Source organism: Mustela nivalis, assembly GCF_964662115.1.
Source record: "Mustela nivalis genome assembly, chromosome: 15".
NCBI classification, from domain to species: domain Eukaryota; kingdom Metazoa; phylum Chordata; class Mammalia; order Carnivora; family Mustelidae; genus Mustela; species Mustela nivalis.
In genome coordinates, this window is record NC_139034.1 from 74,038,994 (window position 1) to 74,183,172 (window position 144,179).

General features: G+C 41.3%; 2 protein-coding genes and 1 long non-coding RNA gene across 7 annotated transcripts; 2 read left to right on the forward strand and 1 right to left on the reverse strand.

Moving 5' to 3' along the window:
- The first annotated feature begins 39,008 nt into the window (after positions 1–39,008).
- On the forward strand, positions 39,009–43,444 carry LOC309848833. The gene is made up of 2 exons (XR_014303323.1): positions 39,009–39,467; positions 42,973–43,444. It is a non-coding gene; the product is annotated as an uncharacterized lncRNA (long non-coding RNA).
- A 5,887-nt stretch (positions 43,445–49,331) lies between these two features.
- Positions 49,332–66,290, reverse strand: TGDS (TDP-glucose 4,6-dehydratase). 4 transcript variants are annotated; one of them, XM_082701499.1, is made up of 13 exons: positions 66,060–66,251; positions 64,814–64,920; positions 63,753–63,819; positions 62,682–62,750; positions 61,441–61,531; positions 58,870–59,012; positions 57,616–57,714; positions 56,692–56,751; positions 55,431–55,474; positions 54,636–54,801; positions 52,732–52,790; positions 51,982–52,079; positions 49,332–50,800 (listed from the first exon to the last, which is right to left on the reverse strand). In XM_082701499.1, the coding sequence occupies exons 2-13, from the start codon at positions 64,819–64,821 to the stop codon at positions 50,730–50,732; spliced, it is 975 nt and encodes a 324-aa protein (XP_082557625.1). In that variant the 5' UTR covers positions 64,822–64,920; positions 66,060–66,251; the 3' UTR covers positions 49,332–50,729. The 4 variants fall into 4 exon arrangements, with proteins under 4 accessions (XP_082557625.1, XP_082557627.1, XP_082557626.1 ...); XM_082701501.1 differs by lacking the exon at positions 64,814–64,920 and adding an exon at positions 65,536–65,854 and having other exon boundaries at positions 66,060–66,245; XM_082701500.1 differs by lacking the exon at positions 64,814–64,920 and adding an exon at positions 65,536–65,659 and having other exon boundaries at positions 66,060–66,232.
- A 1,922-nt stretch (positions 66,291–68,212) lies between these two features.
- On the forward strand, positions 68,213–100,335 carry GPR180 (G protein-coupled receptor 180). 2 transcript variants are annotated; one of them, XM_082700681.1, is made up of 9 exons: positions 68,213–68,524; positions 71,390–71,548; positions 79,429–79,629; positions 87,018–87,198; positions 87,340–87,389; positions 90,240–90,397; positions 93,395–93,586; positions 95,604–95,681; positions 96,851–100,335. In XM_082700681.1, exons 1-9 carry the CDS (start codon positions 68,380–68,382, stop codon positions 97,007–97,009), a joined length of 1,323 nt encoding a protein of 440 aa, XP_082556807.1. In that variant the 5' UTR covers positions 68,213–68,379; the 3' UTR covers positions 97,010–100,335. The 2 variants fall into 2 exon arrangements, with proteins under 2 accessions (XP_082556807.1, XP_082556808.1); XM_082700682.1 differs by lacking the exons at positions 87,018–87,198; positions 87,340–87,389 and having other exon boundaries at positions 68,228–68,524.
- Positions 100,336–144,179: the final 43,844 nt, after the last annotated feature.

The following is a 144,179-nucleotide window of genomic DNA, read 5'->3' on the forward strand; positions in this document are numbered from 1 at the left end:
CTCTGGCCCGTCCCTCTGGCGTTCCAGAATCGCACCCTTTCCATCATAGCTGCTGTACCCCCTACACTCTAGCCCAAATGCAGTTCCCTTTCACCTGCTAAATATTATTTCACTGTAAAAAAAAATCATTTAAATCAGCAAGGAGAGCAAAAACTTAATAATATTATCCATCTCTCAAAGATAACTCTCTTAACAATGGGTGACACTCCTTCCAGATTTTTCTACCACTGCCAACCTCACACGAGTCATTTTTTAGTTTCTTTCTTTCTGCATGCTTGTTCCAAAAAGGTTTTCAAGCAGTTTGGGCACCTTCTTCTTCCTGAGCCTCTGTTTTTTTTTTTTTTTTTTTAACCATTTATAAAATGAAGATGGTACACATAAGAGCTATGTGATCAGGTGAAAGGGAAAATTAAACAAGTTAGCACACACCCAGTGTGCTAACTTGTACTTGTACTTGACCTTCCTACCCTTCCACTTGCTCTTCCTTCCTTCTTCCCTTCCTCCCTTCCTTATGGATCCGTTCCTTGAAAATATGTTTACTGAGCACCTACTGTACGCCGGGCACAGCGCTAAGGTACCAGGCTGACAATAATGAAGAAGAGCCATGATCTCTGCCTCCATGACACATGGACACACTGAAGTCGAGAAAATGACGGGGCTGTGGAACACAGACAAGGACATCAGAACTCGGGGATGAGGAGGAAGCTGGTGTCGCAAGCATGAGGAACAGTATTACAAAGTCACTGGAATGGGGCTGGGAGAGGAAACAGTTTGTGAAGGACCAGGCTGGAGCCAGCAGAAGCTGGAAGAGATGAGGAAGGCCTCTCCCCTAGAGCCTCCAGAGAGAGAGCAGACTGCCGCCATCTTGATCTCAGATTCCTGGCCCCCACAGCTGGGAGAGACTAAGTTCCTGTTGTTGTAAACCACCCAGTTCGTGGTCATTTGTTATGGCAGCCTTAGCAAACTAATACATACTCATTATTCTCCTTTTTTAAAATTGCTCATATAATTATCAAACTGAGGGCCCAGCTTCCCTAAAGACTAGAATCATTCACGAGTTATATGTTTGGTTTTTACCTGTAAAATAAGTGATGTTGATTGTGCAGAAGCGAGGCAAACATTTTCTTTCTCTGTTGTTTGTTTATATTTTTGCTTAGGGAACTCATTTATCAAAGCCAAAGCAAAAATAAACGTGAGCCTGTCCTAATCCAAAGCCAAGTTTTCGAGATGTGGAATTAATAAGATGCAACTATAGAACGGTGAGATCTTTGCTCTTTTTATAGAATGCAGTGCTTGTGTTTGCATTGGGCTAATGTAATTAATCATGAGCCAAAATCATCTGCTCCAAATTTACAGTCCTATTTTTAGGGCTTCAAACCATTTGGAAAGCACCATTCTGCTTGTTTGTTTCTGAGAGTGAGCTCAGTGGCTTTACTGCAGGTAGATGCTTGTTGTCTGTTAGCTTGGGCAAAGGTTCTCAACCAACGCATCCCACACCCTTGGCAGTCCTGGTGCATTTGTTTTTGATCCAAGGGGTACTTGTTACTGGAATTCAGTGGACAGGAGCCAAGGCTGTCCCACTCAAAATGTCCATAACCCCCACTGACCTAGATTCCCAGTGCAACATTTGTGCCATGCCAGAGAGAGGCCATTTGTCTTAACACGTGTGAAAAATACTAAAAAGTAACTTCTATTGGCTTCCTCTCTTTGTATTCAAGATACCTTATTCATAACTCCCTTGGACCTTTTTCCCATCAGATGGTGTGTTCACATGTCCCTCTTCCCCTAGTCTCTGTGTCACATCAGAATTGAGACACACTTCCTTCAACTTGATATCCCCAAAACACGTCAAGAAGAGAATGAATGCCCTGTTCGCTTTGATAAGTGAAGGAATGAAACCTTGGTAAACCAAAAAGTTCAGGAAAATGTTTCTAAGAACAAAGCACCCACTCTGTTACTGAAGTACTCTCTGTGATAGAACACAGGATTTGTCATCCTGGCCTAGAGTTCTACCATTATCTTACCAAGTCTTGGTTTCTTCAGCTGGAGAATAAGGGGAGCTAGAGTTTGGTCTGCATTACTCTAAGGCCTTTTTCAGCTTCAACTATTCTGCTTCTTTGTTAAATAAAGATAAAACACATCAAGACAAGACACTATAGCCTTATTGTCAGATGCAAATAATTTAAAAATCCTGACTAATCTTCCAACAGCAGCCATTATCATATTCAGTGTCAGAGTCTGGATTTGGCCAAACATCCACTGTAGAAGCTACCTTTAAAAAAAAAACTTGTAAGTAGCTCTAGAATGTAATCTATGTGGTCTTGTGTCACCTTGGTTTCCATGGCAGAATTTTCTTGCCAGCCCTGGGGTAAGAAAGGCAGAATATCAAGAGATGTTTTAAGTAGTCACAGATGAAAGAGAAATACTATGGCACAAAAGAAAAGGGAAGAGAATATGGCCAAAATATTAGGCCTTTTGTGATTCAGTTGTAAAGACAGACTTCCATCTTGCTAGCAAACCCTCTACTACCTTCTCAGCCTCAACCATTTTCGGAAGCAAGCTGCCTTGGTCACGAGGCCCATGTGACAAAAAGTTGAGGGCAGTCTCCAGCCAATAACCAGCAATGAACCAAGGCCCTCAGGCCAACAACTCACAAAGAAGCAGATCTTGCTAACAAAAACATGAGCTTGGAAGTCAATTCTTTTCCAGTTGAACCTTAAGATGACAATAGGCCAGTCTACACCTTGATGACATCCTGTTAGAAACCCTGAAACAGAGGACCCATACCTACATCCTCTGACCCACAGAAACTGCCAGGTAGGTAATAAATGTGTGTTGTTTTAAGCTGCTATATTTGGGGTTGTTTTGTTACACAACAATAGATGACTAATAGCCCAGGTATCACATGTACTCTGTGACCTGGCACTAAATGCCAGTGATTGTTTTGTTCTTCCCTCTGGTGCTTCCATTATTTTTGACTAAAACTCTGTTTGTTCACCTACCATCCAGATCTTGCTTTTTCCATTGAAATGAAGTAGACTCTTAAGAAATAGTTGACTCCTGCATTGGGACAGAAAAAGCAAACCCAGAGCCTGAAACATTTTGTGGTGCCAGGGAGTAAGGATGTGCTAAAAAATAATGGACACCTGGGTGGTTCAGTGGGTTAAGCCTCTGCCTTCAGCTCAGATCATGATCTCAGGGTCCTGGGATCAAGTCCAGTATCGGGCTCTCTGCTCAGCAGGGAGCCTACTTCCCTCTCTCTCTCTGCCTACTTATGATCTCTCTCTCTGTCAAATAAATAAATAAAATCTTTAAAAAAGAGAGAGAGAAGAACCAACTCGAAAGAGACCTCAGTGTTCAACCTAGAACAAGGTGAGCAAGAAAACAAAAGATAATAATGTCTTATAACACACTGAGTAAAATAAATATTCATGACTCTGCACAACATAAATAAGCATGGAAAAGGGGACAGTACACTTTAATTGATAAACATGGAAAAAATGAGACAAATAGAAAATAACCAAAGACAAATTTAATAGTAGTTGTTGTATGATGAGAGATGGTAAGTTGACGTAGTCTAAAAATAAAATATTTATTAGTTACAAAGTTGGAGGGAAGACTGGAAAAACCTTGAATGCCACCTTAACCAAATGATCAAATTTAACATCACCAACAGGAAGACATTATATATAAACATCATGTAGCTCCTCCTGATATCTATCATGCAGTAAAGAACTTCAATATCACTTTGGTGGTATACTTGCCAAAATTCCCCAAATTCAATTTACTGTGAAAAAAAAAATAAGATGCACATTGAGAGTTTTACTGTTATCTGACTGTATGGCGCTCTCTGGGTCTTAATTTCTTTTTCTGGAAAATAAGGGGTTTGGACTGGTCAGTATTCTTCTAAAATGTCAAAGCCATGAAAGACAAGAATGGTAAGATTTTCAAAGAAGAGAGAAACTAGAGACATGACAACGAAATGCCATGTGGGATCAGAAAAGGGACATCAGGGAACACTGGTAAAATTCAAATAAGATCTCTAGATTAGCTAACATCATTGTGTCAATAGTATATTTGTATCAATTAATTGTTAAATATTAAATATTAAGTTGTTAAATATTAAAATGATTATTAAGTATATATCAGTATTTCCTTGTTTGCAGGATGGTAACATATGCAGGATGGTAACATAAGGGTAAGCTAGGATGAAGGGTATCAGGGAAGTCTCCCTAGTCTTGCAACCTTTCTGTAGACCTAGAGTTATTCCAAAGTACAGGGTTTAAAAATAAAAAATTCCACCTGCTAACCCAAGACTGGGATTCTTATGGTCTTTGGCCTCAGAGCACAACCTAATAGGTACAAGATCTTTGTTCTAAGCTGCAAAGGAGCTTCTCCTTAGTTGATTTCTATCAACCCATACCAAAGGACACCCTGCTCTTAAATAGGGTTTGGAGTTTGCTCTTCTGCTATATTGATTATTTTAATTTAAACCCCTGTAAGACATGAGTCCAGTTTTAACTAATCTCTTCTAACTTTATAGAGTCAAGAATCTACAGGTTTTCATCTCTGTCTTTCAAATCATTAAATAGAAGTGTTCATACAAATCATTCACAAAAGAAAAATGTGCATGTCAAGGTCCTTGTATACTGTTCTTCAGTCCTTTTTTTACATGTTTTTTCACATGACTTACTTAGTCAAACCTCAGTTATTTATAAATGTGTTCAGAACATACACAGCATGCCACATGTCATCATGATCTGAGGAAAAAGTGATCTACCAATCATTATTTGTGTTATGTTGGCGGTAGAAGCTGTCTGACATCACCTTAATTATTTCTCGTAATAACTCACATTTTACTCTTCCTGCATATTGGACACGGAGATGATCACTTTATGGGTTATTTCCTTTCCTCCTTCGATAGCCCTGAGGTAGGCACAGATGAGACAGCCAACATACATTTGCTAGTAATGTCTGGTTTCAGAGAAAGAGCAGGGTGGGTGTGCACCGGGCCCTGTGGGAATTCTGTTCTGAAGAAATGACTGAGTTGGCACAGGCAGAATCCATTACTTGATCAATCCGCTTCTATTTATGTCTCTCTCTTTTTTTTTAAGGGGTGCGGGGGTAAGGGGAGAGGGGCAGAGGGTGGGGAAGAGAAAAAATCCTAAGCAGGCTCCACACCCAGCACAGAGCCCAACATGGGGCTTGATCTCATGACCCTGAGATCACAACCTGAGCCAAAATCAAATCAAATGATTAACTCACTGAGCCACCCAGACACCCCTTTTACCCCTTTTAAATCAGATTACTCTATTAGCATTAGGGCTATTGGGGGAGGAAGAAGGAGTTGACGGAAGGAGGTATGAAAGGAAGGAAGAAAGGAAGGAAAGTAGTAAAGAAACATCTGAAATTGTATGAAGAATCTCAGTGTTGTCACAAAAAGGGGAACATTCCGTTTCATGTGCTTTAAATTCGAGAAGTTTCCAAGTGGAAGAGAAGGACCTGAGGGGAATAGGAAACTATCTTTAAAAAATGTAAAGGGCTGTTTTGGGAAAGTGGGATTCAATTGCTGTGCATGGTCTGAGAAGGACGTTTAGAGAGACAGATTTCAGCTTATTATCAAAAGTTCTTTCCAGCTTCGAAGTCCAATTACGGGTGAGGCTGCTTGAGGACTTGGCAAGCTCCTGGCCCCGGGGGGTGCTCCACAGGACGCTGGATGTCCAGCCCTCAAAGACGAAGTATAAAAACAAGGATTGGTGCTTCAGTTAGATGACCTTGAAAGTCTCTTCTAGCCAAGAAGCTCCAAAAGGAATTCTAAGCGTCCTCTTGGCTACTGGATCAGATCCTTCTGTGAGATGGCAACTTCCACTCCTTGCTCTTGGTGTCACGAATCTAGTCTGCTTGTACATTGATTGTGGAGAAGAAACGGAATAGTATTCAGGGATAATAGGCCAACTTAGACAACCAGTGGACATATGTCAGAGTCTTTCAGAGCCAAGAGAGATCTGTGTAGGTTCTAAAATTTGGAAGACTCGCTTTTGTGAACATCTGTCCCTCGTGGTCCTGGTCAGCCCTTACCTGTAAGTAGAAGGCTGTGCAGTATGGTGAATAAGAGATCATCCCTGGGGTCGCCTGGGTGGATCAGTCAGTTGAGTGTCTGACTCTTGATTTCAGCTCAGGTCATGATTTCAGGATCATGAGATCGAGCCCTGCCTTGGGCTCCCGACTAGCAGGGAGTTTGCTTGAGGTTCTCTCTCTCCCTCTTCCTCTGCCCCTCCCCCTATCAAATAAATAAATAGATCTTAAAAGAGAGAGAGAGAGAGAGAGATCATCTCTGGAGCTATCCTGCCTGGGTATAAATCCCGGTTCCCATCTCCTGACTGTGGTGGTGCGAAGATGGTGGTACCCTTTGCCCCACTATTTCCAGATGTGGTAGAGATGTGGTACTCTTTGCCCCAGTATCTCCAGATCTTTTCTTCTGTGTGGTGGGATTAGACATCCCCCACCTCACCACGTGACTCACTCTAGCCAGTGACCCAAAAGCTATAAAGTCAGTCTGTGATTTGCAGCCTGATCTCAAAATGAGGACAGTGTAGACCAGAACTTCCAGCCTCTCCTGATGGTCATGCAATGTGAGTGAGAAAAAACCCACTTAGATTTGGGGGTGTGACCTTAGCATCACCTAGCCTTCCCCGAGTGATACACAGGCTCTGTCTCTTACTTAACATTCATCAGCCTCAGGCTTCCCATCCAGAAAATGGAAGAAGAGCAGCACCATCTCCTAGGAGTGCTATGGGCACCAAGGGAGAGAGTTAATGCTTACAAAGTGCTTCACCCAGCGTCTGGCTTGGGTAGTTGCTCAGAAATGTCCTCTCCTGTTACCGCTACACCATAAGCTCCATCAGATCAAGAGCCATTTGGCCTGGCACATTGTAGGCACTCAATGAAAATTTGTTGTAAATGTAAATTAAGTTGTTCTTGACCAGGAGATTAATGATGCCTCCCCAGCCAGTGTTAGCCCACGAACAATACTCAGTTGTAACCTCTCTAGTGTCAGCTTCCTCCTCGAAACTCTCCCTTTGCCTCCTAAGGTACCTCTCTTGACTGGTTTCCTCCTCCTTCTCTGACCCCTCTGCAATCCCTTTTCCAGATCTTCTTTCCATCCCTTACTATCAGTACTGTTCTGCAGACTTAGCGCTTTGGTTCTCTTCAGTCTGGAGCCACTGGGTAGATCCTGATAAGATCCTAAGATCTGATAAGATACTAAGGCTTGGGTTCCACCCCCAGTGTTCTGATGTAACCGGACTCCGTGCACCTGGGAGCATATTTAAAAGCTCATCAAGCCAAAATAAAGAACCAGGGCTCAACACCTGCCCTATCTAACACGGAAGCATCTGCCACATATGTCCCTTATGCATAGCACTCTGATGAGTCCAAGTACGATGTGCTGTAGGTATAAAACGCAGAGCGGATTTCAAAGACTAGAATGAAGAAAAGCACAGGAAGCAACTTGTTAATAATTTTTCTACTGAGTACCTGTTGGAATTATGAGAGTTTGGATAATTGAGTTAAATAAAATATGTTATTAAAACTAATTTTACCTGTTTCTTTTTACTTTTTAATGCGGCTGTTAGAACATTTTAAATCATACTCATGGCTATGGTCTATTCCAACAAGGAAGAGCTGCCTCGCACACAGACGAAGGACTCCAACTCTTCTCACGGCTCTATTGCCGGTGCCAAGGTCACTCTCCTCCCTGGTTCTCCAGCACCTGTTTCTTCTCTGAACTTCAGAGTTGCGCTTCCAACCCAAACTCAACATCTTCTTCACAGAATCTGTTCTTGCTCCTCCTGCTGCAGCCACATCTACCCCACGGGCAGACCAGAAGCCCTTAAGGCCTCCCTGGCTCCTTCTCTCCTCACATCTTCCTGAGACCCTGAGCTCCAACTCCAGACTCTCCTATTTCTTCACTTTCTCTCAGAATTCCCACTGCGCTGCATGTCCACTATGGCTGCCTTCCCTGCCGGTAGGAGCTGGCTCTCCAAGTCCCTTACCTCCCTCTAAGCTGTGGTAGACACCCAACAATAGACCTATGTTTCAGAATTCAGATCTCCCCTGCTCAAACATCCCTTCATGCCTCCAGGGACCTTGAGGATTCTCTCGGGCCTTCAGATAGGACACCGTCCTCACCTGCCTCTTCCCAATTCCCACCTGGCACTGCCCCTTCAGCTCTATTGAACCATGGATAGGGCCCATGCACCCCACTCTCCCAGGACTCTGGATCTTTATCCAAACTGTGCTCTCTGCCTGGAATGATCTTCAGGTTCCCCTGAGATGGATAGCTCTCATCCTTCAGAACTCCCAAGCTCCTCCCCACAAAGCCTTCTCCAACCAACCCAACCCTTCGATGGGCTTTCGCAGCCACCTGTGTCTCCTTCCACCATATGCCCCAGTGGGCACCGTGCTGTCTTCTTACCTTGTTTACTTCTCTTATCAGATGATGAGCACCTTAAAAGCAATAGCCATTCCTGATACATCTTTGTATCTCCAGTGTCTCACTCGGTGCCCAGTGCATAATAATATCATCACCAACATGAACATCATCACAACAATAATAATAATAGCAATGGGGACTGAGCAATTGTTGCATATCAGAAACTATGCTCTCTGTTCCACACGTATTGTCACTTTTAGTAAGAAATTTGTCAAGTTGGGGGCACCTGGGTGGCTCAGCTGGTTGAGCATCCAACTCTTGGTCTCGGCTCAGGTCATGATCTCATGGGTCATGGGATCGATCCCCACATGGGCTCCCCGCTCAGCAGGGAGTCTGCTTGAGACTCTGTCTCTGCCCCTCCCTCCACTCCCATGCACATACACTCTCTCTCTCAAATAAATAAACAGATCTTAAAACAAAAAACTTTCTCACGTTTATTAAAACCATAAAATTAAGCATGTGCCCAGGACTCTGAAACACTAAAAAAGCCATAAAGGAGCATATTCTGTAAAGGAACTGAAAAAACAATTGGGTAACAATTGCATGATCCTTCCAGACAAAACCACCACCCAAAGAAAGACATCATTCAAATAATTTGTAGTTTATTAAAGGAAGAGCTGTTCTTGGCATCTAAAGATGAAAATATATCAGTATATATTCTAATGGTTATGAACATTTGAGAAATCAGAAATAAGAAAAGGATGTAAAATATTTAGTGAAATCGACCTTACCGAGTATATAGTTTGGCTCACCAACATTTTCTAAGCACGGGATGCTTCTGATCAGTCTTAAATAATTCCTATTAGTTTTCCCATTCAACAATCTATGTGATATGTATGGAACGGTGTGGTGGTGAATTTCTCTAAACATGTACCTGTATGTCTGTATGTCTATGTATATACATATGAAAATAATGAGAAAAAAAGAAACACAGGAATCATGTAAGGCCACGAAGGCCAAAAAAGTCTCTGAACCCTTAGAACTTCAGAATAGAGAGAGATAACGGTGGGCTCCTGTAACCAGGGACTCTTCCTGTGGTGGTAAGATCGGAAGAGGAAATTGAAGCAGATTGAATGCACAGAAAGGAAGAACAGGAGCTTTCCAAGGTGGAGGCAACCGTATGAGCAAAAGCTTGGAAGTGGCCATGAGCATGTTCTGGGAATGCTGGTTTGACTCCTCCATGAGATTAAATCTTACCTGTGTCTTTAAAAACTACAAAAGACCATTGTCCTCGTTTCCTTGGACTCCTGTCTGGACTCTGATGTCAACCCGTGGTGCAGGGTGAAGGGCTGTGCCTTTCTGATGAGTTCCAAGCCTTCCCAAGGACATAGCACAGTCAGAGAATGAAGGCAATGCTGTCTTACTTCTTAAGAGCAGGGAGAGGAGAACAGGGGACCCCACAGTCCACAAATTGTTCTGCTGGCTGGTGGGCTTGCCCACTAGTTCCACCCAGGCTTGTAAATTCCAGTCTCCACTCAAAATGTCTCACAGACTGCTGAAAGAGCAGGCAACAACGGTCTGGTACTGTCTTACTGACATCTATGGAACAATCCTGAGGTTAGAGTAAATTCAGCACACTGAGTAATTTGTATAACCTCGGACCATCTATTTCTCAGGAAGAACATGTGAAACTGTGGGTAGAACATGTTCTGCCTGAGACTGTTGGGGTGTGCTGCATTCTAGGGGATCAAACCAGCAGGGGCAGCCAAAGCCTGACCCTAAACCCACCAGCTGGGCCTAGGCTGGAGGATAAAGCAGGATGGCCTTGGTGATCCCTCTTCTTGATCCAGATTAAGAGGTCGAAGATAGATAAAATCCCCCGGGACACACCCCCAGCTGCCCACTGTGCCACACATTTGCTTCCTCCATGTCCCTCCTGATGACATAAAGGGGGAGAGTAGATAACGACACCACAGCAAGCTCCCAGGCTGCCTGAGGAAGTGGAGGGAGTAAAATAGGAATTTCATGACAAATTTCTGGTGCTCAGAATAGACGATGAAAATAGGAGGGGTAGGTAGGACTCAACATATAGCTACTCAAGCTGATTTTCTGAACCTCACCCTCTTGTTTCTGTAGATGCTTCCTGCCTGTAGAGGCTGGGCTGACCACGCAGAATCTAAGATAAGCAAAGTCAACAGCTAGCTCCCAGGAGGGAACCCCTTAGTTGGGTGAGGGAGTTGCTGGAAGGTTCTGTGCATTCCCAGGACTACCAACGTAGGAGGGGGTGTGTGAACCAGACTCCAGGGCAGTGTCAGGAAAGACTGTGCCTACCGGCAATAAATAGGAGTTAACTCAGCAAATCAGGGAGTGAAAAGGCAAAGGGAAGATCACAGAGAAGGAGTAAGAAGTAAGGCCGGTGCTCTCAAGGCCTTCAATGTGGTTGCAAGCAGAGTGTGGTTGGTAGACTGAAGGCAGCAAGGAGCTTGACAGACGGAGGCAACACAATCAGATCTGTATTTTAGAAAGATTAATCAGGCAACAGTGTGTGGGGGGGGGACAGAATTGGACTGGGTTCAAAGGGATACAATACAGAAGGTAGTAAAATTAGTTAGGAGCCTGTTACAATAATCCAAGCACTAAGTAAATCAGCTTCTAAACCAGGCTGGGACGGATTCACATTGTATTAAGGAGGCACAAAAAAATAAACAGAATGTGGAAATCAGCTGGATGTGGGAAGTGAGGGGTGGGGAGGTGAGGACCACCCCCAAGCTTCAGCCTGAGCTAACGGAGAGGGTGGGAGGCCACTAACAATTAGTGACTCGGACAGCACTGGTCAGGAACGGCCCGATGTATTCCAAGCACGGAGGGTTTTCATACAAGGAATAGGGGGCTTACAAAATCTCCAGAAGGGCGAGCAGCGGTCCTCAGAAGTTCAGTGTTTGCTGTCCAGAGGAGAAACTATTTCAAATCTCAAGAATTTCTAGAAAGCCTGGTCCTCAGGATGAAGCACCAAGGCAGGCATTCGCCAGGAAGAAACCAACATCTGTGTAGACCTCCACGGTCAGGTCTCCTCTGGGAGTTCAGCCGGAGAACGGAAAGTTGAGATGGGGAACGCTGTGTGACCCTCCACACCCCCACCAACCAAGGGGGATGTTCGATATCTCTCTCCAGACAGCATGAACGAGGTCATGGCTGGGAAGACAGATTTGAAAGTTGTAGGGCTCGAAAATGAGGTTCCCCCAGAGAGACCAGAGAGAGAAAAGTGAGAAATAAAGACAGTCTCCACCACTGGCCTAGATATAAGGCCCAAGAGCGAGCGTCTCGATGTGGGCCACCCACTGTCGAACATCAGGAATCCCTCCATCCTACAGAGCAGACTCAGCCCCAGATCCAGGTCTGGTTCCTGCAAGTCCCACGTCTCCCATTATCTAGTGCTCTACTGCCCACGCCTGATCATGGAATCGGACCTGCTGATTCAGTGTGCTGGCGAGTATTTTGAGCCCCAGTTAGCTTGAAGTAGAGTGAAATGATGGTCACGTGCTAGTGGGTGGGTGAGGAGGAAAAGGGGCAGAATTAGGGCTTGAGGTACCAGCTGGGTAAGACATTTTCTACATTAAATTTAAACCCTTCTATACCTGCAGCCCAGAAGGGAAATGCGTCCAATGAAAACCACATGATTCAAAGCAAATGAATGAAGCAATGCCTCTTTGTGCTAAAGATTTCATGGTCTGTCTCATTCGTCATGGGAGAAAAAACCTTTTTGAAAGAATACATGTTTAAAAGCAATCCATGTTTACCAACCGAGTAATGCATATAAGATCGCTCAAGGAAAGGCAAAATAAATCCATATCAAAAGTGTGTTCTAAAAAACAAAATTTGTACAAAGATTCACCATTGCAAATAAGATATCTCAAAGCACACCAAATATGTGATTTCTTCAATTTCTAATCATTTGCTAAATCACAAGAGAGCAAGTGGTAAAGTAGGGGACCAAGGAGAATAACATGGGTTGGAAGTATCTTCCAGATGATTTCTCTTCCATTCTTTGAGTTTTATTCCATGGGCTACCAACATCTCTCCGTTTCCTGTCTTTTTCCAACTTCCAATCACTTTTGTTCATTTTCTGAAGACTCCGACAATTGACCATGACCACTTCTGCCTTTGTCCAGTTCAAGGTCCGTGTGAACATCCATCCAGTATCTGGGCTTTCATCTCCAATAAATTCCTCCTTTCCTCCTAAAGGAAAAAAAGAATGTTCATGGCCAATCCATCACCAAATACTGATTTTATTCCTGAAATTTTGTTAGAACTGTTCACTTGTCTCTACCTTTCACCAATGCCATGTTCTACTCAACGTTGTCTATTGCCTGAGTAGAGGCTGTAACCTCTGTACAGACCCCCCACATTTATTCTCATTCCCCTCTAGGGTTTTATTATTTAAACTACTGGTATGATCATCTTATGCCTGTTGCTTAAAACTGAATATCTGAATACATTCCGGCTCCTCATAGGGGAAGGTCCCAAATCCTTAACATGGACTCAAGACCCCGCAAGACTTGGCCTCTTCCCTTCCCTGCAGTTTCATCTTGCCCTCTGCCTCTCCTTAATCCCCAAGCTTCAATCTCTCTGTCTTATTTCAATTCTCAGAACATACCAGATTCTTCCCAGGTCCAGAGTCTCTGTCCACACTCTTCTATTCGGATAGAATAGCTTTTCCCCATTGCTTGCCGTCACTCCCTCCACCAGCTGGTTCTTTCTTAGCCCTAGTTACTGCTTATTTAATTTAGATTGAAGGAAAAAATTAGGAGGCTGGGGACAGAGAGGATAATGGTAGCCTGGTTTTGAACGTAACGAGTTTGCATTGGACACTTGCTCAATCTCATCCAACTTAACCCCATCTCAGAAAGAAGAAATTTTTCTACAACCAGAAGTAAATTGAGACACACGGATAAGAAATTTAAGACGGAAAGAGTTGTTGGAATCATGGCCACTGTGATCCATTGTGTGGGTTCTGCCCTGCTCAAGGGAACAGTCAGGAGGTGGATAGCAGCTAAAACGCACCTTGACTTTCCAAGCAACACCTTGACTTTCCAGCAACAGTTGGACTGCCCCAGCTGAAGATGTGCTTTTTTTCCCCCTCATTTGCATAAAGTAGGGTTGGGACTAATGGTTTTCTGATTCACATCCTAAAGATGTGAGCCCTTTGGTGATTTCAGTAGTGTCCAAAGAAATGGAGTAACTTGAAGGTCAACCAGATAAGAAAGGAGGCGAGACAAAGCGCAGGGCTGGTGCCGCTCCATTAATCTACCATGAGGCAACTCCACCAGTTCAGTGTGAGGGAGAACAGAAGAGAAGATCCAACTCCATACTGAGCTCTGACACGGCAATTAAGGACATCTAACAGAATCTGAATGTGGTTCCTCTCTGACTTTAAGACGTCTCTTAGAAGTCAAGAAGGGTCGAATGGGGCCCCCAAACACAGATCTCGCTATTTAACATTCCCCATAATCTTCATGTTAACCCCTCAGTTGCTTTCAGATCCCGCTCCACTTGCTTCAAAATGAAAATTAGAATCGATACAATGAATCCTCAGTCTGTAAAAACAATCCAAGGCTCTATTTCAGCATGAAACTTCATTTAAACTGTGGGAATAAAAAGAAAAGACAGCCCTTTGTTCTCCTCATTTCACAAGCCTGCAAATGGCCTCTTAGCCAAAATAGCTCCTCTAATCTTTAAGTTTTAATTAGCTGCCCACAATTCATAAAATATCAGGAATTAAAATGCTGATACCTCATTCTCCTGAGAAATGGCACACAATTAACCTCTTTTTTCTGGTTAAAGACAGAAATGGAGAAAGGGTAATGACAAAATTAATCTATTCTGGTGGCAAGGGCTTCCACGGTGCCCGAGAGCAGCCTCCGACCCCCCAACAAAGGGAACGCAGTTGGAGCGCAGAGAAACCGCGGATTCGCGGCAGTAGCCTTGTGCCTTCGTGACAAGTTCGAGCACAATGCCATACCGAGCAACCTAAATCTTACAAAAACGCGAAATGATTCCCCAGTTAACCGACCTGACCCACCTTCCTTTTTCCTCTGAAAATGGGTACATGCATCGGCGCAAAATAATGTCTGAAGCTCCAGCTTTTTCTAGAGGTAGGAGAAAAAGCAAAGAAACTCCCACCTTTCTGGAATGATATCGAAATTGAAATTTACACCTGGCAGTAAAGTCAGATGGAGTTGCTGGTACTGAGTTTGTGGCTTTCTGGAATAATTATTCCCCCCCAAAATTAAATTTTGCTTTTTTTTTTTCTGATCATAAATATTTTAAAAAGATTAGCCATATCCATTTAAATTTAGCAGAAAGCTCACAGAGACAGAATAGAGTCCAAAACAGTTTAACATATGCTCTCAATGAACACATGAGGACACACGGGGAAAATGGAGGCTGTGGAGTCCATCCGCTTGCTTGCTTTCACACCCACTTTCAAAACTCGCTGGCTGTGTGATCTACGGTAAGCTGCTTAACCTCTCTGAGCTCTTGTTATGTATCTGTAAAAGGAGGACAAAAACCTGCGCTGTGAGCATGAAACAGAGAAAGCTTACAACACAGAACCTGACCCTTCACTAGTGTTCATTAAGATTAGCTACGATTATTGTCAGTAAAGGATCCCGAATATCTATTATGAGTACCAAGAAAGATAATGTTTCACATTAAGAACTCGCTGCTAATTCCAATCACTGTTTGTTTATTAGGTAACAGCTTTACTGAGTTATAATTCATATGCGGCATAATTAACCTGTTTAAAGTGCTCACTTCAATGGTTTTTAGTAGATTCTCAGAGCTGTGCAGCCCTCACCACAATCAAATTTTAGAACATTTCAATGCTGCAAAGAGAAACTCCATTCTCATGAGTTATCACCCCCCACAACCTTGTCCCAGCCCTAAGCAGCCACGAATCCTCTTTCTGTCTCTACAGATTTGCCCTTTTCGGATATTTCACAGAAATTGAATCATGAGATATGTATGTAGTCTTTCTGTGAATGATTTCTTTCATTCAGCCTTATGTTTTCAAGGTTCACCCATGCTATGGCATAATCAGGACTTTGTTCCTTTTTATGGTTGAGCAGTGTTTTATTATATGAATATACTAATGTTTTCCTTATCCATTGCTATTTTTCCTTGATAGAGTAATTGTAAATTCAGTGGTAAATAATAAAATCATAATAATGTATAATATCAACCTTCATCCATACGGAGCTGCTTTCTAGCCCACAGAGTGCGTTGACGTATATGATTTCATTTGAACCTGAATTTCATTTGCAGCTCAAAACAATCCCAATGGCAGATGTCGTGTATTTCATAGATGAGCTCAAAGAAGTTAGAGGTCGTAGCAAAGATCATATGGCCACACGGTAATGGGCAGAGCTGGGACGCCAACTCAGACCTTCTAAGTAGAGGCCACACTTCTGCTGATACAGCTGAGCCATGGTGGGCACCAGCCAGTCAAACAACCTGGGTAAGTGAAGACCCACAGCTTTGAGTACACTTTTCGGGTCTTCGAAGGAGAGACGATAATAAATGAAAGCTCTTCACCGTGACCTCTACTTACACACGGAATGGAGTCACCAGCAAGGGGTAGAGGATCTTGGCTCTGCAACTTCACAGTGAATTTATCATTTATCATATCGTGGCTTCTGCTGGAGCTGACCCATTCGTTGAGAAGCAAAACAACAGGCCCCTTGTTAAGCATTCTGTCTTCCCATTCCCCCTGGCTAAGTGCCTAGTTGAGGTTCAAGGACCATGCCATTTCTCAGCAGTACCGCTGTGATCAGAGACACACTCGGCCTGGTCTGAGGGGAAAAGGGGAATTTCCTTCTGTATTTAAACCCCCAGGTGGACTCCTATGCTTTGCTGCAAACGGGTACAATCACCTGCTCCCTCCTATTGTTCAAACTGTCCAGCTCCTTTGGCTGGGGAGAAATGACCCCATATTATTCTACTTTTCAAAAGACATTCTGAGAACTTTTAAAAAAAAAGATTTCATTTATTTGAGAGAGAAAGTGAGTGAGAGAAAGAAAGAACACAAGCTGGGGGGAGAGGCAGAGGAAAAGGGAGAAGCAGACTCTCGGCTGAGCAGGGAGCCTGACATGGGGCTCGACCCCAGGACCCTGAGAAGATGACTTGAGCCAAAGGCGGAAGCTTAACCAACTGAACCACCCAGGTGCCCTGCGAACTTTCTTCTTTAATTGTCTTTTATTTTCCCCAAGCCTAAATCAAAGCGATTTGTTAACAATAATAATTCAGGTACACAACTCTAGCGTGCTTGGGTATGTATACAAAATCTGGAAATCACCTTGGGAGAGGGGAGAGACTGAAAGAAAATAGGGTTTGGAATCCATCTGGGGATTTAAATTCAGTAAAATGAGCTTATGACTGCGCCCCTTCCCCCACTTGATACCAGCACAAGGTGAGCTCCTTCCAGGCTGTGGGACCCAGGAAAGACTCTGTGGGGGGGGGGGGGTGTCACCCTGTCCACGGTGACTCTGGCCTTGGATGAAAAGAGACTTGGTTCCATTTAAGCACCTGTTGTTCAGTTGTCTTCCTCCTCTCAAGAAACAATGGAATCTTCCCTTGGTTCGCCCTCAGCGGTTGTTTCTGGAGATCCCCAGCAGAGTTTCATTACGGGCTGATGTGTGTCCACCCCCTAAATTCAGATTCTGAAGTCCTAACCTCCGGTATCTCAGAATGTCACTGAGATAATAACCCAATACAACTGGCGTCCTCAGAGAAGGGAGAAATTTGGACAGAGATACACAGAGAAGGAGAACACCACGTATAGAAGAAGGCCGAGAGCAGGGCACTATTTCTGTACACCAAGGGATTGCCAGCAAACCACCGGGGAGCCTGGTGAGAGGCATGGAATATTCTCTCTCTGAGCCTCAGGAGGAGCCAACCCTGCCAGCACCTCGACCTTGGAATTCTTAGCTACCACAGCTGTGAGATGATAGCCCCCAAGTCTGTGGTACACTGTCATGGCGGCCTCCGCAAATGAATACAGGGCCCTTTCCGTGGTTTTTGGCATTACTTCCCACCTCATCTTATCTTTTTCCCTCACTTCACAGGGAAACCTGTCTCTTTCATTCCAGTCTCCTGTGTGTATGCGTGTGAGTGTGCATGTGCGTGTGTGTGTGTGTGTGTATTGGGGATGGGGGGGAGCTGTTTCTGCTTTGGCAGGACTCTTTGAGAAGATGGAGTGTGTTATGTTAAGCCCAACTCTAGAGGCCTCTGCACAGCCGAGGACACTAAAACAATGTTTCCTTTTAATAAATTCATTCCATTTATCTCTTTGTACTAAATTTTCCAAGAGACGAGATCCTTTCACGTGACCAATAATTGGCATAGTAATATATATAACAAATACCTTTTTAGAGCTTAGTATGTGCTCGCCTCTGTTTTGGTTCCATATATTAGCAATTTAAGGGTTTCCAGTTCTCCTGTGAGGGGGATACCATCATCATCATCATCATCATCATCATCATCCCTACTTAGCAGGCAAAGGAACTAAGGCAAGGGCAAACTGAAGGACATCCTCTATAAGGTCAGGGGCCAAGCCAGGAGTCAAAGCCTGGCTGCAGTCTGGCACCAGAATCCAGGTTCTGAACCACCATGCACCTTGCAAGCAGAATTAATGGCATGAATGTGGGGTTCCGAAGGCAGCCCCTCCTTCCAGGTGTCAGTGATCTCCGCCCAGCCTCATGTCCTGAGTACTGGATGATCACACACTCCCAGCCCACTGCTGGTGGGTTGTCTTATACGTAAGACTGGAAGATCTGGAAGCCACCAGCCGCTCTCCTGTGCAGAGCACAGCAACAGGCCGCACCCTGAGGGCACGCATGTACCCATGTCTGTGTCCAGCAGAACCTCGGGAGGGGCCACGTGGCCAAGCAGGAAATGAGAGAAGCCTGATGGACTGAGTTCCAACGGGTGTGCCCAGCAAACAGAATTTTTGTGAAAGTCCATCAAACAACCCCAGGCAGGTAAGCAAGATTCTCTCCGATGGCTGAGGTCTTCAATAAATAGTTGGGGCAAATGCCAGAAAATTCCAAGTTCTTACCACTCTAGTGACCCCATCTCCACAGCATCATCGCAAAGAAGAGCTAATAGTATATCAGTACTTCGAAATGGCAGAGACGAGCCTCAGTTGCCTTTCTTTTTTCTTTCTTTTTTTTTTAAGATTTATTTATCTCTGACAGAGATATTTATTTATTTATTTATATGACAGAGAGAGAGAATGAGTTCACGAGCAGGAGGAGAGGCAAAGGAAGAGGAAGAGGGAGAATTTCAAACAGACTCCCCGCTGAGCACAGCGCCCGATGTCGGAGCTTGATCCCATGACCTGAACTGAACAAGAGTTCGACATTTGGGCAAATGAGCCACCCCGACAACCCAGGTTCTCTCTTCCAGGGAAGATACCCGCCTGTACCCAGCGGACACTCTATGAAGTCCATTCAGCACCACAGCAGGTATCCCAAAGAGGTGTTCTCTGGAAAGGGCATGGCCCTCAATGTCAGGGAAAAGCTGGGCTGTGCCCCCAGCTCAGAAGCTGGCAGGCACACAAAATCCTTCTATGTAGAAAATAAGCCCTTTATCGAAAAGCCCCAGTGTACCAAAGGAACTGCGTGGAAATGTAGCAGCTCCTCCAAGGTCCAGTGGTAGACACGGTCCAGGATCCAGAATCCTCAAGAATCTTTTCATCAGAAGGCCTGGACCTGATGATGTGACATTGACAGTGGACAGAGTAATGTCTGGGAGCTGCCAGGGCCCGTGATGTCCAGCAGCTGCTTTTCAAAGGGGACCTCCCAAGCTCACCTTCTGACGACCAACACCTGCGCCGACTCGTAACCCCACACGAATGAGCGAAGTCATAATTGGTGAATTAAGGAAGCTGTTTCCAGGATCAAGACACATTTCTATTTGTGTTGGACTGTTTATACTGTCTTTCTAGCTCCCGGAGCACAAAACCTTTATTTAGCTCTTAATCTCTCAGCTACACCTGGGAGGTTTTCTAACACGTGTTTATCTAGAAAGTTATTTGAATCTTACTTTTAAAAATAGCAGTCAGAACATCTTGAGTTGAAAGATGGAGAGAATGTTACTGTTGTTGTTAAGATATTTGTTAATGTCATTACATGGAAAAACACCAGGAAATGTGTGACGGTGATCCTGGCTCCTGGCTCCTGGTGACCTGAATTAACCTGGGTTAGCGTTCGGGCAGATCCTGGTCTCCAAAATGCCTCAACTTGTCTCTGCTATGCCAAGGCCAAGCACGCTCATTACGGAGCCCTAACGAAGAGGCCCCACCCCCCACTCTTCTGTTCTGCTATGTTGAAAGTTGAGAGCATTTTTGCACCCTATTTCTTAAGTTATGCAAGCGAGAAATTTTATAAAAGGCGGATGAACAAAAAACTGAAAATCATCCATAATCTTGGATTAGCCACACCACCTTTTCAGTCTCTCTGAAAAAGCTGCTTTTTGTCAAATCAATAGATGTCAAGAGACATTCCTTGAGAATCTGTAATGTTTCTGGTATGGGGCTAGATGACATAAAGGCACAGAAAAGGAACAGAAACCTCAGTCTGGACCCTCAGAAGGGTTCATTCTCTTGGTAGGAAACATAAAAACACATACACCCAGGGCTGAGACACGGTGGTCAGCCACCTTTGGTGGGGGGAGGGGAGGACATGCGAGAGGAGGACATGTGTGATTTGTTGAATAATCAGGCATTGAGTACCTGCTGTGTGTTCTCGCTGGGAACATGGATGGAGGTCTTCAAGAAAGAGCAGGAACCGGTAAGGAACAAAGACCCATGAGATTCAACAAAATGTTACCTAGACGGTTACACGGACAAGATGATGCGATGGAACACTTAAGCCTCTCTGGGGAGCCGGGAGGAGAGGACGCGGGCATCTCATCCCCGGGCGAGGGGTGGGGCTTACCGAGCTCGCCACGTGCCTGGCGCTCAGCGCTTGTCTTACGGGCTGAGGTTACTTCTCACCATAGGGCTAGAAAATAAGTCATTTTAAAAAATTTTTAAAAAGAAAAGTTATTTACTTTTTTCTCCATTTTGCAGCCGGAAAGACTGAAACTGAGCAGGATTGTAGACTTAGAGATGGCCAACGGGTGGAGTCGGAGCTGCAGCTCCCGCACTGGCCTCCAGGGGGCCGGGCCCCGGGCTACCCCTCACCCCTTCTTCTCCCCTTACCCCCCACCCCTACCATTCCCACCACTCCCCACCTCTGCCCTGCAGGTACACAGCCAAAGCAGGGGGAACTTGGTGGCCTTCTCCTCTCTTTCTCCTGCTGGGATGCATTTCGTCTGCATCGGGGCAGTCAGAAGACTCTCGGCGTTGGTGTCCCTTCGGCCTGTTTTCACAGCGTGAGAGTTTAAGGCTCTGAGCCACGCACTGCTGGAATGAGCCACGGCTCAGATCCCACGGCCAAGCTGGCTGGCGGGAACAGGCCGTCCAACGCCCACCATGCATGCAGCTGAGAACCCAGATTTAAAAGAAATAAAACTGGGGCCCCTGGGTGGCTCAGTCAGTTAAGCGACTGCGTTTGGCCCAGATCATGATCCTGGACCCCCCTGGGGCTCCCTGCTCGGAGGGGGGTCTGCTTTTCCTCTCCCTCTGCTGCTCCCCCTGCTTGTTCTCTCTCTCAAATGAATGCATAAAATCTTTGAACAAAAGGAATAAAGTTACATTCAAGCTGTCTTGAAGTTTTTCTCTGTACCCGAGATCAAAGCTTCTCTCCCGAGGATTCCGGGCTATTCCCTGCCAAATCAATTGTCAGGCTGCCCTTCTGCTTCCCACCCTGACCCTCCCCACCGCAGGAGGGAGGATTTGATTGCGCTGCTCCCGCCTGCCTGGTCCCTTCTTTCTGTTGCTTTTGCCCTCTTCCTCTCATTCTGTGAGCCCAGCCCCCCTCCACCATCCTCGAGGGTGACCAGCGCCTGCCCTTCCAGCTGTTCAAGGTCACGTGCCCTCTCCCAGCCCCCACTACTACTCAATAATACTAGCATTTTTCTGGCCAGAATATAGAAACTCAGAGGTATCTCTTCCTGAAGTCAAAGCCACTGTTTGGAGCAGGGGGCACGTTGCCATAAGGAAATGAGCTCACGTTCAAAACAGAAAGTGAAAGCTGGACTGGAGTCACACCCCCCATGCCCCCACTCCCCCCCACCCCCCATTCCCCCACCCCACCCCTCACCTCCATCCCTCCCCCCCCCACCCCCCACCCCCCCCCCCCCCGTGAGTGGCCAATAGTGAGCTCTCTGGGAGGTGGGAATGGGAGAGATCCAGATCTGCTTCCACTGTGGGAAAGGTCTCATACAGAAGCAAAACCTGAGAGACGGTTTGAAAGATGGCCGTGAGTTTGAAAAGACGCTAGAGGAACAAGATGTACAATAAACAAACATCCGATTACATTTTTTTCTGAATAATTGACCAGTTTGACCTAAGAAAATGCTTAAAAGCATTTCCATGTTTCCAAGCATTTCCAAGTTTCCATGCTGCTGTATACCTACCTGTATTTCATTCCTGCCTGATCAATATAGCTTAACCTGCTCAACATATCAGGGCTTCATTCTGTAAAAAGCATAAAACCAATTTTTTCTATTAATTATCTTTTCTTTGCTAACCCTTTCCTTTTAAACCGAGTTAATCAAAACTGAACAAAATGCTCCAACATGAATCGCACTAACGCACTGTATAAAAGAATTACTCCTTTATTTTTATGGCTCATATTTCATTTTGATACATCTCAGAATTATGTTGGCTTTTCACAATGACACACCTATGTAGCTTTTTTTTTAAAATTTGAATTCAACTTTGTCTCCTACCTGATAGAGTTATTGACAAGTTTAGTAGGATTATGCATGAAACACGCTCATCAGAATTCCCCCGCACATAGAGAGCACTCAAGTAATGCTAACTCTGGATATTCTGGATAAAGAGTCAATGAGTATGTAGAAAGAGGAGTTGCTCAAAATGCACCGCAGAATTTATTTCAGCAATGAGTAGTCAAATATTCGTGCACTCTGCTGTAAGACAACTCATATACGGAAATTGGAATTTATGGAAGTAATAAGTGACTTGGGTGTCTGTTATGAATAAGACCATTGCCTTTGCTCAAATTGTCCTACTTCATTTCCTGTACCCACACCTAAGCCTGCAAATAATACTCCACGATTTCAGTTAGATCAGTGAGCTACACTTACACAAGGTAATCCATTCTGACACCACATATTAAGGACTATCGTGTAGGAACCCTATGTTCCTAGAATCTGAGGCAAATGCAAACAGGAGTTGTATTTCTGACCAAGGCTCAACCTATAAATCTCAGATAGGACAACAAATACAACAGAAGACTAAACAGCTCTAAGCCACTATACAGTTAAAAGAGTAGACCCATAACCCAACTAATAAAATGAGTATTAATATATGTACATATTGATTACTCAGAAGGACCTCAATGAATTATTAAATGCCCATCTAGTTTTATTGCATATAAAACAAGTATATCAGCTTCACTCTCTTAATTATGCCCTAAAGTGAATATTGTATCCAGGATAATTAGGGAATAAATAGTCATTGAGCAATGTGCTTGTGGCTCCCTTAGAAATTTGTCACATGAACCAGATGTCCCAGGTTTCTTTCCAAAACCTTTTCAAGGAAATGTGGAAAGATGCCTTTCCCTTCCCACACTGGACAAATGGTCTGAAGCAAGAGTGGACTTTCAAAACGTGTTTGTTGCCCGTAGAGAACTGGGGCTGAACATTAACTGACAAATGTGTGACATGATCACATTTCTTCCATTGAAAGCATTTCTTTTCTAAAGTAAGGGCTGACTCTGTACCTTCAGCCCTCACCCTTCACCCCCTCCTCGGTCCCAAAGAGCTATCCCAGTGCAGGTGTCAGGGGCTCCCTAGGCGACAAATGATGTTCGGTCCTGCTCAGATGTCACTCTGGGAAGTAAGAGTGCTTGAAATCCACCAGAGCACTTCATGCATCAATGAAAAGCAATTAAAGTGATCAGATTACATCTTTAGACTTTACTTCTTAAGGTTAAATATATAAATATATATATATATATATTATATAATTATTTTTAAAAACATACACACATAAAATATTTTAAGTGCTCTCTATCTTCTTTGTGTTCATCCTTTGCTCCCACAAGGCCAACAAAACCCTTTCGGACCACTCACCAGCGGGGGTCTGCCCAAATGGTTCCCCCTTTTACCTTCCCCGCTTTGGACTTCTGACCTGATACTTGTCTCTGGCCTCCCCCAATACCAAATGTCCACTAGCAAATACCTGATCTTATTGTCTGCCCTGCAAGGTAGCCAATCCTCAGGTTGTCCGAAATGAACAACCCCTCTCATTTCAGTGTGCACATCGTGCCCCTTGCATTTAAACCTGCAGAGAGCGGGTTGCGCCCCAGTTTGGTCTTCCCCTCGTCCAAGAAATCTTCCTCTGAGGGCCCAGCCAAGACCTACTTCTCCATAATGCCTTTTTGGATTAACCAGGGAAGGCTTTTAGTTTCTTCCTATAGCTCCCCTCATTTTTATGCACACATCTTAACCAAACATCACAACAGCGCGTCAGGTGCAGTAACCTTTAAGAGGTAGCAGATGTTAGATGCCTGAGGTACATTAGGTTTGATCTTTGCAATCCTACAAGGACGATTATATGTAAAATAAGGATAATGATGCATACCTTATTAGGGAATTATGAAGATCTAATACTTTCTGGCACATAGTGGGAGGTCAATAAAGAATGCTCAATTAATGAATGAATTAATAACCTGAGAGCACACGGTACTTCAGCAACCCGAAGTACCTTTCCAAAACAATAGAGCTAGATGTGCAAGACCTACCCCCTAAATCCCAAGAGGGATTGTCTTCCATGTGCGGACCAGCAATGCACTACCACATACTCCTTTTCTAGTAGCCTAACAGGTCGAAATTTCCTCCTCGCTTAAGTCAAATCTACAACCTTGCAACTGCTCGCCCTGGGTCCCGGCTCAGCTCCCAGGATCCCACCCAAAACAGGAGGGTTTAGGATCAGCTACGAGAGCTGATCTCACCCCCAAGACGCACACACTCACTATGAAAGCCCAAAGGCTCCGAAAAAGATGTATGTTGAGCACGTGTCGGAGTTTTATTTCAGACTTGCAGGCTAAAAGACAGGAAAAGGAAAAAGCGTGTTCACAGAAACAGACTAGGAAAGGGCTCTCTTAGAAATACAAAGGAACGTCTAGAATGAGGAGATCCTCAAACTTCAGCGGCTTCTGAATCTCACTCGCAGGGCTTGTTACAACACCTAACGCTGGAAACCAGTTTCTGAGACAGTAAACCAGAGGTGGGGCCCAGAAGAGGCTGCTGGTCCGGGGACCGCACTTGGAGAACCCCAATAATGTAGTTTAGGTGCAAGGCACTAATTTAACAGAGCTGTGAGGCCGCCGCGGCTTTACCGCTTTGGTAAGTGACCCTGATGATGGCCCCCGGAGCGGCCCAGCGGGCGCCTCTCTCTGAAAACGCGGAGCCGCCACGTTCCCTTAGGGGCCGCTCGATTCAACAGAGGGTCTTGCTTTTCAAGCCGGGCTGCTCCCGGGGTGAAATTTGCGCGGAAATTGTGTTTTTCGCTCCGCGAGACACTAGGAGCGCTTCCTCACACCAGCCCCTGCGCGCATCACCCCGCCGTCGCCGCAGGCGCGTGGGGGACCCAGAGCCGAGGGGCTCCGCCGGGAGCTGCCGGACCCCCCGCCGAGCGAGTCTCCCCGCCCCGCCCCCCGGCTCCGTAACGCGCATGCGCAGCAGCGCCTCCGACGCCCGCCAGGACGGCGCCCCGGAAGTGGGAGTGCGGGGCGGCCGCTGTCCCGGGGGCGCCGAGAGTGGTCGCTTCCAGTCCTCGCTCGCCTCTCCTTCACGTCCTTGGTTTCAAGTGAGCCCTGCGACCGGAGATGAGGGACTCCCTCGAAATTGGGACTCCATGCGGACTAAAAAGGAGAGCTGCCGAAACCCGGGATCGAACCAGGGACCTTTAGATCTTCAGTCTAACGCTCTCCCAACTGAGCTATTTCGGCGCCTTTTCGACTGTCTTTAGACTAGACTATTACTGAACCACGCGCGTCCGCCCCTTCCGTCTCTCCTCGGCCGCCGCTCGGAGCGCTCCTTCCTGGTCCTGTGGAACGGTCACCTCAGAGCTCCGCCTTGCTCTTCACCAGACGCGATTAGACGCGACCTGCGCGTTCCTTAACTTTCTTCAACGTCGTCCGAGTGTCTGACTTAATTACCAACAGGGATCCCGGGCGCGCCCGGGCGCCCGCTGCCGGGCTCCTCTGCGCCCCCGCGGGCGAGCGAGTCTCCCCAGGCTCCTGCCCGCCCCGCCGTCCTCCCGCGGCGTGGTGCCCCGGGCCGGTCCTCTGCCCCCGGGGGGCAGGTCCTTCCCGCCGACCCGCGCCGGGCTGTGGGCGTGCACCTGGGTCATCACCGGCAGGAAGGAGCGCGCAAGGGCATGGAGGCAGGACCGTCGCCGCCCCGGGATGCTGGGTCCTCGGGATGCCCCTTGAACCTGCAACCACTTTACACGCAGTCGGCCTGGCACTCCGCGGGCGCCCCGTGTGGTGCTGGGCGCGCTCGTTAGGGACGATTCCCCAGCGCCAGAGCTGCTTCCTACACCGGTAGACGAGATGCGTCCGAAGCATCCGCTACGTGCCAGGCACAGACGTTCTGCAAAGCGCAAACATCCTATTGTTTTATAGGGTTTGTTTTTTCTCTCTCTCTCTCTCTCTCTCTCTAATTAATTTGTGATTTCTCTAAAAGCCGCAGCGATGACCGTAACGCCCTTTTAGGGCTTCGCGTTTAAGTGGAACCTTCGCAGGCAATTTGGAGAGATGCATGGATGAGTGCCTTCGAATGTGAAAGATTGAATATTGGAAGCGTTTGCAATCGCTAAGGTGTAGAATCGCTTTCTGAGTTCCTTTTTTGTGTCAAATCCAGATAAGAGCTTACGATTGGAAAGAAGTCATGGCTAAGGAGGGGAAGGAGACCCCCCCTCAAAAAAAACAAAAACAAAAACAGAACTTGAGGACGACATTGATCTGTGAAGGCTTTGTGGGGATTAATGTGAAAGAAGGGGCAATTTGGAGCAGAGATCCTACAGAAAGAGACAAGAAGAGAGGACTTGAGCGTCATAAAGGCAGCTACCTTTCACATTGTCCTCAAAACTTCCCCATCTGGGGAAGTGGCTGGTAACTTTTGATGGGATTTGAGGTGGTAGTCTGGGAGAAGAAAAGGCCCGGCATCTGAGGGGAGATGGAGGAAGAAGGATAGGACAGAGAAAAGAAGGAAGAGCACCACCAATCAACGTTACATGTTCACAACCTGATGTGGTCAGGTCCTTTGGCAAATTACAAGATCAGAGCAACTACATTGCAGGAGTGATCATTCCTTGAGTAAAGGTGGATTTCACGATGTAGGTTTTATGATATATGTCGCGATGAATGGGGCGGCCATGTAGCTCTGTGTGCCCAGGATACTCTCAGAACCCTGTCCCAGAAATACCTCCTTCACTCCTACAAGTCTCCTGTGACCAGAGAAATGAACAATGGCATCATCCAATTTATAAGCAGCGAAAAGACCCCACAGCTTGACGCTGTGTTAGGAACTCTACCAGTTTCACCATTCGTGAAAAGATTTTTAACATCAGCTCCGTATTTGTTGTTGCTCTTTTACAAAGGAGATTGAAGGTTTCCAGGTTTTAGGGTCATTGTTCCCTATGGTGATAACTGGCCACCTGTGCGACCCTGCTCGAGTAGGGTCATAGTTTCGGCAATAGATTGGTCTACGCTGTTTTCAGTGATGTCATCACTCTGCAAAGCTAGCTTTTTAGCAGTTCTGATAAAAAGTAATTGCTCACAGGGGCATCTGGGTGGCTCAGTGGGTTAAGTCTTTGCCTTTGGCTCAGGTCATGATCTCAGGATCCTGGGATCGAGCCCCACATTGGGCTCTCTGCTCAGCAGGGAGCCTGCTTCCTCCTCTCTCTCTGCCTGCCTCTACCTACTTGTGATCTCTATGTGTCAAATAAATAAATAAAATCTTTTTTTAAAAAAAAGGTAATTGCTCACGAAAATAAATGTGTACTAGGAAATAGACATGGTGATTTCCCATCTGCTTCAAGGCATGAGAAATTGGGCACTACTGATTGTTGTTTCAAACACACCATTGTTAAGTAATGATGGTTCTTTAAGGATGAAATAAAAATGTAACTTTCTTTCAATTTATGTATAGAATTCTGCCAAACAATTACAAAGCTTTTGGTCATAAATATTTAATAAGTTATTTGGGCCTGAATATTTAATAAAAGGAACTGTTCAGGATTTCTTTTGGTCTGGGAGCATCGGAAAAAATTACGGAGACTCTAAGAGTATCATGAAAGCTTGAAGACCTCTTGCGTAGTGCCTTAATGTTGATAGCAGAAACGAAATTATTACTGAATTTGGGAGAAAACGTGACTTTGTTCAGTAAGATTGCAGAGGCAGGGAGAAACATCAGAAATCCCACAGAGACCAAGTGCCAAGGGCTAAAGAAAAGTGAAAATCTGTGCACATACATCACAATAAGGGACAGATGATAAAGACATTGGCACTCAAATGAAGATAAAACGTTGAAGACACCATGTTGAAAAGAAGTTTTGCGTAGGCTGCAGTCCTATCTTCCAAATTAGCCCTAGGATTTTGGCAGTCCAATCTAATTACCTATGATAACTATGAAAACTAATTACAACAACTAACTGGAAGACCTAAGAATAATACAACTAAAGAAAATATGTTGTATATAGTTATAGTACCTAATAAGTTTTTGAGCTGCTGTCAATTGATAATTTGTCCTTAGTTGTGCGCACGCACACACACACAGAGCACTTACTTTAAGTTGCCTCTGATTTTATGTCTTTATTTTTTTAATTTAATTTTATTTTTTCAGTGTACAAAGATTCATTGTTTATGCACCACACCCAGTGCTCCATACAATGCATGCCCTCTTAATACCCACCACCAGGCTCACCCATCCCCGTACCCCCTTGCCTCCAAAATCCTCAGTTTGTTTCTCTGAGTCCACAGTCTCTCAGGCTTTGTCTGCTCCTCCGATTTCCCCCAACTTACTTTTCCTTTCCTTCTCCTAATGTCCTCTGTGTTATTCCTTATGCTCCACAAGTAAGTGAAACCATATAATAATTGACTTCCTCTGCTTGACTTATTTCACTCAACATAATCTCCTCTAGTCCCATCCATGTTGATACAAAAGTTGAGTATCCATCCTTTCTGATGGACTGAGATTTTAATCAACACTTCTCAAAAGCGTTAAAAAGCTGGGAATGTATCAAAAGGACGTAAGTGCTAGTTTGAAGGGGCTCCCGCTGACCCTATTTGGGCTAATCAGAGAATCAAAATGAATAAGGAACTTAATAGATTATGTACACTTTGGATAAATAAAGATCCACGGGGACAATAATAGAGGGGCGAGGACTACAGGTTCTGGCTTACAGTGAATGACTTGCACGGACTGATAGATGTGGAGAAAGTGGTAGCAGTGGACATCTCCATGGTCCAAGCATCATTGTAAAGACCAGTTCAGCCAAGAATCATCAATGGATGCTAAGTCTGGGGGGATGTCATATGATGAGCAGGACTGCATGGTGTCAAAATTATCTCTCCATAATAATTGCAAGGGGAAAAATAGAAACTGTACATACCGTGGAGAAACTAGACAATGTCTTGATCTAGTCATCAAGATTAACATCACCCGTGAAGGACATTCAGATATCATGTGCCTCCTAATGTGATTCTCTGGAAAGGATACAATGTCACTTACATGGTGGTCCAGCCAAGAATGTACATCCTGACTTTAATCATGAGGCAATATTAAATAAATCCAAAGTAAAGGTCATTCTAGTAAATGACTGGCCTGCATTCTTCAAAACCCACACTCAGGAAAAGGAAGACAAGCCAAGGAACAGTTCCAGATGGAGAAGGGAGAAGGAGACATGACCACAGCATGATAAAGGGCAGTATGTGATCCTAGACTGATTGCCATCTGGGAGGGGGAAAATGCTTTAAAGGATATTAATGGAAAAATTGGAGAAATTGGAACATGGGCTGTGGATTATATAGAAGTGTTATATCGATGTGAAATTTCCTCGACTTGACAACTACGGTTAAGTAAGAAAATACCCATGGTTTTCAGGAACCATACTGAACAATTAAGGAATAAAGAGACATCATATCTGCAGTCTCAAGTGGGCCCTCAAGTGGGCCCACAAAATCAAATAATATGTTTACAAATATAGAGAGAATATAAAAAAGCACACAGAGAAAAATATTGAAAGTTGGTGAATCTAGGTAAAAGATACACGGGGCTTCTCTGCATCATTCTGTAACTGTTCTGAACGTTGGAAACTAAGAATTAAAAAAATAAAATAAAAATAAAAGTGTGGTGCTTTTATGGAGCCAGACAATTTCAGTTAGAATCACAGATTAGAATACTAGAAATGGAAGAGAATTTTGGGTTGAGTCAGCCTGATCCACACATTTATCAGAACACTGAGGCCCAGAGGCATTATAAATAATGGTTACCTTAAGATACCTTAAGGTTACCTTCAGAGAGGGCTACTGCAAGAAAGTACCATCAGTGGGGTACAGGAAGTTATTCTCTAACAGTTTGGAGGCTGCAAAGTCCAAGATCAAGGTGTCAGCTGATTAGGGGCCTGGTGAGAGCTCTTTCTTGCTTGCAGAAGGCAACTTTCCCTCTCTGCATGCTCTCATGGCCTTTCTTTGCTGCCTGTGCAGAGAGAAACCTCTCTCTTCCCCTTCTTAGAAAGCTACCAATCCTATTGGACTAGGCCCCTACCCTATGAGTTCTTTTACGTTAATTACCTCCTAAAAGCTCTATTTCTTTTTTTGTTGTTGTTTTTAAACTGTTTTTTTTTTTAATTTTTTCCCCTTCACCGTAGAAGATACCCTCCCCAGTGTCCATCACCCAGCCCTTTCTCTAAATACAGTCACAATGGGGAAAACGTATTCAACATATGCATTGGGACTGAAGAGACTCTATTCAGCCCAGACACAATTAATTAGGGGCAGCACTGACTGCTGACCTATAGAGCATAGTCTTCAGCTCACTCCAAATGCTTGTAATATTTTTTTTTTTTTTGAAGAAAGTTCCTATTTCAATTAAAGATTGTTATGAGACAGGGGTGTCTGGGTGGCTCAGTGGGTTAAGCCTCTGCCTTTGGCTCAGATCATGATCTCAGGGTCCTGGGATCGAGCCCCACATTGGGCTCCCTGCTGAGCAGGGAGCCTGTTTCATCCTCTCTCTCTCTCTGCCTACTTGTGATCTCTCTCTGTCAAATAAATAAAATCTTTAAAAAAATTGTTATGAGACAAACCATGGAAAGAGCTCAGATGTCCATCGAGTGATGAACAGATATAAAGAAGATGTGATATGTATATATACATATCACATCTTCTTTATATATATATACATATATATATATACACACACACACAGGAATATTATTCAGTCGTTAAGAATAAAATCTTGTCATTTTCAGCAACAATGTGGATGGAGCTAGAGGTTATTATGCTAAGTGAAATAAGGAAATCAGAGAAAGGCAATTATTATATTATCTCATATGTGCAATTTAAGAAACAAAATGGATGAACATAGGGGAACATAGGTGAGGTTAAAATAAAATAAGATGAAAATAATCAGAGGCAAATCATAAGAGATTCTTAATTACTGGAAACAAATGAGCATTGCTGGAGGGGATTGGGGAGAAATCGGGTAAGTGGGTGATAACTGGGTGTTATACAAGACTGGTGATTCACTGAACTCTAATAATATACCATATGTTCATTAACAGAATTTAAATTTTAAATACTTATTAAATTAAAAAAAATTTTAAAGAAAAAAAATAAAATTTATGTTAAAAAAAAATGGCATGAGCATCCACATCTGAAACAGGAATCTGGTGTTAGGGCTCAGCTTTTCCTGGTAGATGGTTTTTTATGGGCATGTCTCTGTATTTTGAAGTTCCCTGTGTGTAGAAAATAATACATTTGCTTGAGGGATATAAAGCAGTTTCTCCAAAGTTATATATTAAAGTGGTAACTTAGGGGAAAAGTATAAAATAGTTAATAGATTGTAAATATCATCAGTGCATTGAATTGATCCAAAAGAAGTTAATTTATTTAAAGCTATTAAACCACAAGTCTATAAAGACCTTATTGTTTTTTGTTTTTGTTGAATCACATACATCAGTATAAAGCCTCTGGGCGTACTTACCAGGCCAAAAACAATCAAGTAAATTATACTCAAGAACAACCTACCGAGCTTTTTGTACATTCTAATCCAATCCTCCCACAACCATCAGACAAATGCCTAACTAACCATGTGGATTTTGCACAATGCCTACAGGCCAGAAAACTTGGATTCCAGAGCTTGAGTTTCAGAGGCTTGGGTGCTTTTTAAATACTGTCAGCTTAATTGCCTGCCTCCTTTTTGATGAAATGGGCCAGCCTCCCAACTGTATCTCTGTCCCATCTCCCCACTCCACCCCGGCAACTAAGGGATAAAGCCTGATTATTTACCCAAAGAAGTAAGAGGAAATGAACTTAGCACAGGGGTTTTCTAACTCCCTGATGATGATGGATGATGGTGATGATGATGATGATGATAGTGATAATAATAATAATAATAATAACAAAACAGACACAAGAAATAAATCAGTGTGTTCCTTTGTGCTCCATGAGCATGGACAAGTGGTGGCGTACGATGACCAGAGACTCAGGAAGGGAGGCCAGGACACAGATGCCCCTGTGCTCTTTGGTCCCGATGTGCCTCCAACTTTCCCAGCAGCTCTGCTTCTTGACTCTGTACTGCTTTCACCCACTTCTCTAGTCCTGCTGTTTTGTACCCTTAAACCCCAACTCCATGTCCCATGATTGGCCAATCCCTGACCCACCGGCTCTTACTCAGGAGCCTTGGCGACAGGTCAGGGGAAGTCTCTACCCTTCCTCCCTGTCGTCCTGGCACACCCAAGCCAGAGATTTTTCTAGAGTGTGTTTGTGGGTAGCTGGGATGGGCTGAGAGCGAGGGACTGTGGGCTGGCTGCGGTCCGGACTTGCGCAGGACTGCCCCGGGTGAGGCAGGACACTCAGGGAATTTGCTCTCCTCCATCTTAAAACTGGGCACATTTCCAGGGATCGCCTCAATTCGAGGGCAGAAAGCAGGTTCCTGACACCAGATTTACCTCTCAGGTATCCAGCCCTTTCCCATCACTGACAACTGGAAACGCTGACCACACCGGGCCTTTGCCAACACATAAGGCTGCCTGTGATTGAGAAGCTGCAGCTCCCGTACACCGTCATTTGTGGTTCTCCCACAGTACAGATCCTCCTGGATGGGCAGGCTGGAACCAACCCCACCAGACAGAAGTACCTCTCCAGACGGCACATACTGCCTCTGAGCAATGATTGTCTCAACGACTGGATAAGAGGGTGTGACTGACACTTCTCTTCTTGTCCCCTGCGGAATGCAAGAAATAAAATCAAAGTGTTGTTACTTGTCTCCACAAGAAGGAACCCCTGACATTCAATCACATTGGTGCCTACATCATATTTACAAAGTGACCTCAAATCAGCTGGGACAGTGGCATCTCCCTCATGTGAGTCGATGAAAGTAGTTAACGATACCCAGGATCACACAGCTATTTGGTGACTGACATGGGACAGCCCAGCCTCAACTCCCAGGCCAGAGCTGCCACCTGGCATCATGCTTGTCCCATCTTAGACCAGCTTTCGCAAAATACGGCGGTTCCTTTCAATCTACGATCCACATGCACTTTGGGGACATTAAGGTTTTGAGGCAAATGGTCTTCTTGACCTTACTCGGCACTGAATTTTGCCACTTACACTAACCTGGCTCATTCCCCCAGCCCATGAAGAAGCCTTATTCCAATGTTGCTCTGAGGACCTGCTAGAAACTGTTTATATCTTACTCTAAGTAGAAATCCCTCTCCCCATTTTTATGGGCCTCCTGTTGTACTATAATGTAATAGGCATAGCATCACCTATGAAGTCTCCTTGCCAAAAAAAATGTCTAATCTGAAACGGCTCAAGCCTTGAAGCAGAACTAACTTCCAGTGTATATGAAATTCAGAGAGAGCAGAAAGAAGTTAAATGACACCATCAAGAAATAACCAGATGGGGGCGCCTGAGTGGCTCAGTGGGTTAAGCCGCTGCCTTCAGCTCAGGTCATGATCTCAGGGTCCTGGGATTGAGTCCCGCATCGGGCTCTCTGCTCAGCAAGGAGCCTGCTTCCCTCTCTCTCTCTCTGCCTGCCTATCTGCCTACTTGTGATCTCTCTCTGTCAAATAAATTTTAAAAATCTAAAAAAAAAAAATAACCAGATGAATCCAGAGTATGAGATACTCTCTAAGATATCTGGCCTGCCGTCTTCAGAACGTCACCATCATGAAAACAAATAAAAACATCTCTCTATTTAAGAGGGTAAGATAATGTAACCAAAAGTAATGTGTGGACATTTATTGGATCTTGTCATAGGGGGGAAAAAAAAAACAAGCTCTAAATAAAAGACTTGGGAGGATGTGGGGGAGGGGAAAAAATTCTGAAACCCTCCTAGCTTCTCAGTAGAAGCCCTAGAAATTAGACTACCAACGACAGATTAAGGAAAGAAATGCAAACAGGAATTTACTAACCTGGGATGTGCACACACAGGTGGGAGGGCCCAGTGATGAGTAATTCAAGCATCTTAACAAAAGAATGATAAATCTGTAAAGAAGTGACAAGACCAAGGGAGAAGACCAAGTTTCTAGGGCAGCAAATTGTGGGAAGATAAATGTATGGAAAACCAATGGCAGAAAAGGTTTGTTAGTGAAGTTGGCTACACAGATTCCTCTGGTGCCCTTTGTGAGCTGATTAGGGTGTCCTGTTGTCACTGGTGATTAATTTGTGTCCTTCCTGGTAAGAAGGGAAGGGGCATCTTCACAAATTTATGTCTGGCTTTTAAGCAAATAATGGGAAGGCAGAGAGCTTCTTGTCTATGCTTCTTCTCAATACCCTTCAGCTCCAAATAATCTTTATTTATGCCAAAGTGGCTTGTTTTGGGGGGCATATTCTACCAATTCTCAGGAAAATATGGAGAAATGTAAATATGTGTATTAGGAAATAACTATTAGTTTTCTTAAGGATGAAATGGTATATTGCCATTATTTTGGAAAATGCTTTGGGTTTTTTGGAGATTTATACTGAAGTATTTTGGGTAAAATGTCATAAAGTCTCATCCTTATTTTCAAATGTGTCAAACAGACACATACAAATCAAATCAATATAGCAAAATGAAGCCAGGTGGAGAAAATATTTCTTTCACTTCTGCATGTTTTAAATTTTTCATAAATAAACATTTGAAAAGGTAAATATTAGTCTAATCTCACAGATCCTAGAAATTTCTGAATATCACGCTACTTTTCACAAAAGATCAAAGAACTTTGTTCCTTAATAATGGGGATTTCGGTATGAGAACGTGACTTAGGGATACATTTTATGAAACAAGAGAAGCCCTTCCTAAAACCCATAATCAATCTAAGCAGTCTTTTTGTCCATCTATTGCTAAGATTTGTACTATACACACAAGAACCACATTTTTGGAATCACCAAATCAGGAAATGTGGTCTAACAAAGGATGTCTCCCTCTTACTTCTGCTTTTACTCTCATGAAAGCTTTACAAAGCAAAGAACCAAAACATATATAGATGTTATTTTTTTATTTAATATATAATGATATTTAATATATAATAATATTTAATATATAATGCCTTTCTCAGAGGAAAAATAACACAATTAAATAAAATTATACTGTTTCAAGAAGATTCGGAATGCAGTTTCCATATCTTACAGTTAACTCCAGTGTGATTTACAGCAAAATCTCTCTTTTGCTTTACAAGGTCAACTTAATAATCTATCATGACATATGTTGGGAATAAAAATGTCTTCCTTGTCTTTTATTCTTAACTTTTAATTTCCTTTTTGAATCAGGCTTTCAGTTTTGACCTTCACAATTACTAAGGAAAATCAGATTATAGTAATTAGAATGTTGCAGAAACATCATCTAAAACTATGGTTTGATTAATCCATTAACTTAAGCAACCGTAATTTCAACTCCTGAGAATTTTAAACTGATTTAATTTTAGCTATGTGATTCACTCATTTTTTTTATGATTACTGAAATAGTTGAGTAAGTCAGAGGTAGCACACTTATTTAGAATGTTACCAAGGCAAAAGGAAAACCTGCAGAGTAGCAGATTAATATAAGGGAAATGTGTATTTTCTAAACGTTAACACATGGAATTTTCACTTGATATGTAACATCCAAAGAGATGAAATGAACATTCTACTTTGGAGGCTTTTTTCTGGGCAAAGAAAATTGCTTTATATTTTCACCTAAGTTTATTCTTTTAAAAAAGGTGGTGGGTGGGGGGGAGAAGGTCCGAACTTCAGAGCCATAAATCAAAGTTTTAAAATTTGTTGGAAATAGAAAGACATTTCTCAAGGGCTTATTTGTCCTCTTTTATTTACTATTTCTCAACTTTGTAAATTTTCTTCAGCATTTTACCTAAAAATGGGCTTTCCTCTTCTCCTATCCCTATAGTTAATCCTCACAGCTGTCTTCATTAAGTGAGCAAAATTTTCACTCCAGGTCCATAGATGGGGGACTAGGCAAAGTGTAGAACTATTTTTAGACATTCAATTCAAGGGTTTTCCTCCAGTTTGGCACCCAGGGAGGAAGTCCACAAGTTAGAATTACTTTTACTCCTCAACATTGACCTAATTAAGTCAGAATGATGAAAAGGGGGCTTCCCACGTTATACATTTACGATGGAAAGATTAGACTGATAAAGCAGAAGGTTTTCCATCACTGGGTAAAGCTCATCTTTTTGAGTGTGTCCTTTGGAACATAATGAGTTTAGCTATAAACATGAGAGTATTAGAAATACCATTAAAGCCAAGAAAAGATCAAAGAGCCATTTTTCAACGTGTTAACCTTAAACATAGAACTGCCAGTTATTTTACCAGCAAATGTGGGCTCATTGGGAATAAGAGGGAATGGTCCTCCTGGACACACAGCCTAAGCCAAACCGTAGGCAACTCTGAAGAACAAAAGAGAGGACAGCTCTTTTATAGAGGAAAACAGGGGGTGGGGGAGGGGGAGGGCTCTTATAAACTAAAAGTCCATTGGGGTAAACTGGGAGTTTGAAGTATAGTCGCTTCTCGTTGTCTGAACAGTGACTGTCCCTCATGGGCTGAGCTGCTGGGAGGTGGGGGATGAGAGGGTAGAGAAAACTTCCTCCTTCCTCCTGCTGGGATAGGAAAGTAGAATGGATTAGAAAAGACCCCCTCTTCTTCTTGGGTCTGCTATTGAAAACTAGTGCTGGCATGAGAGGCCCCCTGCCGCTACATCTCCCCCCAGTTCCAACCTAAATGAGGTTTCCTTTTATTAATTTTCACAGAAGATATGTTTCTCCAAGTAAGAACCAAAGTGGGAATTAATGATCTGTCCCTCTAAACAACAACAGAACGTACGTGAAATCTGTGGCAAGCATGAGACTTGTAAAACAGGTTGGTCTCTTGACTCGTGCAGTTCAAGGAAAAGGGGAGTTTCGAGTGGTCCATGGAGTACGAAAAGAACAAGGGGCTCTGCCTGGAGTGAGGATGGGGAGACGATGAAGGAGGTTGGCTGGATGGAAAGAGAGGCAGAGAGAAACCGAGAGAGACAAAGAGACATGACAGACCCTGCTCCTTTATAACCCCACAGATGGATAGAGATGCTGTATCTCTATCCCTGTGGGATGCAGGGATGATCACACTGCTGGGCGCATCAAGCCTGGTAGAACACACATACCCATAAATTCATGACCATTTGAGTAAAGAGCGATGGTAAAATACAGGACAGGACCTCAGCATCTGCAGGCAGATGGAACTTGGGGGAATAGATGACATTTCCGTGGCCACATGTGATGGTGGCTCGGATGGAGCTGCCAGGAAGGCGGGAGAGCCTGTGTGTCCAGCACCCTTTGGAGTCTGAAGCACTGAGCATCGAGGACCCAGAGTATATTTTCTATACCAGGAAGTGGTTTGATTTCTAAAAATCCAAGTCCAGGAAAGTGTGAAGGAAAGGTCTGAGTGGATAGGGTCTGGAGGGGAAACCAGCGGGGAAGGAATAGCAGTAAGTGTAAGGCGGTGGTGGGGGAGCTTTAGAAGAGACGCCAATTTTCAGAGATGGTCAAGGAGGAATCAGCAGGATTTAGTAACTACAGACATGGACAGTGAGACAAAGTCAATGATGGCATCGGAGTTAGTGGCTTTGAATAGGGTGAATGGGGACAATATTTTTTCAAGACCACGAACACAAGAGGCCAACTACTCTGGGACTGTGGAGGAGGGGGGTTCTCCAGTATTTCTGTGAGAGTTGAGAAGTTGATTCCATCTTCTGGAATCCAGATGGGGGGACCAGAATGCCATAGACACTCTGAGCCTAGAACCCAGGAAAAAAGGTAAGTGCTGGGAGAATGAAATGTGGGTATCATAATCACCATGAAGATGGGAGTTGAGGCAACAGAAATGAATGAGACCCCACCAGGGGAGCATGTGAGTGAGGGGCCCAAGGAAGGAATTCTGGGAACATCATCACTTGGGGCAGTGGTTCTCAACTAGAGATGATTTTGCTCACTAGGGGACAGTTGAAAACACCTGAAGGCATTTTCAGTTGTCACAACTTCGGGAGGAACAGAGGCCAGGGATGTTATTAAACCTACAAAGCACATGACAGCCCCTCACAACCAAGACTGATCCAGCCCAAAATGTCAATTTAGGGAATGGGAAGAAGAAGAAGGAGAAGAAGATGCCAGCAAGGAGGAGAGAGTGGAGAAATGGGGAGTGAGATGGGAGAGGGTTGTCTCCAAAGATCAAGGAAGAACAAGTTTTAACAAATGGGGCATAAGGAGGGCTACATGCTGTGGGGGAAAGAGGAAGAAGATTGGCCTTTGGCTTCCCGTTTAGGAGGTTGACTAAAGATGGTGAAAACAGACTCAGAAAGCAATGGGGCAAAAGTCAGGGGATCGCGAGGTGAACACATGGGGGGTGGGGAGGACACTCTCGAGTCTGTTGGTGAATAGAGGAGGGAGACCAAGACAGGAGGCAAGACAGGAAGCAAAGAAGCAGAGATTCCTGTTTTCTCTATTTTTTTTTCCTGTGAAGTAAAAGTAAATACATTTTATTTATGTTCTGGGCACTGTCCTGATGTTTTACATGCATTACCTCCATTTAAAATTCACAGTAAAAGGGGGATATTGAGCCCCAGCTGAAGAAATGTGCAGAAGATCACAGAAGCAGGAAGTGGTGAACTGAACTTTGAACTTGGAAGTGCTGGGGGCTTTCCTGAGCTTGGTGGTGTTTCAGGGTTGCAGCTACTGACTTTCAGCTGCCTGTTTGGACGGCTCAAAGGCAGTGTTCAAATTCAAGAAACAGGTCAGGACAGCCTTACAAACAATGCTGGTGCTCACTTTGTTCACGCCCAGCAGGAGGCCAACAAAATGATCCCAGGACACTGAAGTTCTCCATCCCAGGTTTGGACAGTTGGGTGTAGGCTTCCTCAAGACCTCGCCAGCTGTACAATGCTGTGTGACTGATCCCTTGCTCGGTCCTTCCAAGCAGGTGACAACCCAGAAGGAAGTCTGTCTGGGCATGGTTGTCCTCGCACTCACCCTGGCTGACCCTCTTCCAAAATCTCCTGAATCATGGACTGGTGGAAGAAAATTCGTAGCGCCAATGGATCTGGGTGGCTAGGATTCTGTGAGCTTGAACACAGCTGCTTCAGGGTTACTCAAGAATGTTCAAAGGTGAGCACCAGTTTTCACATTTGCTTTGGTCTAGGAGACACAACTCCAGCACTCGTGACCGTTATATCATTTTGCTTTTTTCTACCATAGTAACCAAAGAATGGACTGAGAATGAGGGAGATCCCAACTGGGTCAGGAATGCAACATTGGGTAAAAATCAAGAGCTCCTTCCCTGGGGCGTATAGAAGGGAAGTAAGCAGGAACAGATGAAAGCATTGCTTACGGTTTTGAGGACCTGCTTATTTAGTTTGGGTACCCCCCAACCTTTGGGGGTTGAGTACCCCTATACCTAAAACTTAGACATTTTCTTTAGCAATATCCTCTAGTATAGGCGTAGAATTAGGCAAGGAGAAAAGTGAGGTTCATTCAACGTTGGGCTAAGGAAAGATACTTGAAACACAGTAGGCATTCAATAGTAGGGACTGAAAGAATGAATAAATAAATGAATGGACAGATGAATGAATAAATGAATGGACAGATGAATGAATGAATGAATGGACAGATGAATGAATGAATGAATGGACAGATGAATGAATGAAGAGAGCTGGAAATGTGTTTACACCACTGGAGACAACGGGGGTCCAGACTGACTAGGAAGAGCTGTGAAGCCACGTGGAACATGAAGAGACAGACCGCTGAGGCTGATGTGACTGGGGTCTGAGGTGGGAACAGGATTGGATGGTCCCCGAAACTCATGTCCCGGGAGATGCTCTCCAAGGAGATGCTCCGATTAATGTTTATCATCATGTCACTAAAAACGATCTGCTTCCAACTCACCAGCTAGAAAACCAACAACAACATAAACAGGCAGTTCAGAGAAAAAGGAATGTAAGTGGCCCATAAACAGACACAGAGGACTTGAACTAGCTAAAGGTTACAGAAGGGCAATGAGACAACAGAATGTGTCTTCCAAATTGGCACAGATTAAAGGGTTTGTTAACATCTACGACAGGCGGTTTCAGCTGTGCCTTTCCACGCCTCTAGACCCCAAACAGCAATTCTCAGCATCCGTCCTTCTGAAATGCGGGTCCCTGTGTGGGAAGGCGTGTACAGGGGTGTTCAGCGCAGCCCTGTTTTCTGTAGCTATAACAGGTGTCACTCTAGACTCATGACCTTGACTTGGCTGTATTTTCCCGTTGGCAGTGGCAGAGTTTCTGCATCTCAGGTGCCCCTGAGCCTTTTCAAAACTCCCACTTCTCTCCTCAGTTCTTCCCCCATTACTCTCAAGAAGATACTGAGGCCTTGGTGACGCCCCTCATGCTCCCTCCCCAACGTCTCTGTATCCAGACTCTTCTCCACTCCTGCCTTCGCTGGTCCAGGAGGTTGAGATGGACACCACCGAACCCATTTCCCCGCTCAAAGCTAATCCTTCCTCGCGGTACCCATTGACCCCACTAATTACCTGCACCCCCAAGTCATCTTTCTCTCCTCCTCTGCTGCCCAGCCTACAGTTTAGAGTAGTACAGAAGTCCCTTTGGTCCTAAAACCAAAATGGAGCAGCTTCTGAAAACCCTTCTGGAAGAAAAACTAGATTCCCTCCTCTATTCTATTATTATGACACTCACGCCTCCGGTCCCGACCTGAGTGGGTTTTCCCCTCACCAAGCTGTTCTTCAGGTCTCTGTGGATACCCACTGGGCGCCCAACAATGCAGCTCCATTGACGCTATCCAACTGGTGTTACCATCAGATCCCACAGAATTCACTCCCGACTAGGGGTCGGGCTCACCAGACTGCCCGACTTCAGACACCCCTGGCAAGTCCCTCTGCTTCTGACCAGTTGACTCAAAATTGCACATTCCCACGACACCTTGGTGGGGCTTGATAATTTGCTGGCATAGCTCACACAACTCAGGGCAACCCATGACTGACATAGACCAGTTTATCGTGAATCGTACAACTCAGCAACTGCCGGATGGAAGAGAGATGGACAGGGCAAGATGTGGGATAACAGGTGCAGAGCACCCCCAGTCCCCCGGTGCCTCCATGTGCTCGCCAGCCTGGAAGCTCAGCAAATCTCCCGTTTCAAGAGTTTTCTATAGAGCTTCATCTCCAGGCCCTTGGCCGCTTGCCTGGGTTGGTGCGCAGGGCTGAAGGATCCCATTCCCTAATTACTAGATTTTTCTGGTGACCAGCCCGCCCTGAGGCTATCTTGGGGTCCCAACCCTAAGTCACTTCAATTAGTATGAACTCCCTTGTGATCTGAGCTGCTCATCATGAATAACAAAGACACTCCTATCACTCAGGAAATTCCTAGGGGTTTATGAGCTGGGCCAAGAGCCTGGGACAAAGACCAAACATATTTTTAAAGCGCACCTTCCATGACCCCTGCGTTGTCCGCAAGGCTGGCCATTTCTTGACTTTTCTCAATTCCTTGAAAAACTGGTTGAAATGTCGTGTCTTCAATCTTTGATCCCTAATCACTACTCTATTTTTATTATCCAAATACTCTCCTTCCCCCCAGAACCCCATAAAATGACTAGAAAATTTGCCAGCACACGTTGCCAAAACAGACACTGTTAAAAGTCTTTGCTTTACTGAACTTCAGCCGGCCTGCTGCTTGTCCTTGAATGACCTTTTTAAAAATTCATTCCTTCCAAATATTCTCCTTGGTTCCTCTGCCTACACCTTACACCTTGGTGTTTCTCCCCTTGTTCTGTGAATCAGCGTTGCTTACCTGGCCGTTCTGTGCACCCTCCTTGGCAAGATTTCATCCACTCTCAGGGTTTTAAGAGACATTTAACTCCTTAATATGTATCTGTAGATCTTGAACCCTGCCCACTAGCTTGAGCTCTAGATTCATAGTTGGACAGTTAGGTATCTCTGCTTGGGCGTCCTGATGAAGTTTTAGCTTATATATAAGTGAGGTTTGGTGGGGGTGAGGTCTGGAGCCAACGACCAAGAAAGAATTCTTGAGATATCTTTGGTGCAGAATGGTGGTTTATTAAAGCACAGGGACAGGACCCATGGACAGAAAGAGCTGCTGCCCCAGGGTTGTGAGGGGCGGCTGATCATATACTCTGGGGTTGGGGGGGTAAAGAAAAGGGAGGGTTTGAAAGAACTTACATGTATTGAAGAAGACATGGTGGATACTGGAGGCTTTGCTATTCCTCTAGTTAAGGTTGTTTTTCCTTTTTTGTTTGTGTTTTTTTGTTTGTTTGTTTGGTTGGTTTTTGTTTTTCCTTTTAATAAGGCGTTAACAGTAAGCTAGTTGGGAGCTTCCTGGAGGACTGTCACATTCCTGCCATCACACGTTCCTGTCGATGAGCTTTAGATTTAGAAGAAATTTAACTTTATTTACATTTCCCTGTGCCTCAGCCTCCCTCAATTTTACGGAGGGGAAGATGATGTGAGGGCTTCAGAGACTGATTTATGGGTCTTTGGAAGTTAGGCTATTGATAAGAAAGCCTCTTCCTTATAAATCACTAGGACGTTTGTAAATGGAGGCAGACTCAGGTCTTGTGGGATTGTGGTCTCTATAAGTTAACTCTTTGTTTTTTCCTTTAGGGCAGCCAGGAATGCCTGAGGAATGTCACACATGTCACAAGGGGTGTAGTGCGCAGGGGGCCAGCTTCTGCTTTGTCCTCAGCTAGCTACTGTTTCCCTAATCAAGCCCGTGGATCTCTACAGCTCAACATCTCCCCCAAACGTGACTTACCGTTTTCTTAACAATTCAACATCCAAAACCTTCAAATACCACCCAAGTCAAGAAAGTGCCTCTCCTTTACATAATCAATCACATTTTTTTGATCTAAAGAGTTCTCCCGTCTGTCCCGATGCCACCTGTTCCCGGCGCTGTGCTTTCGGTCTTATCATCACCAGCCTGATTGATTGCAACAGCTTCATAACTCAGATCCCTGCAGGAGCTCAATCTTGCCAGATTCTCAAATTCATCTTCCAGACTGTTGCCAGAATGAGCTATCAAAAACGTAATTCCACAGTCAATAAAAATGGCAAAAGATCTCATAACATGTAAAAACATTCATGATATATTGCTTAGTGGGGAAAAAAAAAAGCAGACTCCAACAAAACAGTATTATGATCCCATGTTGGTTTTGGTTTTTTGTCTTTCCAAATGTATATATACGCTCCAAGAAACGAAGAATATACACCAAAATGTTACTAGGGGTTATCTTCCGGTGGTAGATCAAGGGTAATTTTCTTTTTTTTATTGATTTAGCTTTCTAAGCTTTCTGCAATGAGCATGGATGATTTTTGAAATTGGGAAAAAGTTTAGTCCCACATATATAACAATGTCAATTTCTACCCAAAAATCTCGAGTCATCCCTCTGTCAGCAGGATGAGGTCCAAGCACTGTTTCAGGACACACAAGGGTTTCGAGGACCTGCCCCTTCCTTCCTCTCTGGCTTCACTTCCCCTCTCACATTGGAGAGCAGCGGGGCTCAGACATGGGGGGCGCCCAGCCAGAGTTTCAGATTCTGTACGTCTGAGGTGGGGTCCAGGAGCTGGCATTTTAAACAAATGATAGAGATATTGTTGTTCTGGGGAACACATTAAAAAATTATAACTGTGGCAAAATAGACGCAACATAAAATTTACCATCATAACTACTTTCAAGTATACAATTCAATGGCATGGGGTGCATTCACAATGTTGGGTAGCCATGACTATTGGGCATTTTCAGAACATTTTCATCTTCCCAACAGAAACTTGGAGGCATTAAACAATTTTACCCCCATCTCTTCTTCCCCTCCCTCCTTGTAAACTCTATTTTACTCTCTGTGTCTATGAATTTGTCTATTTGTAGGTACTTTGTATAAGTGGAATTCTACCACATCATCATTTGTGAATACCTCGACTTACTTATCCACTCATCTAGAGACATACATTTCAGTTTCCACCTTCCGGCTCCTGTGAATAACCCTGTGAATGTTGGTGTGCAAGGACATGTTTGAGCCCCTACTTCCCACTCTATCAGGCACATACCTAGAAGCAGAATTGCTGGGTCACATGATAATTCCATGTCTGACTTTTGGAGGACTTGCCGTCCTATTTTCCACAGCGGCTGACCCATTTTACATTCCTGCCGGCAAGGATTCTCCACATCCTTGCCAACATTTATTTATTTATTTATTTATCATTTTACTATTTTCTTATTATTTTCTGCTTTTTTCAAATACCATCCCAAAATGTATTCAGTGGTATCGCATCACAGTTTTGATGTTCCTGCTGGACTAGCGACACGTTGTGAGGATGTCCATGCTGGAGGACAATGGAGGATCTCTGTTCCAGGAACACATAGTATTGTTCGTAGCTTGATGTTTTCACAGGGACAGCCCTTCTGCCTGGGATCCTCCCCAGTTTCCTCTACAGATTGTGGTTCATCCTCTAAAACACAGCACAACTCAAATGTCTTCTGCCGAAGGTTTTCTCAGAACCTCTAGGTTGGCATGGCAGACCTCACAAAAGGCTCCCAGAGCACGGGAGCCATGGAAGGTGAGCACAGGGGAGGGGGCGGTGGGTAAAGCACTGGCTTAAAAGCAAGTGGTTTGGTTGAAAGTCTGCAGGGAGCTGATAAGACCCAAGACCCCTTCCCCACGGCAAAGAGCCCAACAGCGGCTATGGAGGCCTCACCACTTGGATTTCCCTTCAAGATGGAACTCGCCACTCAGCGGCCAAGAGAGCAGTTAGCAGACATCCTCTGTCTGCAGAGTCATCAGGATCCACCTCTGTTCTTTCAGAGCAGCCACAAGCCCGTGACTGAGCACAATGGGGCATGTGGCATTTCTGCCCAGTTGGAGACTTCTTTGCCAAACTGTCTTTGCTCTGGAGCTCCCCAGTTGGCGGCCATTTGTTTGGGCAGATCTGCATCATGGGCTGAGGCTCTCCCTGCCCACCCTTCCCCTCCCCTTCCTTTTCGCAGCTGTCTGACCTGCACTGCAGCCTGGGGATCCCTCCTGTCCAGATAAGATCCTCCCTTGCACATCGTTCACAAGAATTTCCCTTCCTCCCTATAAACTGCACCCCTACCTCTGTCTCAGTCACCAGTCCCCAGAGGATCCAACGGACACAGATGGTCCCAAGAGTTGGTGCCACAAAGGAAGTGGTAAGTAAGGTTTGGGAACAGATCACTGTCTGCCGGACTGGTCATGAGAATCCCATCCTGAGTGGGGCATGAGGCACAAATCATCCCTCACGCAAGGTGGCGACCCAAGTGCCAAAATTTGCAATAATTCATTCAGACATTGAAATGTTCAGGGAGCATGTCTTAGGAGGACAATGGAATTTGCTGCTTGTTATGGAGTCACTTGGCTGCCCCACGGTGGGTGAAGAAAAGCTGAGGGCAGTTAACGATTACATGACATTTGAGGGTGGGGGCCCTATTTCTTAAAATAGGAGAACAGAAAAAAACCCAAGACCAAACTTAGAATGTAATAGTTAAAAACCTTCAAAAAGAGTCAAAAATCTTTATGGATATCCACCCAGATATTCCTATCCCAAGTGTCAGGGGCCCAGGTTTTCCCAAACATCCTGAACCCCTCCTCTGGTGGAGATAGTACATCAAAAACAAAATCGCAGGGCACCTGGATGGCTCAGGTGGTTGAGCGTCCAACTCTTGATTTTGGCTCAGGGTCATGGGACAGAGCCCCACATCAGGCTCTGCGTTCAGTTTGGAATCTGTTTGTCCCTCTCCCTCCACCCACTTGCACTCTCTCTGTCTCTCTCTCTCAATAAACAAACAGACAAACAGGGACACCTGGGTGGCTCAGTTGGTTAAACAAACAGACAAATAAATACAATCTTTTTTTTAAAAAAAATCACAACTTGGATCGGCCCAGGAAGATGAGTAGCACCCTGAAAGGGTGGCAAGGACACAGGGCGGGTCCCCTCAAGTCTCCATTTATTTCACCAGCATGGCTGGATTCTGGAGAAAGGCCATAGACAGCTGCTCCCTCAATCAAGTAGTGGCTCCCATGGCAGTGGCCATGCCCCTGGGGCATCTCTTTTGCTAGAGCAGATTACAAGGTCCCTGGGACATGGTATCCAGCCATGGATCTGGTGAATGTGTTCTGAACTCGATCAAAAACAAACATCAGAAACCAGGCGCCTTTATGGTTTCGCCCCAGGGCTACGTTTCTGGTTCTGCTCTCTGAAGAGACTCAGGTCTTCCGACCCTCCCGCAGAATGTCACATTGATCTATTAAACTGATGGTCTCATGCCAGTCAGGCAGAATTAGCAGAAGGGGTTGCACACAGTTGGCTTTGGTAATTCACATGTAGCCTAGAAGATGGAAGACATACCCCATGAAGATCCAGGACTTGCCATTTCAGTAAGTTCTTGGGAGTCCAGTGGTGAAAATCAAATTGCCACATGTTGCATCCCCTTCCACAAAGAAGGAAGCACCATGGCTGGCAGGCCTCTATGGATGCTGGAGGCAATGCATTCCACACTTAGGGATAAGGCTCCAGCCCATAAACTGGGTGACACAGAGTCTGTGTGGGGCAGGGAAAGGACCCTGAGGCAGGGCCAAGCTGGGGGGAAAGTTTCCCTGCCACTCAGGTCATATTCTCTGGTGGGGGCCCTATGGTAGTGGAGATGTCAGTCATAGACAGAGATGCAGCATAGATTTTATGGTGAACCCCAGTGGGAGAATCACAATGCATGCACTTAGGGTTCGGGGGGGAAAAATTTCCAATGACAGTGGAGAACTTTATGATTTTAGAAAACAGCTCCTGGCAGGTTACTGGGCCCTGGTAGAAACAAAATACTTGACTAGAGGACTTCAAGTGACCATGTCTCCAGAAATGTCCATCACATGCTGAGTTCTTTTGGACTCACTGTTATGGACTAACTTGAGTCCCCACCCCGCCTCTTCAAATTCATGTGTTGGAATCTTAAGCTCTAATACTTCAGAATGTGACTGCATTTGGAAATAAGGTTTTTAAAGAGAAAATTAAATTAAAATGAGGTCAAGGGGAGGTTGGGACTAATCCAATTCAGTCCTAAACACACTGGGGTGAGCAGTGTCCTCACAAGAATGAATTTAGACAGAGACATCAGCATGCATAGAGAGAAGACTGCATGAAGACAGGGAGAAGGCAGCTTTCCATAAGCCAAACAGAGAGGCTCCAGAAGAAACTGACCCTGCCAACGACTTGATCACAGACATCCAGCCTCCAAAAGTACAAGAAAATAAATTTCTGTTGTTTAAGCTACCTGGTCTGTGGTATTTTGTTACAGCAGCTCTGAGAAACTCATGCACCCAACTCGTCATTAAGTCAGGTGGGCCCAGTAGCAGTGCCTGGTGAGACAAAAATGGTCCATTGGGATTGAGCCTGGGTAGAATCAGAGGGCACCAGGAAGCTGCAGGAGTACGTAGGCTAGACTCACATGACACCAGCTTGGTCCTACCTCTCTCAGCTTCTACCTGTGGCCATGGAGGGCCTGTACAACCTCCTGAAAGGAGAGGAAAAAACCCAATGTTATAGACCAGTTGGCTTGTAATGTGTGTACAAGCGACAAACAGATGGTGGCTGCATTAAAGCCACATAAGGCTGGCTTTAAAAAATGTGCAAAGGAGCAATCTGTCAAAGGGCAGAGCTTTCAGCAGTGTCCCTGTTCCTGTGCTTTATACGGAGGTGACTGGAAGTGAGAAATACATGAATGCAGGGGCAGTGGTGAATGGCCTGGTTAGCCTGTCTGGTGACTTGGATGGAAAAGACTAGAGGCAGAGATAAGGCAGGCTTGGAGGCATGTGAATGGCCACATGGGGGTGGCTGGGGAGTGTGAAGATCCATGTGTCATGTATTAATACCCCCTAGAAAGCAAACACGGTGGAAGGGGCACTTAACAATCAGGTAGAGAAAATGAGTAGGTTCCTTAACTGTGGCTAGACTTCACCATCAACTACCCCAGAACGGCCGCAATGGGCACCTGAAAGGACTCACCATAGATGTGGAGATGGAACCTGCCCTTGGGCCTCCCGGCATGGACTCTCACTTACCAAGGCCAGTATAGCTGTAGCCGCTGCTACACACCCAACCCGCTGGCAGCAGATAAAGGCTGTGTCCCTAGTAGGACACCATTCCTTGAAGAACCAACCAGTTCCTTGGTGGCAAGTTAACTTCATTGAGTCCTTTCCAGCCTGAAAGGGACAGTGGTCTATTCTCATGATCCTTTTTCCATATGGATTTGCCCTTTCTGCCTGCAGAGCCTTAGCCAGCACCATCACCCTACCCAATCTTGTTCCTTCTTTTATCGTTACAGGTGTTAACTTTGACCGTCTGTTTCTGCATATTCCCTTCAGATTGGCTTCTTTCACTTAGTAATAGGCAGATTGGGTCCTTTTGTGGCTTGACAGTTCATACCGTTTGGATACACCAGTTTATTTATCCATTCACCTGCTGAAGGACATCTTGGTGGCTCCCCAGTTTGGACAAGGACGAATAAAGTGAATAGAAACATCTGCAGGTTTTTGTGTGGACGTAAGTTTCAAGTCCTTTGTGTAAATGCCAAGGGGTGTGATTGCTGGATCACACCCTAAGGGTGTTTAGTTTTATCTTCCAAAGTGGTTGTGCCGTTTTGCATTCCCACCAGCAATGTATGAGAGTTCCTGTGGCTCCATATCCTCACCAGCATTTAGTGTTGTCAGTGTTCTAGATTTTAGCCATTCTGATAGGTATCTAATTTTTGTTTTAATCTGTACTTCTCTGATGATATATGATGTAGAACATTCATTTTTTACACTTTTTACATAAAGTCTTATTAACTGGTTTATTATCATGTGTTCCTAATGTTTGTCAAGGTCATCTCCTGAGACTAGATAAATGATAAAAGTGAAGCTATACTGAGTATATTGAAGTTGGAAATAAAAGTGTATACAAAAATATGTGCAAAAACAAACGACACAGAAAAAACGTATTTTATTTTGTCATCTATCTCAATGATCAAAGTTCACCAAAGACCATTTGCTTTCAGCGGGTCCCATTTTCGGCCTATAACTTCCTTGTCTCTCCACGCTCTCACCTCCACACCCTTGTGCCCGTTCCCCTGCTCCATTTCCTCTAGCTCCTGGCCACCCCCAAGAGGCACATTCTTTCCTACACAACTAGGAGCAGTGGGCATCACTTTGGTCACTCTCTCAGGCCTCTGCTCCGTCTGCCCCTCCTGACTCCCAACTCTGCCCACCTCTGGATCAATCTATTTTGACACTTCTTGGAATTCTGGAATTACAATGTTCAATTCAGTTTGTGCTTCATTCTTGTTTGGCAAATCCTCTTACTAACTTTAGATTTGCTTGTTCTTTTCTCAATCTCTACCTCCTCAAGGCCCTTCTCCAGTCTTATCCCCCTCCTTTAGCCACCTCCAAGTTAATGACCTTGTTACCCACTCCACAGAGGAAACAAGCCATCACCCATGCATGGAAGCCAGAAAGCTGGGCACAATCTTGGACTCCTTTCCCTTTCTCAGTGTAATATCCAGTCAATTGCTTTTTCAAGTTGTCTTAAAGTCTTTAGGAGACAGAGGAATTAAAAATATTTAATCAAGTAATATAAAATTTTTTCTACAGCAAAATAAAAACATACCTTACTAAAAATAAAGCCACATTCTACACTGAATACATTAAAATATTGATATTTTATAAATAAAATCATTTTAAATGGTAAATACATGATAACATTACTCTCATATGCAATTACTTATATATAGTATAACAACTGACTTTGAAAATATAAAAACTACATCCTTCTTTTAAAAAACATTTAACTTAATTTTACAAAATTACTAAAAGATAAAAAGTGCTAAATATGCTTCCATTGTTCCCATTTTAAAACAATTATAGCACATGAGATATTTAAAAAAAGATGAATGAGGGCATATGCCCCATCCTATATTGCCTAAGAATGAAAACTTGAGACTTTCTGGGCAGTGGGAAAGGCTGGGAAGCTGAGTTCAGTCCAGCCAAGGCTGTCACCCGCACAGAGCTGTTCCCCATCCTGGTTCTCAGAACCGTGAGATCCCTCCTTCCTGGCCTCCCTTCTATAGAGAAGCCTTGCTAGGCCTCCTGGTTCCAAACTTTCAGGAGAAAAGGTTTCTGAAAGAACCTTGATACTTAAATCCTATGGCAATACTAAAACTATCCTGAAGATTGAGGCATTTTGCATTTGAATTTTATACAAACAGTCACGAATCAATTCCATATGAAGAAGACACTTCATCAGTCACTTGATTTCATATCATTTGTCGAGGTAGAATAATTTTCTTCTTTCTCTGAAAACTGTCCTTTCTATACAAATGGTGTTTATACTGGAAAGGGTTCTAATGCCTTTTCTGCATTCTTCCAGTTGTGAAAATTCTCTCTGTACCAGTCGACTGATAGGAAAAACCAAAAGACAAAAATAAAATTAAAACATCGAACACCAGTTAGCCAACATTTACTGGGCTTCTGCTAAGGAAGAAAAATCCTGCCCCACAGCTACGCAGCTCATTTTACCTAGATTTTTAATTTAAGTAACAATCAGTCTTGCCAAAGGGGTGCCTCATGAAGAAAACAATTTGATTCTGAACTAATCAATGTCATTAATCACGAGATGTCTCAATACCTGAAAACTTAGATTTAAAAATCAGTTGTTTTCTTTTTAACTTCAAAAGTCCTTCAATACTGCATCTGCTAGTGTTAAGTATTTAAGACATTCTGATTTTAAGAAACAGGGAGCGAGATTAAGTTATTTGCCTTGGTTTTAAAGTTACGGAAAGAAATGTACAGTTTGTTCATGTAAATGCAGCAATACTGCATTACAGGTATGAGGAGATGTTGTGGTCTTCCTTCTGGTAATATGTAAAATTAGTTTATGTGGCTATACTATCGGTAGTTCTTTTGGGTTAAAAAATGATCAATTATCTCTGAATTAGCTTTTAAAAATTCAACACAAGTACTCTGTGTCAAGTTCTAAACGAAGACTTCTCTTCTACATGTGAGTTTATCTTTTCTCATGAATACATTTTTAAACCAAACTTTAACATATATATACAGATTTTATATACACTCATCTTAATGGCTATTTCTGCACATACTAAATTTTGTTGGTTTCAACATAAAAAGACTTAAGACACTCAAAGACTGCAACTTGATCGCTCCTCAAATAGAAGATGCCACAGACCTTAAAATGGACTGTTCTTTTACATATTGCCAAGAAAGAAAGGAAAGTGCAGTAAGAAGAAAACACGGGCAACATTAAAATTCACACCTTTAAAGAATATGGAAAAGTGAGAAGTCTGCACCTGCGAACCAATGAACTAGGTATCTGACAAATGCTGAGAAGACACAGGAAGCCTGAGTAGAAGTCAGTATGTGAAATACAACATACTGGAGTATGTTGTAGGAGATATGTTATTGTTGCTGCTGGAAATACATGAAATGTAACAGTTTGAAAAGTGAAAATGATTCATCACTATAGTCTACTGAATTTATAGTGTTCTAAAAGTAAATTACATTTCCTTTAAATTTTTCTGAATCTCACCCCCTCCCCTGAAAGTATCAATGCATAACATACTTGTTTTCTTTATTCCTTCTTTCCAAGGCACTTTGGGTCTCCATCCTAAGCCATGTATTTTTTCTGACTTCATTGGATATCTCATGTCGTTGGTAGGTCTCAAAAAAGAAAAAAGAAAAAAAAAAAGATTTAAAATGACATTGTGGATACATATTTACAAATTTAAATACTAAGAGAGCTAATGTGTGTCTATGAATCTTTGCCATAATTCAAACTTTTTCTTCAAAAATTCTCCCTGATGACACACTTAGAGAAAATTTGCAAAATAAAGTACACGTTGAAAAAAAATCATCTGGAATCCCAGATGCCTAATCCTCTCTATGGCTCATTCTTTTCTGCTTTCAGCCACAATCTAGGTATGAACACAATGCCTCATACCTAAATGTTTGATGAATGAATAAGTAAGTCCACATAAATATATTAGGGCTCTTATGTCCCATACCCTAAGTCAGGTACTTTATATACGTTATAATAAACCTTCAAATACTTCTATTAACAAGACATCATTATCCATATCTCACACTCTAGAAGACCTCAGACTTGGAAAAGGTCAGTAACTTTCTTTAAGTCACACAACTAGTAAGCAATAATGTTACCTTTATTCTTTTGATACACAATTAGGAAAAAAATATTTTAGTGGAAAAATCAAGAGCAATAATACTAGTTTCTGGTTAAGTCCATATATTTTAGAATTGTGTAAGTATCTAAGATTTCACAACCCTTCCCCCAAGGCTTTAACTTGTTACTCACCTATCATTCACATAATCCACCCAGCTTTCCATTTCGGACTCTGAACTGGTCTCTTTGATCTGTCAAAATGGAGAAGGCTTTTGAGTCAAAATTATAAAGTGAGATCAGAGAATAACAAAGTATTCAATAGCTGATTAAAGAGACCAGAAAAACACCCCCTTCGGAGTGCCTCAGTGATGCACTGGGTTAAGCGTCTAACTCCTGCTTCGGCTCAGGTCATGATCTCAGGGTCATGAGACTGAGCCCCACGGAGTTTGCGTGAAGATTCTCTCTTCCTTTCCTTTTACCCCTTCCCCCATCTCTAGCTCTCTAAAATAAATAAATAAATAAATAAATAAATAAATAAATAAAAAATAAATAATAAATAACAAAAAATAAAATAAATAATAAATAATAATAAGACTTTAAATAAAGATTTATTTATTTATTTAAAAGATTTTATTTATTTCTTTGACAGAAATCACAAGGAGGCAGAGAGGCAGGCAGAGAGAGAGGAAGGGAAGCAGGCTCCCCAGTAAGCAGGGAGCCCGATGCGGTGCTCGATCCCAGGACCCTGGGATCAGGACCTGAGCTGAAGGCAGAGGCTTAACCCACTGAACCACCCGGGCGTCCCAATAAATACATCTTTAAAAAAGAAAAAGAACCCCTTCAAAGTGGGGGAGACAGCTAAAATGAAGAACATTTTAGGAACACTTTCCATGCTTGATAACCCATATTCCATTTGAAGCTCACAAAGATTACACATTGCATAAACTAGGGGAGAATATTAATTTTTTTGGCTCTTGGTTATTATTCAGTGGGATACTGTAATTTATATTAAGTATATATTTGGTCTTTATCCAAGTTCCTAAAACCCTTGGCATTTCCTAAGTGACGTGAGATAAAAGTGTCTTCTGCTGTTCACAACAAGCTCCTTTCAAGCACACCAAGTTTATGTTAATGAGTGAATTTTGGAAAGCCCCTACAGGATGGGGGCTGGTGGCCAAGGGAACCAAGCCTGTGCTTAGAGGGCTGGAGCCTGAATTAATAGCCAGTGGTCAATGATTTAACCAGTCATGCCTACTTAAGTTAGTCTCCATGAAAAACCAAAACGATGGGGTTTGGAGAACTTCTGAGCTGCAGAAAACATGGAGGTGCTGGGTCAGTGGTGGCCCGGGACAGTGCGTGGTCAGTCCATGCTCCAGCATCTCCTCCGTCTAGCTGTTCCTGAGTTCTGTCCTTTGCAATGAGCCAATAATCTAGAAAATAAACTGTTTTACTGACTTCTGTGAGTCACTCCAGCTAAGCACCTCTGCTACTCGTCAGTCCGTGGTCAGAAGCCCAGGTGACAACCAGGTTTTGTGGTTGGCCCGTGAAGCAGGGGAGAGCCCTGGAGGTCTGAGCCTTTAGTCTATGGGATCTGGAGCCATCTCCAGGCAGATAATGTCAGAATTGAGTTAAATAATAGGCCACCCAGCTTGTCTCTGAAATTTCTTGGTGTGGAAAACCCACATGTTTGGAGTACAGAGTATTCAGAGAGCCAAGCAAAGGAAAGTTTTTCCACACACACACTACTGAATCCTGAGACTGAGAACTGATGTTCACTAATACATACATACACTCCTAACTATAATTACTTCCATATCATCAATCCTTAAGATTAGCGCACACCGTTTTGTATTTCTGACATTGAGGTATTTATTACAGTAAGCTTCTACATCCAATCTGTTAGGATTTTTACTTTCCTGAAAAGCTGTTATAAATGAGTGATAATAATTATATATCTTCATGTATTTTTCATTTTTTTACTCATTCACTTTCTAATTGAGTAAATTATAAACTGCTGATTTTGACTAAATGAGTGATGACTGCCACTGATTTAGGGACCATTTTGAAAACACTATCCTCTTAAAATATATACACACCAGTTGTATTAGTTCTTTGGCAAGCTGGAGCACTGACATTTCAAAATTGGTTCCGATGTTATAAATTTCACCTGGTTTCCCTTTCTTGAGGACAGTGAGAAATGCTTCTACTACATCAGTTGCATAAAGGAAATTTCTTGTTTGAAGCCCTGATCCATGAATGCAGCTGGAAAGATTAAATGAAAGGGAATCATAAAGTGTAAAAAGCTCTCCCAAACCAGGGTAACACAACGCCTGGATACAATTCCAGAGAAGCCAATTTCCATGGGGAGCCTAGAAATCTTTTACCGAAAACACTTATTCTCATGACTTTTCTAAATTTTATCCATAATTTTTAAATGACCACTGAACCTCATGCAGCACTCAGTAAGGAAGTAACACACATATAAATGATCCCTCAGAAATAACTTACTCATCAATTTTCTACTTTAAGTTCATTTTGAAGAAATATGTATAGCTCAGTGATTAAAAGGATTAAATAAATCCTTTGGAAAAGCAAAATTATATAAAGATGTTGGATCTTAATGAGATAATTCCAAGTTCTAGGCTACATTATTTAAGAACTGAAATTATTTAAAAAAATCCAAGTTATCTAAGTAAATCATAAAGATGAGTAACAGATTATAATTATTTAAAGAACCATCACATTGAGGGTACAAGGAATACATACATCTGTTGAAACATTCAATTCTATGGTCTTCAACTCTTAAGACTTTATGATTTTCAAGACAGGCTGTCACCAAATATTTTCCACATACCAGAAAAACATGGGTACAAAGGTAAATAATAACATACCATTTCCTGTTGTGTTGTAGTAAAGATATAAATTTTGGAATAACCTAAAAGAATATTTAAATATCATTTCAGATATCGGAAATTCACTCATTAATATGAATCTAACTCATCATAAGAGATTAAAAGATTATGATTATTAAGAAATATGCATATAGATAAATTCTAATTTTTTATCAGTTTCAAGAAAAAAGCTATTGTAATTTTGAGAAGTGAAAGAATTCTACGATAGCCTCCTATTTCACAAAAACAAGTCATCTGCTGGACAAATATAAAGACAAAATGATACAAATAGTGTAAAAATTCAGAAAATGTCTTCGTGAACAGTTTGGTCTCATCACAAGTTCACCTTTGATTTCCTGAGGACAGGAATCATAGCCCACTTACTGCTCTGTGTACAGCACCTACCCAACCAGTGCTTGTGAAATTAATAAAAAGTGAATTCCAGTGCCACTGAATTTAAAGAAAGGTTATGTTAAACAGGGTGAGATATATTATTCACCTTATAATGTGCCTCTGAAAGGTACTCCCCAAATTAAGCAAAGGAGACATTAAGACCAACAGATCATGACACGGCCCCTTTCTTTGGCCAAAGAGATCAATGCAACCAGCTGGAAAGTGAAAAATCCCATCTCCCAGTTTTTAGGCACAGGAGGCAATGGTTCGTTCAAATTAGGTTTAATGATACAGAACCAACTGCACAGTTGGTTCAGCCTTTTAAGTACATTTCTTTATTCACAACTCGTACTATTTTCTGGAAGACATTCAGGCCAGCAACTATAAAGAGGAGCTGGGGAAAACAGTGAGCCGGCTGACGGGAAGACAAATTTCTGTCCCAGCTTCCCGCAGGACTCTCTCACTAGCTCTCAAATTCCTGGACGCAAGCCAGGAAGGAGTCTTCAGCGGCATGGCAGAGGCGAAGGGAATGCTCTGCAGAGCTTCAGAATCGTGAAGAGCACCAGGCATTTTCACATTGTGATCTCACCGGACCCCTCAAAATCCCTTCTGAGTATTTTCACTATCCCCCAGTTTAAAGACAACGTTCCAAGGGCGTAAGGTCACACCAGCCCATGTCAGGTTTAGACCTCAACTCAGGTCTTCAGACTCTACACCTGATGAGATTTGCACATGGCCCATACACTGCTTATAATTATGTATAATTACAGCAGAAAATATTTCAGACAAATAACTGCAGAGAGATTATCTTAAATAACAAGAAGCTACAATCACCAAAACATAGTGCGGATTCACAAGTAAAATGTACCTTTTCTGGATACTGATGTGGTCCGTAAACATTACTGCTTCGTGTGATGACAGCTGGAAACTTAAAGAGTAGTCCATGTTAATGCAGTAAGAGGTCCAATTGTAATGATTCTCTAAGATTAAGAAGTCCTGAAAAATGGGCACTTGCAGCTAAGTAACTCCACACACATCAAGGACAGAAGTGAAGAGCTTTTTTTTTTTTTTTTTCCCTGATATAAGGTTCCTGAAAACATGGGAGAGGATAGGACTCAGAGAAGGGCAGAGGCTCCTAAAAGGAAGAGGAATATTTTCTCTCCTGGGACAAGAGCAGGACGAATATGGTTAGGTTTGAGAGCAGAAAATCAAGGGAATTTCCACCAGATGATTTCAGAGACTGCGTCTCAGACCTTAGGTTTGGTTAGATGTGAAACTTCACATTGTCTTTCTCTGATGCACCAACGCTTACAAATAAAAAGAGCTGGAAAGTGAAAAATCCCATCTCCCATGAAAGGGCAAAGGGTCAACGCTTTGGAACACAAAAGGCAAGAAAATGTCAAGTCCATTCATGAGGAGCCGAGAGGTGAATCAGGCAGAGGGGACCATGTGCAGGTCACGGAAGCTGCTCTACTTTGTCTGCTTCCCCCCGGAGGATTCTGGGAATCAGGATACTCCAATAGGGCTTTTCCCTACAGCTGTCATACTTCATGTACCACTGAAGTGGGAAAACATATATAAAAATGATTTCCTTTAAGTGGTGAACTAAACAAGAAGTAGGTCCTACTTTGTCCACATGATATAGGAAATAAATATTTTAAACTCCTTAATATATAAACTCCTGAATCTATGTCTTCAACTTTAAAAATGGAATGTGGCTAATGCTAACTTGGAGTTTTATCACCTAAGTCAAAAGAAAAATGATTCCAGAGTTTCTGAAATCAGCTCTTACCTTATATCGTTCCCAGTACGACTGTACAAAACACTCAGCAGCTGCTTTAGATGATGCATAAGGATTTGTAGGTTGTTTGGGTGAAGATTCATCAAATTCCTAATTTCAAAAAGATGCATTAAAAATACATATTATGCATAGTTTCTAAGTAGAAAAAATAAGAAAACATATAATAAACTTGAAATGTTAATTACTACATGTTAAAAGACACTACTGAACCCCAACTATATCCCTGGTATTTTTCTAAGCATTTTTTATATAGTAGCATTCACAGCAACCCTATAAGAAAGGCAGAGAGAACAGCAAGTGCAAAGGTCCTGGGGCAGAATTGTGTCCACAGGAACTGCAAGGAGGCTGATGTGAGAGAAGAGAAATGGGAGATGAAGCCAGATAGCTGGAGGGCGGCCAGACCATGTAGAACCTCGAAGGCCAGTGTAACAAGATGAACAGATTTTGAGCAGAGTAATGTCATGATCTGACTTTTATTTTAAAAATCATTTTGGTTACTGTGTCAGATCTGATGTAGGGTGACAAAGTTACAAGAAGAAAAATGTTCACCTCACAAAAATTGCAATGAGAACTGAGAATAATAGCTTCTCACAGGTGGGACTGGATACTGAGGAGAAGTGGTCAGGGTCTGCTGTTTTTCAAATTGCTTGATTCAAATTGCTTGATTCAAATTGCTTGTTTCAAATTGCTTGATTTTTTTTCTCGCCATGTGTGTGTTTTGGTAAAAATACAAAACAGAATGAGGTCACTCGTTGAAAACAGTGATGATGAAAAATGCAGATGAGAATGGAGACATCTTTTGCATAAAAAGTACAGTATGTGCAAACGATTGAAAAAGAACAAACGCCAGTTTCTACATTAATTTCATATTCACTCCTTAACATTCCACTGTTTCCTGAGGGGAGGAGGAAGGTGAGCAGGCAGTATGCCGTAGTCTAGTTACCTACGCCTGGCCATGGGAAGGACATTTGTCATATATGGACTGGGACAGAAAGGTGGGATGTTCTGCTCTCTTGCAAAATACTGTCAGTCAAATTACATATTAATTTGTACCAAGACTAGGTGGTTGTTGTCATTCAAGGTGACATTCTTTGATCTGAACAGAAGACACAAAGGAATAACATTTTGGAGAGTCCCACAGTGTGTGTAATGAGGGGATGAAAGAAACCCAGAAGAGGTTTTAAGAAGACAGATTTGCATCGTGGTCCATGGTAAGGAGGAGAAACATACCATTTCTGAGCTTACCTTATCGAGACTGCCTCCATATACTTCATCTGTGCTCACGTAAATGAACTTCTCCACTCTGGCTTCGTGGGCAGCACTCACCAAAACATGAGTGCCATAGACATTAACATACGTAAACTCAAAGGCACGTACAAATGAAAGATCTAAAAAAAAAAAAAAAGAGAGAGAGAGAGAAATCTAGAATAATTCCACCCAAGGGACAAAACAAATACCCAACAGTAGACTCAGGTTTAAGGAAAGTTCTATTCACTTCTCTTCATTCACCACAACTGCAAAAGTTAAAAAAAAAAAAAAAACACACATTGCTATTTATGATTGCTTTAAGCCTAAATTGTGAAGCATATGTAAATTCTTAGAACCTAGAAAACTATCAGTGCTAAATTTGCAGGAAACACTTTTTTTTTATTCTAAAAAGAAAAAAAAAAGGATACATCTAAATTTAAAATGTTCTTAAATTTAAAACTTGAAACTTCCAGTTTCATAGATGGCAAGGCTTTTCAGATCAATCTGTTATTGTTGAAAACACAACAAATGTTCGATAATTTTTTTTAAAAATAAATTTACTTGAAGAATAGGTTCTCTATAATCTGGGAATGAGGGGAACTTTACTAAAAATGGCTCACAATCCAGAAGCAAAAGGGGGAAAAAAAAAAACCCAAAACCTGATCAGTTCAACTGTGTTAAAGCTCTTGCACAGAAAAAACAACCAACCAAAAAATCTATAAACAAAGTAAAAAGACAAATGACAGATGAACCATGACAGACTATGGACTCTGAAAAACAATCTGAGGGTTTTGGAGGGGCGGGAGGTGGAGAGATGGGTGAGCCTGGTGGTGGGTATTAAGGAGGGCACGGACTGCATAGAGCACTGGGTGTGGTGCATGAACAATGAATTCTGGAACACTGAAAAGAAATTTAAAAAAAATTTTTTTTAAAAGACAAATGACAAACTGGGACAAATATGTGAACTTATCAGAAACAAAAGGCTAATATATTCAATCTAAAAAGAAGTCATATAAAATAAAAGGAAACAACCCTTTTGGATAGGAGACATAAACAAATAGTTTAGACAAGAAATGCAAAGGTCCTTAAGCTGAAGATGCTCAGCCTCAATTACAATAAGAAAAATTCAAAATGAAATCTCAGAGATGCCACTTCTTACCTATCAGATAGGCAAAAATTTAAAAATTTGTTGGTGAGGCTATGGGGGAAAAGATACTTTATATATTACAAGTAAGAATGCAAAGTGTTTTCAACCCCTAAGGAAGGAAATTTCTCAATAGCCAGGTGAATTACATGTGCCTTTCCCCCTTCACCCTGGTTATCAGGCTGAATTGTGCTCCCCCAAATTCATGATGGAACCCTGACCCCAAGTACCTCAGGATGTGCCTATATTTGGAGACAGGGCCTTTAACAGGTAGTTAAATAAAAATAAGGCCATCCAGGTCCCTGTCCACCATGACTGGTATGTTTCAGAAAAGACATTTGACACAAAGAGAAACACTAGTGATGCCCAGGGGAAAAACTGTCAGGACACAGAGAGGGAGTGGCCACTTGCAAGCCAAGGAGAGAAGCTTGAGGAGAACCTGGCCTGCTGGTGCTTGGACTTCCAGCCTCCAGAACACAAGGACACAGGCATGAAGCCATCCACTGTGGTACTATTTAAACAGCAAAATGTAGGAAATGAACACAAACGGGGTACAGCTACATAATGGAGCGTATGAAAATAAAAAGGAACGAGGAATATGTTATATTCTGCTACAGAATAATCCCCTAAATAGACTATGGAGGAGACCAAGGTAAATTATAATTTTAAAATCAAGTAACAAGGCAGTAATATACCACTAACGAGGATTCAACAATATTCTATCTTCTGTTTAGGTGATGGCTATATGAGTATTCACACTATCATTATTCATTTAACTTTACTTCTAAATTCTTCTGAATGTATGGTATATTGCACAATAGAAAATGGTAGGCAGAAGATATCGTAGATGCACAGAACACTATGGATAATATAATGTTCAACTGCGTATCCCCCACCTGGCTTTAAAAAAAACACACACATGCACACACATTAAAAATATAGGTGAGGGTCGCCTGGGTGGCTCAGTGGGTTAAGCCACTGCCTTCGGCTCAGGTCATGATCTCAGGGTCCTGGGATCGAGTCCCACATCGGGCTCTCTGCTCAGGAGGGAGCCTGCTTCCCTCTCTCTCTCTCTCTCTCTCTCTGCCAGCCTCTCTACCTACCTGTGATCTCTCTCTGTCAAATAAATAAATAAAATCTTTAAAAAAAAAAATATAGGTGAAGGCTCATCTCCCCGGAAGTTATCACTATATTGCATTTAGTTAAACTCAATGTTTTAAGATTGCATTTACAGTTATATTTCAACCTACATGAATAAAAGTGACTGGAAAAGCACAGTTTTCCTGGAAGGGCATGGTATGTGCTCCTTCAAAGACATATTAAGTCCCTACTTGCTAGACTTCAATACTGGACTTTGATTTAGGGTAATTAGTCACCGGGAAAAAAATTTGCCCATCATAACTGTAAGATAAAACAATGCTTACCTACATGTGTTTGTGCAGCAAAATGTAGTACTATATCTATTTTTTCTGTTTCAAAAAGCAATTTCACAAAGTGAGAATTACATATGTCACCCTATACAAAAAAGAAAACAGGAAAAAGTGAAATTTCACTCAGCCACTGCCATTGGTAATAGCCATTTTACTACATGAACCAAAACAATGATAAGAAAAAAATTAATCTCCCCCATCACCCTGCTTTAATAGAGATTATGTTGAAAATCCAACCAAGGAGCCAAATAAGTATAGTAATGATGTATTTCTCCAGCATCTGAGGATATGAGATAATCAGTTCCAAATACTTATTTGCAAATATGTGTCCCAAACAGTATTTTATTGAGCACCAATGACAACTAAGAACCAAGCTAGCTTTTTCCCATAACATTTTTGCCAACCTCATGTTAACAGGAGATTTTTATAAACATATTTTTCAAGTTTGAGGTAACCATTATTGCAATACATTTAAAGTAAGTGTAACCATTTACAACCACATTTTTAAAAAATGTGTTTTACCACAACTGAGTGAACTAAGTGGATTCGTAAAAGGACTTTCAATGTTATATGTACATTTAACTCTTCTAAAAATATGTATTCTCAACAATTCTTTGGTGACTGAAAGAAACGCTTTCATATAGAAGAGTGTGCTCAGTATATTCTTTATAATTTGTAGTGAAAAGCAGAGTTTATAGATAATCTTTAAAAAAACCCATAAATCATTAAATAGTTTCATTTGACATTAAAATTTCCCTTTGTAGATTAATGACCTGGCTCTCTGGTTTATACTTCGGACTCTTCTAAGAGTGCCTAGTAAATCAGCCCTCCAGAGCCAATCAATCCACTTTGATTGAAGAACATTAGCCCACGGGCTGTATGATAGGCTCTTTGGCTGTTGCCTGGCCTAAGTAACAGTCCCCTCTACACCAATCTCTTTAAAACCCAGCAAGACCTCATTAAGAAGGCTATTGAGGACCTCAATATCATAAACCATGTAAGGTCAGTCACCTATGCATAGAGCTGCCAAGGCACCAACTATCACATGCAGCTTTATAGTGGTATTAATCTAAAAGTAGTAGTCTCTGTAGCACATGGTACTGTTGGAAATTAGAAGGTCTTCAATAAGTATGCTTTCCAAGCCCACACTACACAAGCTTGCCAAGTAGAAACAATGTCTGAATGGCTACATAGGCACATTAAAAAATTATATAATTATAAGAAAAGTTTCATACCTGTATAAATTTGTAGTTTTGTTTGTTAGAAATGGTTTCAAGATTCTTCAAGCTTGCACAGTAATCCAGCTTAAAATACGTAAGTGAGGGAGAGGGAGAGAAACAACACAAAAAGTGATAATAGTTTTTCCTATAAAATATCGATTTATTTTAAAGACTGTAGCTATTCTGATCGTGATACGAAAACATGTTTTCTTAAAGTGTTTGCTCTTTGCTTTTAGAAGACGTCTCTGGTATATTAGAAAGTAAAAAAACAAAAATCATGTAATTTTGTTACTTTTTGAAAATACAAAAAATTACTTTTTAGAAACCCTTCCTTTAAAAAATTTTCCGGCCCAGATTTGCCCCCAGCCACCAGAAAAGCTTACCATTTCTTACTGCAAAAGAACTAGTACTTGAAAACAATTATACCTTTGTTATGCAAACTCATTACACTGTTTTCAGAGTTAATTGTTGGTAAATCCCTGTATAAAGGGGGAAAAAATTACTGTCTCTGACAGAAAGGCAGGCAAAAATTGGTAAGACCTACAGATAATTCTGTCTATAGATTTTTTACTATTATGTCTTATGAAATTAAGGTAACTGTGTCTCATGTTTTAAGTCAAAAATCCAGTGATTACCAATCATGGCTTTCAGACTCTTCAGGGAGACTTCAACTATTACAGAAAAATCCTCAAAACTAAATTAGTTTTAATTTAAGAAATAAGTATGTAATTTTCCATAAGGTGGCAGTTATAATATCAAATAATAAAATAATAAAATCAAATAATCAAAGTATTCCAATTCCAGAAAAAGATTAATAATCACAAGATTACATTAAATATTGAATTCAGGGTTGAAGATATTCTTCTGGTAAAAGTACTGCACTTAAAAGCTTTACTTTATGGGCTATCATAATGAAAAACTTCTAAAAGACTAAGATTAAATATAGCATGATCACATGACTATGTAGATCCCTAAGTTGCCAAAATGACCGAATAAAAACTAAAATATCAGTGGGATAAGATTCTAACACTTTAAAAAAAATGTATATAAGTATCCGTGCATGAAGCTCATTTTTATAAAACTCACCTTGTCTAGATTTATGATCATATAGTTTGGATAGTCTTCTACTAAAGAAACGATCATATGTGATGCGCTTTAAAAAAAAAAGTATATTTTGTTAGTAGAAGATGTAACCTTTTCCCTAAATTCTTCACATTTCCTAAATGTTACCTTAACCTGTCGAATATTAGAAACTATTCAGAGATATCTTTAAGTTTCTGCAAAATAACAGAAATAACATTAAGTACACTGAATACACTCCCTCCTCCACCCCCACCACTTTTCACTAACTTTCTCAACAGGATCAATAATCGGTATTGATATATCAATATCCTTTGGCACTGTGGAGAAAAGAGAATTTACTGGTCCTGGGTATAAGAACCAGTAAAAAAAATTGTCTAACCAAACAATTTGTGTCCACGTGCTTTGAGTGTGGGAGTGAAGCAGGTTGATAAGTACAATGGGTGGTGTTCAGTACAGACAGACTGAAACTATAACATACCTTTAAAGAGACCATGGGTATAACTGTGCAAAACTTCAGTTAGTATGAGCACAGTTGTTTATGTTCACAGTAACCCTACTGCAATTACTATCTCCTGGTGCAAGAATTTGGTGGTGTAAACTAGAACATTCAGGGAGGTTCTAGATTAAACAGAGGTTTCCAAGCTAATAATGGCTGAGGCCATCCTGAATTGGGTAACCATATTGGCTCCTGGTTTTCCCAGGAGCAGGAGTGGAACCAGAGGCATCTCTCAATGAGATGGTCCACCAGATTTCCTCATAGACACCAAAACATTCGGCTCCCAGGAATAAGGGCAGCCCTTGACCAAATTATAAACTCAGAGTTTGTACTTGACAGCCCTTTCACAGCATTTTCTAGAACCTGCCCTTCTGGGACCAGCATTCTCACACAAGTACCACCCTTTTATGGCCATGCCCCTCTTCTCATTAGATAAACCCTGCCTGCCTGGTACCCTCCTCCAAGTTATTGTCAGATTTAAAGAGGTGACTTAATGTGCCAATGGGGGACGTGATTCCCATGTTCCCATGTTCTCTTCCACTAGACATCGGGAGTTTACTGTTGGTACCTGTGCATTCATCCATTCAATAACTACGGAAGACCTTTGTAGAACAAGCCAGGCATTCTTACATATGTTGAGGGAACAGTAGTCTCTACCCTCATCCAGTTTACATTCTAGAGCAGGGATGCAGGCAAGAAGCCAGTAAACATTAATACACAAAATAACTTCAGGACTTCAGATAGTGATTAGTGTGTTAGTTGGGAATGGGGCGCTTTTAGATAGGATGGCTAGGTAATGCCTCTCCCAGGAGGTGATTGATGTCTACGCAACCATCGGAAATGAGTGATGCAAGCGCTCTAACCGAAGGGGAAGCAAGTGCAAAGGCCTCAAGACAGGTGGAATGAGCCTCATGCGTTCCAGAAATTCCAAAAAGGTTAAGTGCAGCAGGTACAGAAAAACAAAGAGGCAGAATGGCAGATCAGGTTGGAAGATCAGGCCCCGGGGCACTTGAGTCTTCTAGATATGCAAAAGAGTTTGGATTTTATTCTAAATTTGACAGGCTGGGTAAAACTTCGTGGGTAAAACTGGGGTAAAACGTTGTGCACTTATCTACTTAATAAAAACTGACTTCTGTGTGCAGAACAGACTTTTAGCCAACGAGGGGGGTAGCAGTGGGACCAATCAGAAAGCTACAGTCGCAATCCAGGCAGAAGCCAGTAACGTGGACTAGGATGGGAGGGGGAAGGGGCGAGAAGTGGTCGCGTGGGAAGCAGTGAACGCGGACTCACTGATTGCACGTGGGTGTGGGAGGGCAGGAGGCATCGCTCAACTCGTCCAGCTCAAAGCACCAAGAGAGGGTGTGGAGGTGTTGCCGTCGTTGTTTTATAGCCCGCTGAATAAATGAATGTCCAGCTAAAATCCAAAAATCGTTTCGTGGCTCTTACATGCACAAGGCCTGTCTGCGTACGGAGGGGGCGGGCTGGAGGCTGGGGCCGTTGGTGAGGAGTTTACCGCCCTGTGGGGGCACTCGGAAGAGGGTCAGGTGCATCCCGGGCCAGGTAAGAAGGCAGAGAGCACCACCGCGCTTCAGCTTCGGTGGGGAGGCGCCTGAAAGAAGTCGCGGGTTCAAAGGAACCAAGACTTCGCAAGCGGGGAGAGGGGGAAGAAGGTAGGCTGATGCTGTTCGTGCGTTAAGACCCTCCCACATCAGACCCCCCCAAGCTGGTTCCAAGTTGCCAAGAGCAAGCAGAGGCGCAGGAAGAGGTTGGGGTTTCTGGGGAGCCACTCCTCGTCCAGCGGCGCCGTTACCTACATGAAACCAGCACCCCCGGTCACCAGGAGCCGCTTCGCAAAGCTGCTGGGAGGACCCAAGGGCTCCGTCCGGCCCGCAGCCGACATCTCCCAGCTCGGCAGTGCCCGGCAGCGGCAAGCGCCAGATCTGTACACCGCAGCGAAGTTCCACCGCGACTTTGCGCGACGCGTCTCGCGGCCCCGACACGTCAGTGGGGGAAGGTGGCAGCAGCTTCCGGAGACGGGCCCGCTTATCCCCGCCCCCTTGCGCGCTGGGCGGGGCCCTCGGGTGCGCGGGCAGCGCCACGCTTCTGCGCAGGCGCAACTCTTCTCTTTCCCAAACAGGGCCCGTTAGGTGTAATTGGGGTGGCTGGGAAGTGGGGTCTGGAATGTTTGGTGTCAAGTGACACCAGAATGGATCAGGCTTTACCTGGGTACGCAGATGGTCGGAGTTATGAACGATTACCTTCGTTTCATTCTTGTACTGCTGGACAATTTCCACAGATGACTCACCGGTTGAGCTGAGAACTTCAGAAGTCCTCTGCTTGCAAAGTGTGGAAATGGGAGTTCGCAACTACAAAATGCGTTTTGCTTGGTTGTTCATATCATTACCGACAAATCAGGCTGCTGGCAGTTCTGGTAAAGAGGTTCCCTAGACCCTACCCCTACGGTTCTTGCTCACCCTGCCTGCCCTCCTTGTTTCTCCTTGAATTTTTCAAGCATGCTACTTCCCTTAGGCCTGGATGCCCTCTCCCCAGATGCCTGCCTAGTTTTTACCCTTACCTCTTCCGTTCTCAAGTTGAAGGTCACCCTTGTAGAGAGTCCTTCCTTGACCACCCCAATTAAAATAGCAAGCTCTACCGCAGTCCTGCTGAACCATTTTATGCTTCTTTCTTTTTTCTCCATAGCAGTCATCAACATTTATGTTGAAATACTCGTTGGTACTGGCCAGAGAGGGCAGGGTCTTTGTTTTGTTTCCTGCTATAATCCCAAGGCGGGGGGACCAGGCCTGTCACAGAATAAATGATAAGTTAATGTTGAATGGATAAATAAATATCCTGATTGTTGTTTTTTTTTTCTTTTTTCATATAATGTGTTGGCAAAGTATAAAAAGAACGAGAATACCCATCATTTGTTACAACCTTTTGGGGGGACAAAGTGGTAACATACAGGAAAAGGTCAAATACGCATAACTTATGATTCCCAAATTCCATGATGTATAATATAGATAATTGCAGAAAAGCACAAATATGTTCACCAATATATTGTTTATATGTAATAGTGAAAACGTGCACACAATCTAGTAATACTGTCTCACTTCTTAAATACAATGGCTCTCGAGTGCTACAGGCTCAGACAGGAGAACCTGGCGTGTTCAGCGAACTGACAGGGGCTCGGTAAGAATGGAGATGAAAAGTCGAGCTGGAAATTGGAGAGACTCGAAAGCTATAGTCTGGAGTCTGGCTTGTGTACTACAGGTGATCAAAAACCTTTGAAGGAAGTGATGCAGTCAAATTTTGTTTCCCAAAGCTTTCTGTGGCTCTAGGGTAGAGATGGGCTGTGTGTGGCCAACTGGAGAAGATTAAGACTGTGCCACAGGACAAGTAAGATGAGACCAGGATGGCCTGGATATCCAGAGTGGCAGCTGCTTCCTACCATCGCCTCCCAGAAGAGGGGCTAATAGACATGTTTCATTGAGATAATTGGATGTACGGGTGTACGCTGTACTTTGCAGCTGTCTGACGATATAAATCAAGAAGACAGGTAACCAAAGAAGTTAAAATCGGTTAGATGCGCCAAGAGAATTCTTGCATTAAACTTGGACATCTACAGTTACAACTACGTGTCTTTGGACAGTAAAACGGAAACGTCCAGTTTGCATAGGCACCTCGGCCTTTGCGGGAGCTTTCTTTTCCTCACCAGAACCGGTGCCATCGTGCGCTTCTTCTCAGTTCTTCCAGAACCCTACAAACTCCCTGGAAAGTCCTCGGGAGCCTGGCGCATGCGCAGTAGTACCACGCACGGAGACGGCGGAGGTCTAGGCTTTTTCCGTAACCGGAGGCAACATCCTTCCGAGTCTCCATAAAAAAGGCGGGAACTAGCCGGCAGGCTGGGGAGTGATGGGACGCGCGCCTCCACACGTCCCGCCCATCTCGACCTCTGATTGGTGGGTGTGCTTGGCTCGTGGCGGAGGGGCCTGCCACATAGGTTGTCAGTCTCCCGTGGGCGGGTCCGGGACGCCGGTCCTGCTCCCTCCTCCCGCGGCCCCGGCTGCCGACGTGGGGAAAGCGGCCGCAGGCAGTTAGGGCCCGGGTGTAGGTGCCGCGAGGGAGAGGCGGGGGATGGGAGCCCTGCGGCTGCTGGCGGTGTCTCTCGCCTGCTGCTGGTGGCCGCCGGGCAGCCAGGGTAAGACCCTGCGGGGCAGCTTCAGCAGCGCCGCGGCCCGAGACGCTCAGGGCCAGAGCATCGGCCACTTCGAGTTCCATGGTAGGTGCGGGGGGCGGGGAGCGGGATGCAGGCGCGTGGGCCCACCCCGCGGGCAGCGCCTCCCCGCCTCGCTGGGGGAGGCCTGGAGCCGGTGGCCGCGACGCGGGGGACTGCCCCGGCTGCACCTGGACTTCCCGCAGCGCCGGCAGCCCGCCCCCGACCGCAGCTGCCGGGATCCGGGACGCGTTCCCGCCCGCCGTGCCGTCGCTGCTCCGCACTCCCTGGTCTGCACCCTCCCCCGGCTAGTGACTGTGGTCCGCACTGCAAACACCGGTTCCCCCTCCCTGCCCACCCGGACCAAAGTACCGAGGACTTCCTCCGCTGCATCTTTCGAGATCCTTCCCTCAAGGAAGCATCCTTTGCTCAGTCCTGGCTCAGCCTGGTTATTACACTAAGACACTGTACTTACGGGTGCATTTAAGCTCCAGAACTTCGATTTACTGGGTTTAGTTTTTGTTTTTAAGATAATTTGCTAAAACCTACTCGAAGCAGAGAGGTCTTGGAAACCAAATAAAATACTTGCTAATCTAGTGGTCCCGAGGGGGGACAGTTTGGTTACCCCACTACTAACCATGGATCAGGAGGCCTAGAATTCACTTGACAGAAATGCCTGTAAGTGTGTTCTGGAAGCTTCTTCATAAGTGTGTCCTTTCTGGCCTTTCTGAAACGAGAACTGCATTTGATTCTGACTTCCTGGTCTCCCTCAAAAATCAGTGTCTTAAATGAATGAATTTGCAGTTCATTCTAATTTTTGCTTTACTTGCACTCTGGAAATTTAAGTGATTTTCTGGGTTCGTACTTTTGGTACTCTAGTTGACTGGTATTGTATTCCAAATAATTATTTGCCCTGATGAGGATGGTATCCTTGATTAATACAGTTTTTAGCGTTAAAAGATGCAGTGTCAGACTGTTGTCCCAGAGAAGGTAATAGAGCAAAGAAACTATTTTGGTGTAGGGAAGGAATTTGAAGTATTGCAAAATTACAGAATTGGTGTAAATGGAGGGGAACCTGAAAAAAAAATATTTTTTTTTAAATCAAAGTGTTTAAAATAGCTGAGATAATGAACACAAACAGTTTTCCAATATCCTATGTGGCACAGAGGTTGGGTGAAGAAGAAACTATAGAAACACTTTATTATTATTTTTTAGGTCACATTTTTTTTTTTAATCAGTTGGCTGTAACTGTACTTTGAATATTGACAGTGATAGCAAAGACACTACAATAAATAACACAACCTGGACAGTGCTAGAAAATCTGGGATATATGGATGCTATGATGTGGGTTATCAGTAGCAGAGGGACTTAGAAAACACAGATATCTCATCATTACTTGGTAAACATGGAGGGGAAACTTAGGTAGATAATCCGGATATCTCAAGGAAGATTGAGGACCTGAGTGTTCCAAGTACGTTAACACACATACACGCTCTTTCTGTGTATGTGTGTGTTGTGTGTATGTATATAAATTTTTTTATTATTTCCAGTCTTCCGTGAATTTGAATTCAGTAAAATAATAATACTAAGTAATACTGAAATAATTAACTAACTCAGAATGTGATTCAAAATGTTAAGCCTTCACGTCACTTCTAAAATTTTGGATAGTTTATAATATAATCAATTTATGTAGGAGACTTGGACATTCTTTGATACATACTAACATGAATTTATTTAAAATGTTTTTTCAGGGCACCTGGGTGGCTCAGTGGGTTAAAGCCTCTCTCTGCCTTCGGCTCAGGTCATGATTCCAGGGTCCTGGGATGGAGCCCCACATCGGGCTCTCTGCTCCTCTCTCTCTGCCTACTTGTGATCTCTGTCAAATAAATAAATAAAATCTTTAAAAAAAAAATGTTCGTCAAAGTGATAATTATAAAAAAAAAAAGGACAACAGCACAGGAGAAGAGATCTTAAAATGAAAACTGAAAACCGCCTCCTGCTTTACCTCTCACCCAGAGTCCCTTTCCCTAGAGGCAACTACTTTTTGCCATTTCTGTTCGGGGTCTTCAGTGTATTCTGTGTGTACAACCAGGCTTATTTTATAATGTCTCACAACATCTATTGTTCTGCAAGTTCCTTTGTAAAAGTCAAAGATGTCAAATCTTTTGTCAAGTATAAAATGTCTACCTCCAAACTCATTTGTTTAAACTTTCTTGCTATTAGCTATGCGTATTTTTTACATTAAAAGTATATTAACTCACAAGTTATATTAGAAAACGAGGAACTTTGGTGGGAAATTTCTGTAGATAGTTTATGACCAAATAGTAAAGATGTGGAGTGGTTGTAGAATGAGGCAAAAATTCTCTTATGGTGAATGTCCAAATACAGCAGATGTTTGCTGTTTATTCAGTGAAATGGCATCACTTTTCATTGGAAGTGTAAGGAGATACTACACATTAATTTGGATAATTAATATGAATAGTCTTTTGATTTGCACCTGAATGGGCGCCTGGGTGGCTCAGTGGGTTAAAGCCTCTGCCTTGGGCTCAGGTCATGATCCCAGGATCCTGAGATCGAGCCCCCCACACACAAACACACTGCTCAGCAGGGAGCCTGCTTCCTCCTCTCTGCCTGCCTCTCTGCCTACTTATAATCTCTGTCTGTCAAATAAATAAATAAAATCTTTAAAAAAAAAGAATGAAAGAAAAACTGTTCTTGGATATTCTATAAGACTGATGAATCACTGAACTTTTCCTCTGAAACTAATAATATACCATATGTTAATTAAATTTAAATTTTAAAAAATTTTAAAAAGCAAAAGGAAATATGCTTTTTAAATTCCTGTTTTGATTAATAAAGGTGTTGAATTGTCTTATCATGTGAGTTCCATACAAGACCAAACAATTTAATAATTTTTGTCTTAATGTCAAGGTGACCATGCTCTTCTGTGTGTCAGAATCAACAACATAGCAGTAGCTGTTGGAAAAGAAGCTAAACTCTACCTGTTCCAAGCCCAGGAATGGCTAAAGCTACAGGAGAGCAGTCATGGTTATAGTTGTGGTGAAAAATTATCCAAAGCTCAGTTGACAAGTGAGTATATCTTCTTTTCTTTGATCATTAGATTTTGTGGGGTTTTTTTCCCTCTTGAATGTTAAAATCTTTGTTTTCATATCAGCATGTTTCATGACACATCTCACTGTGATGACATTTTGTCTAGAACATTTTAAGCTGAAGTTCTCCTTGATCAAAGGATAGAATGACTTTCTCCTCCCCTTGTTAAAATTTTGTGAAAAATATCCAGGTAATATAAAAGGCATACTCTACTTCATTCAGACGTCTTATAAGTCAGTCACATAATTCATACCAATATGGCAAATGTATTTTGGCCTAGTGGCAGCATAAAATGAATAATAGCATTTGTTGAATGTTTATTATCTGCTAGCACTGAGCTAAGCACTAAATATGTATTATCTCAGTTAATTGTATGATTTAGCCCAATTGATGGTGTTTGTTTAAGATTTTATTTATTTATTTGAGAGAGAGAGAGAGAAAGATCATGAGAGGGGAGAGGTCAGAGGGAGAAGCAGACTCCCCACCGAGCAGGGAGCCCAATGCAGGACTTGATCCCAGGACTCCAGGATCATGACCTGAGCCAAAAGCAGTTGCTTTTAACCAACTGACCCACCCAGGCGCGTTCAAGTGATGCTGTTTTGCAACATGTTATTGGAACATGGGATCTAGTCATAGGGTAACACAGTGTCGTTTTAGGATGTACCAGCACCGCATCATTTGTAAACTTCTAGATTTGCTTCCGGAAAAGCTCTCTTATTACCCTAGTTGCCTGTATCTTTGAACCCCTTTACCCTCATCAGCCCTATCCCAAGTATTAGCGTGTATTATCCGGAATTAGTGAAATTCTTTTTAATTTCTGTGGAAATGAAGGGCATATGCCCTGCTACCCACTTTACCCCTTGGAAGGTAATTGGTTGTAGGAATGTGAAGCACCCAGGGACAAAAAATAGGAATTATTCCTCTCCTCTCTTTCCCCCCTTTTGTTTCCCCTACCACGTTCTGCATATCAGCGAGTCTGAATCTTCTTTTAATCTAGTCAAGTGAAACATTGCCATTTTCTGAACTTTCAGTCTTAGTCTCAGCAGCTCTCTGGTCCCTCATCAGGCAGCCAGCAGGAATAGGGATAAGAGGAGAAGCCCCTGCGGTGCCTGGGTGTTCAGTTGGTTGAACATCCGACTCTTGTTTTCAGCTCAGGTCATGATCTCAGGGTTGCAAGGTCGAGCGCCACACTGGGCTCTGTGCTCAGCACAGAGTCTGCTTGAGATTTTCTCTGTCCCTCTCCCCACTTCCCCCACCTCATGTACACATTCTCTCTCTCAAGTAAATAAATCTTTAAAAAAAAAAAAGGGTAGAAGCCCTGCAATCCCTGCCACCTCTTGTGGGGCTCTCTTATCTAGATCAATGAGATGACAATGACAGGATGTTGAATAAGTCTTCCCTGACTAGATTTAGGTATCAAAGAGATGGTTACATAAACTTATTTTCCCTCCCCTGATTTTCAGAACTCACCTGGGAAATTTGTCAAACGCTCAGTATCAGTTGTCTTTTCCTTTCTATGCCAATTCTGTCATCTAAATGTTCCATAGATGGGTGAAAAGTTACAACCTTCCATTTCCACTTATTATGTCTGAAACCAGTTTATCATCTTGCCCTTCCAAACCTGGTTGTCTTCCACTTCTGGTGTTCCCTGTTTCAAGATGGCACCACCATCTGTCCTAGCCAGAACCCAGGGAGTCTTCCAGCACTCCCTCTTTGAGCTCTCCGTCTCCTTCCAATCTGTCAGTAAGTGACCTCTGAATATCTCTGGAATTCATCTGTTTTTCTGTGTCTCTGCCCCTCCCATGTTATTCCAGGTGTCATAATCTTTGGCCTGTTGCAGCAGTCTCTTTCCCGGCCACAACTGCCATGCTGGTGCCCCCCTTAACCAGAGCGATCTTTCTGAACAGCAGATTTGATCGTGTCGCATTCACTTCCTCACCTACACCCAGAAATACTCCAGTCATTTTCTTTTGCGCTTAGGACAAAGACAGGTCTCCTGGGCCTGCTCCGCAAAGCTGTCGTGGTGTAGCCATATTTACCCCCCAGTTCCATCCCACAGCAGTGTCCCCTCCTGGCTCATTTCACCTACAGGCTTGTTTTATTTCAGTGCTAGCCTGAGCCTTTGCACAGGCTTTTCCTCTGTTTGTTCTTCCTTCCCTCTCTGGCCCCTCTCTACACTAAGTTGACACTTGAGTTTTTATAGCTAGTTTTTTTCCATAGCACATATTATAGTTACCACTTTATATCTTGTGTTTTTGTTATAAAATCAGTCAGAGCAGCAGGGCTCTTTTGCTCCACTCATTCATTTCCATTGCTTCATGTACTAGACAAGGCGCTTGTGATGGATCAGGGACCAAAATATACTCTTTTGGCCCTTAAGGTTAGTGGGGGGTGACAGAAATGAATCTGATCAATGTGAATAAATGTGAAATTACAATTGTGATTAAGTACTATGCATGTTAGTTACATGGTAGTATGAGAATGAAAATTTACAATACCCTAGTGCTTAGTTAAGCTTTTACTAAATGTTTGTAGGATGAATTGTCATAGAGCTTAGGGCTCGAAGGGTATTTTGTTTTATTTTAATTCTGGTATAGTTAATACGGTGTTATATTAGTTTCAGGTGTATAATATAGTTATTAAACAACTCTGTACTTTGCTCAGTGCTCATCATGATCAATGTTCTCTTAATCCCCTTCAGCTTTCCCACCCATCCCTCCACCCATCTACCCTCTGGAAACCATCAGTTTGTTCGCTCTAGTTAAGAGTATGGTGTTTGTCTTTCCCTGACTGACTTTTTTCACTTAGTATAATCCCTAGCTCCATCCATGCTTTTGCAAATGGAAGATGTCGTATGTGTCACCTCTTCTTTATCCACTCATCTGTCAGTGGACACTTGGGCCACTTCCGTCTTTTGGCTATTATAAATAATGCTGCAGTAAACATACGGGTGTGTGTATCTTTTCAGATTAATGTTTTTGTATTCTTTGGGTACATATACAGTAGTGAAATCACTGGCTCATATGGTATTTCTATTTTTAATTTTTTGAGCAGCCTCCATATTGTTTTCCACAGTGTGTGGACCAGTGTGCATTCCCAGCAACTGCACTGAGGGCTCCTTTTTCTCCACATCCTCACCAACCATTATTATTTCTTGTGTTTTTTATTTTAACCATACTGACAGATGTGAGGTGATATCTCAGTGTGGTTTTGATTTGCATTTCCCTGATGATGAGTGATATTAAACATCTTTTGATATGTCTGTTGGCCTTCTGTATGTCTTCTTTGGAAAAATGTCAGTTTATGTCTTCTACCCATTTTTTAATGTATTATTTGTGGTTTTTTGGTGTTGAGTTGTGTAAGTTCTTTATATGTTTTGGATATTGACCTTTTATCAGATATGTCATTTGCAACTATCTTCTCCCCTGTTGTCTTCCTGTTTTATTGATTGGTTCGTTCACTGTGCAGAAGCTTTTTATTTTGATGTAGTCTCAATAATCTATTTTTGCTTTTATTTTCCTCGCCTCAGGAGACATATCTAGAAAAATGTTGTGTACAGCTGAGGTCAGAAAAATTACTGCCTGTGCTCTCTTCAAGGATTTTTATGGTTTCAGTTCTCACATTTAGGTCTTTAATCCATTTTGAGGTGTTTTTTTGTGTGTCTGTATGGTATGAGAGTGGTCCAGTTTCATTTTTTTTTGGATGTAGCTGTCCAGTTTTTCTAACACCATTCATGGAAGAGATTGAGGGGGTTTTTTTTGGTTGCTAGGTTGATTGCTTTATATTTGGTCTTTTTCTTCCAGTAAAAACTTAGCAGGCAATTTAAAGCTTTGAGCTGTAGGAATTGATTTAGTTTTTTGTTACCTAGTTAATGTTATACACTATGTTCTTGCAAAAACATAATTTTTGTATCAGTCCTATACCTTCAGTCACAGACTTTAGGTGTACGGGGAAAGCATGGTGCAGTGGAAAGACGTCTAGACTGAGAATCACTGCTTGTTTTCTTCGAGCCTCACTTTACCTATTCATACAGCAAGAAAGTTGGATAAGTTTTCATTAAGGTTCCTGAAAGTCATAAACTGCTGTGATTCTAATTACAACTTTTTAGGATGTTGCATATTTATAAAGCTACAACTTCCAAAACTTCTTGCAGTTGTTTCTTAAACTATTTTTCCCTCTTCTCTATTCTTCTTCTGGTGAGTGCAAGGATAATTTTTGGAATTAATGGAATGGAAGATCTCAGGAAATAGGCGTTTGTGCAGAATGAAGATTGTTTTGTTAAATTTGGGGACCTGAACTAAATTAAGTACGGGTGAGATATATATATATATATATATATATATATATATTGCTTTCTGCAAATATCATCAACTCTTTTTCCAGCAATAGAAGCCAAGTCTTAAGAAATATCCTCCAACTTTTACATATTAGTTGTCATACTTATAGTATCTTATTATTCAGGTGCATTGAAACAAAAAGCATGTCTCTAAATTCATGACAGAGTAGTAGTACCACATATTTTTAAATAATTTCTTATAGAAATAATTCTCATTTCCTGGCCATTAATGTGGCAGAATTAAGAGCCTTTCACCTACTTGGTAATGAGTTCATTAATTATGCCAAATTCCTATATAAAACCTTACTGCTGCTATGAAACTATGAAAAGTCTAAGACAGATATGAAAAGACAAAGACAGATTTGAAAAATTCTGTGGTGTTAAATGTTGCTTGTGAATATACTTTCCCTCAAATTAGTGTTTGAGAAATTATTTTTCAGTCTTCCTTTTCCTCTTTCAGTAAGCTATACTACACCAGATTTTTTTTTTAAATGATAACTGTTTTATAGGTTTTTAAAGCAACTGAGACAGTTAAACTGAGACAGTTAAAAACACTGAAAATTATGACATTATATAAAAAGATTTAACGAGGAAATTCAGGTTACAAAAGCTAAATATTTTGCTTATAAAACATTTTTAGTATTGTCTTTGTATACCATATGCACAATAATTCCTTTTGTACACTTAATGTATTTTATAAATCATTTAAAGGTGTTAGCATTTTATTATTCTGTGTATTTTCTTTTATAACATCATTGGGCAGCTAGCCATGTAACACCATTCTTTGTAATTCAAGTTTTGTTAATATGTGAGATTTTGTTAATATGTGAGATACTAATTACATCAGCATGGAATACGCATGCTGTGTGCTAATCTGTTGTCTCAAAAGCAATGAACGTACAGTTTTGTCAAGATGTTTGTTTCCTAGGCTTGCTAAAAAAGGCCACGAGGCCAAAAAACCAAAGGCCAATATCATTTTTTGAAGCACACTTCTGTTTTTATTTTATATAAATCTGCATAATTGAAAATGAGACATTCAGAAGTATATTGGTGAAAAATACAATGGTTAATTTTTATGTTGTTTTATCTAAGAAAAAAGTGCAAGTGATAATGATAAAATGGAACGTTTCAGACCCTTTATGTTATAAGGTCCAGATTACGTAATTGGGAGCTGCACATTTCAAAAACCTAATTTCTGAGTTACTATTGGTCATATATTGAATTCTTATTAAAGGTCTTCAAATATTTAACAGAAACTAGTCTTTGCTACATTTTTCAAGAAGCTATACAATAAATAAATAAACCAAAAACAAAAATATAAATGTCAGCTAAATTAATATAGCCCAAAAAACAATGCTGAGGCATTGTTAATAAAAATCATCTTGCCTGCTTGAACTACTGTTAATGAAATTCCCAGTTGTAAAGTCTAAGTCCTCAAAATGTGAATCCTGACTAGATAAATGTGTATCTCATTTATAAAGATAACTTATAAATAGCATTTTTTTAAAATTTTACTCGCAAAGTCTCCAATCATACAGATGAGTTGGAAGTGCCGTACAACTAACATGAGTGTATCCTTTGCTTAGATTCAGTAATTGTTAATATTTTGTTACATTTGCTTCATATTTGTATGTGTGTGATTTTTGTTTTTAATCGAGGCTTAGTAACTAACATAGGCCGTGGGTGTCGTGAGCACTTCTTCATAACAACAGTTCCATCATGACATCTAAGAAAATGAGTAATTCATAATGGCCCCATGCAAATCTCCATGTTTATCTCAGGAAGTGTCTTTTGTTTATTAAAAAGCATTTTTGGGGGGCGCCTGGTTGGCTCAGTGGGTTAAGCCTCTGCCTTCGGCTCAGGTCATGATCCCAGGTTCCTGGGATCAAGCCCCGTGTCAGGCTCTCTGCTCAGCGGGGAGCCTGCTTCCTCCTCTCTCTCTGCCTGCCTCTCTGCTTACTTGTGATCTGTCTGTCAAATGAATAGTAAAATCTTTAAAAAAAAAAAAAAGGCATTTTTTTTCTTCATCGAGAAAAAGATGAAGACTAGCTGACATGCTGTGGGGAGTTGGGAACTGGGCCCATCATAATCTTATATTTTAAGAATATTTTACTTTGGGGGGAAAAAAAAGAATAACTTTGTAGAGAATCAGGCTCTTTATTTGGATTTCCATGTACTGTCTCATTTGCTCCTCACAAGAACTCTGAGTTAAGTCAAGTATCTGAATTTTACTGCTGAAAAAACACATCTTGAGTGGGTAAGCAATTTCTTTGTTGAGTCGCAAGGTTATTAAGTAACATCACCAAAACTTCTTCTAACTCTTCTCTTCTTTTTATTATACATAGCGCTTGAGACACTACTGTCCTACAGCTTCATGGTAGTGTTCGAGAGTGCCTCTTAAGTCAGAATCGTACTTTCAGATTTGGGCGGCATCTTAGACATCACTAAGTGTTCCTCAAAGGGGGTGCTCTTGGCATTTTGGGCAGAACAAGTTTTTATTGTATGAAACTTTACCTTGGATTGCATGAGGCTTAGCACAGCCTCCCTCCAAGGACCTTCTCAACTATTTTGACTACAGAACTGTCCCTGTACATTTTCAAATGTACTGGAGGGCAGCAGGATTACCGTGGTGTAAGAGCCATTTATTAGTATAACTACCTTGTTTAAAAGAAAGAAAAAGGAGAATCAGTCTTTCTTCAGCAATTACTATAGGACAGGTATCATGGTAAGTGACTCATATAACTTAGTCCTTCCATCAGCTCTTTGCTCTAAGGATTCATTCTACAGATGAAAAAGTATCATAACATATAACTTAAGTTTACACCAAAGGTAAGTATTGGAGCCAGGACTCAAACACAGATCTGTGTGATGCCAACATTCATGAGCCTCCCTTCCCCCCCACTGTATAGACCTGACCCAGTAGAATTCTGGTCACTTCTGATATTCTGGTCATTTCTACTCTTCTCCTTTCAGTACCTTTTTAAAGAATAATCAATGAGAAAAAGATTTTGGAAAATCTTTTGAAGGTATTTGTGGGTCATTGTTTTTAGATCTAATGATTCTCTGAATTGAGTGTTCCATTTTAATTTTAACTCAAATATAATATTCAGAAATGTCACTGCAGTTGTTACACAGCATTGTGAAGGTACTTAATGCCTCAGAACTGTACACTTCAAAATGGTTAAAATGATAACTTTTGTGTTTATGTATATTTCCTTATAATAAAAAATTCTTAATGTTACTAATCCACTTGGAAACTTTAAAATTTAAAATTCATATTCAAAATCTCATTGAAACCATTCTGCTCTTGTGGTGTTTGACAGTACCTCTGTCGTGATCCCTTTGGTTAAGATACATTCTTATTCTTACATGCCTTAAGGTTTACAGCCTTATTCCAGTACTACACCAGGGCTTCGGTTTTCAAGGTAGTAGGAACAAAACAAAAGAATTCTAATTTATGACTGAAACAATGAGTACGTTTGAGAATTTTGCTTTCAAAGTGCTATTTTCTTTCTTTTTAAAGTGACCATGAATCAGACTGAACATAATCTGACCGTGTCCCAGATTCCATATCCACAAACATGGCACGTGTTTTATGCAGACAAGTATACGTGCCAAGATGACAATGAGAATTCTCAGGCGGAAGATATCCCATTTGAAATGATGTTACTAAACCCGGACGCCGAAGGGAATCCATTTGATCATTTTAGTGCTGGAGAATCTGGTAAGAATATATACTTAAGTGTATATCCTAAATATAGAAAAAAGCCTGTGCACTAATATCTCCATTTTATGTTTTTTGAGTATTTAAAAACAACTTAAGTGTCCAACAGTAGGCAGGTGGTAAGTGAGTCCTCTTGTAGCATTTTATTTTATTTATTTATTTTTAAAATTCTATTTATTTATTTGACAGAGGTCACAAGTAGGCAGAGAGGCAGGTAGAGAGAGAGGAGGGAAGCAGGCTCCCTGCTGAGCAGAGAGCCCAGTGTGGGGCTCGAACCCAGGACCCTGAGATCATGACCTGAGCCAAAGGCAGAGGCTTAACCTACTGAGCCAACCAGCTGTCCCCTCTAAGCATTTTAATAGCCATACTATTAAGTTAGAAAAGCAGAACACTAAGTATTATATTTTATGATTTCAAGTATGTTAAAAAATGCAGAGAATTGAGAAAGAAGTATAAAAATACGAATAGATTGTTTCTGTATTTTGGGTAGTAGAATAACGGATTTTTAGGCTTTTTCCCCCATGCATTCTAAACCTTTTTGTTATTTTTATGATAACCTAGTTATCATAAAACGGAAAAATGCCAATAAATTAAGCCACCTAAATTGGTAAATCAATTTTTAAGTGAGGTGGAAACTGCACGATTTTGTATGGGTGTCCTTTCACCAAGTTGTTTAAAGAGGTTAGGGATTGCCTGCATGGGAGCTTGCAACCATTTTAGGAACGATCAGAGTTTTATAATGCTTTCCAAAATCTGATTTACTCCTGTAAAATGTTTCATCAGATTTTTGGCTGACTGCCTGTTGCCCTACAGGAGTAAGATTCCTAGCCTGAATAGAAATAAATGACTTTTTGTGATTAATGATAAACATGCTATACAGTGTTATAGCAGATTTGTAAATTTACATGTCAGAATAAAGATTAAGATTGTAGGACAGCTATCAAAAGGATAAGGAGTTTACTTCTTAATGATTACCCATTTGGAAGAATCAATCTGCTTAGAGAAAAATTCAATCCCATTAAATCTCATTGGCCATCAAGGTGAGTGGGTGCAGGTAGAAGAAATTGAGGCTATATTAAATGAAACCAATTGTTTAGTTCAAAGTGTAAATTGCCACAGCTAGAAATGTAATTCAAGGAACATGTCTTATGGACAGTAGGTTACCAGTAACTTAACCTATGAAGAGATAAATTTATTTTTATGTCTTATAGTCTGAAAAAAATATTTACATAGTGACAGACTGCAGAGACCAACATTTTTAAATAGTTAAGTTTAAAAGTTCTTTCTGTGAAGGAAATGACAGAAGGGTAAGCTACTCAAATTATTTTTGAATGCAAACGAATTTAAGAGTTAAATTTTATGGGGCGCCTGGGTGGCTCAGTGGGTTAAGCCTCTGCCTGCAGCTTAGGTCATGATTTCAGGATCCTGGGATTGAGCCCCACATCGGGCTCTCTGCTCAGCGGGGAGCCTGCTTCCTTCTCTCTTTACCTGCCTCTCTGCCTACTTGTGATCTCTGTCAAATAAATAAATAAAATCTTTTAAAAAAAAAATGGGTTGAATTTTACTTAATAGTATTTTGGATCAGTATGGTTCATTATTGGATGTCAATACAGTCATACCATTTCTTTTATCATCATCACCATTATTATTACTATTTTAGAGCAGGGAGGGCGGGAGGAAGAGGGAGAGGGAGAATCCCAAGCAGGCTCCAAGCCACCAGCACAGAGCTCAGCTTGGGGCTTGATCTTGTGACCCTGAGATCATGACCTGACCGAAATCAAGAGTCAGATGCTTAACCAACTGAGCCACCGAGGGGCCCCATTTTTTTAAATGTTTATAAAAGATGTTGACATTTATTTTCTGTAGTTTAGAAAGACATCAGTGAAACTCAGGTCTACTGACAGCATTGGATGACAGGTGAACTAAATTGCTTGTAAGGTCCCTTTTAACCCTAACTCTCTATTATTTCATGTGACAGTTATTTCTAGGACTGGTAAAGGCTCAGCAGCAAGTACTGCTCTGCTGCATTCACTGTGTGTGCAAACACTAGGGCCTGTAGTGTAGTCAGTCCACAAGCCCTTTCCCCTCTTGGCATCCTGGCAATTTGCGTAGAGTTCAAGAGGTTGTTCTATTTATTGGGTGGATCTAGAAGACTCTACTAGCTCCTGATATACTTCTTTTTGCTTCCTTATCCAGGCTCCCATTTTTGGTCTCTTTCCTCATCCCCAGTTAGACATCTGAACATTGACCATAGGCCATAGGGTGATCACGTTTGTGACCTGTGCCACCCCTGGGCCACTGAATGTCAGCCATACTTGCCCAGGCTCACCCTGAACCTTGCCCACATCTTCCGGTGTTTTTCTAGCATCCTGAATTATGGCTAGCTTTTTGTTTAGGGTTCACGTGATCCATTCTAATTCAGCTCTTAGTCCGGACTCTTTTTGACCTTCCTTCTCCAAGACTGATTTTGATTTGATGCTTATGTTTATGTTTAAAATCTTTTTTTTTTTTTAAGATTTTATTTATTTATTTGAGAGAGAGAGAGAGAGAGCATGAGAAGGGAGAAGGTCAGAGGGAGAAGCAGACTCCCTCTAGAGCTGGGAGCCTGATGTGGGACTGGAGCCTGATGCGGGACTCAATCCTGGGATTCCAGGATCATGACCTGAGCCAAAGGCAGTTGCTTAAGTAACTAAGCCACGCAGGTACCCTAAAATCTGTTTTATACGAGAATGGAGAAATTTACATCGGTCATGTCACCAACAATATTTCAGTGAGGGGCAAAACCTCACTACAGTATGTATGTTCATTAAGCATGATTCTGTGCAAGGTTCATCTGTGGGAATGGATTATTAACAAGTACCAGCCAGACTCAAAAGTCTTCATAGTTGTTAGGTGGTTGGCTTCATTCCTAGGCGTCACATCATTTTCTCGATTAAGGTGCCTAAAACCCTTAAAATATGATTAATCCTACATTGCCATGACATGATTAATTCTACATCAAAGTCTAAATCAGTGGTCCTCAGCCCATCACTCTGCATCTGGAGACCTTTAAAAACAAGACAGATGTGCACCCTCTGAGACTCAGATAGATTTGGTTTTGAAGTGAAAGCCAGGCAACTATGGTTTGTCAAAGCTCCAAGTTGATTCTGATGTGCGGAACCAGTGATCTAAAAGTCCATATGCCAGGCACCTGGGTGGCTCAGTTGGTTTAGCATTTGCCCTTGGGTCAGGTCATAATCCCAGGGTTCTGGGATTTGAATCCCGCATCGGGCTCCCTGCTTAGTGGGGAGTCTGCTCTCTCACTCTCTCTCAGATAAATGAATAAAATCATTAAAAAAAAAAAAAGTCCATATCCCACATTGTTTTAGAGCCTTGAGAGGGATTCTTCCTATTCTGTAGCCTCAGGTGTGGAATTTCTTCCCAGGGAATAATCCCCAGTTAGTTCATTTTAGAAACTTCTGCTCATTTGTTTAATTTTCTGCCCTGAGTAAGGAAAATTGATTTGCTATGGTTTTTGCTGAGAATTGACGATTAAGCTATATGTCTAAGGAACTTGAATTAAAATAACCTGGTGCAGGTAGCTGCAATTAATGTTACATGTTATTCTGGTTAGATTTTACAATTTGTTTTCTTTCAAACAAATTTTTTTTTTGTATCTATCAAACTTTGGTTCATCTCATATTTTATAGATTGGTTTAGGTTTTAGAAAAACACCAAGGCAAGGATGATGCCACTTGACCAGATACTACATAGGAATATTGTGCTTTAAGGTAGAATATGTTCAACTCCTTCTTAATAATATTAGAATCTTCATTGACTACATTTGTGCTCTTGTTAGAGACCAAAAGAAGTACTCAGAATCCTGAGAGTTAAAAAGCATTGTCATCTAAAGTAGGCTGGTTTTCATCAGAATAATATTATATTATTCTCTGTAACATCTGCTATCTCACTTGTTTTTAAGATTCCAGATACTAGCTCTGGTAACATGTTAGAATGCTTTTGGCTTAAAGTAATGGAAAATTCTCATGCAAGCAGTATACCGCTTGCAGTAAGGAAATTACCTTCCATAACAAGAATTCCCGGGTTATTCAGCGTCTCTCTACCCTCCTATCTTCGGACCGACAGCTTTGTCCTTAAGCAAGCTCCCTCACGTTCAAGGGTAGCCGCAGTTCACTCTTCGGGCGTCACACCTAGATAATGACAAGATTCAGTATCCCTTTTTTTGAGAGCAAGGAAACCTTTCCCAGAAACTCCCTCATTAGACTTCACTGGCCAGAGCTGGGGCACATGCCCTTACTCTACACCATCATAAGAGAAATGTAAGTGGAAGGGGTCCGAAGTGGGATAGGGATAGACTCATGTGTCAGAGTGAAGGGTGAGGCTTACCTCTTCCTGGCAGGGCTGTTGGAATTTCTGTGATCAGTCGAGGCTAGTCAGGATGTATCTTGAAACACTTGCAGGTGTTGTGGACTTTGGGGTCGGCAGGCGTGTTCCAGTGCCGCTCCCCTGACCCAGCGACTCTCCTCTTTTCTTACCCTTTTTTCTCCTGTCATGTAGCTGGAGCTGAGTTTTTTGAAGCTGTCCTGTAAGTTTTCTTCCTGCTGAGTTTTGCCAGTGCTGCTTTAAGTTCGCCTTAAAATCTGCGTGCATGCTCCCTCATAACATACATGTGGGCCACCTCCTTGCATGCTCGTTCGACAGCATTTTTCTTCCTTGTGTACAGGTGAGAGTTCATACTTAACCACCCACCTGTCTTAAAAGTAGAATCTAATTTCACAGTGAGCAAATAGAGTTGGCTTTCTTGTGAAGGGTGGTGACAGAATAAAAAAGTTGATCACTGAAGAGAAAAGAACAGAGTTCTTTTTTCTAGAAGGGATTTAGTTAAGAGAACAGTGCGTGCAGAATCAGCATTTTACCTCTAGACTGTCTCGTGGACAGAAACAAGGTAAGAGTAATGATGAATGAAGTACAGGACCCAGATGTCCTGAGCTAGTTCAAGTTACCTAACGTGTTATCTGAATGAAATGATTTGTTGCTTATAATGTTAGCTTTTCTGGAGGGTACATTTAATATTGAATAATCCTATTTTGTGCTGCTGACATATGTCTTCTTTTCACAAGTACTTTCTACATTATTCTGAATACTCAGTAAATAGTCTGCGGATTTTCTTTTTGTCGTGGATTTGTAACCTGATGGAGTCTGAAACTTGATCTTGTAATAGATACTCTGTAAAGTATTTTAAGTAAATAAAACAAAAGAATGCCATACTTAATTCTGTATGCTAAGAAGGGAAAATAAAAACTAAGATTCAAAAGACAGGACCTCATAAAGAATGTTTACTGCAGTGATAACACGTTTAGCGTGTTTTCTGTCTTGTCCCATCACTGTCATAATCCCAGGCTTATTGTCTCATTATTTCTAAAGCTGGAATACTCTTCGAGTTTAAAAAGAAATTATGCCTTTTCAGTTATTTGATCTTCTCTTCCTGAAGTCCAAACATGCTTTTTCACCTGCATGAGAGAAGAACTAGCGACATTTATATACGCAGAGCAGGAGAGACACCCAGTGGCTGAAACACTACTTCTCTCTCTCTCTTATTCCTACCCATTCTAAAAACATGACTGAGATTGAAGCATCTATTGACTGTTTTTCCTACTATTTGCATCTTCTGGATTGCTTTTTTCAAAATGAATACTCCCTTCTCTGCCTGTTGATTGGCGTTTAGCTCGGGTGGGAAACCGGAGCAGATTCCGAGCCCGCGCTCGGATGGCAGTGATCGCAGTTCGGACTCTTCGTCCCCAGAATCAGCGGACGCAGCTCCCCTCACAGCCACCCGCGCTGCACTCCGGTGTGTTTACATACAATATCCGGTGTATTTAGATAAATATAAAATCTTCATATTGGGGACTAGCAGTGGATGTAACCAAGTCAATGTACAGAAGCTAGTAAACTCAAAGCTAACCCTCTAGTTCATGATAAAAATTTTCTGAAACTTCTGAAAAATGAAGACACAGTCAAAAGATTCCAGGTAGGGACGCCTGGGTGGCTCAGTTGGTTAAGCAGCTGCCTTTGGCTCAGGTCATGATCCCAGCGTCCTGGGATCGAGTCCCACATAGGGTTCCTTGCTCCACAGGGAGCCTGCTTCTCCCTCTGCCTCTGCCTTCCACTCTGTCTGCCTGTGCTCGCTCTCACTCTCTCTCTCTCTGACAAATAAATAAATAAAATCTTTAAAAAAAAAAAAAAAGATTCCAGGTAATGCAGAAAAAGGGGGTGTTTATGTTGTGGTTGCATGAACACTGTACCGGAAAACTGTTTGTAGGAACTAGAGGCTACGTAACGACTGGCACCGTTTCTAACATAAAGTCTGCTCATTTGCTTTGCTTTGTTCTTGTCTTTACCAACCAGCTCTCTTTGCTTATTTGAAATTCCTGTTTACTCAAAATATTTATTTCACTGTGGCCTGATCTGACATCTTTGGTCTGTCCCAACGTCGGCTCCCTTCAACTTCAGTTTCTGTTGCCTGATTCTTTCCATGTTTGTGGTGTCATTTCCTGAGAGAATATGATTAGCCTGACTTATCTTTGAGAACCAAATTAGTCTGGCGGCCAGTGGCTGGTCTTCGGGTTGGTGGCCGTTTGATTAGGTATTACAGTTTCAGTCAACTGGGAATGGAGTCTCATGGTCTCCGTGGGATTTCCTCTTTGACAAGAGCTGACAGTTTTCTTCAGGAGGGGCCTCTGGTCATAACAGGTATTTTGAAACTTTGTCCAACCGGAAATGTAAGGTCATGGTACATTCCAGAGCTGTTTTTTTGCATCAGAATCACCTGATGGGCTTATTAAAACACAGCTTGCTACTCCCTTCTCCCAGAATTTCTGATAAAGTAGATCAGGGATAAGGCCCAAGAATGTGCATTTCTATTTCCAACGAGTTCCTTGCTGCTGGCGCAGGGATGGCACTTTGATAACCATCGTCAGGGTGTATTAAACTATTGTTGACCAAATCTGTTCCTGAGTTTCACACTAAAGTAATCCACTTTGGGGGCAAAAAGTATGTCTAACTGCTAAAATCCTGGTTTTAATTTACTGTTTTCTAACGAAACTGTGCTCTTATGGTTAGTTTTTAGGCTTATCCCCCGACCACGATGATTTTTATAGATTGACTTTACCTTCTTTCGTTTAACCCATCTTCTTAGATTTAAATCTTTATCCCAAAGTAAAAAATTGTTTACATTTTAACAGTTTCCCCTTTTTTCCATACAGAAGTGAATGCAATGACTCCAGTTAAAATGCCAAGTTCTAGAAATATACTGAGGGAAGATTTGAAAACAGCCCCACACTGTCCCTGGCTCTGTTGTACTGAAGCAAACCCCTTTCTTCTCTTCACAGGGTTACATGAGTTCTTTTTCCTCCTAGTCCTGGTGTACTTTGTGCTTGCTTGCATTTACGCTCAGTCACTGTGGCAGGCTATCAAGAAAGGAGGGCCCATGCACGTGATCCTCAAGGTTCTGACAACCGCGCTGCTGCTGCAAGCCGCCTCGGCTTTAGCTAATTATATTCATTTCTCCAGGTAACTCGAAACCACTAAAGCTGTGTTCACCATTACATCTAATTAATCCTAATTAGTTCGCCAAAATTATGCTTGCTTTGATTATGAACCATCTTTGCGCATTTGTAAGTTACACTAATACTCTTCTCTTCACTTTCTCAGTTACTCCAAAGATGGAATAGGCATACCTTTTATGGGAACTTTGGCAGAATGTGAGTATCTTTCTGAGATGTGTTTTTTGAAACCTAAACTTGCTATCTGCTTCTGGCTTGTTTTACTTTTTTTGTAAATTATGTTCATCCCGATACAGCTTTTCTATCCAGGATTGGGTACAATTCAGCCCAAATGAAAAGATTCCGTTCCCATCTGTCCGGTTTAGTTTCTTCTTGATAATACGTAATGAGGGTCGTTCTTCATTGTTTCGGGAGCATATTTATATGCCTTCTCTCAGTTTACCTCATTAAAAACTCAGTGAAGTAGAGACGTTTATCCCTAGTTTGCACGTAAAGAATCTGGGGTCATTGACAGGAAGCATATTTCCCAATGTCAGCAGCTGTTGCGTGGGAGACACCAGACTCAGAGCCAAGTGTTCTGAGCCCAAAGCTGAAGGTGGTTTTCCTACTTTCATCCCTTTTTTGACTATTTCTGACACAGAAATCAAAGCCAGAGAGTATATGATATCTGTCATGGAACTGACCTCACAGCTTCGTTCTTTTATTTATATGAAGAACTTTGATGACGTAATTTTCCAACTAAGCGTGATGGGAAAAATATTTAAAAGTTTCCATAATCTATAATGCCATTTTTAGTCCCAGAAAAATAGTCAAGATTTACTCTAAAAAAGGAGATTCTGAATACGAAACCATTCTATGATTTACTTTTTGAAATAGTTCCATAGTTCTCTTGTAGTCTCATCTCTATTTAATAGGGTAGCTCATGGTCATCTCTGTAATGATCTCGGATCCATTTATCATCTTGCTGCCTATTTTAAGATTTGAAACCTCTTAGAACCTTTGTTTTTCTACTGCAAAGGATGTGTACTGGTCACCTCTTCAACACGAATAAGAGTTGCTTCTCCTTTTTGAACAGTATTGAGAGCTCTGGTGTCTCCTGCTCTTGTCTCTTAGGTCACTCAGGATGTTTAAGAGAACCGTAGAATTTTTTTTTTTTTTTAAGATTTCATTTATTTGAGAGAGAGAGAGAGCTTGAGAGGGGGAGAAGGTCAGAGGGAGAAGCAGACGCTCCATGGAGCTGGGAGCCCGATGTGGGGCTTGATTCCAGGACTCCAGGATCATGACCTGAGTCGAAGGCAGCCGCTTAACCAACTGAGCCACCCAGGCGCTCGAGAACCATAGAATTTTAAAGCTGAACAGAACCTGAGAAATAATTTAGCTTATGCATTTTGAAAGGCAAAGCACACAAAAGCCCATCAGTGGAAGCCAGTACTATAATCAGGGTCTTTTGCATGTTTGTCAGTGCTGCCGCGCACAGAATGCTGTTTGAGGCTGTCTGGCATCTTCACTGCAGGTTAAAAGCTAAAAGGTTTCTTTTCATTAAACTAACAATGAATGTTGATTAATTTTGGTGTTCCAACAACAGGTTTGATTATTAAATGATTAAAATGTCAAGATTGTTAATAAAATAACAAAGAGTGGGATTTTTGTGTGATGTGTATATTTTATCTACAACTGGGTATTTTTCAGTGACAGGTAAGCAGGGTTCTACCTATACATACAGTTACGGTATTCTGTCAGTGTGTGTCTTAGTGTACAAAGGAAAGAGCCAGAACATCAGGGTTTTCCCCCCCAGGTATTGTTTTTGCTAATTATCACCTTATGCAGGACTATTCCGTTGAGTGAGCTCTTTAAGTAACTGAGTATGTATTTGTGAGATATTTGATAAAATAATTGGCATCACAGTCATTTACAACCTGTGATGAAAGAAAATTGTGCTTGATCTAGAAGGCCATGACATTTTGTACCATTCCAACGTAGTAACAATTCATTATCAGAATTCACTGTTACAAATATATGAGCATAAATGTCGAGTATCCAGTTTTCATTTGGATGGCAGAGAAGAGGGAAAATGGTAAAAAATATATGTGAAAAGGTGTATCACTAAAAGGTTTTACGCTTGCAGCTTTTTAGTATATTATAGTACAGCTACTTTTACCTGTTTCGGCAAAAATAGCTTTATATAAAAGAAGTGAAAGTCTTAGATGTCCAAGGTGAAGCTGACAATTTGAAGAAAGTTTCACTTTGTTAAATTTTAATCACGTTTATTCCAAAATCCACATCAGAATACCCTATGAGAAAGTGATCATCTCTTTTTAAATCAATAAATACTAGTTTCCAAAATAAAAACGCGTGGAACTTAGAGTATTTATAGAGTGTTGTCTTTTCCAAATGGGGAACTGGATGGGTGGTCTTGTCGCCTCATTTTTTAAAGTAGCAGCCTTCCCTGCAGTGTCAGTGATGGCCACGTGGTGGCGCATCACACTAACGCACGGAGCGTTTCATTTGTCCCCAGGACTCTTAACACTAAAGCCAACAAATTTGAATGTTACAGCAGCCATGTGTTTTATTGTCATGCTATTTCTTATTAATCATTTTAGAAAATGAGGTTACATTATAGAGTTCAACCATCAAAAATAACGACCTGGAAATGATACTAGTATTGTCCACATTGCAGAAATTACTTTTAAAATGTGTTTATTTTAATGAGCAGTCAGTTATAGAGAACAGTATTATATAGTAAGAAAGGCTAAGAAAAATGGGAAACACAAGGAGATTTAAAGTTGGTCTTAATAAAGATATATATATAGAGAGAGAGAAAGGGAATATTGCCATTGTTCTATTTTCAGAAATGTTTACAAAATTAGTGGCAACATTTTAATTTTTAGAGTTCTACTTGAATATTTCTTATTATTGAATTTTATCAACTTCTCTTCAAAAATGCCTCTCTTTTTGCATTTAAAAAGATAATTATATTCTCAGTGCTAAAAGGACCTAAGCCTTTGTATTATGAAAACTTGGTTGACTTTGGTTTTCATTTCCCATTAGTTTTTGACATTGCGTCCCAAATTCAAATGTTATACCTGCTTCTGAGTCTGTGCATGGGTTGGACGATAGTCAGAATGAAGAAGTCTCAAAGCAGACCTCTCCAGTGGGATTCAACTCCCGCATCCACAGGCATTGCAGTGTTCATCGTCATCACACAGGTGAGTGTTGATGCTCAGTGTTTGTACTTCGAATATACAATACTGTAACCTTGAGCATAACCTCATTTGAAAAGTGAAACGGGACCCATGAGGAATTTGTCATTTTAAAGCATGAATTTAAAGAGTGACATATCAAATAATGTACATACAGTATTGAGTGCTGTATATGTCGATTGCAGAATTTAGTTATAATTTACTTGACTTTGAGCTTTCAATCAGCTTATTTTAAATGTGCAGAATGCTTAATATTAGGATAGATTCTCATTTCCTACTTAATAGCTTTCTTTCATAATTTCTAACACATAGTAAGAACTTAACATTTTAAATGAGTGCATCAGTGAATTTGAGATTCATCCATGGGCAAGGATTTTTAGGTCCAGTTCTGTTACTTTATACATGAAAGAACTCAAAGGAAATCTGAGGTTAATGAAAAAGCAAAAAATGGAATAAGAATGAATAGGATCTAGTTTTTGAAAACAAGTCCAAGATCGAATTTAGTCTTTTAGAAAATTTAGTCCTCTTAGCCCTTTTTTTGTTTGTTTTCTTCTATTCTAGGATCTCCATATGCCTATGTGCAATGGATTTTATAAAAATTATTAAGGAAAATATAACCAAAAATTTATACTGAGTTTGTGACCATCATTAGCTATAGATGAAAATGAAATCTGTACCTGGGCTCTACAAAGGACATTATAATCTAAATCTTAATACATTAGAGTGAAAAATTCATTAACTAAGGATAAGTCCTGTGCTTTGCTCATCTCTGTACTCATAGTATGTATTTAGTATAGTAGGTGCCAAGTGAAATAGGTGTATTGAGTTTCATGATTGGGTTAGAAAGAGATCATGTCACAAGTGATGATATTTAGATAGGAAATAATGCCTTTCTAAGGCACTGTGTTAGAAATGATTAAGATAAGGGCAAGATTCTACCAACTTACTGTTTCTAATCTAGAGCTTATGGAGAGTAGTGTTAATAGCATCAAATTCTCATTTCTCAATAAAGAGCTTTCTTAAGAAATGAACTTTTATTATTTCATTATAATTTGAATCCATTATCATAGACAAATATGAATTGAGAACTGAGATTATGACACTGCTCTAGAGCTTATATAAGCTCTGGTTCTCAGTAACCACCCAGATGAGGTACACATGACTAAATAAATACATGCCTATTTTCCACAGGTCACATGTTAGTATACACATCAAGAAAATGTAGAATTTTGAATATATAAAAATGTGAATCATGGCAAATGATGGGGTTTTGTTGGCTTTATTGAGGTATAATTAACAAAAAAAGTTGTATATGTTAAGGTATACAACTCGATGTTTTGATATATGTATACATTGTGAAATGATCCCCAAAATCAGACTAGTTAACATATCCATCACCTCACGTAGATACCAGGAGATAGTAGTTGTACAAGAGCACTTCTTCACTGCAAAAGTTAAGTTTAGAAATAGAGGTTAAGGAATCGTATGGGTATAGTAACTTGGGGAAGTGAAGAACTAACACTTCAGTAATGGAGAGCAAATACTCAGCCTAAGGAGGAAATGCATGTGTGCAGCAGGGCCGAGGAGCCCAGGTAGGTCTAAGACCAGGAGAGATGATCTGAGTAAGAAGAGGAAGGGGTTGCTGACAAACCCTGTAATGTCTAAGAATTGGATTTAATGACTGAGTTTCAATCTGAATTCTTTGGAAGCCACTGAAAACCATTCTGAGGGCTGAGTTGGCAAATGAAGGATACTCAGAGCTACTGATACTATGAGGCCAAAACATCATAGTAACTTGTGATTGAAAATTTGTGTTTGGAAAAGATGGAAGGAAAGTGTTTCTACTGAACAGCAATAAGTAGAAGAGCTAATGAGGAACTGCTGAGCTTTCTACTGTAATGGTAACAATATTGGGGGGTCAACAAACAAAAGGATGAGTAACTGCCATTATGCATGAATAGCCTGGGTACTTATAGTGAATATTAAAGCTATACTCTCCTTTAGGGCACCTGGCTGGTTCAGTCACTTGAAGATTCAACTCTTGATTTTGGCTCAGGTCATGATGTCAGAGTCCTCCGTTTGAACCCCCTGTTGGGCTCCACACTGGATGTGGAACCTGCTTGGGGTTTCTCTCTCCCTCTCCCTCTGCCTCTTTCCACTGCTTGTGTGTGTGCATGTACTCATTCTCTCTCTCAACTTAAAAAAAAAAAATACACAGTCTCTCTCTCTCTCTCTCTCTTTCTCTCTCTCTCCCCTTTATACTGGAGAGTGACATCTAAAATCAACAATTCTGACTTACTCACTTCTGGATTACAGAAGGTACCAAGATAATTTCAAAGTTATCCTGAGATGATGGACTTGAATACATTTTTTTATTCAAATTTCAAACTTTTGTATTCAAAATTCAAAATTAATTTTGATTCCTAATATGGTGCTGAAGGAAGAGAGATTTAGAAGAAAATTTAGGTTTATTCTCTTAGTGGTTTAACTTATTCTCTTTTTTTTTTTTTTTTAAGATTTTATTTATTTGACACAGAGAAAGAGATCACAAGTAGGCAGAGAAGCAGGCAGAGAGAGAGAGAGAGAGAGGAGGAAGCAGGTTCCCCGCTGAGCAGAGAGCCCGATATGAGGCTCGATCTCAGGACCTCGGGATCATGACCTGAGCCGAAGGCAGATGCTTAACCCACTGACCCACCCAGGCGCCCCAGCTTATTTTCATCTTTAGAGATGTTTTACTTGAATTGTGGTCCCAATTGCATTTTTTATCTTTTGTATGTGATCTTTGATAAAAATCCCTGTTCTTTAGCTTAGGGGATCAGGGAGGAAAAGTCTGTGCCTAATACCTGTGCTTTGTTACTCAGCAGCATTTATAGTCTGGTAAATCTTAGAACCTCTTAGGAATGCTTATATACTCTTTAAGGGAATGTTTGAAAAGAGTTGATAAAGTACATATGAGTAGACAAGATTTTTTTTTTTCTCTAAATGTAATATTGTATTTTGCAGAGTATTTTGCTGCTCTGGGAACAGTTCGAAGATACCAGTCCTCACAGCTACCATTCGCATCACAACTTAGCAGGGATCTTGCTAATCATTTTAAGGATTTGCCTAGCATTGTCATTAGGCTGTGGACTCTACCAGATCATCACAGTGGAGAGAAGCACGCTAAAAAGGGAGTTTTACATCACGTTTGCCAAAGTATGGGTTTGGGTAGAAAATGGCTTCTTCTGATTATCAGCTTTGTTCTGCTGTTTTGGGAAGGTTAAGCAACCCCATGCTGATGTTGGTTAAGCTCTTCTGACACGTTAGAGCACGAAGATATGCCCTTCATGTTCTTTAACTCATTTAATCTTTACAGCCTATGAGATATAGATATTATTATCCCATTTTACAGAACCTATGAAATAGTAGTTTCCATGTAATCTTAGATAGGTCAGTTTTGCCTGGGTCATACATAATTTCTTCATCAATAGGAATTTCACATTTTTTTCCTGTAGTATCCAAGGTTTTAAAAATATAAGTTAGAAAACAGTTTACATTTCTCAAAAAGCACTTATTAGGAGCTCTCTGCGGCATACGCAGACAAAGCGGGACACTGAGGACATACTGTGTTTCAGCACCTCCGTGTGAGGTCGCGTTGACTTTATTCCTCCTTTCTATGTCCTTGTATAGGTGGGATCTTAAAGCAAATTGAATTTTTTTTTTTCTCTACCCATTTAACAAAGGAAAAGATGAGAGAATTTGGGAGAGTAACGTTGCAGGAGCCTACCTCCCTAGAAGGTTCTGGTTCTCTGTCAGGTTGAGGGAATCCAGGTGCCTTCATCCTGGTGCCTCAGAACAGCATTCAGATAAGCTGTTCCATCAGCGGCCCCTTCCCACCCCCACCGGAGTGCCCAGGGCTCCACCTTCCAAGGCGGCGGTGGCAGAAGCACCAGGGTCCTGTCCCAGCCATGAGCAGTTCCGAGCTGCTCGGGCAGCCCCAGGAAGCCGCGTCCGCTGTCTGTGTACCAGACAGGCAAGAAGAACGCCGTTTTGCGTTTGAATTTTGCACGGGGACAGAAGTGCTTTTTGTCCAGAAAGATAACATATATTTACGGTGTTTTAGAACTAAATTTCCTCTTTTGTTCTGAACTTTTTCTTGAATTTAAAAGAATTATTTTTATAGGTGTTAATCTAACTTTTTAAATGGGTTCAAACATCTGAAAATATTTAAAAAGAAACATATTCTTTACATCTCTCCCATCTACTCAGATATTATCTTATTATATAATCACTGCTATTAATTCCTAACTTACCTTCCTAGAGAATTTTAAATATTCCTATGTATTCCCTCCCTTATCAACACAAACAGTAGCATGCTAAACACATTTTTTTTAAAAGATTTATGTATTTATTTGATAGACAGAAGTCACAAGTAGGCAGAGAGGCAGGCAGAGAGAGAGAGGAGAAGGAAGCAGGCTCCCCACTGAGCAGAGAGCCCGATGCGGGGCTCCATCCCAGGACCCTGGGATCATGACCCGAGCCAAGGTGCATAAGGCAGAGGCTTATGCCACTGAGCCACCCAGGTGCCCCTAAACACATTTTTTTTTAGCATATCATGTTTTTTCCTGTATCTTCAACATACTGAGCATCTCCACAGCTACTATTTTATTAACTTATTCTTTTACTTAAAATTTAATTTTGAAAATGAAAACACATGGTAGCTCTTGGAAAAATAGAAAAGAGATGCTTGAAGAGTATAATGTTAAAAGGTATCCCATCCTTACTTGCCCAGTTCTACTCTCATATGTTAACCCACAAACGGGCCACTGCTATTAGTCAGTGTTTTGGGTATTCTTACAGAATTTCTTTGTGTATCTCTACATGCAATTCGTATTTTTTTCTTTTTATGGGAATATTATACATTTGTACCTTGCTTTTCTCAATTTTTAATGTTATATTAATGCATTTTCATGTTTAAATATTTAATATAATATATACAATGTAATAAAATGTGTATATAAGATTTATAAAATTTAAAGTCTGCGTTTGGTTAGAAACAAAACATTATCATAACAATAGCAAATTTATTTTTACATTTTATTAGATAGAACTTTTAAAGACCAGTTGAGGTCGATCAGGACCTCCTAAAGAGGTTAGTAATGTTTTTTATCTGGCATATTCTGGAAATAAACACACAGCTGTACTCATTTTACTTATTTGTCATTTGTTTCAGGGCTGTATCTTGTGGTTTTTATGCCATCCAGGTCTGGCATGTATTTCTGTCATTTTTAGTGACTACCAAAGAGATAAGGTAAGTAATACACCTGATCCCAAGAGTTTTTTATTGTCTTTATTAACAAATGATTAAAGTAGAAAAGCCCTATTTATCCACGTACCAGGTTTTCTGAGTTCTTTGAAACAAGATAATTGAACTGGTGAGTATATAAATTAAAACTTTGAAAGAAAAGCATTCAATTTTAGCTAATTAAAAAATGATGAGAATCATTTTTATTATCTCAGCCTATTTTGTAACACTGTTTTTATAAATTTGTTCATGATCCATCTTTTTTAAGAACAATTGATTAAAATTTTTTACAACACAGTGGTTAAAAACCAGGGTAGATTTGTGAAAAGTCAACCTAGTGGCTGCACAAGACACAGACCAGAGTGCCGTGCACAAGGATGCCGCACCTCATCGTGCAGCTGCTGTCTTCTTAGGTCAGCGGCTCCATCATCTCGTGCTTTGCCAGCCACCGCTCCCAAGCAGTGCAGTGTGGCCTTGAACGCACACAGATGGCTCTTGGGCTTGAGGTATTCACAAAGGGGAAACAGGTAGGAAGGTAGTCTACAGAAAGAAGCAACTTGAGAATTTTTCTTTTTTTTAAGATTTTTTATTTATTTATTTGACAGACAGAGATCACAAGTAGGCAGAGAGGCAGGCAGAGAGAGAGGAAGGGAAGCAGGCTCCCCACTGAGCAGAGAGCCCGATGTGGGGCTCCATCCCAGGACTCTGGGATCATGACCTGAGCTGAAGGCAGAGGCTTTAACCTACTGAGCCACTCAGGCACCCTGCAACTTGAGAGTTTTTGAGAGAGCTTTTAGAATACTCTTCAGGATTCAGGTGGGTCATGCCCTACTCCGCCTACCAGATCAGCCCTGAACCTGGTTTTTCTTCCCACCTTCTGTAGTGTGTGCACCCTGAGGGGAAAATGCTTTAGCAAACTGTGTCTTATTTTGGAGTCTGTAAACTAACTGTTGAATAAATTTTGCCTTTGAACGATGACAGTTCTGAATGTTAGTCGTATTTTCTTACTGAACGTTTCTTTGGTAAAACTTACCCATGTTAAAGACAGAGGCCAGAGCAGGGTATGTGTATATATGCTCTGTATGTAAGTGGGACGGATATAGGTTCATGATAAATTGAATGTAATTTGTCTGTTTCCGCATGCAGTCAAAGCATTCCCTTTCTTTTCTTTCCAGGTTGTAACAATAGGTGTTATCCTTTGCCAGTCCGTTTCCATGGTTATTCTCTACAGACTCTTTCTGTCCCATAGTCTATACTGGGAAGTTTCTTCACTTTCTTCAGTAACACTACCACTGACCATATCATCTGGACACAAAAGTCGGCCTCACTTCTGATACTTGATTTTCTTTAAAGGAAAAGTGAATTGATTTCAGAGTGCAATAAGGATCCAAATACAGTGACTTTTTCTTTTCATACTTTTGGTATGAAAAACTGAACCCAGAAGGCAGAGCATGGTATTTATACAGCTGCATTTAAGCAGTAGCAAACTGAAAAAAGGTAATAAATGAAATGTTTTGAAATATGTTTAATAAACTTTCAAGAAAGTGTGTTGTTCCTAAGGTGACTTATGCAGTTTCTCTGTGGAAATTAAGATGAAAAAGAATTACATGATATTGTGGTAAAAGATTCACCACTTGTGATGCTTCATCATCTTATATCAATAGTTAACTCAGGTTTGATAGTCTTATGCAGAGTAATCAGTTAAATGATTACTTGCTTGTACATATCTAAACTAACTCCCATGACTCCAAATCAGTGTAACACTGGTTAAAAACTGCTTCTTTTTATGCTTTAAGGAAAATGCATTTCATATTGGAGTTTAAAGGAATTAAAAATGAGATTACTTCAGAATGGGAATATAAAATGTATTTATAGCTAAATGAGTAAGTGTTTTCTTTATTTGTGTGTAGGTTCTTCTCTATCTTCTATCACTTTCTGGCTGTAGTTCAGGTTCTGGCTTGATTAGCGAAGGGTTTTTGACATATAATTTATGAAAAATAAAGCTTAGATACATTACTATTGGCTGTTCCTTATAAAGAGTTTTAAAATCTGAGCACTTAGGTGAAGGGACAAGCAGGGTTACATGTTTAAAAAGAAAGAAGAAAAACGTACCTTGTGATATGGTACTAAAATTCTAATCCCGATATAATTCATTTCTCTTACATTGAATCCCCAATCATAATTAAGCCGTATACACAGATTAAATTAACAGAAGCATTTCACATAAATGTTGGTTTCAGTCATCAACTACCCATGAATTCCTGCCCAAGGATACTTAATCAGGATTAAATTTTCTATGAATAATTGAAAAACAAAATACTCACTGGATTTGTTCTAATCCGTGTTGGCACTGGATTCTAAGTAGTTGCCATCTTGAATCCTTTGTAATAAAGCCATATTTTTGTGTGTATGTGATGCCCCAGTATTGAGTATGCTAGCGACAAAATACTCTATCAAGTGCCTGTTTAAAGAATTGCTAAACGGTTGTCAATACGCGCTGTATAGAGTGAGTATTCCCGTTGGTGGTCACTGCCTGGAAACTACTCTGCATGTCGTGCTGTTCAGGCCTTTTCATTTCTACATCTGGCTTTTTTTTTATATATATATATTTTTTATCTACTTCCAAAGGTATTACATTTTTAAGCAAGGAATGGTGCACTGACCTGGTAATTAAAGTCTTTAATGAAATAGTTAAAATAACACAGTATAACTTGTAAGTACTTATGGCTTCGTCTTTGTTCTTACCTTACACCTAGTCTCCTGTGGAAATGAACAGTATTCTATCTCATTTTAAAGGCAAAATATATATGTTCATGAGTAGCAAACTGACAGAGTGACAGAGGTCTGCCTGCTCATGAAGTCATCCTTCTAACGGGTCTTTGTAAATTATTTAATAAAGGAGGGCTACAGGTTATCTCTAAGAAGTGTGAGGTATATTTTAGGTTTACATGATCTGCTGTGATCCTGACCTTTCCTTTTCCCACATCTCACTCATAACCCCAGGTACTGCCTGTGAGTTAAACGGAACAAAGATGGGGAAACCTTTTCATAAATTTTGTGAACTTGGCACCCGTAGAAATAGGGAACAATTTTTCTGTTACCTTACACAAAGAACATAGAAACTGTAATCCAAATACAGGAGATGTGTTGTTGGTCTTGCCTATATGAAACTTATGAGGTCTTTTTTTTTTTACTTTATTATTTTTTAATTTATGGTTGAATTTGTTGATAATTTATTTTGTTATTCAAGAACCATTGTTAAATGAAGGAAAACGATTGTTAATAATGAACATATAATGTAGAAAACATTGTTAATAAATTTAGTAATCAGAGCTGAAAATTTATAGTCCGTAAGTCGTGGCACAGCGTGCGCTCTTCTCTTGCTGAACATTTATTTACATGGAGCTCTGTCGGCACAGAGTGTGAGGGATAAGGACATACTGCAAACTCTCATTAAAGATCGAAACTTTCCTACTTTTTGTTCTGTCAGATCATGCTTTTTTAAAATATGTTTTTATATTTTTCTTAAAGAAGATGAATGCTTATGTCCAGAGCTCTTTTTCTTTCCTTTTTTTCAGATGCATTTTGTTTTTTCTCTTAGGAAGGTGTAGAAAATATTTGCCTTTATTGACACATGTAATAATATTAGCTCCTACTTAACTGAAAGTCTACTGTGCGTCGAGCACTTCCTCTTGTCGCTGAGCCCTGCTGTGCTAGCAGAGCTCCCCTTTACCTGAGTATAAGAAAAAATGATTTCTCTAAAGCACCAGACCTCTCTTTCACTTTTCTACTTTTTACCCTCATGACTTAATGAGCACCTATTAGGTGTGCATGTTTTTAGTGAAAATGCATGGCCATCTGTAGTTAATTTTAGCTGTTGACTTTAAGTAATTGTACTAAAGTCAGAAATGAGCTTGCATATCTATCTGTAAGTATGGACCTCAGCACATTTCAATATTTGAATCTTGGCTTTCAGCTAGAAGGAGAGAGAATCTAGACAGAAGAGTTTGTTTTAGGAAGGTTTTCTGTGGTCTGAACTCGTAAGCCAAGTCTGTTGAAACAACAAGATATGTAAGTGTAAGGCCAACTGGAATGTAGAGACTGGAACATATACAGTAATATGAACGGTGGCCCTTCTGCCTGTTTCCCTTAGGAGACTCTGCCTAGTCTCTGGAATTATTTGAATAACATTCTCTTTGAATAACTTCACTGGTATCAAATCTTTGAGGTTTTCTGTTTGGTTTTGAGAAGTAATGCAGTAACTAATCAATCTGACACTAGATCTAAGAGGTAATACTGGTTTTTGGACCAACATGAATTTGAGAATTGAGACAAATAACAAGATCGGTTTTCCTGTGAAATCTGAAAACTACTGTGGAAGCACAGTAGCCTGAACTCCTTGCAGAAGTTCTCGAAGGAATATTCCTGCTTCCACCCTTGGGCAGCTTTTTCTGCACAACCCCCATGGCATCGTGCCTGTTGTCCTCTGGGAGTGTTGTTCGCATAGGACGCCAGGAGATGGAGGAGTGGCCCTGCCCACCAAAGTCCCTTCTCTGCGAAGGGAAGGGAAGTTAATTGGATAATGGCATTCTCTATGCTAGTCTTATGCCTCTTTTTAAGTTTGAAATTATTTTAAAATAAAGTTTTTAAAAAATACAAAGATCAAACTGACTTGTTAAAAAACTCTCCATTTGCTTTCCATTGCACTTAGAAAAAAGTCATCCCTGCTCGTTTCTGTGTTCTCCAAGGCCCCAGGTGATCTGTTCCCTACCCCTATCTCTGATCTCATTTCATACCACTCTCCCTCTCACCATACTCCAGCCTCATCATTAAAAAATACCTCATTTATATCACTGCCCCAGGGCTTTGCAGTAGCTGTTTCTTCTGCCTGAAATACTTTCTTCCAAATCTTGGCGTGGTTGTGCGACTGAATCCTCCTCACTGCGGGTTTTCAGCTCAAATTCCTTTCCGAGACCTCTGACCATCTGCAGTGGCTTTACCTAGTGCCACTGTGGCTAAGCTGGAGATACGTTCCTCTTAATTCTCCCTGCATAATTCTAGGATAGTGTGGTCACAAGAGATGCGCGGTATGACCTTTAGAAAGCAGAAGTTCAGTAGCCGGATCCAGATTCTTTTTATAATCGAAAGGTCCAAGCAGACCATGCATTGTTGCCGCTCACCCACATCATTGCTTATCAGCGGGCTTATCTTTTTGGTCTGTGGGCCAACAACCGGGCACACAGGAACGGCAGCTCCTACTGGATCACCTCCTTTATTTTCTCCTCAGCCAGGTGTGACTGAGGGTGCCAGGTTGCGCCGCACAGCCCCCTCATTGAGTTGGAGGCTTGGCGGCAGTGAGACACTGGCATGAGTTCCCGCGGGTTCTGCTCCTCCTGGCAGGTCCCAGTATGTTTTCGCTTCCCCCACCTCACACCCACCTGCCTGACACAAAAGAACAGCCTCCTATAGTCCCTTATTTTATATACTATTTTATATATTAAAATGGCGTGTGCACGTGTGTGTGTGTGTGATACTCTAGTGTTCTCTGATGAGGTGCTGACTGATAGGTATCCTGTCTGTGCTGCTGCCCTGTCCTAACTGCTCTGTCACATTTCCCCCTGTCTTGTAACACTACTTACCACTTGATCTCTGCCTGCTGCCTGTCTGTCCAGTTAGAGTGTAAATTCTGAGGGACTTTGGCCATTGTCTCTGTTGTTCATTGCTTTTCCCTAGAACCTTAAGTGTTCCCTGGTGCACACTAGATGCTCAAAAATATCTTTTGAATTAATGAATAAAAGCAATTTTGAAAAAGTTTCAGGTATGTACTTAACAATATAGCATTAATTAAATCATAGGACCTCCCATAATGACTTAAAATAATTCCTTGTCTGTTTTTACTCAGTTACATGGAACCAAGAATGTGTAAAAATCTTGAGTAGTCAAGTAGTTGTTATGAAGTTTGATTTCTAAAACTTACCGATTATGAGAGGCTTCCTCAAGCTGTCAAAAAGGAGGTTTTCCTCTATACAGTATTAGCATCGTGTGCCTTGTTTCTTAGCTCATAACAACTAAAACAACCATTTGAAAGAAGTTTGAGTCAACCAGAGGAAGAAGGTTGATGGTAGTGAGAAGTAGCTGGGAGAAGTCAAAAAAATTAAAAACGACACTAACTCATATCGGAGCCTGGGATCATTTAGTGTGGATGAAAACAACCCTGTGTGCTGAGTAGACTCTTAGAGCTTTATTGTTCAATATAACTTATGACAGTGGCTCTTAGTAGTCAAAGATTAAGTTATACATTATGTTCAGTATCCTCAGAGAAATGTGCAAGTACATTGTAGTGTTTTATTCTTAAACAGGTAATGTAAAAATCAGAAGGTCGAAAAGGGTAAAAAAATTTTCTTTCAACCATTCATTTCCCTTCCTTGCATCCAGCCTCTGCTATCAGTTTCTTATTTCTTCTGGATGGCCTGCGGTATATGAAACACAGATTATAGTATATCATATACGATGTTATACACATTCAGTTTATTCTGTTTCCCTGTCTACCGAATTGCCCCATTTTTTTCTTTGGTTGCACAGAACCCCATCAAATGGGTATATTTTAATTTTTTTAAATCAGTTCTCTGTCACTGGACAATGTTGGTTTCCACTCTTTGGTTATTACAGGTAGCTTCTAAATACCTGGAATAAAATAAAATGAATAAAAATTTGCCTGGCCTTCTTCCCCTCTTCCTAGCACTACAACCCACTCCTCTTCCCAGGATGTATGTTCTCTAAGTTTCCTGAGTTTAAGAAGAGTTATGTTATTCATGGTGGAACCTGGAAGCTTATGCTAATGAGATGACTCTGGATGACGACTGACCACACCAGAAAGAGCAACCATGTGATTAGGAGTTGGGGCTTTGAGTCACAGTGATAGTGGCCTAACCTCTGGGGAGAGAAGAGGGACTCAAAGAGATTAAGTTCAATCTTGTGGCCAGTGATTCAGTTGGTCTTTTATATTTTAAAGTTTTGATGTACCTGGAATTCCTTTTACTATAAAAATATGAACTAGGGTTCCAACTTATTTTTTTTCAGATAGTTGCCCACCTTTACAGTGTCACAGATTGTGTATTCTACTTTTCCTTATTGATTTGTTGCTAGTTTATTTCTGGACTTAAGGCTGTTCCAGTGAACTGTCTGATTCATGATCTAGAACCACACCGTTTCAGTTAATGTCGCTTTAAAATATGCCATACTGTCTGGTGGAGAAAGTTAACTCTTAGTATTCTTGCTCTTCCTCTTTTATAATTTTTATGATTATACCTACCAGGATTTTATATGAACTTTAGAATTAACTTTTCTGATTTTCAAAAGAAAAGTCTTGTTTACTATTTTTAGTTTGATGAATTAAATTTCTATATCAGTTTAGGGAGATTTGACTTCCTTAACATGTTAGATACTAAGTCCATAGATGGTTGCTCATCTTTTTGGCTCCTTAGCAGGGCATTTCATTAACTGTGAACCTGTGGTTGCTGTCAGTGATCGAAGAAACTGGTATGACATACCTTTCTATTTCTTTAATGTGAACATGTGTTTGTCAGTCACTTTTTAAGGACTTCTTTATATAGACTTTGTACATTTCATGATATCCCCTGGATATTTTATTTTTTTTTTTAAGATTTTATTTATTTATTTGACAGAGATCACAAGTAGGCAGAGAGGTAGGCAGAGAGAGAGGAAGAGAAGCAGACTCCCCACGAAGCAGAGAACCCGATGTGGGGCTCGATCCCAGGACTCTGGGATCATGACCTGAGTGGAAGGAAGAGGCTTTAACCCACTGAGCCACCCAGACACCCCTCCTCTGGATATTTTAGTGTTTTCTTTCATTCTGTCTTGCAAATGGCTGTTATTTTACATGTGAGGCCTGTTGATTTCTGTATTTTAATTTTGCTCCCAATCTTAACTGAATTCTCCTAACAGTTGTAATAATTTCCTAGCTGGTTCTCATATATATATAGTGATCATATTTATCCTCTTTCTCTTTTTTACCTCTCATTTTTACCCTCTTATTCCTAGTATCTTCAAAACCATGTTAATTAGTTTTGGTAACACGGCAGTAAGAATTCTACATTCCTCACTGATGTGATTCCAAGTAGACTTGGGAAAAAAAAATATGTATATATATATATATATATATATATATATAGTGATCCCTAGAGCAACAGCTACACATACACACACACACACACACACACACACACACACACCAATCTTTTGTCAAATTCCAATATGAAAATTAAAATGGAATGCTAAAAAAAATGTTCAAATGACCCAGAAGAAGAGAGGACATGGGAAACAGAGGAATTAAAACAAAAATAAGCAGAAAATAATAATAAAATGATAGACACAAATCTAAATATTAATAATCACACTAAATGTAAGTGTTCTAAATTTATCAAAAGACAGAGATTATCAGCATAGATATTTTAATATCCCAATTGCATGCTATCTACAAGAAACTCACTTAAATGTAAATACTGTGTTAAAGTAAAATGACAGGAAAGATACACCCATGCAAATAATAATCAAGTGAAAGCTAGAATGATTATGTGAATATCAAAGTACACTTCAGAGTAATGAAAATTACCAGGGATAAACAAAGGATGGAAAGATTAAAAAGTTAATTCACTAAGAAGACCTCACAATCTTCATTGTATACATCAAACAGCAGATCTTCAAAACACATACAGCAAAAACTGACAAAACTGAAAGGAGAAATAGACAAACCATAATTGTAGTTGGAGACTTAAATACTCATTTCTCAATCATCAATAGAACTAGTAGAAAATCAGCTAGAGTATAGAACTGAAAAAGACTATCAATGTGATCTACTTGACATTTATAGAGCACTCAACCCAACAGCAGCAGAATATAGTCTTTTCAGGTACACATGGACGACTCATCAAGATAGACCATAACCTGGGTCATAAATCATAACAAATCTAAAAAACCTGAAATTATGCCAATATGCTCTCTGGTCATAATCCATAACAAAAAGATAGCTGGAAAGTCTACAAATAGTTAAAAAAAAAAAAAAACAATACTTTTAAATTAACTGTGGCTTACTAAATATATTTTGGACTGAGGAAATGTAAAAATGTCATATCAAAATGTATGGAATGAAGAATATTTTTTAGCATTAAATGCTTATAAAGAGGGGCATCTTGCTGTCTCAGTCAGTAGAACATACAGCTCTTAATCTCAGAGTTGTAAGTGCATGCCCAACGTTGGGTGTAGAGATTACTTAAAAATAAAATCTTTGGGGTACCTGGGTGGTTCAGTCGGTTAAGCATCTGATTTTGGCTCAGGTCATGATCTCAGGGTCCTGGTGTTGAGCCCTGCATCAGGATCTCCATTTAGTAGGTAGTCTGTTTGTCCCTCTCCCTCTGCCCTTCCTCTCACTTGTGCTCTCTCTCTCAAATAAATAAAACCTTTAGAAAATAAAAAATAAAAAAAAATTAAAAAGCAACCAAAAATGCTTATGGAGAAAAAAAAGTCTTGAATCAATAATCCAAGCTTTTTTTTTTTTTTTTTAAATTTCTTTTCAGTGTACCAGAATTCATTGTTTATGTATCACACCCAGTGTTCCATGCAAAACGTGCCCTCCATAATACCCACTACCGGGCTCCCCCAACCTCCCATCCCCCGCCCCTGAAAAACCCTCAGATTGTTTTTCAGAGTCCATAGTCTCTCACGGTTCATCTCCCCCTCCAGTTTCCTCCAACTCCCTTCTCCTCTCCATCCCCCTATGTCCTCCGTGTCAATAATCTAAGCTTTTAACTTAAAAAGGAAATGAAAAATAAGCCTAAAGAAGTAGGGGGAAGAAAATAATAATTAGAGTAATTGTCAATGAACTTGATCACAGAAATCATGGAGAAAATCAACGACTGGTTCTTGGAAAAGATCAATAAAATTAATAAACCTCTAGCAAAGCTGACAAAGGAAAAAAAAGGTAACATGAATTACTAATATAAGTCATGAGAGAGGAGGTCTCAGACTCAGCAGACATTAACAGGACAATAAGGAAATACTGCAAAAAAAAAAAATCCTCTATGTAAATATGACAATTTAGATTGAATACCAATTCTCTGGAATGTGTATGTAAAGAACTATGTACAGTCCAATATTTTACTTTACTTACAAGCTAATTGGTTAACCTGTTACTGCTTCATAAAGGCTGCAGAGCACAGGAGACTCCTAGGTCAGAGATGAAGAACTTCATTACTCCTCGTATAGCAAATATCGTGAGCTTCCTATTGGTTGGCATGAGGTACACGTAACTCCTAAATCCATCAGGCCAATGGGTATATTCTGCAGTGGGATTAGATAGATGTTACATGTGCAGTGAGATTCAGATAGCCCCCAAGGAACACCACAGTTGGGAAATTTATCTCTTTTATAACTGACACTGTGGGGATGCCTGGATTCAGTGGGCTGAATGTCTGACTCTTGATTTCAGCTCAGGTCATGATCTCAGGGTCATGAGATCAAGCCTCACATTAGGCTCAGATTCTCTCTCTCCCTGCCTCTTGCCCTGCCCCACTCTCTCTAAAAAACAAACCAAACAAACAAAACCCTGGCACTGTGATGAGAGGAAAATGTCCCCTAATCCTGCTCTCTGCAGACATAGCCCTGAGAAAGGGCCCAGAGAAGGAGTGTTAGAGCTTTGCATTATTAGAGCAGAGGTTAGAGCTTTGCATTATTAGCATACCAGCAAGGCCACGCAGGGATGCCTGAGACCCAAGCATACTACTACAAACACCAAAGTAGCAAAACTCACTCAAGATGAACTAAATGTCCAAAATAGTCCTGTAACAACTAAGGAATTAAAACCTTTGAAAACAGAAATCTCCAGGCCCAGATGGTTTCACTGGTGAATTCTCTGAAACATTTAAAAAAGAAATAGCACCAATTCTACACAATCTCTTCCAAAAAGTATAAGCTGAGGGAGAGAAAAAGTAGAGGTGGTTCAGTGGAAAAGTGAATGCCTTTTCAACAAACAGTGTTGGAACTGTTGGACATCCATATGCAAAATAAATGAACCTCAACTGCAACCTCCCATCTTATACAAAAATTCACTCAGAATTAATCAAAGTTTAAATGTAAAGCATAACACTATAAAACTTAAAGAATATATAGGATGAAGTCTTTATAACTTAAGGTTAGGCAAAGAGTTCTTAGACAGCAAGAGCCCAGACCCCAAGAGAAAATATTGATAAATTCAACTTCATTAGAATTTAAAACTTAGGCTCACAAAAGACACTGTTAAGAGGATGAACAGGCAAACTACAGTCTGGGAGAAAATATTTGGAAAAAATATTTGGAAATCACATATCCAATAAAGGACTTTACATAAAGAATGTATAGAGAATTCTTAAAATCCTACAATGAGAAGATAACCCAGTTTAAAAAAAAAAATAGACCAAAGTCTTCACCAGGCACTCATCAAAGAGAATACACAGATAACGAATTAGCACTGAAGAGGTGTTCAATGTAATTAGTCATTAGGAAACTGTAAATTAGAATCCCAGTGAGATGGCCACTGTGTACCTGTTAGAATGACCAAAATAAAAATACCAAAAAAACCAAGTCCCACCAAGGATGTGGAGGAACTAGAACTCTCCTACATTGCTGGTAGGAATGCAAAATGGCATAGCCACTTTGGAAAACAGTTTTGCAGTTGCTTATAAAGTTAAATAAATTAATATAGGACCCAGCAGTCCCACTTCTGGGTATTAATCCTAGAAAAGTGAAACATTATATACCCACAAAAATCTGTATGCAAATGTTTATGGCAGCTCTAGTCACAATCATAAAAAACTGGAAACCCAAATGTTCTGAATTGACAAAGTATAATATATTCATACAAAGGAATACTATCAGTATCAGTAGTAAAGAAAACAAAAACAAAACCAAAAAAAACAAGCTAAAAAAAAAAAAAAAAAACAAGCTATTGGTTTACACAACTTGAATGAATAAACAAAGACATGCTGAGTAAAAACACCAGTCTTGGGGCCCCTGGATGGCTCGGTTGGTTAAGTATCTGACTCTTGGTTTCAGCTCAGGTCATGACCTCATGGATTGTGAAATCAATCCCCACATCAGGCTCCACGCTCAGTGGGGAGTCTGCTTGAGATTCTCTCTCTCGCCCTCTCCATCTGCCTCTCCCCCCAATAAATAAATATATAAATCTTTTTTTAAGCCTTAAAAGGCCATATATTGTATGATTCCATTTAGATGGCATTTTCAAATAAAACTGGTGATGGAAAAGATCAGTAGTTGCCAAGAATTACAGGTGGGAGGAAGGTAAGACAACAAAGTGGTAACAGCAAGGAGTTCTTGAGGGGTAATGGGAATTTTCCCTGTATTGACTGTGGTTTGGTTTCATTGAATCTACCCATGGATTAACACTCAAAGAACTACACATCAAAAAAGTCCATTTTGCTGTGTCATAATTTAAAGAATAAAATAAAATTTTAAAAATGGATGTTGGATGTGCTATCTAATCCTTTCTGCATCCAAAAATATGATAGTACAATTTTTCTTTTGTTCTATTAATATGGTGAGTAGTATTAGCAAATTTTCCTCATCTAGAATCAACATTTAATATATTTTGGGAAGTTTTACCACCCCAGTATGATAAGATTTTTAAAAACCTGCAATCTTGGGGTACCTGGGTGGTTCAGGTGGTGAGGCCTCTCCCTTCAGTTCAGGTCATGATCCCAGGGTCCTGGGCTCAAGCTCCACATCAGGCTCCCAGCTTGGCAAGGAATCTAGTTCTCCCTCTCCCTCTGCCTCTCCCCCTGCTTATGTGCGCTCTCTCTCTCTGTCAAATAAATAAAATCTTTTAAAAAATAAAAATTAAAAAATGAAAATCTGGGATCTCTAAAAGGGTAGAAACTGGGCCGTTTGGAGAATGAAAATATTCAGATCTCTCATTTCTTTAGGCTGTTCTGGAAAAATAAGACTCGTGTTTGTTCTGAAAAGTACATTTAAAGTCAGTTGTATTATTTAGAATATTTGCTTTATGCATCACTTATATTTCAGGTTTATTGCCAGTAGGTATTTGAGAGTATAGCTTGTGCTGAATTCTTTGATATTTAGGAGGTATTATGACCTACTGGAAAGAGTGGAAACTTTTTGGCACAATAGACTGATTTCAAATCCCGACTCTGCCATGTTTCAATGATTTTCTCACACGTAATCTGGTTTTGGAGCAAATAGTGCTTCTTTTAGCACAGAGAAGGGGTCCTCCAGAATAGAGTAAGGAATGGCCCGATGTGAGGGATGGGTTTTAATATTACTAACTCATGGGATTGTTGTAAAGATCATGTATGTGCTCATTCCTACTCAGTACAATGTCTTTATTTACAGACCTGAAGGTTGTGCGCAAAACTTTCAGTGAACTTGAGGTTCTTCCTAATCTATTCATTCACGGAGATAATATTTAAATGTCCATGAGATGAAAGTGTTTGCTTTAAATAATCATACATATGTGGTTAGAACAGAAAGTAGGCGTGACTGGAAAACGTTCAAGATTCTATCTAATTTACACACGACTACATTCCAACTTACACCCACACAAAATAAACTTTTAAATCTCTTGCCTAGCCTATGAGCTTTATAGATCTTTCAGAAGATAAGTTTTTAAGACTTACCCAGAAGTTAGAGTGTCTGTAAAAGGTTTATGGGGCGGGAGGGAGGTGAATTTTTTAAGTGAAAAGTGGTTTTTCCTCAGATCACCAATTGCTAGGACTGAAGTTCCTCATGAAATCAGTAAATATTCTTTATTTCCTTCTGCAAAGACATCAGGTTTTGTAGAAGCAAGTGATACTCAGTAGTTGTTAATGTTTAATAATTCCAAACTAACAATACTTTTTAAAACCCTGGAGAGTCTTCCTTGGATTGTTCCTCAATGTGTATAAAATGGTTCATAAACTTAACCAGAGAGCTCGAAGAGCAAGCTCCCTGACATATTGAGATTTTAAACACAAGAGTAAAAATCGCAAATTAGGGCTCCTATATGGATTTCAACATTCTAGATCTCTCGCCTCCTTAAATACCCAAATTCCCTTACAGATAACAACCCCCACCGCCCGGTATTCAGCTTCTGGGTCCCCATGGTCCACCTGTGGTCAGCCCTCACTCTCTCCAGCAAGACCCCCTCACCGCGCCCAGAGGATCCCTGTTTGCTCTGAGCCAGATGTTTCCCCCCAAGGCTCTGCTCTAAGTCGGTAAGGCAATATTTCCTGCCCTTTGTCTTCGTCTTATCTTTCATACTTCTGCTCTTTATCATAATGTTTGGTGTTTCTGGGGCTTGATGATACACCGCTGTCAGCGTGAGCTTGTGCTCTGAGTTTCAGCAGCTGTGACATGTCTAAACCGCATTATCTTGAAAGCGTTGGCACTGCGAGAAACAGAAGGAGCCAAATTCATAAAACAAAACATCTCGAAGGGTTCCTATGGCGACATCCTGCAACCAGGAAGTACCCATTGGGTTGAGTTGGCCTGTTCAGCCGGTGAGAGTCCCCGCCGCGCTCCCGCATCATTTGCGTGCACAGCGGCTCATCCCGGCTGGGGGAGACGCGCGCATCTGCAGATTGCAATCACAGCACCAAAGGTGTGCCTTTTTGCCTATAAAACCCATTCTTAAACGGGTTATTGTGTTTGAAGTGATTTATTACAATCTTTAGAGATAAAATATGAATACTGTACAAGGGGTGTGGAAACCAACGTACAAAATGGAATGTTTGATGGAGAGGAGTAATCGGAAAATAATGAGTATGCATTCTAATAAGGGGCAAGTCACGCCGGAAGATTGAAAAGACTTCCTTTTATTGCAAGTTGAACCTGGGCAGAGTTGGACTCAGGCAGTAATAAAGTGGTGCTATGTTCCTTTGCATCTGATTTTATGAGACCTTTATGTGTCAGTGTGACTTTCCTCTTTATGTATTCATATTTTAGTTTTAATATATTTGCTGAGAGTTTGATTTTTTTTTAATGAGGTAAAGCTTCAGGGGATGAATGTAAGTGCTACTGTATAACCCGAGTTATGAGCGGCAGGGAAAGAGTCTGGAAGAGAGAAATACATTCTGAAGTGAAGATCACCTTGTTTGTCATTTAAGAAGGAAATGCTTTTTTATCCCCAGATATGTAGTGACTTTTTTTTCTGGGTGATTTACCTATACCTAACCTTTTCTGTTCTTCATCTTTTCGTTTGTATTTCCTAAGAGCCTCACCTGTACTTTACATTGGAAATATTTTTCTTACTTTGCAGTTTGCTCTTTGGTTTTGTTTGTGATATTTTTTGGCATTCAGAAATTTAAAGGTTTTTATGTAGTTGAATATATTAATTTTTTTTTTATGTTTCTGCCTTTGGTGTTCTTTAGTACCCTAAAATTACATGTACACTTATATTTTTATTAACTAATGCCACGGGTTTTTTTTAATAATCATTTCTTAATCTATTTGAAATTTATCTTAATGTAAAGCAATAGTTCTCATCCATTCTATGCATGAGGCACCCAATCTATGCCTTAGAATTATACGAGAAAAAGAAAAAAAAAAAAAACAGAACAAAACAAAATGAAAACACAAATCGTGCCTAGATCTCAGTCCAGAAAAACTCATTTAGAATCTCCGAGGGTAGAGTCTAACCATTGCATTGTTTTAGAATTTCTGCAAATGATTTGTGATGTTCAACCAGAGTCAAGAATCAATATGCAGAGTCAGGTGTGGATCCAATGTTTTGTTTTTCCAAATTGTCCCGATCCACCTCTCAAAGATGCTTTTGAAAAGTATTGACTGATATGAAAGTGGTGATGATAAAGTAAGCATAAGTGAAAAAATATTGATACAAACTTCGTATGTATGCACATATGACAGTACTCTCTAATTCTGATTTTACACTAATGTCTATAGTACTACGTAAAAGACTAAAAAATATATTGAAATTTTAATGGTGATTATTTCAATGTGGCGAGATTTAAATTTTCTTATTTATCTTTTTCTGCATTTTCCAAATTCTCTATAAGCAACATGTATTACCCTTTATAATAAAAAGAATGGTTGCAAAAGAACTTTAACTTTTTTGAAAGATTAATTTGTAGTCATTATTTCTTAGTGCATAGATGAGTATGAGAAATATTTTAACTGTGACAAAATCATAAAACTATAGTTTGCTAAGGTATGTTGTTAGATGAGGATATAGGCATGGTATACATAAGATTTGCTAAGTTTATATTTTTATAAATAAATAGATATTTATCCATTTTTATACCTATATTGATTTGATTTATAACTGATTTGAGTTTATTAAATTTTTTATTTCACTTTTCTCTGAGAATGAAATATAATTTGGGAGAAGATTGGTAAAAAGAATCTAAATATTTCAGTTTTGGATCTCTTTGGTCAATGAGAGACTCATAACAGTATGGTTTTATCTTAGCTTGTGTTAGCACATTTGCTCACTTTGCATGGGGAGATCAATTTAATAATAAAATCCTACATTTATATCAGATTCCTAAAGACATTAGGAACTAAGAACTTTAGACAATGGTCGGTCCATTCTCCTGTTTACAACTGAAAAGACTCTGAAGATAATTTCATCAGAGCCTTACAAAAATCCCTGTATTAAGTTGGAAGGATTTTACTGTATTTAACTCAATCTAAGATTCCATTGCTTTTAAAACTCACCATTAATTTTGCTCAGAAAAAAAAAGTGTTGCTAATCAAATTATGATACAGTGTTTTCCAAACACATGGACTATAGATGCATCCAATTTCAAGATCTTAAAATTTGAAAAACAGATATATCTCAGAATCAATGAAACACAGCCATTATTCTTTCAAGTGAGAATACAGGAAGATGAGGAAACTTTCTTGTCCAATCCATCCAGAATTTGAACTTCAATATCCAGATTGTTCTACACACTGCAGTTAAGTTGCAGATGTTATAACTGAGATTAGTGAAGAAAGGTTTCATATGATAATTTAGTAGGAGACTTCTTTAGTCCACATGATGATAAATATATTATCATGGAGGTGGGGGGACGAACCTGAGACTTTTCAGAGACCAGGTCTTCCTACTAGTCTGAGTAACATTCAAATGACCTGTTTGCAGACATTTGTTTTTGCCGTATTAAACATAATGCCTTATAGCCAGCAAGAGCTCTTCTGCCAAAGCATTGAGATTGGTTAAATGACTCTGGTGCCTACTTTGCCATAGCTTCGGCACCTTTCCCACGTCTAAATTGGAGTGAGGGTATGTGAGATATTTTATCCTAAATATTTGACTTGTCAGAGATGAGCACAGTAGCAATCATATAGCTTAGCTAAATCTTAAAATTGTAGATTTGAAAAGGAGTCTCAGAGATTCTCTTAAAACAACCTCCTCGTTTTATGGTGAAGGAACCTGGAGAGCCTCCCAGGGTAAATAATTTGCTGAAGATCTCATGGTCACATAGAGGCAGAGCCCAGATAGAAGCCAGGCCCGGTCCCATTCTAGTATGCCCTCCCCGCTGTTTCATACTCCTAGCATTCAGGGAAGTGATGAAGATTAGGGTTATTAAGTAATTTTGAGAGCCTGAATTTATAAACTGGGCGGTTATTTTGGCGTATATGTTTTTAAGTGTTTGCTTCACCTACTTTGGGAAAAATCTGGAAAAAGAAGCTAGCATTGACAACTTATTCATCCCTTGGAGTCCAAGTGTATTACTACCAAGGGCACATTATTTAATGAAATCCTCTCTACCACCTTGAGAGGAAATGAGTTCAAATAGATTCAGGAATTTTCCCAATGTTACACAGGTAAGTGACAGATTGTGTCAGACTCGAAAGCTTGTTAGCTATACTATACTCTACTCCTCTTTTGTGATTAAAACAAACTTTGAGTGAGGTACTTTGTACGAGCATCCTGGGCCTCTCGAGTTTGCACAAGATACTTTGACGGACTTGCGAGAATGTCCACAGCCCCTCTGGGAGAGAAGTAGGAGAGGAACCACTTGAGGGGAGGAGTCTGTCCCTGCTACTCTTGTGCTGGGCTTGTGGCGAGGGGAGGGAAAAGCCATTCCATTTTCCCAGGTCACTGTATGTCTGATTTTTATTGGTAGCATTGCCTCTTTCTTATCAACCAGATCATTCTTTATTACATTTTTATTATTTTTATTAAATATTATCCCTTCCTTGAGGTATGTTAAAGAAAATGAGATTCTTTTCTTGCATTTTTTATTACTTTTTAAGTTGTCCACTAATTCATCCCATTATTAACAAGTGTAGTTTTTCAGCATTCTTTACAGCGCTTTGCAAACGTGTAACCTTGTATTCCCTGAAGAGGTTGATCGTAGCCTCAAAAAGAGGTATGTCATTTGTCAGAACAATGAAAGGCTCCCTTCAGCAACACATGTCGGCATCGCCGTGGGACTCTCTCATCACGGCTTCTTTTTGACATATTTTTAAGTAAAATTCTAAAATTTGACTCAGTGTTTGTTCCGTTCACACTATTCCCTGGATGGTTTTAGGTACAAATATCAATGTGGAATATAAGGCTGCTAATCTATTTAAACAGACTTGGCAAGACCCTCAGGATAAAGAGAGATAATATTGGTTATTGTTTTATTGGCTAAAAGAAGCATCATGGAACTGTTCATTTATTAAAATTGACTTTTTTTTTCCAAAGACTGTATTTGTTATATTAAAGGGTATATAATTTCATTTTTTAAAAAGATTTTATTTATTTATTTGACAGAGAGAGAGACAGCGAGAGAGGGAACACAAGCAGGGGGAGTGGGAGAGGGAGAAGCAGGCTCCCTGCTGACTAGGGAGCCCAAGGTGGGGCTCCATTTTAGGACTGAGGGACCAGGCATGACCCGATCGGAAGGCAGATGCCTAACAGCTGAGTCACCCCGGTACCCTTAAACAGTATATAATTTTAAACATGTAGAAAAAATAATCTTGAAAAAGTAGAACAAAATGGAACTCAGATGAGTTGATTTTAGGACTTAATATAAAGCATCTGAGTGACCCAGTCCGTTAAGCTTCTGTCTTAAGCTCAGGTCATGATCCCAGGGTCCTGGGATCAAGTCCCACACCGGGCTCCCTGCTCAACTGGGAGTCTGATTCACCCTTTGCCTGCTGTTCCCCCTGCTCGTGCTCTTAACCTCTCTCTGTCAAATAAATAAAAGCTTTAAAAAAAAAAAGACTTACTACAAAGCTACAGTAATCAAGATGATATGGCTTGCTGCGAACATAGATCAGTGGGACAAAGGATAGGATACATTGACCCACACTTATACAGCCAAGCCCTTTACAACAAAATGCCAAGGCAGTTAAACAAGCAAAGAAAAATCTTTGCAACGAATTCTACTAAAACAACTGCACAGATGTGCAAAAAAACCCCAATAATATAATGAACCCTGACTCCTCTCTTATACCACACCCAAACAATTAATTTGAGGGGAGTAGTATGCCTAAAATATGAAAGCTAAAACTACCAAACTTCCAGAAGAAAACATTGTGACCTTTGAGTAGGCAAAAAATTTTTCTTTTTTTTTTTTAATTTTTATTTATTTATTTGACAGAAAGAGATCACAAGTAGGCAGAGAGAGAGGGAAACAGGCTCCCTGCTGAGCAGAGAGCCCGATGCGGGACTCAATCCCAGGGCCCTGAGATCATGACCTGAGCTGAAGGCAGCAGCTTAACCCACTGAGCCACCCAGGCGCCCCTAGGCAAAAAATTTCTTAAGACACAAAAAACACTAAGCATCAGAGAAAGTTGGTGAAGCAGGCTTCATCAAAATCAAAACTTTTTCTTTTCAAAAGATACTATGAAGAAAATGAATGGCCAGTCGTAGACTGAAACTATTCACCATACATACATCCATCAAAGGAGTTTATCCACAATAAATAAAGGAGCCCTACCAATAAATAAGAAATAACACAACCTAATTTATAAAAGTGGGCAAAAATCTTCAACTGACCCTTTATAATGAAAGCTATATGCATGATGTATAACCACATAGAAAGATGCTCAACAAAATTAGCCATCAGGGAAATACAAATCATAGCCAAACACTACTTCACATCCATTAGAATGGCTGAAATCATTAAGACTGACGAGTTTCTAAGTGGTGAGAATGTAAAGGTCAGACTCACATACATTGCTTTTGGGAATGTAAACTGACACAACCACTTTGAAAATTTATTGTCAGTTCCTTGTACAGTTAAACAAACACTGATCTAGGATAGCAATTCCACTCATAGGTCTTTATCATAAGAGAAAAATCCTATATAACCATAAGATATTTTTACTTGAATAAGAATGTTCATAGCAGCTTTATTCCTAATAGCCAAAAGCTGGGAAAATCCATAAATAGGGGAATGAATATATAAATTACAGTATATTCGTGTTATGGAATATTACTCAGCAATGAAAATGAACAAAGTATTGATATAGACAACAATATAGCTGAATCGCAAAAGTATTATGTTAAGCAGAAGAAGTCATACATTGAGTATCCTCACATTCATATAAAGTTTTAGAATGGGCAAAACTAATCTATGGCTATAGAAACATGAACAGTGAAAACTGATTAGAAGGAGACACAAAAGAACTTTCTGGGCTAGAAATACTCCCATCTTGATTGGGATGTTGTTACATAGATATACACATTTATAAAAGTTCACCAACTTGTACACTTATGATCTACACATTTTACTCTATATAAATTTTACCTAAAGAATATTTTTAAAAGATAGCATTGTATTCATAGCTATGAAGGTAGCTAACAAAGTTGCTTCACATAAGATGGGGGCATAAGTCTGCAGACATAAGGTATAGAAGCAAAATCATATTGGACTGCCATTGAATATGACCAAGCAATGGCATGCATTTTCTTCTACAAGACCTGGATATGTCTAATAGAGGCATTAAATGCAAGAGCTTAGAAATGCAATATTTTGTTCTGCAGAGTCTAGGTGTTAGATTCCATTGGATTTTATTATTTTTAGAGGATGCAGATATATTGAAGAGGGTGGAAGATACATAGTTAAAACAAGGTGAAGTTAGTCCTATGAAGAAGGGTGAAAGGAGTGACAGTTACAAGGGTTCCAGAAAAGGCCAAGGGGGCTCTTAAACACAAATAAACAAGCAAGCAAACCTTGTAAGTAAAAGAGAGATTGTATGGAGAACATAGCTCTTTTGTATTGCACAGATCAGATGACACAATGATATGCAATAATTCAAAACTATAGTAAGAGCAAATTACTTAGTAAGAATTTAGTGATTGAACATTTTCCCCTCCCCCCACCACCAAAAACAAGGCAGGGGAGCCTCAAAGTTCTCTGTTGGTGGGGCCATCTGCAAACACAGAAGGAACTACCAGCACCTGGAGAACCACCACCAGCCCCAACCTTGAACTGGTGAACTCAGGGCATCTAAGAGTTTAGGTTAATGGCCTCAGTTAAGTCAGTACACATCCTAATTCATTCTGGTTTTTATGAACTATGCGAGGAAAGAAGGTGTTATTCTTTGTATTAAGAAATACCCTGATTTTTGGTCTTTGGGGCTCAATTGAAGTGTTGGTTCCTCTGAGAAGCCTCCCCAGCTCTCCCCCTCCCAGGCTTCATGCTCCTATATACGGGGTCTTGCCTTCCTACAACACATTTTGTCTTTCAAGTATCTTCCTCCGCTCTACACTATGAACTTCTTGAGGGCGGGAACTGTATTGCCAGCATATTGCCAAAATATAGTAATAGGCCTAACACATAATAACTACTCAGTAGATGTTTGTTGAATGATGACCACTTAGGTAAAGTTTCTCTGCAATAACTCTGGTCTCCTACTGGCCATGTGCATGTACGGAGGAAAACATGCATGTTATTTTATTTATTTCTGAGAGAAAGAGAGCACATGAGCAGGGAGGGGTAGAGGAGCAGGAGAGAGAATCTCAAGCAGGCTCCATGCTCAGTGTTGAACCCGACGTGGGGCTCAATCCCATAACCCTGAGATCATGACCTGAGCTGAAATCAAGAGTGGACACTTAATCATAGGGACTGAACCACCCGGGTGCCCATCCCATTCATGTTGTGTTTTGTTTTATTTTTTTAATCAGAAATTCCTTTTTTAAAATATATTCTGTTTCAAAATTAAATATGTAGGAAAATCAGAGGAGTTTAAGGGAAGAAAAGTTTTAAATATAATTAAAAAATGAATATTCATACAAAAACAAAGCTCTATGTCCAGCAACCAGATACCACTACTAATACAGTTGTATATATTTTTGTTTGAGAAAGAGTGAGAGCGGGAAGGGGCAGAGGGAGAAGGAAGGAAAATCTCAAGCAGACTCCACACTCAGCACAGAGCCTCACCCAGGGTTTGATCTCACAACCCTGAGATCATGACCTGAGCTGAAATCAAGAGTCCCACACTTAATCAAATGAGTCATCCAGGCACCCATTGTATAAATTCTCAACGATTTTCTCCTCCAGTCAAATATAATCTAAAAATCCCACCACACACAGATGAAATGGGATACTACGATATTCTTATTTCATCATGTTCAGGATATACTAATTTTTAGCATCAGTTAAAGATTTATTTATTTATTTGAGAGAGAGAGAGAAAGAGAGCACGAGAGAGTACAAGCAGAAGGGAGGTGCAGGAGGAGAGGGAGAAGCAGACTCCCAGCTGAGCAGGGAACCTGACACAGGGCTCGATCCCAGGATCCTGGGATCATGGCCTGAGTCAAAGGCAGACTTTTAACTAACTGAGCCCCCCAGACAATGATTTAACATCAGTTAAAAGACCTGAACATTATTCCATTGTGTGAACCTACCACCTCTTATTTAACCAGTTCCTGTTTAAACAATTGGAGTTTCTTCAATTCTTCATTGTTATAAAAATGCTGAGTTAGTCCTTAAAGATTTGTAAAGGGAAGCAGTCCTTTTCAGAGAAGGTAGAATAACAAAAATGCATCTTCACTAAGAGTTCTGCTAGACTGTTCTGTTGGTGCCCTGTCTCCCTGCCTGGGACATGGTAGGCCCTCAGGGACTTTTCCATCACAGAGTAGAAGAGGAAACAATGAGTTTCTGTGATAATGGCCTTTCCCATTTGTGGGTGAAGTTCTGTATTTCTTATCCAGATCTGCCTATTTTAATGCCCAAATTAATTTTCTTCCTTTCTGGTGCATAGCACAAATTTAATAATATGCCTGCTTTTTAGTTTTTAGTTTGTTTTAGTCTTCTTCCTGCTGTGTTTCTGTGATTTGTCTTACATCAGCAATATTAGGTAATGACCTTAACTCATGGTGCCTTTTAAGTGTTTCATGGCGTGTTGCATGATGCCAAATCTAGGTGGAAGTTTCATGAATAAAATTCATGTGACAGTGGGTTCTATACATCTTTTTTGCATTTGTGAATTTTTACTTACTGCCTGCTGGGTGCCAAGTAGTGTGTTAGGGGTGGAGAGATAAAGGAATGTGAAAGGGGGTAGAGACTCTGTCTTCAGGAAGGTTTTACAGGTAAAAGACATGGAGGGCAGCCTGGCTGGCTCTGTTGGATGAGCATGCAATTCTTGATCTCAAGATGAGTTTGAACTCTACACTGGGTGTAGAGATTACTTAAAAAATAAAAGACAATAGAAGAAGGATAGGCATGGAATCCAGTAATAACATGATGTGGAGGTAATAGTAAAGGAGTTATGCCCAAAGTGTGACAGATCCAATAATAGGATGTCATGTTGAGATAATAGTAAAGGCGTTATGCCCAAAGTGTGACGGGAAGACTGTAGAAGAGAGCAAACTACACATCTATGGATGGTGGCCAGGGAGGGTTTCAGTGAAGAAATGAAGGATAAGGTGAAGATATTAGAATCTTGAAGACCAGGGTACGAAGTTTTCCAGGTGGTCATTGAAAGGAAGGACGTTTCAAGAAAGTGAATGGTCTATGCAAAGCACAGAAGTTTGGATGAATATGCGGGGAGAAACACAGTCATTTGGTAAGGCCAGAGAGCACGAAGCCCAAGTTTGAGAGTGCCAGAAGATGAGGCTAACTAGCAAGGTGGGTAGTAGTTGGATCAGAAGGAATTTTGCATGTCAGACTAAGAATACAAGGGTTATCCTAACGTATTTTTGGAGGAGAGTAACTTGATCAGTTTTGTGGTAAGAGAATGCTGGCCTCAGATTCTGAAGCATTGGTTATCGAGGTTTGGCTCTACAGTTGGAGAACCTAGTACAGCAACCTAGGTGAGAAATACTACAAACCTGACAGAAAATAATGAAAAGAGGAATAAAAATATATTTCGGAAGTAAGACTGTGAATAATTATGATCAAAGAACGGGTGAGGATGACACCCAAGATTTCTGCCTTGCCTTGGGAAACTGGGGAGGTAATATATTAGTTTTCTATTGCTGTTTAACAAATTACTGCAAACTTAGTAGCTTTCAACCACACACATTTATTATGTCCGTTTCCATGGGGAGTCCCGGAATGGCTTGGCTGGTCCTCTGCCCAGGTCTCACAAGGCTGTCATCAAGTTGGCAGCCGGCTTTGTTCCCTTCTGGAGCCCAAAGTCTTCTTCCAAACTCTTGGGTTACTGGTAGATTTCAGTCCCTTGCCCTTGTTAAGATTGAGGTCCTGTTCTCTTGCTACCTGTCAGCCAGTGACTGCTCTTAGCTCCTAGAGTCCTTTCATAGTTCCTTGCTATGTGGCCCTCTGACAGGTCCTTTCCCAACATGGTAGCTTACTTCTTCAGAGCCAACAGGAGACGCTCTCTGACTATTAGACCCTCTTATAAAGGGCTCCCCTGATTCTATCAGGCCTGTCCCCAGTTCATTTCCTTTTTGATTAACTCAAAGTCAACCAATTAGGAACTTTACATCCGCAAAATCCCTTTGCCTTTGCCACATAGTGTACCATAGTCATGGGAGTGATCCCATGAATACGATCCCATCATAGTCACAGGCGCTACCCAAACACTGATGGGTGTTGCCATCGGGGGACATCTTAGAATTTTGCCTACGACAGAGGGTTATCATGAATTGAAACAGAAACTCATGAAGAAGGACAATTTTACTGAGATTGAATATTGAGTTGTCTCTTAACACACGAATTTGAAATGCCTGTGTGTCTTCTGGAGGTAGAATACTATATTTAGTGACTTTCTACATGTACCTATGGGCTTTGGCACACTTTTCACCTTAGCACAAGCACTACAAAACTATCTTCTGAATGACTATACTAATCCAATTGAACAAAAGTGGTAATATCATGTATGATAACATCTTAAGATTTCTTGGACTGAATCATTACAGTCATAGTATAAAATTTTCACTTTACACACTTTTACTTACAGTTCTGTGTACACACACACACACTCACATCTTAAAATCATATAAACTTATTTCCCATATTTGCTGCTAAACATGTTGAGATATCCCATGAAATAGATATGCACAAATGACTTATTTTACATATTTCATCAACAGGATACATTTATTTCCCAATATATTCTGTGTTCTCTGGCTTCATGACAGAAACCAAATCGTATTCTTTCTTGTGCTCTGAATTCTCAGAAGAAGCACCCTCATAATGATATGTTATGATGAGTGTGATCTCATGTAGTAAAATGTAGTTTATGCGATACCTACTATTATATAGTTGATGTCCATGAATATTGTATTTTTCATTTAAAATGTGTGGGTTGGCATTTTACAGGAGTCTGTGTTATAGCTGCACAATTGCTCTACAGCAGTTGAAACAGTTGCCAACGAGAGTAGGGACTGCCTGAAGCCTTTCAGGGCACTCTTTAACTAGAGAACATCAAACAAGATGGTGGATGGCTTCATTAGTGCCTGCTTGAATAGCATTTTCTCACTTTGAGATAAAAATGTTCTGAAGAGTTTGTTTAGGTCTGCTAATGAATATTTCATCCCAGATGGAGAAAGCACACAGGGGAATGCCGCCCAAGCAACCCTTCCATAAGCTCACCCACCCTTTGTGTTCCTGTGGTGTGTATACTGGGGAGGATAGGGCTGCGTGTTTGAGAACCCGGACTCTTTTCAACATGGTTTTCTTGTTGTTGTTTGGTTTTGTTGACGGCATGAGAAACGGAATTCTCACTTGTAGCCTAAGGATATGGTACATGTGTAAGAAATTAAATTAGACCAGTATTTATTTATAGACATCTAATTTTAGGAATTTTAAAATCTTCTCCCCCAAAGACGTTAATTAGGTTGAAACTTTACATGGACTATGAAATGTAAAGGTTTGCGAATAAGTATGTTTTGCTGTGTTGTAGGAGGATTTTAATTTATGAGTTTTTAAACAAATCTTTGAAGTGTATCAGCCCTTACATGTTCACAAGATCTGGAGGATCAGGCCCCTCATTTGCATTTTGTATTTTCTTTAGCTCAAAATAGATTTGATTAAAAAACAAAATTTGGCACAAGATTAATCCATAATAGGATTTTATTGCTTCTCTTGAAAAAAAAAAAAAAAAAAACAAGCAATGTTATGCTTTGAGGTGTGATTAGCACATAAGTACAGCAGTTACTTTTCAGATATGTCTCATTTCATTTTATTTTTAATTCAACCATTGAATTCCACATTGGTGGAATGGTGTGTTGAAAGTATAAGTTTAGTTCACCCTCCTTACATCTACCTAAAATACAAAATTTAGTACCATTTGCTTTAGCTGGATTGCAACAGTGAGTTCTCATGCTTACTAGATGCTAGGTCTAATTTATTTTAAATACTAATAGGTTTGCCTAAAAGTGTATCCAGTAGATATTTGAATTATAAGAAATTTAAAATTACAGTTGAAATGCAAATATTAAGTTGCCCAACCCTCTCTCAGGAACATACACTGTAAGGACCAGATTTTGCCCTATTATAAGTCCATATAAAGAAGGATTATAGTAATCAGTATACTTCCTGTAGTGTGTAATCTACTAGTTCTTTTTCTTCTAGTCTTATCTTGGTTAGAAGAGATGAGATATAGAATGATTATTGGCTCTGTTTTCCATAATGACCAGTTTAATTTTTCCCTCATTCTGATTTTGAATTGTTTTCTTTGTTTCCTATAATGTTATGGTCACAGGGTAGCAAGTCTTGAGTACAAGCTGAGAATTAAACAAGGTTCAAGACTGGAAGGAAAACTTGGTCCTTGGATTTATGATCTCTATTAGGCATATACTTCAAAGACAAGTTGTTAAAACATGTTGTAAATATGTAAGACTCATTACCCAAAGATGATGTGTCAGCCATATGTATGTATTAGACATATCTGTGAATTATATACACGCCTCTCTACCCATTCTCTTTTATCTTATTTATATTTGAATAGATATGTGTATATGTGTATACATATGCATATGTGTGTATATATGAATTTATGTCCATACAAACATGTGTACATGCGTATGCATATATATGTATATGTGTATATATTGATATAGGATGAGTATGCAGAGAGCTAGGCATGTGTACAGTTCACATATTTTGAATTTACAACAGTTTTAATCTTACTAGAAAGAACATGGATGGACATTGGACTCTTAGGTTCAAGGATCACTCCAGCTCTATCACTTAATGATGTAACTTTGGACAAGTTATATTATATTCAAATTCTTATACATTTCCGAAGGGAGAAGAGTCATTTAGGAAGGTGTCCTTTGGGCATTTAATCTTGCTACCTTCCCACTAGCCTGCTTGGTAGATTCTCACCATTTCTCCGTCCAAGTAACAGGTACTCTGTGCCATGTAGCTGTGGAGGTCACTGTGCATGTGTGAAAGCCATTCTCAGGCACAGACGCGAGCAACGGGACTGCCAGCTCACATGCAATGCATGTGTTCAACTTCACGAGGTGACCCCAAACTATCTTTTACAGTGGTTCTACCAAATTGTTCTCCATCTAGTGGTTTATAAAGATTTCTCCTGCCTTGTAATCACTCTTCACATTTTTCTATAAAGAAATGGAAGTGGCTTCCTCAATTTTCTGCTAGGAAACCACCTCCTACTGTTCTCCTGACCCACGTGGTTTCCATGGGAGATAGCCTCCTCCTCTCTACCTACCCGCTCCCCAGAGTGTATACAGCCTGGCTCTGATCCATTAACCCAGGCACAAGGCAGGAGGGACAAGTCGTGCCTCAAGTTGGCCTCATGAGACTGGATTTTGCAATTTGGGTGGAAAGCTTGGGGAAAAGCAGCTTTTTTTTTTTTTTTTTCCTCTGACTCCGGGGCTTCTGAGCTACTCAGATGCTTTAGAGGTGCTAAAAGTCATATGAGTGCTTGGATTAGACCTGCCTAAGAGGGAATCCAACCCGGAAATAGAACCAACAGAGGAAGAGATTGATTTCTAGATCTAGCACATGCCAGAATTAAATTCACTTTGCTTCTTTAGTGATATAAGTCAGTGGGTAACAATATCCACCCTCTACCCCTGGGCCTGACTTACATATGATTAATTCGAGAAGTATTTATGACCTACCCATGCTGAGTTTAAAGAAACAACTATGCACGTGCTCCATGAACGGGTGCTTATTTTGATTTTTATTTAAATGATCTTGGTATGGAGACTAATAATCTTTAATAGAGATACTTATAAACAAACTAACATTTTCAAACTTCCTCAGAAGCAATTGGTCCAAGTGTTTTGTTTAGTATGTTTAGAATACGGACCCAGGGCTCTGGGGCGCCTGCGTGGCTCAGTCAGTTGAACGTTCAACTCTTGATTTCAGCTCAGGTCATGACCTCAGGGTCAGGATGGAGCCCTGGTCTGGCTCAGGCTCAGTGAGGAGTCTGCCTGAGATGGTCTCCCTCTTCCTCTGCGGCTCACTGCTCACATGCAGGTGCACACACACACACACACTCTCTCCCTTTCAAATAGATCTTTACTAGGACTCATATTCTGGTACAGAATATAAAGAAGAGACAGTCCCTCCTGTGGAATCATTACATCACCTAAAGGAAAAAGATAACACAACTGTAGGGAAAAAAAAATCCTCAAACTCCTTAACACTGACAGTACACATGGCACCATATATATTCAGAGAGAAGGAGAGAATGAGCAGGTATATGTGCAAGAAGGTTCTGGACCGAGTACATGTCCACACTGGGTGAAACCATAAAGGGGCTGGAGCAGGTACTAATTTGTAGGGCTGGAAGCTTCTACACGCTGGGGGACCCTCCTGAAGAAAACGAGTGCTAAGTCTGTCGTGAGGCCTTAGACATGGCAGAGGCGAGGATGTGCCCGGAGGCCTGAGCCTCGCTAGGTCTTGGTGAACTTGTATGTGTAGGTGTAAAAACCTAAGCTGTGCTTCAAGGACGAGCAAACAGGTTGAATTACCTGTGGGTTAGCGTACAGAGGGAGGCGACAATTATGTTACTAGGTGGTCGATTGAAAAGCCAGTCCTTCAGGGGACCTCACAGGGAAGAAGAGGAAGTTCATGATGTCGTAGGATGGTTGCACAGTTAAATATTCCTTGCTACCGAGGCTGAAAGGAATTAACGAATAAATGAAAAGAGGCACGGGGACTCCACGGGGTACTTTTTAGCAAGAAATGATTCTGTGCACCTGGATGGAGTCTAGAAACTGAAAGGAAGGAAATGAAGCTAGGTCCCGGCATTACTGAGGGAAATAGTCTCGTTATTTGGGAGAAATATCCTACAGGTCTGCAGAACTTCAAGCTGAAATGCATGGAAGTTGGCAATGGATTCATTTTTATCTGTTAATTTTTCCTGATATTTTAAGCTTCTTGTGGGCCAGGGCTTAGGGTTTTAAGATTGTTTTGCACTATTTTATGGAAATGCACATTTAGTAAATACCTAATATTTTTCTTCGCCCATATTCCAGTGCTATGCTCTGAATGTTGTGTCTCCCCAAAATAAAATCAGAATTCAGTCTAGTTCGGTTGAAATCCGAACCCCCAGTGGAACGGTATTAGGAGGTGGGGCCTTTGGGAATTGATTGGGTTGTCGGGGCAGAGCCCTCATGAAGGAGATTAACATTCTTATAAAGAGACACCACAGAGACCCTTTCCCCTCCCACCACGTGAGGACCCAGTGAGAAGTCAGCAGTCGCAAGAGGACCTTCACCAAAACCTGACCATGATCTTGGACTTAGAACCTTGGAACTATGAGCAGTAGGTTTCTGCTGTTGCTGAGGTGCCCAAGTCAGGGATATTTTGTTATAGCAGCCTGAACAAAGATACCCAGTAATGTAAGAAATCTTGAGGGGCATCTGGATAGCTCTGTTTGTTAAGCATTTGCCTTCGACTCAGGTCATGATCTCTGGGTCCTGGGATCGAGCCCTGCCTCAGGCTCTGCTCAGTGGGGAGTCTGCTTCTCCTTCTGCCCCTCACCCTGCCTATTCTCTCTCTCTCCCTCTCTCTCTATCAAATAAATAAATAAAATCTTAAAAAAAAAAAAAAAGAAATCTTGACACTGTCCCCATTAGAGCTATCAAGGGGCAACACTACCTAACCTCTTCCATTATAAATACATGTGCTAGATTCCACGTGTCCATAGTCTGGAAAAGGAGCAGGACGGGGAACATGGCCCAGGGGAATGAGCCAGCATTCAGGTGGATGGGATATCCCCGTCTCAGTGGTCCAAGCTTGAAATACTTAGGTGCCCCCAACTCAGGGTTAGCCGGCCTCCGGCGCCGGAAGGGGCCTAGAAGGAAGTTGAGGAGAAGGTCGGCAGTTTAGGGCAGCTACAAACACTGGAGGAGACAGGATTTCCCACCCTTAGTGTGCGGAGTAGAGGAAAGGCTTGAATACGGGATGGGGACGATGACCCGGCATTTTCTTCGTGGACACTTGAAAAACATATGGGGTTTTTAATCATGTCAAGGTGTAGTTCTCCTAAAGGATTAATACCATCCAGTATGGACCAAACCTTCCTGCAAGAAGGGAACAGACCATTCCCATGATTCACTCCTTTTGCCTTCAAAAACCCAAACCCACTACTGGAGATACTAGAAACCCTGAGCGCGTTGTACCCCCAAGCCATCCACTGATTTCAGTGACGAGGCCCTGAACCCCAGAAAGCCAAGGTTGTTGGTCAGTTCAGAGAGCCCCCTCGAGAGAGGAGGCTACTTTATGGAAGGATGCGGTCCCATCTCTACGCAGGAAACCAGGCCGCCCGTGGGTATCGGCAAGAGGGAATCAGCCGAAGGTCAGCCCAGCTCTAGTCCCGCTTTGGCTTTGGTTTTGGCGTTTTGCAGTTCCTCTGCTAGGAACCTGTCAACAAACCACACAGGCCGTTTTGGAAAGGAGTGTGTTCGTAAATCACAGTAACAGGAAACAGACCACTAGGGGGGATTGTTAAGCCATTTTGTGCAACAAGAATGACTCTTAACTTTTGAAAATGACTGCGGTCTCCTTCTTTCTAAGCGACATTCGTCAACTGGAAGCAGGCGCAGCCCGGCAGAACTGGAATCCAATCTTCCTGAGCAAAGTCGCCACCAAAAGTGATCAAACGCCTGTAAACATCCCTTTCTTGTTTTAATTGCGAAAGGATTAATGCCGGCTTTGAAGAAATCGCTGTCCCCACTACCTGCTTCCAGAAGCGACTGTTCCCACAGCATCTTGGCAGGTGCGGCCCGAAGCTGGGCCCGGCCCCTATCCTCTCGCAGGCTGGGGGCAGATTTGCGGGGCCCGGTGTGTGCTGGGCTCCGAACAGTCCACTTTGTCATCTGAACTCTCTTAAATCCAAAGCCTTACGAGAAAATAGCAAAGAGTAAGTCCCCCGACAATGATCACAGAGGGGCAGGGATCAGAGCGGCCTTGGAGGGGCCAAAGGAAGCATTTTACAGACAAAGGGGCAAGATCTAGATTTGAGAGAGAGAGACAGAGAGAGAAAGGGCAGGTTGGTGGGCGCTAAGGCACACGTGTGGGATGGGTTGAAGGACACGCCAGTATTTTCAGAATTGCTTCTCCAGTGGGTCGGATCTCTTACTTGCCGTGTGTTAATCATCATTTCCAAATCAGTAACTAGAAAGTCGCTCCGGGTAGGTCCAGGGCTTGGTGTCAGTGAGAAGACTCTTGGGTAGGAGTGTTGGTTGGAAGGCAAGCGTGTTTGGGAAAGGCCAGGGAGGGGGCTGGGGTGAGTCCAAAAGGCTCACGATTGTTTCTGTCATTAAACAGCGATATTTAATTTGAGTTTAGTAATCCAGGGCACCATTATTTGTGCCCAAGCAAAAAGGGAAAAAAAAAAAAAAAAAGAAAATTAAATAAGTATAATAAAAGAGCGAGGAGGGGCCAAGCTGCTTTGGGCAAAAAAGAGCAATAAAGGAGTCTTTATAAATGCCGGATGGTGGAATGTGCCCCCCCCCCCAAGCAGAATGTCAAATTCTGTCCCCCATTTTTTCCCTCTTAAAGCATGCTAAAAGGAAAATTCTTCACAGAATCTTAAAGAACTTTTTTGACACAACAGCTGCAAAATCTATTTTCTAAACAAAGATTTATACATATTTATATGAGCTTAATCCAGATTTTTTTTAATAAATCATCCTCAGAACTGCAGAGGTAAACTATATGTAAATACCTCAAGTAATAGGCTTGTAGTGCAAATCACATCATTTTATCTTCAATTTTGCATTCGTTTTTCTGGCTTAAAGGTGCATCAGAGATATGCATTTTAGCATATTCAGAACACGGGGCGTGAAATTAAATGTTTGACAGAGTGAGAAAAATATACAGACTTTGGAGATGCCTTAAAAATAGTAATTTATGCAGATCTAGAGGAGTGAAATCATTTGCAATGGAGTGACCCTCTCTCCAGGAATTTTGTGCTCAGTGTTCTTCCCTAATCTCCCGCTGTATCTTCATTTTTCATTGAACTAGCCAGTTTTCTGCGAAGCCGTCTTGTAGATAAGGGGAGTGCTAAAGAAGAAGAAAGAGGACGCTCGGTGGGTCCGTTTCCATTGCACTTTTACCCAAGGCAATGGGCAGAATTTAACGGATTCCTTCCAACATATGTTTTTGCCAGATAAGTAAACAGTGTGTGTCGGAAATGAAAAAGCATTTGCAATTTAATGACATTACAGCTCTCAGCTAGGCTGGCGTGCTGCGAGGCGAAAAGCAGAAAAAGAGAGGAGAGTAGAAAGAGAAAAAGAACAAAGTTCATCTTCCCTTTTGTGCATTTTTATCAAGGAAAATATTACTTCTTTCCCCCTCTCGTTCTCTTTTTCTTTTTCGTCTTTTGGCTTTTTTGTCTCACTCATTTACATTTTTTTTCTTTTCTGCCTTTCTGTCCTCTGTTCACTTTTACCTTTTTCTTATATTGCCACGGACTCATTTCTTTTTTTCTCTCCATTGTGTGTCCTTATTCATCTATTTTGGCCATTCAGTTTTACCTTAGAAGAAGCTGTTTATCCCACAATGTATCTTTTTTCCTGTGTTGTACTCCTAGTGCTATAGCTCATAGTCAACAGGATTGTCGGAGGGATTAGAACGTTTCATTTCAAAGCACTACAAATCTGCTCTCTTGCCTTCGGTCCCTGCTCCTATTTCCCTCTGATACTTGTCGTTTTATTTCACGTTCATCGCGGTCTTTAGTTTCACCCCCAGACGTGACAGCACGCTGGTGTCTAACCACTGATACTCACTGTCTCTCCCTTGGATGTTGTGTCTGCAAGGTTCCAGAAACCTAACCTCGAAATGGCGGACCCCTTCCCTCACACCCTCGGCGGGGTTTGGACGGGCGTGGACGGTGAACATGTGGTCAGAATTGGTCTTTCCAAAGCCAAATGGCCAAAGCAGGGTATCTTGGAATGGATGCACATAATGGGCCATCTTCCAATCGAAAACGAGCCCCATATACTATAGCCATATTTCCTTCTACTTTTCCTTTGTGTGACGGTGATCACTGAAATATGTGTATACTTGAGTTCTGTGATTGTGTAATTGAGTGTGACTGTGCACGTGTGTGTGTGTGTGTGTGTGTGAACTGGACTATGTGAGAAGTGTACAGAGGAGGGCGTATGGAGTTAAGGCAGTGTAGTACAAGTCTTCGATGATAGGCATGTGTGAAAAGACATGACTCTCTTTCAGCCTTGATTTTACCTTCAATTCCAGAAGTAAAACTTAAGTGGAAAAACAATATTTTCTCCCTACCGGGGTCCATAGCCTTTTTATTTCTAGGATTATTTTGACTGCACCTTTTACAAGTGAGAATAAGATTTTCCACCCGGTCTCCCTTTGGTGACAGGCTGATTGGATAACTAACCAACCCCATATAGGAGCGAGGGAGATCTCCGGGTCATGTTTGCTCCCTTAAGTTGTCAGTCTGTCAATGCAGGCAGTTCCTGAAGAAACAACTTGCAACACGAAGCTCAGGATTCATCTCTGTCTTCTTATTTTTGCAAAACAAGTTCACAGATTTGCAATACCGTCATCAGAAGCATTTGGATGCCGGTACTCCAGATGTGAAACATAAATCCCATTCCAAGAATACACTTGAAAGTTACCGGTTAACCTGCAGGTTGAGCATAATTGAAAGGACCCGTAATCAAATTTCAAGTCCTATCACAGAAATGCTGTACAGACTTTTAAAAAAGATGCTTAAATAAAACGCTCTTGTCTAAAGACATGTGCATGTTTTTACCATAAAATTACATCTTCCACATCTTCCAGATCCGGCACTTGGTAAGTAAAAAGAAAATCTATTTGGACATAAGGATGTAAAGTAGCTGGAGGTGGTAATTTAATCAACCAAGGATATATTTCAATGTTTTTCTGGTCTTCTAGGCATTAGCACTTTAAATTCATTATGTCGGTTTGACAGATATATGCAGCCTTAAGGATCTAAAAATGAAATCCTAGAAGTATAGCCTGCTAGAGGATACATATTGAACTTAAGAGATTAAAATGGTATAACCATTGCAACAGAATGGAACATATCGCGTTTCTCGTTTTTTTTTCCCACTAAGCATGAGTATTTCGCAGATGTAAAATACGGTCTTGTCTAATTATAAATCCTGGCTCGAGAGCCACAGCTTTCTAACTTTTATACTGATGAAGTGGATATTAGAAAGAAAATGTTGGCTTCACATACAGTCTGAAGATGAAGAAGTCTTCCATTTGGGATTTTCTGTATCAATAATTTATTAAGGAAAACGACACAAGTGGTCACATGCAGCCCACGGTTCACAGGCAAGCCTCGTGCATGCCGTTCCTATTTAAGGCAAATAACAAAAGAGCCAAATTATAAAGCAGGTCTTAACATAACTGCAACGTTCAATCTAGTATATCATTATGCCAATTTAGTAACGTTAATGATCTGTAATATTAATTCATCATCCTGGAAAATGGGGAAGAGTTGCCATAATTAACTGTATTAAGCCACAATTAAAAAGTCATCCAAGCTGTTGTAAAGATCCTGGTGAGGATAAGGGCGTTCGTTATATTACAAACCTTTCTGACCATGTAGATTTCGCGTGTGAGCCTTTGTGACAAACAGCCCCTCTCGCCGGATTCAGATGTGTCAAAAGAGCAGCCACCCGCAGAGGCGGTGACTGACTAGATGCCTTATCGGCCCTTCCATCGCCAACTGCGGTTCGACACTTTCTTACGGGGAGAATCAGCATTGAAAGAGGTACAACCTTTTAGCATATCTACTTTAATTCCTCACAGGGAAGCAAAAACAGGCTGTCTGGTGAAATTCACATATGTCGACAGACTATCTCTCCCCTGAGATTAGGGTCATCGTTGAAAGTCACATTTCAAACGGCACAAAATGAACATTTTGATGTTTTAAAATGGAGATCCTGTAACGTCTGAGCCTAAATCCAAGTTGCCTATCACCCGATGTCTATAAGCTCTTAATTCTCCTCCTCGCCTATTTGAAGTCTCTATTGTGACGGGAGTCTTCAAGGCACAGACAATAGCAGGTGAAGAGATAAATGGGACCATGAAAGAGGTGAGATGCAGCCAGGGGGACAGCTGATTTGACCGGCCAGTCCAAAGGACTCCTTTTATCCTGGACAGGACAGATCCGCTAGCGATAAAGGCCGATTTCCTCTTTCACTCCGAATTCTCTGTACACCAGTCCTGTTATCACCGCCATTAATGATCATGAGCTCTTCCTCCCTAAAACAACACCGAGTATGCTGCTACCTCTACCCATAAGTCACCCCATTAGTGCATTTAGAACAGGGTACCGTCCTTGCTGTGGTGAGCCGAATGGTCGAGGAAGCTAGGTGGTAACGTGCACGCACATGTAGCTGAACATAATTCAAGACAACTAAGAAAGAAAGCACATCACCGACTTGTGCAGAATATGGGGCCAGGGACTTATATTTGCAGAGACTCATAAAGGACCCCTCTGTCTATTGGCATGGTTCTGCCTCATACCTGTTAAGCGTGAAGCCCTAGTGCAAATCCAAAGTCACATGGGACACAATGGTGCTGGGCATTTGGTCAAGATTTTCAGTGAAGAGGAACTGCAGTGATGTCCCCAGCAGAGTTCCCCCCCACCGCATGGGCCTTTCTATCAACAGTATGGTACGTGTCTCGGTGAAAACACACAGACGCTCAACACGGATTCCTGCAGGGTGCCCTATGCCAGAAAATTCTCATCGGCAGCATCAGTGTACACCCGTACTTACAAAGGACAAGTCACTGGGCAATCGTAGCCTTCCTGGTTTGAGTAGTGACAATCCACTCCAACAGTCTCACACAACAGGACCCAGCAACCTGTTCCCAAGAGAAAAATCTTCTCGTCCTCAAGCAGCCAGTTTACACACCAGCCTGGGAGAATCATTTCCCTTTGCGGGAATGCTTCATGACCGCCGGCCAAACAGAAGCCCCTTCAAATGTGGTACTGTACAGGAAAAGAGCAGTTACTACTTCTAAAGTGAGAGGTCCCAGCAAAGCCTTTCTGCCAATGCGCTTTGCCAGAAAAAGAAGCAGGTCTCTGGGGGCGGCTGGGTGGCTCAGTCAGTGAGCGTCCAACTCTTGATTTCAGCTCAGGTCATGATCTCAGGGTCATGGAACCGGGCCTCACATCAGGCTCTACGCCTAGTCTGCTTGAGTCTGTTTGAGATTCTCTCTCTCCCTCTCCTCTGCCCCCTGTTCATTCTGTCCCTAAAATAAATAAATAATGGGACGCCTGGATGGCTCAGTGGGTTAAAGCCTCTGCCTTCAGCTCGGGTCATGGTCTCAGGGTCCTGGGATCGAGCCCCGCATCGGGCTCTCTGCTCAGCGGGGAGCCTGCTTCCCCTTCTCTCTCTGCCTGCCTCTCTGCCTACTTGTTATCTCTCTCTGTCAAAATAAATAAGTAAAATTTTAAATAAATAAATAAATAAATAGATATCTTTTAAAATATAGAAATAAAAGCCAGGTCTCTTATATAACCCCTCTGGGAAGGTGGAAAGATTTACCAAACCGAACCTAACTTCATTCCCACCCTTTGGAGCAATTACCATCAAGAAGCCTGATCTACCCTCCCTCAGGAAAGGATGTGTGGGGATATCAAGGTGAAAAGACACGGTGTTTTAGATGAGCTTACAAAAACCCTAGCACTAGCCCGGCTGAGATATTGGAAACAAGCGGGTCTTGCCAAGTTTTCATTCACAGCGGTACATAGGACTGGTTCTATTCTGTGTATTTTGAGGATGCAGTCAAGGATTCAAAAGGAAGCCAGATTTGGGGGGCTTTTCTGAGGCTCACAAGAGCCTTTCTATTCTGTATGAACTAGAATTCTTGTGGAAATCTGTTAAAGCAGTAGTTCTGGTAAGAAATCCCATAGTGTGTTCACAGTCACAAAAAGACTCTCATGATATAAACTATTCTGTATGAACCCTGTTCTAAGAAGACAAAACTCAAGTCTCTCAGCCCCGCCTTGAGGCATTTCTAAATCACCCCAGTGGAGGTGGGCGTGTCCACAACCCAACCAGTCTGGAGTGGCTCTTCCTCCCTACCCACGGGTTCATGCTCCTTCAAGTTCACTTGGGCCACTGGTTAACCTTCCACAGAGACCAACAAGTCCCTCAAAGGCAAAGACCTTAGCTTGCGTGTCCTTTGTAGCCAAGTTCACGCTGTGGCTCCCTAGTGTTTGTGAGTAGAGAGGCCATCATTAAAAAAGAGGAAAACACCGAGACATGTTGCCTACTAGGAACTGCTCTCGGTTTTTCATTTCCTGTGAGTGGGCCTTGATAGTTCATGACCCCGTGGTCTACTGTGTGTGAGAGCAAAAGTAACACTTATTGGCAGGTCTCCCTTAGGTCAGTGGATCACACAGCGTGAGACAGTCCGGATCTTTCTCTGGGGCAATTCCAAAGCGGGGCTGCTTCCCGGTCTCAGGGATGCGTGGACGTATCTCACCACACCCTGGAGAGTTCCATGGTGACTGATAGTAGGTCTGGGAAGGATTTAGGGATCATTGTCCGACCCCTTCATGAGGATACTGAGACCAAGAAAGTTAAGGATCTGCCCAAAGCCCTCAGCTATTGGCAGAGATCATGGCTGGAAGGTAGAGCTCTGTCTCTTACCCAGTCCTGGGCCCCCTTTCCTGGCCTAGCTAGACATCCTGTCTTTACAAGGAATCTTGACTTGTCAAAATCAGACTCTTCTAGTAATTTTTGAAATCAGTCTTTTTGAAGCTTGTGGTCATTTATTTTTGGTGGGTGGGTCAGGAAGAATGAGCTGTTGTCTGCTCCCCCATGACCGTTGGCTCTCAAGCGTCTTGTGTTACGTTACCCAGGGTGACGGACCCTCCTGGGACTGCAGTAGGGTGCTTTTGGACTCAAACATAGATTCTTGGAATAAAATCCTATCCAGGTTAGGAAAATCGGGGTAGCATGGCTTCTCTTTTTTTATTTTTTATTTTTTAAAGGATTTTTTTAAAAAATGTATTTATTCATTTGAGAGAGAGAGAGAATGAGAGAGGAAGCATGAGCAGGGAGAGGGAGAAGCAGACTCCCTGCTGAGCTGGGAGCCCAACTCCAGGACCCTGGGATCATGACCTGAGCCGAAGGTAGATGGCTAACTGACTGAGCCACCCAGGCGCCCCAAGTCTTCCCTTTTGTAAACCCAGCAGTATTTAGACCATTTGTCCCATCACCCCCATTCTGAGTTGAATTGTATTCCCAAAAAGACGCTGAAGTCCCAATTCCCAGTACCTGTGCATGTGACCTGATTTGGAAATAGGGTCTCTGCACATGATCACGCTAAGATGGGGTCATCAGGGAGGGCTTTATTCCAATCTGGTTGTGTCCTTATAAAGGAGAGAAGTTTGGACAGAGGCAGACACAGTCAGAAGAAGATGGGAAGACTCAGGGAGAGCACTGTGTGTGGACAGAAGATCTGGTGATGCTTCTACGGACTGAGGATGCCCGAAGTTGCCAGCACACCCCCAGAAGCTGGGAGGCGGTGTGGGGGAGAGGAGGGGCTGGAACAGATCCTTTCTCACTGCCTGAGAAGGAACCAACCCCACTGACAACTGCCAGCCTCCAGACCCGTGAGACAGACCTACCGGTTTGTGCTACTTGGTTACAACAGCCTTAGGAAACTAACCCACCTCCCAAAAGGAATAGGGAAGCAGCCTTCCTGTGTGGATGCCTTCATGTGTGTTTGCTCTTTTCTCTTGCAAAAGGCAGTTTTGAGGTCACCGGCCTTCAATGTGTTTGGAGAAAGGCACCCTGGACCATCTTAAAACTCAATGACATTTGTAACCCTCGGTCTGTAACTATCCAAACTCTGTTCTTCTTTGAATTTCCAGTATTAGTTCATCTTTATTTCTAAATACGACTTGATAAACACCCCTAGAATTTGTTCCTGTGCTTGGTTTTTAACATGACGGACCCTTCATGAATGAATTCTTTAGAAAATTTAATAAGGTTCCCTTTGACCTTTAGTTTGAAAGTTCTAGAAAATACTTTGTGTTCTACATAGTAAGAACTTTATCGATATTGAGTTTGTGAATCACAGGAGAGGCACACATGCACATATATGAGAAGGCAACTTGTCAGCATATGTGACTCTGTAGCAGCTAAAGGTCACCTCATTTCTATTTTAGTTCTTTGCAGACTAGAGATAATTTGATTTTTTTTTCTATTATTTCCTAGATTATTTCAGGGGTGGGCAAAAGACTTTGCAATATTATTTAATAGTATACTAACAAAAAACTACCACCCAAATGTTACTGCATTTAGAACGTAGGATAAACAGACTTATTGACATTTGTATACACTTTTGGGGGGTGGGGAAAACATGGCAGGGGAGGGTGTACTTTAATGGGATTTCTTCTTTTTTTTTTTTTTAAGACTTTATTTATTTCTTTGACAGAGAAAGAGCACAAGCAGGGGGAGCAGCAGAGGGAAAGGGAGAAGCAGGCTTCCCGCTGAGTTTGGAGCCCAATGCGGGGCTCTATTCCAGGACCCCGGGATCATGACCTGAGCCAAAGGTAGACACTTAACCAACTGAGCCACCCAGGTGCCCTCTTAATTCATATTTCTAACACCAAATGGAAAATTATAGACCAGCATCTCATACCTTTACTGGACTCAAAGATCTGAAGACTAAATTTTAGGTGCTATCCAGAGAGGTGTATGTGAAACGACCTCGGGAGGCTGAAATGGGCAGCTTTTAATGGGCAAGAGTTGAGTCACATCTCTCTGCAGGGCACCTCAGCCTGCCAGGAGAAAGTTGCCCCAGACAGCCAATCAGCAAAGGTCGTCCATGCCCCCTGCTTGTCTGACCTCAACTCGGCCATGTCCCCTGCGATTTCCCCATGCCCGCCACCTCACCTCGTCCAAAGTGGACAGGTCATGGCCCACCTCAGAGCCTTCCCACTGGCTTTGGGCTCAGCTACCCACCTGGGATTGCTAGATAAAATACAGGATGCCTAGTTGAACTCAAATTTCAGAAAAATAACAGAATTCATAGATACAGACAACGGATTGGTGGTTGCCAGAGGCAGGGGATGGTGGATGGATGAAATGAGTGAAGGAGTCAAAAGTACAAACTTCCAGTTATAAAATAAAATAAATAAGTCCTGGGGCTATAATGTATGGCATCGTGACTATAGTTACCAATATTGTATTGTGTATTTGAAAGTTACTAAGAGCATAGATCTTAAAGGTTCTCATCACAAGAGAAAAGAACTCGTAACTATGGCCGGTGGTGGATAGTAACTAGACTGTCTGTGGTGATCAATTCACAATTATGTGAATATTAAATCACTGTGTTGCACACCTGAAACTAATATAATGTTTTATGCCAATTTTATCTCAGCAAAACATTTTAATTTCAGAGAAGCAACAAATACTTTCTCAGTGGAGGTACGTCCCAAATACTGCAAACTTAAAACACTCTAAAAATTATTTGTTGTTTATCTGGAAATCCTACAATGGATGAATGAATTAATTAATTAATTAATTAATAGGGAAGGGAAAATTTTACCGAGAATTCCTTATCTTGCTTCCTTTCCAGTTAATTCATTTGGCAGCCTAACGAATGATTTAAATAGGCTTACATTAACTTCTTGAGATACCTCAAGAAGTTAATGGAATTTTCACAGAATATGTGGAGCATTGTGTTGAAGTACCCCAGGTCATGTACTGTGTAATCACATGTTAGAAAGTAGATGTTATGTTTACTTTATAAAGTCTATATTCAAACAATTATATAGGCATGTTCAAAGATATATATAATCATGTAACATGATTATGTAGTAACATGTGATTACATGTTACCAAGTATATATTCAAAGAATTATGTATTAAGCTTATAAGTGTCTAATAGGCTTTACCTAATTCAAGTAATGTTGCTAACAGATCTGCCATTTGTCCTAAGAAAGAATTTTGAATAATTGATTAGCTCCAATTCACCTGTTAAGATGGTCATGTTGAAGCAATCAGCATTACTATCTCTTAATTGAAGAATAAACTGCAAATAACTCATTCAGTTGGGCACAGAAACTCATCTAGTCCATGTAAAAGATGCCCTGTGACATACAGTAATTCTAGAAAAGAAAACAACGATAAAATTCCATAGAAGATGTTAGGTTCTCCCCAGCTTTAAAGAACTAAGCAACCAAAATGGCTCACACTTTTAGAGAAAAGAACTTCAAAACTACATATAAACAAAAAAAACAAAAATTTTCTCATTCTACGTATAGCTCTAGCAAGACGAATATTTTCTAATGGAGAATCCAAGATCCAATTCTGACTGATGTGCAGTTTGTTTCTTCCCTGTACTTAATAATCCATCACTAAAAGTTGGATTGTAGTAATTGCTCTAAGAACAACTTCACAATGGACAGGTTAGGATTGGGTCAACTCGGATGAAATGAAGAGAATGGTCGGGCCAACAATTTAGATGGGATATTGGCGTGACTTTAATTTACCGGAGAATGGTTCAATTTCACTGCTTTTTAGCTTGGTAGCCATGTGACTAGTTGTAAATTGGATGTCATTCAACAGTTGCAATTGTACATATTTTTCCCTTTTTTTTAAATAATGCCAGTAAAAGATAGAAAGGTATGTACCTAAAAATCTTCTGACACTCTCACTTGAACTTTTTTTTCCCACTTTCAGCCTCTATTCAATGCAATACTTTAAGCAACTCTAAGGAAACATTATAAATACATGTCATCTAATAATAGCCAAAATTATTTATTTAATGTTGTCTATTATTTCCATATAAAATATATAAAATAAAAGATAGTGCTTGGAATTAGGTACACCAGTGAACACAAGTAAGATGAAATTATAGGGGCACCTGGCTGGCATAGTTGGTAGAACATTTGACTGTGGATCTCGAGGTTTTGAGTTTAAGCCCCATGTTGCATGTAGAGATTACTTAAAAATAAAATCTTAAAAAAAAAAAAAAAGATTAGAAGGGTTCCTGGGTGGCTCAGTGGGTTAAAACCTCCACCTTCAGCTCAGGTCATGATCCCAGGGTCCTTGGATCGAGCCCTAAGTCGGGCTCTCTGCTCAGCAGGTAGCCCGCTTCTGTGTCTCTCTCTCTCTGCCTGCCTCTCTGCCTACTTGTGATCTCTGTCTAGCAAATAATAAATAAAATATTAAAAAAAAATTAGATTGTATTTAGGCCATAATCTGTGGTTCATGTATCTAAAATATGCAAAATCGCAAAGCTATACTTTTATTTTTGATGATTGTGCTTTAAGTATGACAGAAATGTATTTCCCCTCAGAATTTCCCCTCATCCAAAATGCAAAGCAGTAAAATAGAGTGGGGTTGTGGTTTTTATTCACTGAGGGGCTGGTTCAAAATTTCAAAATGAAGTTGAAAAGAATTGCATCCACTTGCTTAACAATAGCTGTCTGTTTTGCTTGTATGTTGCTTTGTTTGAATTTTGTGGAAACAGATTTCCAGAGTCTTTCACCTAACCATAAAATAGTCGATGGCAGAAAAAATTCAACCACAACAGAGGTTAAAAAAAAAAAAAAGAAAAGAAAAAGGAAAAGAAAAACTCCAAGATTACATGATAGTTTTCACATTTTTTTACCCAGACAATTTGTCCTGGTTATAATATAAGCTCAAAGCAGATAATCATAGTTTTTGAGGTGTGATGGAAGGTTTGTCCTCCCAAATCCCCCCCCCCCCCCGCCACACCCCAGAACATACAGACCACAGACAGGTGGCCGGTGTTCTGGGTCTGTGTCTCTGCCGTGACAATCAGCAGCATTTGGTGCAGGATTCCATGTGTCTCTCCTCTCCAAGCCTTGGAAGATAATTTCTGCACTTAGGCTACCTGAAAGACATGTCCTATGAGCTTTGCTTTGTAACTGTTAACACCCATTTAGTTTTTTTAGTTGGTGTGTTCAAGAATCAAATTAGCTAAAGTTCTTGGTAAACCTTGTTCAAAGAAGTTGAGTGCCATTGACTTAAGTGTTTGCTTTCTTCTTTAAATCAATAGTTGGAGGGCACCTGGGTGGCTCAGTCGGTTAAGCGTCTGCCTTCGGCTCAGGCTGTCCTCGGAGGGTCTCGGGATGGAGCCCTGCGTCAGGCTCCCTGCTCAGTAGAGAGTCTGCTTCTCCCTCTTCCTCTGCCCTGGCCCCTAGCTTGTTCTCTCTCTCTCTCTCTTTCCTAGTCTCAAATAAATACATAAAATCTTTTTTAAAAATCAGGAGTTGAGATGTCTGCCTATCTAATATGTAGGAATCTCAGAGGAGATGTGTGTGCATACCGTATGTGTGTGTTTGAGATGAAGTTCCTATAGGTACCAGTCTGCATTTAGCAAATGGGTATTTTTACCTGGAGAAAATCCTTTCATTTTGCGGAGACAAGGCATTATTTTTCTTTGGAAATTCACAATTTTTTTTAAATTAATAAATTTAATGTAACTTGGTGATTTTTTTTTTTGCTGACGTGAAATTTTTCTTTGCAACATGAATATGTGCCAAACCCTCTTTTTAATATAATTTTTTGATTAGCAACACATTCATATGATTGGAAAATAAATAGTATAATACCGTGTAGAGTGAAAGGTCTTGCTTCTGTCCCCCTAGACACTACTCCCAGCCCTTCATCCATATCCCTTTTGTCTTCCTCCAGAGTTCTGAAGATGTTTTTTGTATTTGAAAAATAATGTATCAGCACTTTGCAAATATACACAGTTGAAGAGAAATCTTAAATGGTGATAAAAGTATTGGTTGAATCTTTGCTTTTCTCTCAGTTCCCTTGACTAGTCTCTTGAGTCCTAAGTTAAAATTCTTTGTTAAGATAGTTAAAATATGGGGCGCCTGGGTGACTCAGTGTGTTAAAGCCTCTGCCTTCAGCTCAGGTTATAACTCAGGGTCCTGGGATCAAGCCCTGCATAGGGCTCTCTGCTCAGCAGGGAGCCTGCTTCCCTTCCTCCCTCTCTGCCTGCCTCTCTGCCTACTTGTGATCTCTGTCTGTCAAATAAATAAACAAAATCTTAAAAAAATATAGTTAAAATGTTATACATATCTAAGTGAACTTAAAGTAACCTTTCCTCAAGAAGTCCGATATGTGCTAAGGTGAGTGCTGTGAAGTGTGTAAACCTGGTAATTCACAAACCTGTACCCCAGGGGTTAATAATACATTATATGTTTATTAAAAAAATTTTTTAATTATTTAAAAAAGCCACATTGAGATACCATCTTAAGCCAGTTAGAATGACAAAAATCAACAATTCAGGAAACAACAAATGTTGGAGAAGTTGTCAAAAAAGGGGAACCCTCTTACACTGTTGGTGGGAATGCAAATTGGTGCAGCCACTTTGAAAAAGTGTGGAGGTTTCTCAAAAAATTTTAAAATAGAGCTACCCTATGACCCGCCAATTGCACTCTTTTGCCAAATTCTTGGATCTTATTCTCTGCCCTTTCATTTCCCATTGCATTAAATGGAGTCTTTTGTCATTGCTTATTACTTAACATTAAAAATATCTTCTTCAATCAAAAAAAAAAAGAAGAAGGAGGAGGAGGAGGAGGAGGGGGAGGAGGAGGGGGAGGGGGAGGGAGAGGAGGAGGAGGAGAAGAAAAAAGTCTGATGAGTATTTGGGATTGTTTGGGTCAGGAAGTTTCCAAGTGGAATTTTCTCACTAGGTGGCGCTCGTGTGCCTGGCGGTCCGGGAGGGAGTTGCCCCGCCCCGCTGTCCGCGGATGCACAGTTCACCAATTAGCCACAGTTACTATGGAGACCTTCCAGTTCACACAGAGGCAAAGGCCTCCATGTTTTCTCCTCTCTCAAGAATGATGGTTCTACTCTTATTTCTGCTCTGCTCTCTATAAGACCTTCCACGTGGAGTGAAATTGTCGTGGTTTCCTCTAGACTGAGAGGTGTGTTACGGAGGTACCCAGGCAAGAAAAGGACACTGCGGGTGTTACTTTGACCTGGGGATGAAAGCTGGGAAAATTCAACTGACCAGTTGAATCAGAACTTTCCAGACCTTCCCTGTAGTACATGAATGATCTGGAAGTTGCCCTCACCCTTTCCCTGAAGACCTTAATGTCCATCCAACAACAAAAAGCTTTTTAAAACATGCTTTGGGGGTTTTATCTTCCGTAGCCATGGACGTGGCCTCTCTGCTAAGAAGGGATCAAAGTGCTTTTTCCTGTCTTATTCTCACACCCACCATGAGGCAAGGAAAACACTACAGATGTGCATAAAATAATAATCGAGGGATTTCCATTTACTGCTCAACTCTGTCAGAAAGTCAAGAAGTCCAGTAAGTAATAGAAGAAGAAAAGAAATTTAAACCAGGATAGAAAAAAGTTAGAAATATGCTAGCTAACTTTTTATTTGCTCCATTGGATCCTGGTAACATTATTTTTTTTATGCATTAACTCAGCCATTTACTGCCCACCTCTCTCTGCCTGGCACTTTCCTGGTTGACATGGATGCAAAGATAGATGAGACTAATTCTGTGTTTCGGGCCTGTTGGGAAGATGAACTTTCACCCTGACCTCTCTTTCTCGATCAAGCTCCAGTCATCCCCATAAGAATTACTCTAACTCACCTCCATATTATTTTGTACACCACTCTCTTCCACTTCTTGATGTAATGGGCATCCAAATCTTGCCCAAATTTATCTCTTTGAAGACACCGTCTACCTCAGACAGCTTCCTGAAGCCACATACTCAATTGTGTTTGTATTTGTAACTATCAATATGTCACCCTAACCTAGGGACAACCTCAAGTCATGTGAGTGTCACCCGCTCCAAACAATTTCAAGATTTTTTTTTTGAAGATTCTATTTATTTACTGGGCGGGGGGGGGGGGGTCCACAGAGGAGAGGGAAAGGGAGAAGCAGGCCCCCTGCTGAGCAGAGAGCCCAATGAGGGGCTCGGTCCCAGGACAGTGGGATCATGACCTGAGTCGAAGGCAGATGCTTAATGACTGAGACACGCAGGTGCCCCTGATCTCAAGCTTTTGAAGACAAGGCTTGCACACATACTGTGACCTCAGGTCTCATTACTGAAATATTTTTTTAAATGTTTTTTTAGGAGAAACAAAAGCCTTTGCAGAAGACCCTTTGGGAAACATGGGGCCATCTGGTCAGAGGGCATCGGCTAATCTTTGGGGGTTCCTTTGAGTGACAGCTCAGCAGTAAGGGACATGGCTAACCCAGAAAAGCCTCTAGCTGGTCCCCAGGGTCATGCCAACAATTGTGATGACCATTTGTGCCTCTGGCTTCTCCTAACAATGCTGATGCACAAGTAGCCCAGGTTCCTGTTTGCCAGTGGAAAGAAAAATTTTAAGAAGAACAAAAGGGGGAAAAAAGCAAAGGGAAAGAAAAAAGAAAACTCAACATCAACTATCCGGTATTGCTTTTCTGATGAAGCCTTTTTCTTCCCCCATAGTTTGTTCCCCGAAGTGGGAAGAAAGAAGGGAAAGACGGGAAGGAGGCATTCTCTGCTCAAATGGCTAAGGAATAATTTTACTCTTGTGACGACAGCATGTGAGGTTATAAGCGCCCCGTCTCAGAACTCCATGGGACCAGGAGGACATATAACCCCTGCAGGAACACAGTGAGTTGAGATGAAGTGTAAGAGGAAAAGGTCCGGGGTGCCTGGGTGGCTCAGTTGCTTAAGTGTCTGCCTTCTGCTTGGGTCATGATCCCAGAGTCCTGGAATCAGCCCCATGTCGGGATCCCTGCTTGATAGGGAGCCTGCCTCTCCCTCTCTTCCCTGTTTGTGCTCTCTGTCTCTATCTCTGTCTGTCTCTCTCAAATAAATAATAAAATCTTAAAAAAAAAAAAAAAAAAAAAAAGAGGAAAAGGTCCTGGGGTGCCTGGGTGGCTCAGTGGGTTAAAGCCTCTGCCTTCGGCTCAGGTCATGATCTCAGGGTCCTGGGATCGAGCCCTGCATCGGGCTCTCTGCTCAGCAGGGAGCCTGCTTCCCCCTCTCTCTCTGCCTGCCTCTCTGCCTATTTGTGATCTCTGTCTGTCAAATAAATAAATAGAATCTTTTGAAAAAAAAAAAAAGAGGGAAAGGTCCTTGAGGTGATATGCACTGCAGGCTAACGGTCTGGTTGTCTTTTTTAAACTATGAAAGCCTTTTCGGGACAAGGTAGCTGCCTTCTAATCAGAACTGAAATACAAAAGAGAATCAGTAGAGTTACCCGATAACTTCTCCCTGGCGGGTGTACGGTGCTTCCTCCTGGATGAGTCTAGCATAAACGCAAACAAGGGCAGAGCTACACATTTCTGAACACTTAGATGCAGATTATAAGTTGGACACTAACACCATTGTGCCTGCCTTCCCTGCAGCCCCCCACCGCGCCCCAATTCTGTAGCTGTGCACAAGGGATTTTCCTCCATTGTATTCCTTAGTCCTTAGGGGTGGTGAGTAGCACAGGCTTTCACTACAAATCCATTTCCCCAACAATTCTCCTTCTTTTAGTAGATCTCTTTGGGATTGGATGAATTTAACTGAGTACCTGTTCACACCAAATAAATTCCCTTTATAATCTGGTCTGCCAGTCGCTCAGCTGGGTTGTCCCAGACAAAAAGGACCAAGGTGGACGTA

Coding starts and splice junctions, on each gene's coding strand:
- GPR180 (XM_082700681.1), top strand. CDS start 68,380: ATGGGAGCCCTGCGGCTGCTGGCGGTGTCTCTCGCCTGCTGCTGGTGG. Junction 71,549..79,428: donor ATCCAAAGCTCAGTTGACAA/GTGAGTATATCT, acceptor TTCTTTTTAAAG/TGACCATGAATCAGACTGAA. Junction 95,682..96,850: donor GTGACTACCAAAGAGATAAG/GTAAGTAATACA, acceptor TTTTCTTTCCAG/GTTGTAACAATAGGTGTTAT.
- TGDS (XM_082701502.1), bottom strand. CDS start 66,145: ATGTCGGCTGCGGGCCGGACGGAGCCCTTGGGTCCTCCCAGCAGCTTT. Junction 62,751..63,752: donor TGATCATAAATCTAGACAAG/GTGAGTTTTATA, acceptor ACGTATTTTAAG/CTGGATTACTGTGCAAGCTT. Junction 50,801..51,981: donor AGAAGGAATAAAGAAAACAA/GTATGTTATGCA, acceptor TTTTCCTATCAG/TCGACTGGTACAGAGAGAAT.